The sequence below is a fragment of the Bos indicus genome, chromosome 22 (assembly GCF_029378745.1).
Source record: "Bos indicus isolate NIAB-ARS_2022 breed Sahiwal x Tharparkar chromosome 22, NIAB-ARS_B.indTharparkar_mat_pri_1.0, whole genome shotgun sequence".
In the NCBI taxonomy this organism is placed as follows: Eukaryota; Metazoa; Chordata; class Mammalia; order Artiodactyla; family Bovidae; genus Bos; species Bos indicus.
In genome coordinates, this window is record NC_091781.1 from 5,452,913 (window position 1) to 5,597,091 (window position 144,179).

Sequence of the window (144,179 nt, forward strand, 5' to 3'; positions counted from 1 at the left end):
TTCCAGTTTGGGGCAATTATTGATAAACATTAATAAATAATAATCTAACATTTTATTACAAAGTAGAAATTATAAGCAAGTTTTTGTATGGATATATTTTCAATTCATTTGGGTGAATACCAAGGAGGGGAACTGCTGACACATATGGTAAGACTACGTTTAACTTTGTAAGAAACCGCCACACCATCTTCCGCTGTCTGTACTACTCTGCATTCCCACCAGCAGTGAGTTAGCGCTTCTGTTGCTCCATGTCCTCGCCCACACTTCGTGTTGTCAGTGTTCTGGGTTTTGGCCATTCTAGGTGTGTAGAGCTATCTTACTATTACTTTAATTTGCAATTCCCAAATGGCTTACGATGTCAAGTGTCTTTATGTGTGCTCTATGTAAATGTTCTTTGGTGAGGTGTCTGTTCAGTTCCTTTTGCCTGTTTCTTAACTGGTAGTTTCTTTCTTTTGTTTTAAGAGTTATTTATATATCTTTTTGGAGAAGGCGATGGCACCCCACTCCAGTACTCTTGCCTGGAAAATCCCATGGGCAGAGGAGCCTGGTAGGCTGCAGTCCATGGGGTCGCTGGGGGTCGGACACGACTGAGCAACTTAGCTTTCACTTTTCACTTTCATGCATTGGAGAAGGAAATGGCAACCCACTCCAGTGTTCTTGCCTGGAGAATCCCAGGGATGGTGGAGCCTGGTGGGTTGCTGTCTATGGGGTCGCATAGAGTCGGACACGACTGAAGTGACTTAGCAGCAGCAGCAGATATATCCATTATCAGGTAGATACAAGTCCTTTATCAGGTACATATTTTGCAAATATTTTCTCTTGAATCTGTCACTTGTCTTTCATTCTCTTTAACAGTGTCTTTCAGAGAGCAGAAAATTGTAATTTACTTATCAATTTTTTTCCTTCATGGATCATGCTTTTATTGTTATATCTAAAAATTAGCCACCCAACCCAATATCATTTAGCTTTTCTCCTATGTTAATTTCTAAAGGTGATATCATTTAACATTTTACTTTGAGATTAATGATTCATTTTTAGTTAATATTTGTGACTGGTGTAAATTCTGTAATATCAATATGCATTGCATTTCTAGGGCTAAATTCCCAGTAATGAATTTTCAGGGTCACAGGGTTATGCAGTTTTCATTGTACTAGGCAATGCCAGAATGCATGTTCAGAAAATGTGTTAATACTCCACTTTTGCATCATAAAAACATGGGTAGAAAACTTTACTCATATTCTCAGTATAAATTATTATTATTTTTTCTCAATATGGTGGATGTGAAAGGATATTTCTGTGTTACTTTTATTTCTCTGACTACTAGTTGAATTTGAAAATATATTTTATATTTGGCAGCCATTCATGTTTCATTTTTATTAATTATGCATATATTAGGGGTTTTATTCTGTTTTTTATTGCCAATTTGTAAGAACTCTTTATATATTATAGACATTACCCTTTCACTACATCTTCATTATACCTTTTTCCCCCCAATCTATCTTTTTAATTAAATTTGTTCATGGACCACTTCATCCTTGACTTTATTTCCATTTGAAAGGATCAATCATTGGCTAAAATGTGTAGGAAATATTTTAACTAAAGAAACCAGAGTCCAATGAATGACCAAACAGGTCCCTCTCTGAAGGCTATAGACATAAGGAAATCACAGACAGAATAAGGTCATTCTGCTTGGAGGAGAAAATAGTAGGCAGGAGGTTGCTGCTGCTGCTGCTGCTAAGTCGCTTCAGTCATGTCCGACTCTGTGCGACCCCAGAGACGGCAGCTCACCAGGCTCCTCTGTCCATGGGATTCTCCAGGCAAGAACACTGGAAGGGGTTGCCATTTCCTTCTTCAATGCATGAAAGTGAAAAGTCAAAGTGAAGTTGCTCAGTCATGTCCGACTCTTAGTGACCCTATGGACTGCAGCCCACCAGGCTCCTCCGTCCATGGGATTTTCCAGGCAAGAGTACTGGAGTAGGGTGCCACTGCCTTCTCCAAGGCAGGGGGTTAGAGAGGGGAAAAAAGTTATTTCAAGTATCTGAATGACTGCCATGTGGAAGAAGGACCATGCTGATTCTGAATGCTCACAAGTGAGAGAACAACAAGTGGGCTGCATTAGGTTTGATATAAGAAGGAAATGTCATGGCTGCCTCAGAACTAAATGGTAACTTACGGTTTAGAGGATTCCAGGAAACATCTGAAGATTGCCAACATAAAGATTCCAGGAGACAATACCATGGATAGTTTCTATCATTCAGGAGAACTGACGCAGTTTCAGTTCAGTCACTCAGTCATGTCCGACTCTTTGTGACCCCATGGATTGCAGCACGCCAGGCTTCCCTGTCCATCACCAACTCCTGGAGCTTGCTCAAACTCATGTCCATCGAGTTGGTGATGCCATCCAGCCATCTCATCCTCTTTCATCCCCTTCTCCTCCCACCTTCAATCTTTCCCAGCATCAGGGTCTTTTCCAATGAGTCAGTTCTTCACATCAGGTGGCCAAAGGATTGGAGTTTCAGCTTCAGCATCACTCTGTCCAATGAATATTCAGGATTAATTTCCTTTAGGATTGACTGGTTTGATCTCCTTGCAGTTTGATACAGTTTAGGCACTGTAAATAAAATGTGGTTCAATACAGACAATTCAGTGATCACTGAACTATTGTAAGGGCTGGAAAAGTGGAAGGCAGGACTCGGGAATTAGCTTTCAGCTTCACTTCCACAATTCTAGTCTCACAAGATGGGCAAATGCTGCTGTCACAGAGCGGTGGGTAATGCAGGGACCTCACAGCTAACTTTCCAGCTCCCCCTGTAGCCCCAAGTCACGTGAATCTCAGGAAAGCTCAGAAACCACTGCAAAATCCAATAGCATCCAAGCAAAGCCCACATCACACCCATGGCCACTACCAGAGGAAGGAGAAAGCAGATTTCACCCCTACTCCACCTTACTGTAAGTGCCTCTCTTGTTGACAGAGTGTAATGGTAAGTGATATCCTCAGGGCTGGAAACAAGAGGGTCTGGGAAATACAGTTCATAGACTTCTAGCCCCTGACAGGCAGAGGAGCATCAGAAGGATAGCACAGGGCATAAGGTCGTCAAACACCTAGAGTCTGGCTCAAGCATCAGTCTGGGGGACAGAGGGACGGTTGTACTTGAAGCTACATAGCCTGCTTAAGACTTACAGAAGCAGGATTCCATGTGACTCTGCACATCTTTCCTTCTCAAATTGCTTTTAAAGGTTTTCTCTGTCTTCAGAAAGTATGAGCAATGCTGCCTATCTAAATATGATGGAAACACAGCCATTGTATCACTCTTGCTGATTCTGTGCAAACTGTACTTTAAAAGATGTCATTCACTTAAGGTGACCATCTTTGTGACTGCTAAAAACACAAGCCTGTTATTCAGCTCAATTAATGTGTATTAAGGAATACCTCCTATGAGCTGTCAGAGGCCCAGCTAGCCGCCGGTGTTGCAGACACCACCATGCACCTAAAGCTTCCTCTTCCGCCACAGCATCACTGCAGTGCCTTCTGCAAGGCGGGGGAATAAAGACCAGCGGCCTCCTGACTTGGGTTAACTGCATCATGATGGGTGGGCCTCCAACCTCCACCCAGTTTATGCTCCAAATTTCAGGATCACTCCCATAAGATCACATAATGAAGATGAAGCCATAGATTTGACTGAGGAAAGGAAACACTAAGGCAAGATCAGCAATACAGAAATCCACAGTCATCTTCATCTTTCATTATTCTAATGGAAAGGCATGCCAGGGCCAGGGAGGGGCACCTCTCAGACCTCATTCAAGAGAGATCTGCCACGAGTAGCATAGTGAGCAGACAGCCTCCTCTTTCAGGGCCTCTGGGATCCACAGGAAGGCCAGAATTCCTCCAGAAGCTCCCCGATGTCTAAGCATCATACAAGCACCAGGGGACTGGCCATTTTTGCCCAGTGGGGGACTCCTCTGCAGACAGTCTTGGTGCTGGCCTTCCCTGGTGGAGTGACCAAAACCATCCCAGAGCTCCATCGGGGAATGCCAGGAGCAGTCTCCTTGTGCGCCTGTGAGGGATTCCCTGGGGTGCCTTCCTACTAATGAAACTGTTTCACATGGCTCTCGTTACAGGTCAGCTCACTCGTGCATCACAATTTCAGGCCTGCAGTGTATTATGGGCTTAATGTGGACCAAACTGCAGAATAATTTACAGTACTTCTGAAGCAAGATGCCCCTTTAAGGATCCACCTGCCACCACCACTCAGAAATTATAACTATGACAAACTAAAGATTATTCCTTGAGCACATAAACCAGAGACAAATGAACTTGTATTGGGTTTGGAAGACAACAGCAGACTCCCGTTAAAGGAAGAGGCTCTCATAGCAGCTGGAATCACCACCGAGACTGAAACAGCATCTTCTTTGAAGAAGATTATAGAACTACAAAGCTAATCCCATTTCATCGAGGTGAGAACCTCACGGGCTTCCTTTCTGCATACCTGTATTAAGAGCTTTATCCATGAGCGAGTACAATGCACCTGTCAGAGGCTCTTCCTCCCACACCTGCCTGCCTTCCTCCTCTCTTGACATGGTGTCAGATCCACACTGCAGTCTGAAGTCTTGCCCGGCCCCTGCCTGCTTCCCTCTGGCTTACCTTCACTGCATTATCCCCAACACGTTTCTCACCCTTGTAACTGGGGCTCAGTGTACACTTGCTCGATGACCTAAATGAATACAGCTATGACAGCTGCTAGACACAATGTGGGTTTTGTTCTTGAGAAGGGAGGCCTTCCCTCTTTTTGCCCCCCCCCCATTTTCACATTGCTGAAGTGATGGGGTGGGGGGATAAAGAATGGTGGGGGGAAGGGGGATAAAGAATGTTATTGCCAAGTAGGCTGGATTGGGGATGCCAGCTGTTTATAGCGGTTGTCTGAGGATGCCAGCTGCTCTGATTCTGTGTGAAATCTGGCTCTTGAGATGACAGAAGATTACGGTCTATAGGAAGCTGATTTTAAGTGGAGCTTCTTCCACTGGGAGAAAGGAGGTCCTGCTCCCAGATGACTCGTTGCCCAGGTGACCCAACGAAAACTGTCGGGGCTGTTTGGAGATAGTTCTGCTCGTGTTCAACACACAGACAATTGCTCTTTTTATTCACACACCGTGGCAGCCTTCAAAGCAGGAGATGCTTAGGCAACCCCGGATTCTACAGCTCCCATCCCTAACTTAGAGCAGGGATATACATGCGTTTCCTGATGTTAAAATTTCCAATTAAAAAAAAAGTCCAGCGAGAGATACACTGTCACACATGTACTACTGTGTACTCCAACTCCAAAACCACGTGAGCTTGCTGTCATGTTTTGCAAGGATTTATTTCCCCCCACTTCCTCCCCAACATGCCACCTCCTCCCCCTTCCACCCCAGGACCATATCACCATCCTTCTTTCCTCTCCCTCACTTCATTTGTTCTCTCTGATGCAGAAGAGAGAATCAGCACGATCCCGGCCTTTGGACAGCTGATTTATTCCAAGGAGCAGAGTACAGATCGCGTGTTCCTGGGTCCACACCTCTTTGAAACAGAGGCTGGAGACACTAAGATGCAAAAGTAAACTGTATGAATGCAAGTTATGACAGCTTTTCTAGCAAGGGAACCCAGGACTTAGGTATCTAATCTGGGTACCCCTGTCCCTCCCACAAAGTCTAAGCACACGGGTGCAGAGACCTATGGAGAAGCATGGCGCCACGCTGGAGGGTGGGCATCACAGGACAGACTACGGTCTTACTTGGCTCATAATCTGTAGAAGGCACCAGGGAGTTGGGCCAACACTTCCACTTACCGATGATGGGATGGGTGTGACCCTTCACCTACTCAGAGTTTTACAACTAGTTGCGGTCCCTCAGAAATAGGATTGTAGTCTCCAGACCCCTAATCCACCACTCTTTCCTCAGCATCTTATTGCTTCTTGGTCATTTGACATTTTTCTGCCTCAGTTTTCCCAGCTGCTTCAGTGTAACCCTCACCAAGGATAGGCCTAGACAGGGTGGCCGTGATTCTCTCTTGACTTGCTGCAAGGATGCAGCGCAATCAGCAGGCATCATGTGAACTGTCACCAACCAGTACTATGATTTTCCACCTGTGGGTCAGTCCCTTATATTCTTATCATCTCACTTGCCCTCTTGTGTCCAGCAGTCCTACCATCATCCACATTTATTGCTTTCTCCAGAGAGGAAAGAAGCACACTTTATAAAGTTGATGAAGGTCACTGAAATTTTTAGGTTCAGTAAGCAGAAACAGGTACAGGCAGGTAATTACTGCTCTTCCACAGAGTCAGTTGCTTACAGTTATTACACGTGGTCATTTGCATCACTGGCCCCGCTCTTTGTCTCTTTCTGAATCCACACCCTTTTCTGTTTGTGCGTGCTCACTCAGTCGTGTCCTACTCTTTGGGATCCTATGGACTGTAGACCACCAGGCTCCTCAGTCCATGGGATTCTCCAGGCAAGAATACTGGAGTGGGTTGCCATTTTCTACTCCAGGGGATCTTCATGGCCCACGCATCAAACCCACATCTTTTGCATCTCCTGCATTGGCAGGAGGATCACTGAGCCACCAGGGAAGCCCACGTGTGTGTGGCCACTTTGCTTTGTCAGCTTAGCTAGCTGAGCTGGAATTTCATTTCCTGAAACATTCTTCTGTCTAGTCCTAGATTAAGTTGGCACTAAAAAAATGCATGTGGGTTTTGGAAAGGGGAAGTCAAGCAGCAGCCACTGTCTTTGTTCTGGAGGTGGGCGTCACCACCTGTAGGCTCCTATGTCGGCACAGAGGGCAGCCAGGCCCCAGCACCTCCGGCCCCTGTTGGAAATTCTCCTTCACCTTCTGCAGCTCCCGTGCCAGGGGAGCGCGTGGTAGGCCACACGCACACCAGCAAGACTGCCAGCCTCCCTCCCCATCATGGTGACTTTGTGCCTGAAGACAGAGGCTGACCTGGGTTCCAGGTGGTCCCTGCTGGAACCCGCGGCTGTCTTACTTTCCCTCCCCGATGTGGCCCTGACAACTGCAGGTTCAATGTCAGGTACAGAGGGAACGGCCACGTGCTGACTTCTGCACCAGCTCCCACAACCGCGTGAGGCTCAGTGCCTGCACCAAATCCCTTATTCCTGTCACGCGTTGTAGTCCTACTTCTATAGTCAAACCCCCAGTGATGCTCCACCAACTTTACACCAACCCCCTCTCCACCAGAAAGTAAATTTCCTCACCGCTTGACTTTGGATTTGGCTGGTACCCTGCCTCGATGTGATGCGAGAGGGAACTATGCAGTGGATGCTCTGCTGTCACCAGAAGAAGAGTGTGCTTCGGCCAGCCCCCAAACTCAGGAGGAAGAGGGATTCGTGTGGACACAGAAGCGCCTCCAGACAACCCCAGACCCACAGTGCAAAGTAGAGCCGTCAGTCCCAGCCCAGGCTCAACAGCCACACACTGCTGACTCACAGAAACATGAATGACAGGAAATACTTGTTTCATTAAACTCACTGAGTTGTGAGGTGCTTCCTTACACAGCATGAACTGACCAATATACTGTCATAAAATTTTTATGTCAGAAAATGGATTCCATACGTCTCTGACTTTTGCCAAAGTTTACTTTTATGTGTTTTCAGATAACTTAGGCAGCACTTCATTAAAAAGTCCCTCTCTTTCTAGTCTGCTCTACAGAGGCAGGAGAGGGAAGTGAGGACTCGAGTCGTGGCCCAGGACAGCTTCCCAGCCTCTCTGTCTCCCTGTCATCACATGATTCCCAGGAGGTTCAGGGAGTGACTGTCAGGCAAACAGCGTGGAGATTCCCACAGAGAGCTGCAGGTGTGCCCCAGGACCAGCCCTCAAGGGGCAGGGAGGGAGCAGCAATACCTGGGGATGGAGGTGAGATGAAGGGATACCCTGCACTTTTACCTTGAGGCTCCTGGAAGCTTCCCTCCCTCTGGTGCTTCTGGGTGAGCCGGACAGAGCAAATGAAAAGCATCTTTCAAACAAGCCAGGGAAGAGGCCGAGTGGCATGTGTTCAGAGGCCCCGAGGCATCCCTTTCAGGCCCTGTGGACAGGTGCTCGCCCTGAAGCAGAGCATTCCCCTTAATCATGCGGGGACTTCCAGTGAAACCTCTGTGCTGGCCCAGGTCTCTCCAGCCCGAGATGACTGCTTCCCTCATTCAAGCCTCGGGGCCAGCCTAATTTCTGCCCTGTCAATGTAAATAGCTCTTATTAGACCAGTCCCGGCTTTAGCCAAACTGCCGCCCGTCGGCTTTCATAGATCCTTAATGCTACAGGTAGCTGAGGCAGCGTTTATAGACATAAACTTCATTTTGGGAAGTCGGGGTTAACATATACGTATTATTATATATAAAACAGCTAACAAACAAGGACCTGCTGTACAGCACAGGGAAATATATTCAATATCGTGTAATAACCTATAATGGAAAAAAATCTGAAAAAGTATATATATAGTGTGTGTAATTGAATCACTTTGCTGTACACCTGAAACTAACACAATATTGTATATCAACTATACTTCGATTAAAAAATTAAATTTAGGGTTTCCCTGATGGCTCATGTGTGTGTACTAAGTCACTTCAGTCGTGTCCAATTCTGTGCAACCCTATGGACTGTAGCCTGCCAGGCTCCTCTGTCCATGGGGATTCTCCGAAGAACACTGGAGTGGGCTGCCATGCCCTCCTCCAGGGGATCTTCCCGACTCAGGGACTGAACCCACGTCTCTTATGTCTCTTGCACTGGCAGGCAGGTTCCTTATCACTAGTGCTACCTGGAAAGGGGTAAAGAATCCATCTATCAACGCAGGAGGCAAGGGTTCAATTCCTGATCAGGGAAGATCGCACATGCCATGGAGCAACTGAGCCTGTGCGCCACAGCTACTGAGCCCGCGCTCTGGAGAGGAGAGCCGCGGCTGCTGAAGCTGGCGTGCTCTAGGGTCTGTGCTCCGCAACTAGGTAAGCCACCGCAACAAGAAGCCTGTACACCACAATGAAGAGTGGCCACCGCTCACCACGACTAGAGAAAAGCCCGTGCTCAGCAGCAAAGACCCAGCACAGCTAAAATAAATAAGTAATATTTTTAAAAACTGTATTCAAAAAATTAAAAAAAAAAAAAGAAAAAAAGACACAAGCGTCCATGGCCTCCTAGCTGGCCTCCTATTTCGTTCTCTCCCTGCTCATCCATCACTGGCCCAGCAACCAGAGGGCCTTTTTAAAAACATAACAAAATGGTGTGCCACACTATCCTTGCTGAAACCCTCTTAAGATACAAGGCAAAATAATGCACATTTCATTCACCCACAAGGAGGTGCAAGAAAGGCCCCAGTGCCCTCGTTATCACTAGTCTCCCTTTGTTCTCTGTCTCCCTGACACCCCAGCCTGTTCCGCCGATACACTGCGCTACTTCCGGCCAAGGACCTCTGCACATGCGCTGTTAGCAGTCTCCCTTCGCGATTTAACTCTTTCTTACCTCTTGGGCCCCTGAGCTAGACGGCCTCTGTTTCACCTTCCAAACCCACTCCCCGCTCCACCTCCCTTTCCTCATCCCAGGAGGGGCTAGTCTATAGGGACGACATGAATGGTCTCCTTTGTCCTCCGACTTCTGGAAGGACACTGAAGAGAGACACAAGAGTTAGGTCAGAGCATTTCTTTTCCCGGATTACACTTCACAAAGGAAAACTCTTCACAACCGTCAAGCATGTTGTATTGGTCAGCCATCGGCGTGTAACAACTAAAACCTCTCAGGGGCATAAAACAATACTCTTCATTTCTCAACTGTGTCCAGGTCATGTCGTGGAGGGAGAGGGACTGCTGGTGTAGGTTGCTGTAATGATAATTCTTGATTTTCTGTAATGGATGATTTGACATCTTGATGGTATGGGCCAGGGACTACGCCGGTATCTACTGGCTAAGACTCTGCTCCCAGTGCAGGGGGCCCGGGTTTGATCCCTGGTCAGGGAACTAGTTCCCACATGCTGCAACTAACAGTTTTTGCATGCCGCAACTAAAGAGCCCACATGCCCCAACTGAAAAAGATCTCCTGTGCCGCAATGAAGGTCAAAGATTCCGAGTGTCACAACTGAGACCCAGCACAGCCAAATAAATACATAAAAACAAACTTTAAAAAAGTACTGGCTTTAACTTTAGTAACAGCTAAAGATGTTTACATCCATACTATCCTTGTGTTTTTTCAGGTTGCACGGATATCATATGACAAGCCCCCTAACCACAACCCCCAACACCTGTTTTGCCAGTAGGGGACATCCTGCTCATTGGGGGATGTCCCCACCTAACAATCTCCCACCACAGAGAGTGACAGAGGCTCTCACTCCTGCCTGTGCCTCCCCTCACTCCCTCTGCTCCAGACTGGCCAGGTGCTTCCTCACAAGGCCCTGTGCAGTACAGCTTATCCCCTCCTCCTGGGAACTGTAAGTAATGAACTTTGCTTTGACACTGACATTGATAACCCTGACCTCTCCATGATGGCACTTAGTCATCTCTACAAATTAAGTCCCAGGTATGTTTTAAAACAGACATGCTCAGCTGGGCGGCAAGAGCAAGCCCGATCACATAAGTACTTCTGATGATTTACCTGTCTGTCTCTTCTACGAAACTGCTAGCACCCAGCTTATTCTGCTCACCTTTACAGTCTCATCACCTAATAAAGAGTCTGGCACATTGCAAATTCTTGATAAATATTTACTGACTGCATGGAAAAAACAGGAAGCCTGTGTTAGATGCAGCTTGGTGCCCTAATGTAAACGGGGGTGGGGGCACTATCAGAGGGGCTGTTCCATGCTTCACATGGAAGAATTTTGAAAACACATGGACTTCCTCTGAGGGCACAGGTGACTATGAATTGTCACTGTATAAAAGTGACCACTGCTTGCTAAAAGTAGCCAACCGGATGTAGACAACATAGCCCACCATCCTGACCCAGACAGTGGTGACCAAGGCTTCAAAGGTGCCTAAGATGCCCTGGGACTTTCAACAGATGCTGAGTGAGTGACTGGGAGGTAGAATTTGGGATGAAATAGGCTGACTTGCCATTTGTTTGCTTTCTTAAAGCCTTGGTGGGACACCGTTACCTGCCTTAAGAGCTGCTGTGAAAACAGAAGGACGATGTGTGAATGTTCTGCAAAAGTGTATGCACCGTGATTCACGTACATTGTTCTCCGGGTGCTGGCAGTTGTGGTCATGTTAGTTGTTTTTATTATTCACAGCTGTGACTGGGGACAAATTGAAATAACATATCCATTTTTCACTTGCATGGGGCTCTCTGGAGCACATACATGGTTTGAATACAAAGGAGAAGTGGAAGATGAGGAGATGGTTTGGGTGAGCACCTACCTGTGCCCTCTGATCCTTGCACTTAGGGGCCCTCGGTGCTGACAGAGTGAGAAAGGAAGGAAGCAGAGAAGGAAGGACACCCCTGCCCTTTCAGGGTGCTGGAGCCTAGAGAGGGGTGCAGCATGTCAGAGCAGGTTTCTGTGTCCCAGAGACCCAGGTTCGGACCCGGCTCTAGCACTTCCCAGCTGTGTGATCCAGGCATTGTGCTCAGCTGGAGCCTCAGTTCAGTTCAGTCGCTCAGTCATGTCCGACTCTGTGAGTACATGAACCGCAGCACACCAGGTCTCCCTGTCCATCACCAACTCCCGGAGTTTACACAAACTCATGTCCATCATGTCCGTGATGCCATCCAACCACCTCATCCTCTGTCGTCTCCTTCTCCTCCCGCCTTCAATCTTTTCCAGCACCAGGGTCTTTTCAAATGAGTCAGTTCTTTGCATTAGGTAGCCAAAGGATTGGAGTTTCAGCTTCAGCATCAGTCCTTCCAATGAATATTCAGGACTGATCTCTTTTAGGATGGACTGGTTGGATCTCCTTGTAGTCCAAGGGATTCTCAAGAGTCTGCTCCAACACCACAGTTCAAAAGCATCAATTCTTCGGTGCTCAGCTTTCTTTATAGTCCAATTCTCACATCCATACATGGCTACTGGAAAAACCATAGCTGTGACTAGATGGACCTTTGTTGGCAAGGTAATCTCTGTTTTTTAATATGCTGTCTAGGTTGGTCATAGTTTTTCTTCCAAGGAGCAAGTATCTTTCAATTTCATGGCTGCAGTCACCATCTGCAGTTATTTTGGAGCCCCCAAAATAAAGTCTGCCACTATTTCCATTGTTTCCCCATCTATTTGCCATGAAGTGATGGGACCGGATGCCATGATCTTAGTTTTCTGAATGTTGATTTTTAACGCTAAACTTTTCACTCTCCTCTTTCACTTTCATCAAGAGGCTCTTTAGTTCTTCTTCACTTCCTGCCATAAGAATGGCATCATCTAAGTATCTGAGGTTATTGATATTTCTGCCAGCAATCTTGATTCCAGCTTGTGCTTCATCCAGCCTGGCATTTTGCATGATGTACTCTGCATATAAGTTAAATAAGCAGGGTGACAATATACAGCCTTGACGTACTCCTTTCCCTATTTGGAACCAGTCTGTTGTTCCATGTCAAGTTCTAACTGTTGCTTCTTGATCTGCATACAGATTTCTCAGGAGACAGGTCAGGTGGTCTGGTATTCTCATCTCTTGAATAATTTTCCACAGTTTGTTGTGATCCACATAGTCAAAAGCATTGGCATAATCAATAAAGCAGAAGTAGATGTCTTTCTGGAACTCTCTTGCTTTTTCCATGATCCAGCGGATGTTGGCAATTTGATCTCTGGTTCCTCTGCCTTTTCTAAAACCAGCTTGAATATATGGAATTTCATGGTTCACATACTGTTGAAGCCTGCTTTGGAGAATTTTGAACGTTACTTTGCTCGTGTATGAGATGAATGCCATTGTGCAGTAGTTTGAGCATTCTTTGGCATTGCTTTTCTTTGGGATTGGAATGAAAACTGACCCTTTGCAGTCTTGTGGCCACTGCTGAGTTTTCCAAACTTGCTGGCATATTGAGTGCAGCACTTTCACAGCATCATCTTCTAGGATTTGAAATAGCTCAACTGGAATTCCATCACCTCCACTAGCTTTGTTCATAGTGATGCTTCCTAAGGCCCACTTGACTTCATATTCCAGGATGTCCGGCTCTAGGTGAGTGATTACACCATCGTGATTATCTGAGTCATAAAGATCTTTTTTGTACAGTTCTTCTGTGTATTCTTGCCACCTCTTCTTAATATCTTGTGCTTCTGTTATGTCCATACCATTTCTATCCTTTATTGTGCCCATCTTTGCATGAAATGTTCCCTTGGTATCTCTGATTTTCTGTTTTTTTTTTTTTTTTTTTTCCTCTGATTTTCTTGAAGAGATCCATAGTCTTTCCCATTCTATTGTTTTCCTCTATTTCTTTCACTGATCACTGAGGAAGGCTTTCTGATCTCTCCTTGCTATTCTTTGGAACTCTGCATTCAAATGGGTATATCGTTCCTTTTCTCCTTTGCCTTTTACTTCTCTTCTTTTCTCAGCTAGTTGTAAGGCCTCATCAGACAACCATTTTGCCTTTTTGCATTTCTTTTTCTTGGAGATGGCCTTGATCACTGCCTTTGGTACAATGTCACGAACCTCTGTCCATAGTTCTTCAGGCATTCTGTCTATCAGATCTAATCCCTTGAATTGGGGACTCATTCGTCTATAAAACAGGACTCAGGAATATTCCCCTAGTAGATTTGTTATATTAATTCAGACAACATATAAGGTTCTCTGCTGCTGCTGCTGTTAAGTTGCTTCAGTCGTGTCTGACTCTGTGACCCCATAGACAGCAGCCCACTAGGCTCCTCTGTCGCTGGGATTCTCCAGGCAAGAATACTGGAGTGGGTTGCCATTTCCTTCTCCAACGCATGAAAGTTCTCAGCACATGCTAAATTCCCCCGCATAATCAGTGGCTTTCACTCTGTTTCAGAGAAGAGTTAGAGCAAGAAGAGACTCTAAAGTGGGTGGGAGAGAGCCAGCCAACTTTTATCCACCGTCGTGTTCTCTATGGCCACCCAACAAAACTCAGCTTTCATATAGCACTCACTCATGTGTAGAAATCTAGTAACTGCCAGCAGAGGATGACTGTAGAGAGACTCTGGACAAACACCCTCTGTTAGGTCCCTAAACTTGAGTGCCTCGGAGGTGGATCGTCTACATCCCATGTCATCACCAGGGGCTCCCTGGCCAGAACAGGTCAGCTGTTACACAGCTCATCACTACTCACGTGGGTGAGCAATGAGGTCACTTTTCCCTTGGCATCCAGTCGCCCTTAGCCAACCAGGCACTCTGCCTTTGTCACACTGGCCATGTCGGCAAGTAAGACCATAAGCTCTCACCTGTTGTAAGTGACAGGGATGCACAAGCAGAGACCAGGGCAAGAACACAAGTCCTCTGTGAATAACTCCCACGACAGCCCATCAGTCTCTGGCACAACTTCCCAGACAGTTTTGGGGCTCTGTATTCATCTCCTGTTGCTGCTAACAAATTACTACAACTTAAATGACACACTATGGCTTTAAATGACACACTTATTCTCTTAGAATTCTTGAGTTCACAAATTCAAAATGAGTCTTGCCATAGAGAACAGACTTATGGCAGGGGGGACGAGCAGGTGAGACTCATGGAGAGGGTAGCATGGAAATATGTACACGAACATGGAAAAGAGACAGCCAATCGGAATTTGCTGCATGACTCTGTGACCTCAAACCAGGGGTCTGTGACAACCTAGAGGGGAGAGGTGGAGAGGGAGGCTTGAGAGGGTGGGGACATATAAATGATACATGCTGAGGTGGAGAGGGAGGCTCAAGAGGGTGGGACATATGAATGATCCATGCTGACATATGGCAGAAACCAAAACACTACTGCAATTATCCTTCAATTACCAATAAGTAAGGAAAAAATGAGTTGTGCAAGGTTGAAATCAAGATGTTCCCAGGACTGGCTCCCTGCGGAGGCTCAAGGGCAAGTCCATGCCTCGCCTCTTCCAGCTGCTCTGCCTGCTGCACCGCCAGGCTTGGGTTCACTCACGCCAGTCTCCGCTTCCTGTTCCTCTTCTGCAGTGAAATCTCTGCTTTTTTTTCTCCTACAGAATATTTTGATTACATTTAGGACCCACCTGTATAATCCATGGTATAAGTGCTGAAGAGTTGATGCTTTTGAACTGTGGTGTTGGAGAAGACTCTTGAGAGTCCCTTGGACTGCAAGGAGATCCAACCAGTCCATCCTAAAGGAAATCAACCCTGAAGATTCACGGGAAGGACTGATGCTGAAACTGAAGTTCCAATATTTTGGCTACCTGATGAAAAGAACTGACTCTTTGGAAAAGACCCTGATGCTGAGAAAGATTGAGGGCAGGAGAAGGGAATGACAGAGGATGAGATGGTTGGATGGCATCACTGACTTGATGGACATGAGTTTGAGCAAGCTCCAGAAGTTGGTGATGGACAGGGAAGCCTGACATGCCACAGTCCATGGGGTTACAAAGAGTCAGATGCAACTGAACTGAACTGAACTCCCTTTTGAGACCGTTGATCACACCAGTAAAGTCCCTGTCACCACATAAGGTGACATTTGCTTGTCCCAGGGGTCAGGATGTGGACATCTTAGTAGGGGGCTGCTATTATGGCTCCCTTTACACAAAAGCTGGAGTAATAAATTCATGGCTTAAAAGAATAAGAATCATTAGAAATTGTAGTCTTCCTGATTGCTAACTTCACTATGTTTCACACGCTCTTTAATTACTGAGGAGGAAAATGAGCAAACAGGGAACCTGGGAGAGAGAATCACAGAACCCTCAAAGGTAGGTAGATGACAGATAGACAGGTGGCCCCAGACTAAGAGAGATCGTGGCCAGTGTTTGGATATTTGCTCAAAAAAATCACAGTGCTTGCTTCTCCCTCTAGTGAAGCCCTCGTCACAAATGTGTGTGCCCATGATCACACCCCCGGATACCACGCACGCACACACACACATACACACTCACAAACAACGCTTCTCTGAAGGTAGTCTGCTTTCCTTTTTATTCTCGGGACACAGCTCTGCCTGTCACCCTGTAAGAAAGTGGCACTCCACCATGCCCACAGAGGCTGCATCATGCCACCCTTTCCCACGGCCGCCTGTCTGCTGCAGTGCTCAGCGCTAGGCACAAACAGCCCCGTCGGTCGCTCTGCCATCTCCACTAAGCTATGGTGTAACGGCTGGAAGGACACAGTACACAATCCCCATTTGAGACTTTCAAACCATCTGAAATAGATTCCTGGGACCAGGTAAGTGGAAAGAGGTTATTAGCACAGAAAGGTATTTAAGAACAAAAGCAGAGGGGAAATTGTGTGATGTGTGCAGGGCCATGCAGATGTCCTAGTGTGTCTCAAGAGTAACAAAAACGACGAATTCAGAAGGGAAACATAACTCGCAACTAATAAAACAAGATTTTGTTTAGACAGTAGAGTCTCTCTGTTTGCATGTTTAACACATACGATGACAGATTCAAAGACAGAGAACATAAGAGACAAAAAACAATTTTTACAACGTGGTAATTCCCTTCATTCTTTCCAGTGAATTGTCTTGGGGTGAATTCCCACTAAGCAGATGCCGAGATAAGGACTGAATGCATGGGATTGGTTTGGAGGTATTCCCAGGAAGCACTGGTAGGGGTAGGGAAGTGGGAAAGGGAAGAAAAGGCAGGGGCGGGGGATGCATTCATGAGCAGGATATTTCTGTACAGATGATGCGCAGTCCCTCAGGGCTCCTCAGGGAGACTGGGTAAGACCTTTCAGGGGTCTTTCACAAGGGATGCAACAGTTGGGGTATCTATGCTGCAACATCCATCCAACTAGCAGAGGGCGGCTCTCCAGCATGGGATTCGAGACACACTCATCTCCCCCAGGGCAGGCTGAGCTCCCCCCATCAGAGGAAGCCCTCAGGCTGGGACTCAAAGGTGTTCGTGACTAGGATTGTCAACTGTGAACTCTGAGTGCACAGTGCCGACCCCAGGGTCAGTGAGAGACAGAAGATGCGTGTCAACCACTCTCCCATCCTGATTCTTGTGTGGTTCCCATCCCCTGAGCATGCCAGCAGCTGAGTATCACTCTGATGTTGAAGGGAGGCATCTACCCTGAATGTAAAAATGCCCACTTTATTGGGGGCTCAACAGCAAACTGCCCCAGCTCCTGGCCATATGGCAAGAACCTTTGTATCTAGACCTTGAAGAAGACCTTGTAGCTTCAGCTTCCATCTGCCGGGAGGCATGATGAAAGGAAGTGAGGCAAGGGGGCAGATCAGAGGTGGTAGCAGATGAAAGGAAATGTTATTGTCAGTGTTGTTTTAAACAGGTTGATAAAGGAGATCTGAGGCTTTACTTCTCTTAGTCTGTAGAGCAATGCAGTTTGTAAAGTAAGAAGAAATCCAAGAATGATATTACTAGCTATATGGCATGGGGTAGTTTATCTTTTTACTTTGTTTTCACCTTATCAGGATCCTTTCTTACATGTTATGGGAATTCCATAAGCCAGGGTATATCCAAAGATACCACTGCGGCATGCAATGCACTTCAGCTCATTTCAAAACTGACATTTGCTGGGTAAACAAACATCATCCATGTATTATCTTGTGTCCTGAAAGTCAAAGGCAGATCTGGTTCAGAGCCCTGACACACTGCCCGTAAAATTTTCCTGGGGGAACTGATCCTGCAACTTCCCTTGGCCAATGATACATGCTCTATATCTGGGACTGGATCCCAGGGCGCAATGGTGTTCTAAACTCGGGGCAGTAGAAAGGAGGGCTGCTTCTTAGCTGCTATGACTTGCATGTTCTCAAGGAACTTGACATGAAACTCTTGCCAAAGCACACCTGCTGAACACTCTGCACTTGGCCAGGCACAAGTGGGAAACGATGTGTTATTTTTTTCCCAAGTCATTCTCTTTGGCCATCATCTGTTGAATCTCCCTTCCTGTTGCTGACCCTGGACAGATTCTAAGCTTTTCAATTGTTTGACCACTTAAAAAGTCCAATCTATTTTAAAACTTCATATATTCAATCTGGCAAAAAAGGAGAGAGAAAGGTGACCACAGGTAGAGTCGTAAAGGAAGAGCAGTTGCAACAGACCGTCCTGTGTCCCAGGCCTCTGACCAGGGCCCTGGGCTCTCCTGCCTGGCACTAAGAGGGAGCACAGTGGAGCACCAGAAGCGGCAGCGAGCAGGGTCAGTGTGGCTCAGACAAGGCGGGTTGTTCCTACCCGAAGCCTGTCATAATGGCTTGATGCTTAAAGTTAAGCCATTCTGCATCTCCCCCCTCACCCAATCCTCCTCTAAACCCCAAACCTGGATTTTAATTGCATACAGGGTCTCTCTACTTGGGTGTTTAATAGGAATCTAGACAAACAGAAAGCTAACCACCCTTTGTTTTTCTTTATCTGTGGCCTATATTCTGATTAATCCGTTGCTGTCACTCTGCCATTGCTTCTGCCAGTGACAGAAGATAGAAACCACTGGATCATTATTTTTCCTTTTCTCATCTGTTCAAAGTCCCTTTCATACTGTCAGAACCCAAAGCCTCTTGCTACTAAGGTATTCTTCCCTGACTGACATCCTCATGGACGAGTGGCAGAAAAACAATCCAGCCCCACTCACGGCAGACTCACTTCTCCTTGTCACATCAAAGGCGGTCACATTCTGTGCCTGCCCTCTCTCCCCACCGTGCAATTTCGAATTCTCTTTTCTATCTTCTCAAAAAGACCCAGGGCAGCACACTCAGCACATACCCTACAGGCAGATATCCAGGCCCACCTCACCCTCATAAAAGCCCCGTGAGAGACGGTACCCAGTGGCTCTCCTGCTAAGGCAGCAACTTAGGACTTAACAGTTCTCTCTGCCTCCCCTGTCCCAGTCTCCTGCTTCTATAGAATTAATGACAAGACTTGGGTGGACTGTGTGGCTAGGACACAGCTGAGGGAAAAAGACCAATTTAGGCTGCCATTTAAAAATTTATTTTTCAAAGCTGCATACAGAAAAATTCACTTCTCCAGGGAATATACAATTCTATGCCTTTTGACAAATTCCTAGAATTGTATAGCAATCACCACAATCGAGGTACCAGTTTCCTCACCTCCAAATATTCCGCCATACCTTCCCCCTACACTCAAACACTCCCATCGTTTAAACCCTGGCAACTACTAATTTGTCCTCTGATCCTCCCATTTTATCTATTCTAGAACGTCATGTAAATGAGATTGCATACAGTCTCACTTGGCGTCTACAGGAGATTGGCCCCAGGAGCCTCTGTGTGTGTGTGTGTGTGTGTTCAATCAGGTCCGACTCTCTGTGACCCCAGGGTCGGAAGCCTGCCAAGCTACTCTGTCCATGGGATTTCCGGCAGGAATACTGGAGTGGGTTGCTATTTCCTCCTCCAGGGGATTTTCCCGACCCAGGGATTGAACCCACGTCTCTTGCATCTCCTGCATTGGCAGGCGGATTCTTTACCACTGAGCCACCTGGGAAGCACCCCCAGGACGCTGGCAGATACCACATCTGTGGATGCTGAAAGCCCTCATGTATAGTGATATCATACAGTGGGCACTTTGTGTCCATGGACAAAGAACCCCAATAGGGAGGACTGACCACATCAGACCTCTTCCACTCGGCACAATACACACACAGACTCACCCACACTTGCTTGTTCCATGGCGTGCTCCTTCCTCTCGCCCAGCAGAACTCCACTGTATGATTATACCATAGTCTGTCACCGATTTGCCAGCTGAAGGACCTCCAAGTCATTTCTAGTGTTTGACAACTGCAAATAAAGCTTCTGTAATCATTCACATATATGTTTGGAGAGATAAACAGATCATATGGTGAGTATAAGTTTAACTTTACGAAACACTGTCAACTACTCAAAAGATATATACACAACCAGTAAAAATGTTTAAAAGAGATTTTCTTGGCAAAGCCTGGATTTCCTAATCTTGAAAAGTTAATATATGTATAATGTACTTCTCATATATGCATATATAATGTGTGTATTTGTGTGACCAGCCTACTTATAAAACTAACTCAGGGGTATAAATTGGCAGCTTGGAGATATTTTAAGGGCTTTATGAAACAGATATATAACTGGACATGTCCAGTCTGTTGGGATGTCATAAAATGCAGAAGTTAAGTGTAGGAAGCCAAAGAAAGATTATAAAATGAATCACTTAAGCTCTCTTAGTGAATAACTGAGCTTGATTATGATGGAATAAGTAGCAGCCCAGAATCGGCATCCCTGAGTTGTTCACAGAAGCCAAGGGCTCGCTCTGAGCACTCAGGGACACAGACGGTGAGGCCGGGTGAGCCCACTGTATATCAGGGAGAGCGAGTTGACCATGTGCCCTGCTACCACTGAGTATACTGCCTGAGCCTAACCCAGGAACTCATAGAAAAATGCTGGCTCTGGTGAAATATCAACTTTCCTGTTTTCATTGTAAAATGAAATGAGAGGAAATGTGGGGAGAGAATTACAACCAAAAAATGGCTCCAAAATTAGGTTTGTGAATGTCCACCAAGAGGTGAATGAGTGAGAAGCAGTAAAATATTCACAGAATGGATTACAACTTGGCAATTAAATATATATATACATATATATATATGTATATATATATATATATATATATATATATATATATATAAACTGTTTACTATTAGAGACAATGACATGGATGAGTCTCAGAAAGTTTGTGGAGCAAAAGATTCCAGACAGAAACAGTACCCACTGTACACTCCTGACTCGAACCTCAGATGATGGGATCAAACACAAGTTTCCTGGCCAGGACTGGAGGGGTAGGGGGCTGGCTGCAAAGGGGCACAGGGCCACTTTCTGGTGTGATGTAAACGTGTGCCTTGACTGCGGTGCTGATTATATGAGTGTGGCAAGGAAGGTGAATTTTTAATTCTACCCTCTCAGGGTCTTTTGACTGGCCCCGAGAATTATACTGATGTCAGAGACAGATTAACAGGAGAAAAGCAGACAAATTATTATAAATTTCACATGACGTGGGAGCCCTTGTAAGAAATGAAGACCCAAAGAAATGGCAGAAACTACAGGCTCTTATAGCAGGTTGAACAAGAGAGGCAAAGTGGAAAAGTAACTAAAATATGTGTGGAAGCTAGGGGACAGTAAGAATAATTTTAACAAGGTCTATGTTATAGCGGTCTCTTGGTCTCAGCTTCCCCTGCCAATAAGAACGTTACTCTCCTCGTCCTACAGGAAGTGAGACAGGCTGGGATTCAGGACCCTTTGTTGCAGGGCTGCAGTGCTCACACCTGAACACAGCTCTCCTCACACCCCTCCTTAAGCTGCTGCTGCTGCTGCTAAGTCACTTCAGTCATGTCCAACTCTTAGCGACCCCATGGACTGCAGCCTACCAGGCTCCTCTGTCCATGGGATTTTCCAGGCAAGGGTACTGGAGTGGAGTGCCATTGTCTTCTCCGTCTCCTTAAGCACAACACAAAGAACTGTACGGCACGAAGAGTAACTGCACACATGCGAAGTTGGGGCAGATTCTGGACAAAAGACACAAGGAGACCAAAAAGCCCAACAGCCATTTTGAAGTGCCTGGAGCAAAAGCAGGGGGTTGGGAGCAAAAGCAGGGTTCCGTGCAAGCCCCCTGCACACAACACCATCTAAGGCCTGGGTCAGGAAGGTCCCCTGGAGGAGGGAATGGCCACCCACTCCAGTATTCTTGCCTGGAGAATTCCATGGACAGAGGAGTCTGGTGGGCTACAGTCCATGGGGTCATAAAGAGTTGGACACGACTGAAATGATTTAGCAAGGACTGGGCAAGCCATCTAAGCCACCCCTCCAGCCCGACCCCAGCCCGACACACCACTACCCTCACCCCACATAATGAACTAGCTCGCCTCCCTCTCAGACAGCAAGTGAACAAGGGAGCCTGTTAGTTATTCTCACCCCTCTGCTGCAGCAGGGGCCCCAGGAGAGCCTTGCCTGAATTTCTTGTCTGGTTTCTGATCAATTTCCATTGATTCAGGAGGACAAAAACCCTAGTTGGTAACAGAAGGACATCTTTCACATGGGAATTTTGTCTCCTACTTTTCAGAAAAAGAAGGAAGATCAGAGCGTTTTTCTTGTCTTTGCTGTTATTCAAGTGCCTTTAACTCCACCCTTATGCCAAAGTGGCACATTTTGCGGTGGCGTCTTCTGCCACTCTTCAAAATTCATTGAACTATACACTTAAAATAGGTGCTTTTTAAATTCTAAATGTATTAGAATTTAAAAGATAGGTTTGTAGCACAAACAGCAAGAACAGTTATCACACGTTAACAGAATGAGCAGTTCCCTCACGGGGCACTGTGATTACGAAAGCGCTTCCCTGAGTGTGGAGGTCTACATGGAGCAGCCAAGGGTGGCTGCTCCCCATTGTAACCACACGTCAGAATTACCCAGTGTCTTCCGTAAATTCAGATGTGATTGTGCTGGGGGCGTGGAGGCTTTCCGAAGCTTCCTGGGTGGCTTCAGTGCGTAGCCAGGGGTGAGGAGGGGAGCGGAGGACACAGATGGCCGACACCCCCTTCCCCGGCCCCGGCTCCTCGAGCAGAGAACAGAGATGTGGCTGAGCCGCTTGCCCTCCAGGCCGCCCAGGTGCTGCCTCAGATCAGGAAGGCCCCTGAGCTCAAACCTCACGGACTCAGATTTGGCCATGCCCAGACTGTTCCCCCGACTGGGAGGTCCCTCTCACGTGTTCACCTGGGCACTCGTGCTCACTCAGTTAATTCGCCAGACTCGGCTGGTGCTGGAAGACAAGGTGAGTCCTTTCAGCTCCATCACTGGGTGTTGGGATATGTTCATCCCCACACAGAGGACCACTAGGTGGGACTGAGTGCCAGGAAATCCTGCATTTTACCTTCTCAAAACGAGGGAGGAGATGGGGGAAATATCAGGACAAAGAAATAGGCATAAACATTCAAAGCGTGATGCTCTCCCTGCCTCTAAAAACAGAGGAAGGAGCTAATACACACTGAGAAGGGCTGCGCACTGGGTACTCTGAACACATTATCCTACTCAGCCCGCACTGTCCTTGTTGAACACTCTGCACCAAAGGCCCATTTGGTGCTGCAGCTGCTGAGGCTCAGAGGGGCCACTTGACCAAGGCCTGGCGGTAAGTGACAGAGCCATGCCTTAAGTCATTTCCTCCAAAACCTACGTGCACTCTTTCCACTACGCAACACTGCCTCTTATCTGAAAACTCATAACCATAAGTGGTAGTAATAGTAAGAGTTTTCTATGTGCTAGGATTAAATCTAAGGTTCTAACTGCATCTATACTTCAGGAGCCGTATCTAGACCTATGTTTATACCTAGATTGTTATTGTTTAGCTGCTAAGTTGTGCAACCTCAGGGACTGTAGCCTGCCAGGCTCCTCTGTCCATGGGATTTCCCAGGCAAGAATACTGGAATGGGTTGCCATTTCCTTCTCCACGAGATCTTCCCAACCCAGAGGTCAAATCCACACTTCCTGCACTGGCAGGCAGATTCTGCTACCAGGGAAACCCTTATGTTCAGATCTGAGTGTGTACTATGTCACTTCAGTCATGTCCGACTCTTTGTGATCCCATGGACAGTAATCCACCAGGCTCCTCTGTCCATGCAGTCCTATAAAAAGCCACTTAATATTAGGTAGATACTATTATTATCCTCTTTAAATATGATACAACTGCTGCTAAGTCGCTTCAGTCGTGTCCGACTCTGTGCGACCCCATAGACGGCAGCCCACTAGGCTCCTCTGTCCCTGGGATTCTCCAGGCAAGAATACTGGAGTGGGTTGCCATTCCCTTCTCCAATGCATGAAAGTGAAAAGTGAAAGTGAAGTCGCTCAGTCGTGCCTGACTCTTAGCGACCCCATGGACTGGAGCTTACCAGGCTCCTCCGTCCGTGGGATTTTTCCAGGAAGAGTACTGGAGTGGGGTGCCATGATACAACTAAGGTACAATAAGGTTAAATAATTTTCTCAAGGGCACGAGGCCACAAAAGAAAGAAGTCATTTAATGACAATCCTTTGCTAAAAATTACCCGACTTGACAAAACCAGCCAGAAAAAAAAGAGAATTTTGCTAACCTTGCTTTCAACCTCAATACTCAGTCCAACTAAGACTGTAAAATACTGGCTCTTTCCCTCAAATTTTGCGAACTTATGACAGCCCGTGTGCCTTCAGTGATTATGGTAGGTGGGAAGGCACTAGTCATGGCAAGCTCTGATTTGCAAGATGAATAAGAATATTATTACTCATGCTTGTAAAAAAGCATGGATTAGTAAGAAAGAAAAAGGTTTCTGACAGCTTCTGCAGCAAGAAAAGCAATGCATTAGGTCTGGTGAAAAGGGACTGAAGAAAGTGGTGCTTAGAAGCCAGGACTGGAACTGACTTTGGAAAAGCAGAGCCTGCTCCTTAATCAGATCCACTTCCAAGCAGCAACCATGTATCTGGGCTCCCATTTCACCGACATAAGCGAGTTCAGAGCTTGCTGAGCCCCGCAGGGCAAGTGCAAGCCTGGAAATGTGAACTGGGCCCAGCCCTGCCTCATACATCATCAGCACAGCTGTCAACAGAATTTCCAGCAAAGAAGTTTTATTCATGAGGATGCAATCAGAACTGGAAGGGAATTGCAGAACTCCTCCAACTAGCCGCGTTTTTACGTGCAGGTATTTATATGTACATATACTCAAGGCCGTGTTAGATCTAAGCTGGAAAACTTCCAATGTCAAAGAAAGATGATTTGAATGATAACTCGTCCCGTTTACCAGCTTAAAATTTTTATGGGTTATGAGAAAGCATTTGCGCTCACGTTTAACAGTCACCCACATTCATACAATTGTCATTCGCATACTTTTAAACTGAGATCCAGACCTCATCTCAGTCCCAGGGTGTGGGTCTCAGGGGGCTCCTCCCTCCTCATTTCCTCAGTGCTGGCTGGGCTTAGCTGTGTGTCTTCAGGAAGGAGAATTCTTGGGGCTTCTCCAGTGTGGCAGGGGTGCGTCTTCACCTCGCCCTGAGCTGCACCTCGTGGACAGATGAGGGCAATCAAACCATATCCCCTCCCTGGTGGCCAGCCTGGGAGTCCAGCTGTCACATCACCAGGGAAATTCTACACTTCCTGGATTCCACTTTGCTAGATGGGATTGGTTTATTGAGTGCCTCTTCTCATCAGAGTGTAGAAGAAAAAAGTTCTATTTTTTCCCCATCTCTACTTTTATCCCTGCTTTATCAAATCCACATTTTCTGACTCTTAACAACATCTTGGGGAGATTCCAAACCATTTAGTCAATTTTCATTATTAAAGGTGGTCTGAACCAGTCTTAAATTTCAATCTTGTGTGCACTTCCAAGCTCTCCGTCTCCCACTCCACTCTGGATTTGTGGCTGAAGGCAGAGAGCGCATGTCTGGGCAGGGGTCATGCTTCACACATTCAACTCCACACCTTCCCAAGTTCTGCCTCTTCTGAGCTTCCTGGATTGAAAAACAGAAGGAGAAGGCAGGAAGAGGAGCAGAACATCATCACCTCCCTAACCCCAGAGATCCACATCCTCTTCTTGGCCATGGCGGCTTCTCCGGCCTTCATGTTCTGGCCCTCAAGACAACGTGTCAGGCCTCCCTGTGCTTACAAACATGGGGGTGACTTCTCTGCAGAGCCGTGAGGTTTCTCACAACCCCGCAGTTCCCTGAAGTGGGGGCCCAGCAGCATCTCCACCCTCCTAGAGTGCCACCCGAAAGCCTCATGGCCTTTTCTGCCAGGGTCCCTCACCGGGCAGGCAGTCCCAGGCTGGCATATCAGGACAACAGGCTGAGTGCAGGTACCCTGTGTAACATCTCCTCTAAAACAGCTCCTTTCTGCCAATGACAGAAGTATCGCCAGCTTCCCTGCCCCTTCCCTGTGCCTCTGGGCTCTGTGTCCCCTGCTCGGTGGGCACAGGGGCTCATCAGCAAGGCTACTGCCCAAGCAATAACCACCTGAGAATAAACATCTCTTTATCTTGCAGAGCAATACCTCCACCCTATACAAGTGCGCTCAAGAACTCAACACCTTCTTTGCTTTGGACAGAAAAACACAGCCCTCCTCCCTACTCTGTGTGGAGAGAGGGGGACCCTCTCACTCCCCATGACACCCTCTCCACAAGGCTGCCAGTGAAGACTGTCCCCTCCCCAGTGGTCTCACTGTACGGACGGGAGGCACAGCGGGGCTGGGTTACTAAACGCAAGTGCAGAGCAGTTCCTATCACGTTTTCAAAAGCCCTGGGCTGAAGATGCTGAGTCTGAGACTGCCAGAAAGATGCAGGACTCCCAGTTAAATTTACATTTCAGATAAAGAACCAATCGTTTTTAGTGTAAGCATGCCCTAAGTATTGTATGGGACATGAATAATTTTTTTTTTTTTTTTTTTTTTTTTAGTATAAGTATCTCAGGGTATGCCTCCACAGGAAGAACCCAAGCCCAGACATTCCCTTTTGACCGGGAAACAGAATAACACAGAGCAGACAAAACACACCGGGGAAGGCCGCTTCTCTACCCTTATCCATTCCTGTTATGATTCCCCATTCAGGCACTCAGATCAAACCACTCCTCAAAAGTCCTAAAAAATGAAATCCAAAGCTTCTCTTTTTTGGAACATTTATATGCACAGATTTTTTTTTCAGAAAGGAAAGGGCATTCTAATCCACTTACAGAAATTATGACAATTAGCTCCAAGAGGAACTCGAGAGTTTCAAAGTCATAATGTTGGCAGAAAGAATTGAAACACACAGAGTGAACATCAGAATTGTAAATTTCTAGAGCAGTTAGATCATTGTGTAAGAGTACTGTGGGGAGGAGAGACACTTTTCTCATTAGCAGGAAACTTCTAAGAATCCCAGGCTGTACTGAGTAAGCATTTTTTATGAAAAAGTCCAACTGAAATCCAAAGCATAGACAGTGAAGAATTTTTGCTTTTAATTTTTTATGTAAAAGGACCATATTCAAGCAACTAAGAGAGCCTCATTCTAGAAGGAGCTTCTTTGTTCCGGCAGGTAAGCTGGCATCTGCTCAGAGGGCATTGTGGGGGAGAGTGAGGAAGGTGGTCCCTTCACACTCTGATAACGAAGCCAACCAGCTCTCTGCTCACCTCCCGGATAAGCCAGAATCTCAGGCTGGGTTCCGCAACAGCATAGCCTGACACAGAGATTCTTGGGTGTGTGATTTAGTGAGGGAATGTTCTCAGGTGAAACCTGCATGGGAATGAGGGATGCAGGGTAAGGCAGATGAAAAGTCTAACAAAGATGCAGGTTTTTTCAATCAATCCCACTGTGAACTCTGCAAAGTCAAGCGGAGCTGTCCTGCCTGGCAGTGGGGGCTTGTCCTGCCTGGCAGTGGGGGCCAGGCTGTTAGACCCTTGCTGACAGTCACTGATCGCTGTGGACGGCTAGGTAGGGGTGGAGAGGGGCAGGGAGGTGTGATCACCCACCGTCTCTGGGTGCGACAGCATCAGCCAAGGAGAAACTATCTCCAGGGAAGGGGGCCAGCGGTGGGCCCTGAGCAACCACTGTCCACAGCAGCTGGGGTGGGCACGTCAGCCTCGTAAAGGGATGTAGAGGCACCAGGAGTAAGTAAATGCCGTGCTAAGTCACTTCAGTCATGTCCGACTGCAATACTACGGACTGTAGCCCACCAGGCTGCTCTGTCCATGGGGCTCCCCAGGCGAGAATACTGGAGTGGGTTGCCATCCCCTTCTCCAGGGGATCTTCCCGACTCAGGGACTGAGCCTGCATCTCTTACATCTCTTGTATTGGCAGGCAGGTTCTTTACCGCTAGCGCCACCTGGGAAGCCCAGAAGGTTACGTCAGTACCTTAATGACTCAGATCACATGCCACTGCAAGGTGACCTATGGTCAGTAGTTTTCCAGTAATTTCTAAAGAAGGAAACCTAATCCTCAAATTTATTCCATTTTATAATTACCCACTGCTGGCACACAAATGAAAGAAAAAGATTTTTTTTTTTATCTTTTGCAACTTAACATTTCAGCCTTTATTAAAAGATGTATATCTCATTCTCTCCAAACTTCGCAACCTCTGCCTGGAAACCTCCCACTCCCCACCCCAGGCTGCTGCGTCCTCTGCAGGGGTGTGCTCGTCTCTGGAGAAGCCAGGCAAGGTGGACTACTGAAATGCCTAGTTCCCCAGCTCAGCTGAGGGGCCAAGTCCCTGACAGCAGCAATGAGTGGTTTCCTCAGGGTCTTGCTATTTTGATGTTGAGATCTAGGAGAGTCCCTTCCAGCAATGAGGGGTTTAGGTGGAGCATCAGAAGTCCCAGAGTTTGGTCCTCCGAGTCTCGGCAGGTCAGTCTGAGCTCCCACACCGGGGCCATCTCTGAGGACCAGAGAGGAGCATGGCCCAGGTGCCATGTCCAGTCTCACTAGAACCACTGCGGTGTGAGCAACAGCTGCTGGGCAAGGGAGCTGCCGCAGGTGTGAGGTGGGGCGAGGCAGCCCAGGGAGAGCTGACCTCAGGAATGTTCCTGACAGACTGAACACCTCAGGCACACCCAGAAAGGTCAAGACAAATGCCACCGGGGCCATCTGAGCCCATCTAGAGACCTTTCAAACTAAATAACCACTCTATGAAGCGCTGATTTGGAAGACTCAGCCAGCACTGCCTTCAGAGCAGAACAGAAGGGGGTTCATTCCTGTCGTGGTTCCCCTGAAGGACAATGTGTCTGTTTAGCTCAGGTCTGTGTTAGAGGCTCTCCTGCTGCCGCCCTCCCCACTGGGTTCTGTGTGTGGAGAGCATTTTCATGGTAAGGATAGAGCCTGGAAGGGAGTCGAGGTGGGTGGTGGCTTATACTTGAAATGAATGGTGTTTGGAGCCTTTGAAGAGCAAAAATATAAAACTGTTTATTGACCTACAGCCATCCATGAAATGGAATATAATCCCTGGCAGAAAGTATAGAACAGAAAGTCCCCAACATTGCAGCTGCCTAGAGATGAAAAGATTATCTGGAGCTAAGAAGACTATTTTTTCATCCACAGTCTTAATGCTGAGTCTCCCACAGAATCCGGAAAAATACTATCTGCTTCTGGGCTTCAGAGATAGAGACAGAGATATTCAAGGGGAGCAGAAATACCACCCCAAAGTGTATACCTTTCTTTTGGCTTTTTTCCAAAAAATATTTACTTACTTGTTTAGCTGTGCTGAGTCTTAGTTGCAGCATGAGGGATCTAGTTCCCTGACCAGGGATCAAACCTGGTCCCCCTGCATTGTGAGTGCAAAGTTTCAATCACTGGACTACCATGGAAGCCCCCAAAATGCATCTCTGTGTTATGAGGATGATTTTAGGCTGATCATTTTGGGCGGGGGTAGGAGGAGGCTGTGATGGGTCTTTGTTGTTGCATGCAGCTTTTCTCTATTCTCAGCAAGCAGGCGCGACTCCTCGTTGTGGCGTGCAGGCTTCTCGTCGGGGTGGCTTCTCTTGTGGAGCACAGGCTCTAGGTGCATGGGCTTCAGGAGTGTCAGCTTGCTTAGTTGCTCTGAGGCATGTGGGATCTTCCTGGACCAGGGATCGAACCGGTGTCCCTTGCATTGCAAGGCAGATTCTTAACCACTGGCTAGGCTGATTATTTTTAAGAAACAGGAGACACAAGTGAAGTACTGAAAACTGCATAGAAGTTACCCTTCAGTAAGAAACATATGGGCTTCCCTGGTGGCTCAGTGGCAAAGAATCCACCTGCTAATGTAGGAGATGCAGATTCAATCCCTGAGTCAGAAAGATCCCTTGGGGAAGGAGATGGCAATCCACTCCAGGATCCTTGCCTGGGAAATCTGTGCTCCAGGGAATCTGATAGAACACATCCTTAGATAGATACTTTGAGGAACTGATTTCATGATCACAACCCTTGCATCTCTTCAAACCTAGAAAATCACTAAATCCCTTCATGGTGACATCAGCTCTTACATCTAGCAAAAAACCTCTTGTAAAAGGGTGTGATTGCACTGAACCCCCCCTTCACCAAAATCTTATCTTTGACCTTCCCTGACTGCCTCTTTGGAGCAGTTACTCAGGGCTATCTGAGGTGCTGTCTCCCGGGCTGCAGTCCTCATTTTGCCCCAAATAAAACTTAATTCACAACTCTCCCATGGTGCATCTTTCTTGGTCAACAGCAGGAAATAAAACCTCCCATGGGAAAGGCACCTTCCCTGTCACCAGACATAGGATCCAGGGCTAAGCAGCTGTATAAACAAACTCTGTCACTTCTTCATCAATTTACTACTCTAAACCTGAACGTTTTTATCCTGTCAATTCCTCACAGGTGTTTCTTTATCTAAAAAGGATAAAAGCTGCCTGCCTTGGTCACGTCTTCAGACCTTATATTGCTGGGGCCGGGAGGGATTCAGCCAAGTTCAGTCATTTTAATTACAAAATTAAATTTAAATTTGCTTTCTCCTGATAATTTCCCTTTTATTACTGGGTGTGGGGGGGAGATGACTCAGCCAAGAACCTAGAGGAGTCAAAGGAAAATTCGTTTTCCTCCCTCACAGCATCATTTTCTGAGCATGCTGGGGTGCTCACCCCACTCTGTGACAACCACTCCTAGGCACTGTCTCATCAGGTCCTCGAAATGCCTGCACAAAGGAAACACTCTTTAAAAGGTGAGGAAGTGAAATCAAACTCAAGGCCATTTCCCTGAGAAACAGAAGAACCCTGTTCAATCTGACCCCGGCCTGAGCTCTTCACCACTGGGTCTTCTAATGAAAGCAAAGTACACTCTAGACTATGGGCTTCCCTGGTGACTCAGGCTGTAAAGAATCTGCCTGCCATACTGGAGACTTAGGCTCAATCCCTGGGTGAGGAAGATCCTCTGGAGGGGGGCATGGCGACCCACTCCAGTATTCTTGCCTGGAGAATCCCATGGACAGAGGAGTCTGGTGGGCTACACTCTATGGGGTTGTAAAGAGTTGGATACAACTGAGCAACTAACACTTTCACTTTTTTTTCACACTCTAGATTGGGACCGTCCCATTGGCTCAGCAATAAAGAATCCACCTGCCAATGCAGGAGATGTGGGTTCGATCCCCGGGTTGGGAAGATCCCTTGGAGGAGGGGGATGTGCTGTATTCCTGCCTGAAGAATCCCAGTGAGGGAGGAGCCTGGTGGGCTGCAATCCATAGGTCAGAAAGTCAGACATGGCTGAAGCAACTGAGCATGTGAGCACATTCTAAACTGCAGCCACCATTCAGTGGGCACTCACCATAGCTGCTAGCATTTCAGGGCACTGGGTTCCTCGGGCATTGGCCTGTCACCCCTGCTGCTCATAGCTGAGGGCAGAGGGCCTGCAGAGCTGCGACCATTGACTCATCCAGTGCTTTGACCTTCGTAGCTGTCAGCCACTAAATAGATTCTTCTTCGAAGGGACTCTTCATCACCCTTTCCACCGCATTTCCCCTCCACTCTGGGTTCAATGTTGCCTCCTATTTGGGTCACAGCGACATTCTCCTCACAGGCTTCTCTGACTCAGCTCTCTCCTTCCTCATCCAATCTGCCTGCTCCCTGCCAGGCTTGGCTTCCAAAAGCAGTGCGTCCTGCTCAAACACCGCAGGCAGCTCTCTGATCCCCAGTGGCCTAGGCCTTGGCTCACAGAACCAAAGTCCAGCCCTGGTTTGTACCCTTTCCATCACCTGCCTCCCCTGCACATCTAGCCACCTTCAGCTGTGTTGTCATCCCCTCCACACGCTGTTACTTAAATCACATCCAAATGTCTGGGTCAAGTTCAAGTCTCACTTCGCCCTTGAACACTGGACTTGAAGACAAACCACCAACCCTGATGTTACTGTAGATAACATGGCTGTTTTTGTTTGAATTACAGCCAAAAGGAAATGCTCAGACAAGAATCTGAAGGCAAATATAGTATTTGAAAGCTACAGGAAAGGCTACAGGGAGGTGGAAAAGAGGGACAGGGAGGAAGAGCCGCCAATAAAAGGTGCAGATCAAGTCGGTTACCATCGGAGCAGCTGGAGCTCAGTCCTGTGGGGATGGGCTAGCCAGGACAGGACACACACCTCCGTTATTCCACCCAGGAGGAGGGAGCTGGTGCATTGATACACCAACTGGAGAGTCCAGTCATTGTTGGAGAGCTGCTCCACCTGGAGCTGGCACCCTAGCACCTCCAGCCTATGAGCAAGGCCAGAGGCAAGAGAAAGCTCCACATGAAAGCCACACAGGTGCTGGAAGCTAGAAACCCAGCATGAACACCAGGACGGTGAGGGGGACAGGATACGGATGGGGCAAGGCCCACGTGTGCTTCAACAGCCACACACAGTTCATCACTCAAACCAGGGCAATCAGAGAGTGAAAGGGAGTACCATCAATAATCATTCTGGGAAGCAGGCAGGATTCAGGATGACCTGGGCAAATTACCACGCGTGAGCTTGCATTTGTAGCTGTGACTTTTGTATCAAGCTGATACAACTCTACGCAGTGCCTTCCACGTGGTCCAGCTCTGTGCTCATCACTGAACCAAGTCAGGTGCTTAAAATAAAGAAGATGCTCAGAAAACACTGCACTGCTGGACCCAGGATGAGGGGGCCACCGCAAATTCAGAGTCATATGCTATTCAAAGGGCATAGGCTTTAAAGTCAGACAATCCCGAGTTGAAACCCAAACCCCACTGATTCACTGCTAACCCCAGGTGTAGATATGACATCTCAAGAGTTGGGGTGACGATGATGATATCTGCCTTGCACAACTGTCAAGGATCAGAAAAGACCTATACAAAAGCAAGTCAAACTACAGCAAACTTAACCTCAATTTCATTATTATTCCACAAGCTAATAATGATAATATGGATTATCAGTTTGATCATTATCCTTCAGGCTCCTACTCAGCACTGGTTCTGTGTCTGTCTCAGCTCAGTGTTTTATTTTCTTCTCTGTGGCTGTGGATCGTTTTCACATAGCAGATGAGTTGAGCCTTTGTGAAATGCACTTCCATTCACAGGGACAAGGAGGCTGAAATTGGCTAGACATTCTCTAAGTCAGGAGTGGATATGAATTTGAAAAGGGAGAAGTTAAGAGGGTAAGATCTGGTATGAGCTGTTAGCTGAGCCGATCAAAATCAGAATCTCCAGATTAAGCTTCACTGTTTCTCACACTTTGAAAGGCTATGAATTAAGAGGAAAGTAACAGTGGAAAGACACCCGGCTTTTCAAAAAGAGACGTCTAACACCCCAGAAGTAAACAAACCTGCCTTAAGCTTCTGAGTCATGTCCCTGGCTTACTCATCACCACTGCTTTTATTGTCCACTGGGAAGATTTTCTTTGTGTTTATATAACAACAAGAAAAATGGGGTAGACAGAAGGGAGAACTTATAAACCCAATTACTGTCCCTCTGCAATTTGGAATCATAATTTTTCACTTTGTGAAGAAGCTTAAAAACACCAGGCTCACTGTAAATTTAGAAATGAGCGGGGAGAAATATAAGACAAAGTGGAGAAACGTACTCTCACCCTGCATAGGCTTCTGGCACATCCTCGTGTCAGAGACACTATGATTTCTTTTAACTTATTTATTTTATCAACATAATACATGCATATAATTTTCAAAGGTTAGTGATAACAGTACTAAAAATTTGTAACAAAATACAGCAATAACATGCACCACTATTCCCTGTCCAAAAGGCTCATTCTCCAACCAGTAACTAATTTCAGTAAATTCAGATACTACTTCTGGAATTTACTTCCACATTTCTAAATAATATGAATAAATAAAGAAGAATGATGAAATGGTTAATTCCCCTATATGCAGTCTCCCATTCTTCCATAGGAATACATATGCCAACTTCTAGCTGAGCTCAAGAGTTTTTGAATAAAAATATATTTTTTCAAGCTCCCCTATACATGGTTGTGCTATTAAATCTGGGCTAAAGGGATGTGAGTAAAGCATTACATGTCACTCTCAGGAATCTTCCGTAAAAGACAATTGAAACATATACTTTGACTTCTTCTTCATTCTTTCTTCCTTCTTGATAAATGGAATGCAGACATAATGAGCCATACTGAATCATGAGGTTAACTTGGGAATGAAATTGTGCCCTGTCAGAACAACAGAACAAACAGAAGCAGAGTGGGTACCTGACGTTTTAGGGAGCAAGGCTGTCACCTGAAACCTGACAGCTACATTAGGAGAGAAATAAAAACTTTTGCCTAATGCAACAAAAAACCAAACAACCCAATTGAAAAATGGGCAGAAGACCTAAACAGACATTTCTCCAAAGAAAATATACAGATGGCCAAAGGCACATGAGAAGATGCTCGACATCAGTAATTATTCAGTTCAGTTCAGTTCAGTTGCTCAGTTGTGTCCGACTCTTTGTGACCCCATGAATCGCAGCACGCCAGGCCTCCCTGTCCATCGCCATCTCCCGGAGTTCACTCAAACTCACATCCATCGAGTTGGTGATGCCATCCAGCCATCTCATCCTCTGTCATCCCCTTCTCCTCCTTCCCCCAATCTCTCCCAGCATCAGAGTCTTTTCCAATGAGTCAACTCTTCGCATGAGGTAGCCAAAGTACTGGAGTTTCAGCTTCAGCATCATTCCTTCTAAAGAAATCCCAGGGCTGATCTCCTTTAGAATGGACTGGTTGGATCTCTTTGCAGTCCAAGGGACTCTCAAGAGTCTTCTGCAACACCACAGTTCAAAAGCATCAGTTCTTCGGTGCTCAGCTTTCTTCACAGTCCAACTCTCACATCCATACATGAGCCCTGGAAAAACCATAGCCTTGACTAAATGGACCTTTGTTGGCAAAGTAATGTCTCTGCTTTTCAATATGCTATTTAGGTTAGTCATAACTTTTCTTCCAAGGAGTAAGCGTCTTTTAATTTCATGGCTGCAGTCACCATCTGCAGTGATTTTGGAGCCCAAAAAATAAAGTCTGACACTGTTTCCACTGTTTCCCCATCTATTTCCCTAATTATTAGAGAAACACAAATCAAAACTACAGTGAAGTACCACCTCAGAAAACCCATCAGTAAAAAGTCTACAAATAACAAGTGCTGGAGAGGGTATGGAGAGAAGGGCATCCTTCCACACTGTTGGTGGGAATGTAAGTTGGTGCAGCTGCTATGGAGGACAGTATGGAGGTTCCTCAGAAAACTAACCCCGCAATCCCACTCCTGGGCATATACTCAAACAAAACTAAAACTCAGAACAATAATAACCTCCCAAAAAGGAACAGGAAGAAATAGGAAACATGCACAGACTAATCACAAGCATGGAAATCAGAACTCTAATAAAAAATCTTCCAACAAACAAAAACCCAAGGTCAGATGACTTCACAAGCAAATAGTACCAAAGTTTAGAGAAGAGCTAACACCAGTCCTGCTCAAACTCTTCCAGAAAATTGCAGAGGAAGGAACATTCCTGAACTCATTCTGAAACCACCGTAACCCTGATACCACAACCAAAGATACCACAAGAAAAAGAAAACTACAGGCTAATATCACTGATGAACATAGATGCAAAAATCCTCAATAAAATTCTACCAAACAGCATCCAACAACACATTAAAATGATCCTCTATCACAATCAACTGGGCTTTATCCCAGCCATGCAAGGAGTCTTCAATATACTCAATCAATCTAATATACCATATTAACAAATGGGAAGATAAAAACTGCATGATCATCTCAATAGATCCACAGAAAACTTTTGACAAAATTCAACACCCATTTATGATAAGAGCTCTCCAGAAAGTAGGCACAGAAGAAATCTACCTCAACATAATAAAGGCTAGATATGACACACCTACAGCAAACATTATTCTCAAGACTGAAAAACTGAAAGCATTTCCTCTAGATCAGGAAAGACAAGGGTCCCCACTCTCACCACTATTAATCAACATAGTTTTGGAAGTCCCAGCTATGGCAATCAGAGAAGAAAAAGAAGTAAAAAGGAATCCATATTGGAAAAGAAGTAAGGCTCACTGTTTGCAGATGACATGATAATATGCATAAAAAACCCTAAAGATGCCACCAGAAAACTACTAGAGCTTTTCAATGAATATAGTAAAGTCACAGAATATAAAATTAATACACGGAAACCCCTTGCATTCTTACACACTAATAATGAAAAATCAGAAAGAGAAATTAAGGAAACAATCCCATTAACTACTGAAACAAAAAGAATAGCTGGGAATAAACCTACCTAATCCAAGCCAGGCCCCAACAATACATGAACCATGAACTTCCAGATGTTTAAGCTGGTTTTAGAAAAGGCAGAGGAACCAGAGATCAAATTGCCAACATCAGCTGGATCATCAAAAAAGCAAGAGAGTTCCAGAAAAACACCTATTTCTTCTTTATTGACTATGCCAAAGCCTTTGACTGTGTGGATCATAATAAACTGTGGAAAATTCTGAAAAAGATGGGAATACCAGACCCCCTGACCTGCTTCTTGAGAAACCTATATGCAGGTCAGGAAGCAACAGTTAGAAATGGACATGAAACAACAGACTGGTTCCAAATAGGAAAAGAAATATGTCAAGGCTGTATATTGTCACTGTGCTTATTTAACTTATATGCAGAGTACACCATGAGAAACACTGGGCTGGAAGAAGCACAAGCTGGAATCAAGATTGCCGGGAGAAATAGCAATAACCTCAGATATGCAGATGACACCACCCTTATGGCAGAAAGTGAAGAACTAAAGAGCCTCTTGATGAAAGTGTAAGAAGAGAGTGAAAAAGTTGGCTTAAAGCTCAACATTCAGAAAACTAAAATCATGGCATCTGGTCCCATCACTTCAAGGGAAATAGATGGGGAGACAGTGGAAACAGTGGCTGACTTGATTTTGGGGGGCTCCAAAATCACTGCAGATAGTGACTACAGCCATGAAATTAAAAGATGCTTACTCCTTGGAAGGAAAGTTATGACCAACCTAGATAGCATATTCAAAAGCAGAGACATTACTTTGCCAACAAAGGTCCGTCTAGTCAAGGCTATGGTTTTTCCAGTGGTCATGTATGGATGTGAGAGTTGGACTATAAAGAAAACTGATCACTGAAGAATTGATGCTTTTGAACTGTGGTGTTGGAGAAGACTCTTGAGAATCTCTTGAACTGCAAGTAGATCCAACCAGTCCATCCTAAAGGAGATCAGTCCTAAGTGTTCATTGGAAGGACTGATGCTAAAGCTGAAACTCCAATACTTTGGCCACCTGATATGAAGAACTAACTCATTGGAATAGACCCTGATGCTGGGAAAGATTGAAGGCAGGAGGAGAAGGGGATGACAGAGGATGACATGGTTGGATGGCATCACTGACTCAATGGACATGTATTTGAGTAAACTCTGGGAGTTGGTGATGGATAAGGAGGCCTGGCATGCTACTGTCCATGGGGTTACCAAGAGACAGACATGACTGAGTGACTGAAGCAAACTGAAGTGAAAGAGACAAAAGACCTGTATGCAGAAAACTGTAAGACACGGATGAAAGAAATCGAAGATGACACAAACAGATGGAGACGTATGCCATGTTCTTGGATTGGAAGAGTCATCATTGTGAAAATGACTGCATTACCCAAAGCAATCTATATATTCAATGGAACCTCTATGAAACCATAGAGTTCTCTATTCTTTATTCTCTAGTTCTCTATTCCTTAGAGAACTAGAACAAAAATTTTCATAATTGGCATGTAAACACAAAAGACCCCAAATAGCCAAGGCAATCTCGAGAAAGAAAAACAAAGCTGCATAAATCAACTGTCCTGACTTCAGACTATACTACAAAGCTAAAGCATGGTACTGACACAAAGATAGAAATATAGACAAATGGAACAAGATAGAAATCCCAGATAAAAACCCATGTGACAATGGACACCTTCTCTTTGACAAAGGAGGCTCTTCAATAAGTGGTGCTAGGAAACCTGGACAAATACATGTAAAAGAATAAAATTGGAACACTTTCTAACACCATACATAAAAATAAACTCAAAATGGAGTAGAGACTTAAATGTAAGTCCAGAAACTATAAAGCTCTTAGAGAGAAACATAGGCAGTCCACTCCTTGACATAAATCATAGCAAGACCCTCTATGACCAACCTCCTAGAGTAATGAAAATAAAAAGAAAAATAAACAAATGGGACCTAATTAAACTTAAAAGCTTTTGCACAGCAAAGGAAACTATAAACAAAGTGAAACGACAACCCTCATAATGAGAGAAAATAATAATAAATGAAACAACTGACAAAGGGTTAATCTCTAAAGTATATAAGAAGTTCATGCAGCTCAATATCAGAAGAACAAACAACCCAATCAAAAAGTAGGCAAAGACCTCAACAGACATTTCTCCAAAGAAGACATACAGATGGCTAATAAACTCATAAAAAGATGTTGAACATCACTCATTATTAGAGAAATGCAAATTGAAACTATAACGGTATATCACCTCACAGAATGGTCAGAATGGCCAGCATCAAAAAAACCTACAAAAGATAAATGCTGGAGAGGGTGTAGAGAAAAGGGAACCCTCTTACACTGTTGGTAGATAAATTCATACAGTCACTATACAGAAAAGTATAGAGATTCCTTAAAAAACTAGCAATAAAACTACCATATGACCCAAAAATCCCACTACGGGGCATATCATCTCAGGAAAACTTAACTGAAAAAGACACATGCGCCCCAATGTTCACTGTGGCACTATTTACAATAGCTAGGACATGGAAGCAGCCTAGTTGTCCATCGACAGATGAGTGAATAAAGAAGTTGTGGTTCATATATACAAAGGAATATTACTTAGCCATAAAAAGGAATACATTTGAGTCAGTTCTAATGAAGTGGATGAACATAGAACCTATTATATAGAGTGAAGTAAGCTAGAAAGAAAAGAAACAAATACCATACATTAATGTATATATGTGCAATCTGGGAAGATGATACTGATGAACATATTTGCAAGGCAGCAATGGAGACACAGATGTAGAGAACAGGTTTGTGGACACAGTGGGTGAAGAAGAGGGTGGGATGAATCGAGAGAGGAGCAATGAAACATATACATTACCTACATTCAGTTCAGTTCAGTTCAATTCAGTCGCTCAGTTGTGTCCAACTCTTTGCAACCCCATGAATCGCAGCACATCAGGCCTCCCTGTCCATCACCAACTCCCGGAGTTCATTCAGACTCATGTCCATCGAATCAGTGATGCCATCTAGCCACCTCATCCAGCCATCTCATCCTCTGTCGTCCCCTTTTCCTCCTGCCCCCAATCCCTCCCAGCATCAGAGTCTTTTCCAATGAGTCAACTCTTTGCATGAGGTGGCCAAAGTACTGGAGTTTGAGTAAGCTGTTTCAAATGTTACCCATTACATATCTTTCTTTTTTTTTTTAATTTTATTTTATTTAACTTTACAATATTGTATTGGTTTTGCCATATATCAAAATGAATCTGCCACAGGTATACATGTGTTCCCCATTCTGAACCCTCCTCCCTCCTCCCTCCCCATACCATCCCTCTGGGTCATCCCAGTGCACCAGCCCCAAGCATCCAGTATCATGCATCAAACCTGGACTGGCAACTCGTTTCATATATGATATTATATATATTTCAATGCCATTCTCCCAAATCATCCCACCCTCTCCCTCTCCCACAGAGTCCAAAAGACTGTTCTATACATCAGTGTCTCTTTTGATTATTTCTGCTACAACTCTCATTTTTCCTTGAGTTAATAACTGCTCCATTTATTTCATTTGCTTAGTTTACTGTGTGACTGTTACAGGCTAAATTATGTCCTCCCCAAATATGTATGTTGAGTTCTTAGCCCTCAGTACCTCAGAACGTGACTGTATCTGGAGGCAGAGACTTTAAAGAGGTGATTAAGTTAAAATGAGGTCACTATGGTGGGTCTTAATCCAGTATGACTGGTGCCTATAAAAAGGAAATCAGGAAATGAGGACACAGACACATACAGGGGAAAGACCACATGAAGATACGGTGGGAAGGCGGCCATCTGCAAGCCAAGGAGAGAGGCCTCGGAAGAAACCAACCCTGCTGACACCTGCATCTTGGACTCCACCCTCAAGAACTGTGAGAAAATGTATTTCTGCTGTTTAAGCCACCTAGTCCGTGGTATTTGTTATGGCAGCCCTAGCAAACTAACACAATTAACTCTTTGCTAAAAAATCTAAAAAAGATATATGCACCCAATGTTCATAGCAGCACAATTAGGCAACAAGACAAGGAAACCACCTAAATATCAACAGATGAATGGATAAAGAAGATGCCATCCATATACAAATGGAGTAAGAAAGAAAGCCATTTGCAATAACATGGATGGACTGAGAGGTTCTCATACCAAGTGAGGCCAGTCAGAAAGAGAAAGGTAAATGCCATATATCACCCATATGTGGAATCTAAAATATGATATACGTGAAACATCTGTGAAACAGAATCATGGACACATAGAGAAAAGAATAATGGTTGCCAAGGGGAAGGCAGTTGGGGTGGGGGGATGTGGGAATGAAGTGGCAGATTGAGGTTAGCAGATGTAAGCTTTTATATATAGAATGGATAAATGACAAGGTCCTGCTGCAGAGAACTATATCCAATATCCTATGATAAATCAATGGAAAAATACATACATAAAAAGTGCATATACATATATAAATGGATGACTTTGCTGTATAGCAGAAATTAACACAACACGGCAAATCAACTATATTTTGTAAACAAAAATTGATAAAAAACTTTTGCCTAGTTTAATTGTTATTTTGTGTCTCTGTATTTTACAGTTAACCAAAATATGTATATTTTTGCTACTTCATTTCCCAGTTTTAGAAAGTATCTACTGATGATCTATCAGTTCAGTTCAGTTCAGTCACTCAGTCATGTCCGACTCTTTGCGACCCCATGAATTGCAACACGCCAGGCCTCCCTGTCCATCACCAACTCCGGAGTTCACTGAGACTCACGTCCATCGAGTCGGTGATGCCATCCAGCCATCTCATCCTCTGTCATCCCCTTCTCCTCCTGCCCCCAATCCCTCCCAGCATCAGAGTCTTTTCCAATGAGTCAACTCTTCGCATGAGGTGGCCAAAGTACTGGAGTTTCAGCTTTAGCATCATTCCCTCCAAAGAAATCCCAGGGCTGATCTCCTTCAGAATGGACTGGTTGGATCTCCTTGCAGTCCAAGGGACTCTCAAGAGTCTTCTCCAACACCACAGTTCAAAAGCATCAATTCTTCGGTGCTCAGTTTTCTTCACAGTCCAACTCTCACATCCATACATGACCACTGGAAAAACCATGGCCTTGACTAGACGGACCTTTGTTGGCAAAGTAATGTCTCTGCTTTTGAATATGCTATCTAGGTTGGTCATAACTTTCCTTCCAAGGAGTAAGTGTCTTTTAATTTCATGGCTGCAGTCACCATCTGCAGTGATTTTGGAGCCCCCAAAATAAAGTCTGACACTGTTTGCACTGTTTCTCCATCTATTTCCCATGAAGTGATGGGACCAGATGCCATGATCTTTGTTTTCTGAATGTTGAGCTTTAAGCCAACTTTTATAATCAGATCAGATCAGTCGCTCAGTCATGTCTGACTCTTTGCGGCCCCATGAATCGCAGCACACCAGGCCTCCCTGTCCATCACCAACTCCCGGAGTTCACTCAGACTCACGTCCATCGAGTCAGTGATGCCATCCAGCCATCTCAATCTCTGTTGTCCCCTTCTCCTCTTGCCCCCAATCCCTCCCAGCATCAGAGTCTTTTCCAATGAGTCAACTCTTCGCATGAGGTGGCCAAAGTACTGGAGTTTCAGCTTTAGCATCATACCCTCCAAAGAAATCCCAGGGCTGATCTCCTTCAGAATGGACTGGTTGGATCTCCTTGCAGTCCAAGGGACTCTCAAGAGTCTTCTCCAACACCACAGTTCAAAAGCATCACTTCTTCGGTGCTCAGCCTTCTTCACAGTCCAACTCTCACATCCATACATGACCACAGGAAAAACCATAGCCTTGACTAGAGGAACCTTTGTTGGCAAAGTAATGTCTCTGCTTTTGAATATGCTATCTAGGTTGGTCATAACTTTCCTTCCAAGGAGTAAGCGTCTTTTAATTTCATGAATGCAGTCACCATCTGCAGTGATTTTGGAGCCCAGAAAACTAAACTCTGACACTGTTTCCACTGTTTCCCCATCTATTTACCATGAAGTGGTGGGACCAGATGCCATGATCTTCGGTTTCTTAATGTTGAGCTTTAAGCCAACTTTTTCACTCTCCACTTTCACTTTCATCAAGAGGCTTTTGAGTTCCTCTTCACTTTCTGCCATAAGGGTGGTGTCATCTGCATATCTGAGGTTATTGATATTTCTCCTGGCAGTCTTGATTCCAACTTGTGTTTCTTCCAGTCCAGCGTTTCTCATGATGTACTCTGCATATAAGTTAAATAAACAGGGTGACAATATACCAGATACATATTTGGGTTTCAAATAACCTCTACTCCTCCACTTGCACATCCTTCATCCTGTTATAATATTATAGCTATGCAATTTTTGTTCACTGCCAAACCAAGTAATACACTATCAGCATTTCCTTTCTTGTACAACTTTTCATGTTATCTGGAATTAATAACTGCCTTATTTTTTCATTTAGTTAATTTTCTCTATGGCTACTGCTAGTTTTTCTATACAGCAAGGAAACATATCCAGTGATCTATCAGTCCTATTTTTATTATTTCATGTTATTTAACATTTTTCAGATGCTCCCGCTAGAGTCTTTTCTCCCCCTGCCCCTCAGGTCGGGCGCCTTGTTCCTATGTGGGATTCTCAGTTTCCTTCCTGTCAAGTAAATCTGCTCATGTTTTGGTTTCTCCTTTCCTGTAACTGGAAGCTTCCTAAGACTGTCTAAAATGTAAATTATATTTCATCTGTCTTGTAGGATGCAGATATGTGGATGGCCTCAGGAGTTCTGCAGGCTTGCAGGACCCATCAGAGCCTGGAAGAAGTGATGCTGGCAGAAAATCACTTCATTCTTCTGTGCTGTACAGAAGAGTAAAACCAGGCAGGGAAAGACAGTCTCCGCAACAAGGTTTTCCAGAAGCCGATAAAAGGCGTCATCGCTGCACCTGGATGCAAGGAACGCAAGAATGCCAGACGCTCTTCTTACGAATGTGCCACCTTTCAAAAATCTGACTTAACTCTCTCCCCTGGGGCAGAAGATGTTATGTGACATGTGATGCTTTTCCCCCTCATCACCTGGAATGAGAGACTCTGAAAGCAAACTCCTGAAGCTCATTAGCTGTATAATTAACCAACTCAAAATCTTCCAGCATTGCACAAGGAAATCAGCAGGTGGGCAGCCCTGTTAGCCCAGGAGACTGCTGGCAGGCGTGCCTCCGAAGAGCCCAAATTTTGCCCTGCCCTTCCTCCATCTCCTCCTAAGCCCTTGATCTCAGACCAGCAGTGAGCATGGTTTTGTGAAAACTTCAGTCTGGGTTTGGGCCATTTCCCGTGCAGTCTTGGATGGGTACCTTAGAAAACCTGTTTCGCTCCGGGTAAAAAAAAAAAAAAAGCCATGGTGAATGAATCCAGTACCATTGTCTTGTTTTTTAACTGAAAATTGTATCTCAAGGTGTATTCACTGAAAGCAAACACACAAAGATCCAGGAAGCAGAGCGAGAGGCTATTTCCCACCACTTGACTCTGCGACCCAGAAAATCAGGCTCGTGATATTATTGCAACGTAGTCTGAGCAGCATCCACTAACCTACTGAGAAGGTTTAGCATTGCCATAGGGACTCGGTGAGCAGCTCCGTGGCTTATCACGCAGCAGGGACTCAGGGAACCCCCATGCTCCATCGCTAAGGACTGCAGAGGAGTTGGTGGGAAGGTTCTATGGCCCTTTTGGTAGCCCTGGTGCCATTTCCCTCTTTTCAGAGGAGGACACAGCAGACAGCTCTTCTCTTTGGCTGTCTGTCCTTTTCCTTCTATTTTTCTCACATTCCCTTCAAATGTGGCTGCCTGTGTGCTATGCTGATGTTCCCCCAAATGTACGTATCATATACTATTATATACCCCATAAGTTAAGGCAGTGTTTCTTGGAAATACAATATCATGACGGTGAGATTCATGTGAAAATGGGCTTGACCTAAGTAATCGTCCTTGTACGGGATTTTTTAGGTCTTCAGTATATTAGTTTATTGGAGAAGGAGATAACAACCCACTCCTATTCTGCCTGGACAGAGGAGCCTGGCAGGCAACAGTTCATGGGGTCACAAGAGTTGGACACGACTGAATGACTAAATCACCACCACCATGTTAGTTTATGATCATGCTCCAAGACTAGGTTACTGAAAGTGCCATTTCCAAAACTTACTTGAGCACAGAACCCTTTACTTGGGGAGGGGAAAGGGCATTGGATGTTTCCTTACATTTCACAGCCACTGATCCAACAAAATCAAAGGAAATGCTGGCAGAGCTGGCCTCCATGTGCCCAGCAGCCATGGTTTATTATTTCTAAACCAGAGACCGAGAGGCCAGGATTCGAAAATTTCCTGTACCATATCCTGGCAGTTTTACCACTGGTTAACCCCTATGAGATCCATTTCCCTGTCTGTAAGATGGGGACAATTATACTTACCTTTTAAAGAGATGTTTAGAAGAGACTGAATGAGCGACTAAAGATAAAGCCTCCACTAAATGCCTCATCCTCAGTGGCATCAACAGTAGTTAATAGCTCTGCTAATCTTTTTCAGCTTCTTCTGTCATACCCACACCCACCTCACTTCATCAACTTCAGTGTTACCTGCCTATTTGCTGATGTCTGAAATATCTTTTCAGAACGACTAAAATAGGTAAGGAACCAGGAAGAGGGGGAGTTAAATAAAGTAGTGGTTGTCTAACACTGAAGCAGCAAAATTATATGGCAAGATTTTTTTTTTTAATACTACATAAAAAATGCTCATACTTGCAGATGTTCACTTAGGAGATCAAGGATCAGGTGCTGACTTCTATATTTTTAACAGAATCTCTAAGGAATTAATTATGATGCAAATAAAACTTTGGTAACCACAACATTTGAAGTAAATACCTACACAGATCTATCTGTCAAGACTGAGATGTAAATAACATCAGAGGCTTCTGTGAGAGCAAGTAGGGGGGACCGGGAGATGGTTAGGACCCTGGTGACTGAGAAACAGAGCCAGAGAAGGCAGGCAGAACAGACTCAGAAGCTCTAGTTCCATGTCTGAGGAAAGCGTGCCCAGGATGGTGGCCAGGTGTGGAGAAGATACTCAGTGGCCACAGCGAGTGCAGCAGGGAAGCTGTGGAGCCTCAGCAGCAGGACCCATCAAGCGGCATGCGCTTGAGCTTGGTAAGCAGACAGACTCCGGGCCCTAGAGTCACTTCCACTTCACTGCCAGTGCCTTTCACCCACACCAACTGCAGGCTGGGGTTGCACTCACAGCCCCCTGACAAGAACGGGCAGGGGTCTGGGAAAGCCCAGACACTGAATGACCCACGCCCCCAAGGTCTGGATGACGGGCAGAGCGGTCCCCTCTCCTGGTGACCCGCAGGTCACCCACAGGTTCCTGTCTGTCCTTTGAGAATGGAGCCACCAAATCGCCCTCCTATTTGGCAAATCCAAAATTGAGGAAGAAGGAAATCGTCATAGAAAGAGAAGCAAAGGGATCACAAAATAAACAAGTCTGCCCCTGGATTTCAGGGTTCCTACGAGGATTCCATAACTGACATGGTGTCCAGCCAGGAGCAGCTCACTGTCTCGTGTCCTCGGGGGAGGAACAAGAGGCACGGTTTTTAGGTATCAGACTACGGACGTCTTCAGTGCAAGGAGCAGGCCTTTCACTTCTGTTGCCCAAGTCGGTCCAGGGCCCAGCATCCAGTAAGGACTCAATGAATTTCAGCTGGCTGACTGGGCAGCTGACGCAGATGCACATCAGCAAGTTACTCGAACATATTTAGTGGATGGCACTCTACAGAGGCCTCTTTATTGGGGCTGTGGTTCAAAGAGACAGAAAGTCTTGTCCCAGATTGAAACTTTTACAATTCTGTCTGGCAAGAAAAGCTTACATACACACACACACTGCACTTGAATACCAGTATAACACGCAATCAAATGACTTCACAACATGAAGACACAATGTGATAATCTAGATTAAAGGAAGTTTGGTTGGGTTGGGGCAGCCTCATTAGCGATGGACTCTTTGTGAAGTCATGGAGAAAATACTGGCCTTGGAGTCAAGCAATCTTGGTCCACATTTAACTTAAATTTCCTCTTCTGTTAAATGAGAATACATAGTAATAGTGCTGGAGAAGGCAATGGCACCCCACTCCAGTCCTCTTGCCTGGAGAATCCCATGGACAGAGGAGCCTGGTGGGCTGCAGTCCATGGGGTCTCTAAGAGTCGGGCACCACTGAGCAACTTCACTTTCACTTTTTACTTTCATGCATTGGAGAAGGAGATGGCAACCCACTCCAGTATTCTTGGCCTGGAGAATCCCAGGGACGGGGAGCCTGATGGGCTGCCATCTATGGGGTTGCACAGAGTCAGACATGACTGAAGTGACTTAGCAGCAGCAGCAGCAGTAATAGCGCTTGACTCATAGGATGGCTGGGAGGATTTAAGGATTGGAATGTAGAGCAAGGTAATATTTTACAATACTTTTTATATAAACGTTTCACATTGGGTAGTGTGGCAGGGTGAACAATGGCCCCAAGTATGTCTACAGCCCAATCCCTGAACCCATGAACATGTAACTTTATATGGTAAAAAGGGCTCTGGAGATGTCACTAAGTCAAAGGACTTGAGATGGAGAGATTATTCCAGGTTACTCAGACGGGCCCAGTGTAACCCCAGGGGTCCTTATAAGGGGAAAGCAGGAGGATCAGAGTTACAGCAGGAGCTGGAAAGACAGGAAGGAGCAGAGTTGAGTTTGGAGGGATGCAGGGGCCCACAACGGAACTCAGACAAGAACAGAGCATTAGATGGTTGGCTGCGTGTGTGAGTGCTAAGTTGCTTCAGTCATGCCCTACTCTTTGCGACTCTATGGATCATAGCCCACCAGGCTCCTCTGCCCAGGGGATTCTCCAGGCCAGAATACTGGAGTGGGTTGCCATGCCCTTCTCCAGGGGATCTTCCCGATCCAGGGATCAAACTCGCATCTCTTAGGTCTCCTTCATTGGCAGGCAGGTCTTTGACCACTAGTGCCACCTGGGAAGCCCAGATGGTTGGCTACTACTGATTTCCAAATAGACTCCCAAAGCACGTTCAGAAACAACAGCTGTGGAAGCCAGGACATTCACTTCACAAGAGTTGTGATTTTTTTTTGCAATGGGATCTCAGGTTCCAAAGATCAAAAGCTCATACACTCAGATCAGAGGATGGAAGAAGAGGTGGGTTCCAGAGAGAAGTTCAGCCACCACCCAGGAAGAGCTAAAGCCTGGGAGTAATGTGGAGGAGCATGCAGGGGAACGAGGTCACACGTGAGATGCAGCCCTTCTGACCCAGAGGGGAGGTGGGCAGGCAGCTGTCTGTGAAAGTGAAAGTGTTAGTTGCTCAGTTGTGTCTGACTCTTTGCAACCCCAGGGGCTATAGCCCACCAGGCTCCTCTGTCCATAGGATTCTCTGGGCAAGAATACTGGAGTGGGTTGCCATGCCCTTATCCAGAGGAACTTCTCCACCTAGGGATCAGCCTGGGTCTCCGGCATTGCAGGCAGATTCTTTAACACCTGAGCCACCAGGGAAGCCATGTGTGAGGTGCTAGTGAAACCCAGTAGGATGAGTTCAGGCCTTGCCGACCGTGAAGGGTCTTCTGCCCCAGCTCACTTCAGTGGTTCTGGCAGAAACGCCCTGGGAGCTCCCCAGAGCATGCCCCACCCACCACCAGTAAGCAGGAAGTGAACAGAGACCACGGACTTGAGGCAGCCAGAACGCTTCCCACTGGATCCCAACTCCAGCGCTCCAGTGGAGGGCCCAGCAGAAGGCTGAGAGGATCCATTCACCGAGAGGGAGCTGGGTCAAAGGAAGACAGCAAGTACACGGAAACCATGGCCGCGGCCTGTGACTTGGCCCACGGATGGCGGGGAGCAGCACAGCAAGCTCAGAGCAGGAAACAAGGCCCGCCCACCTGAGAAGAAAGCATGAGCTCCTCTGAGGCTCCCACGACTGTCGACGGAGAACTCCCTCCCTCCAGCTGTGACGCTGCGTGGGCTTTCCTCTGCACACGGGCAGCATCCGGAAAGGAAAGCGGATGGGAGAGCCCCTAAGAAGGGAGAGCAACCTAAGATTTCTGGAAATTTCAACTCTGGATTAACAAAATGTATGAGAAATTTATGACTTGTGAGAATTGATTAAAAAAGAAATTGTTTTAGCCAAATAATTTGAGTTGTCTTGGCATGACAAAAAAATTCTGCCCCACCACCAAAAGCAAGCTGAATTTGATTACAAAGAAGGAAGTTGAAATACACTGTTGTTCTTGCAACTTGTGACCATGGGTGTTAAGCCTGGTACCTAGGCATGAAGCACTCAGCACACAGGAGATGTCCAATGATATTATCACATATTACCTTTTGCAAAGGAAGGAAGGGGTTTGTCTAGGGGAAAAAGAAGGGTAAGGACATATTTTGTAGAAGGAACTAGAATCCAGTCTTAAAGGAAGTAGCAGGTGTCTATTGCCACCCCTTCCTGACCAGCTGCTGAGGCTCGGGGAGCAGGGAATGAATTCACCAAGGCTACACCCACCCTAGTCCTGAGATTTGGGTGGGAAAGGATTTGCCAGAACAAAATCAGGGCAAGTGCAGAAGAGACCATGGGGGCTAGAGAGCAAAAGCCACAGATGCCACCTTAGCGGATATGATGGAGCAGACATCTGAAGCTGGAAGAGAAGCAGTCATAGCAAGGCAAAACTGAGAAAGCCGCCGAGAGAACGGAGGTGAGTGATCCCACTCGAGAGACATGAGCCGTTCTTCCTAAAGTGTGGATGGCAGCCTGGATCTGTTTATCCTGTATCTCCAGGAACCTTTGGCACAACACCCGGCAGTTTTTGAAATGTTTTCATTGAAAATAAAACCTCTCTCAATTGAGAGAATGTTTTCCACAGCTAAGGAAGACTACATTCTTCAAAACTGATGGCTTTGCACGCAGTGTAGGGTTCCCTGGGAGACGCAGGAAGCTCTTTCATTCCACCTTGTTCAGCTTCTGTATGAGAAAGCAATGAGGAATCACAGGTGAGGAAGTTATAGCCTCTGGCCCCAAATTTTGCATGTTATCAGCTATAAACTTCAGAGAAGCTAGTATCAACATTTTTTTTTTTTTGAGTAAGGCTTTTTTTTAAATTGCAGTATAATTCATTTACAATGTTGTGTTAGTTTATACTATACAATGAAGTGATCAGCTATTTGTATACATATATCCCCTCCCCCTTGGACCTCCCTCCCACCTCTCTAGGTCATCACAGAGCACGGAGCTGAGGTCCCTGTGCTGTACAGCAGTTCCTTGCTAGCTTCTGTTTTACAATGGTAGTGTATATATGTCAATGTCACTCTCTAAATTTGTCCCCTCTCTCTTTTTCTCTCTTTTTCTGTTTAATCAAGTTCTCCAGCCACCATGTTCTGACCAGGAAAAAAAAAAATTGACTCTTTCCCCTTCAGAGAAACTCAGAATCTTCAACTTAGCCTATCCATGATTTAAATTTTGTCTCCCGAAGATCTCTATTCAGTCCCAGCTACATGTTTTGGCCCCATTGCAATACTAATTATTAATCCTCTCAGGACATTATTAATGCTCAGAACAGCCAGAGCAGAACATCACACCAAGCTGTAAGCCCTCTAAGCAGGGTCCCTGGACAGACAGCAGGTGACACGAGCCTGGCCTCTTCATGTCTCTTCCTCCTCCTCCCCTGAAAGAGGAGACTTCCCAAATGCCTTTCCTCTAAAGAACCTGCTGCCAATGCAGGAGACAGAAGAGATATAGATTCCATCCCTGGGTCCAGAAGATCCCCTAGAGGCGGAAATGGCAACCCACTCCAGTATGCTTGCCTGGGAATCCCATGGACAGAGGAGCCTGGTGGGTACAGTCCATAGGGTCGCAAAGAGTCGGACCCCTGACTGAAGTGACAGCACACACGCATGCACCCCCTCCCCGGGTTTACCAGGACAGGCGGTGCTTTGACTGCAAATTGTTACCAAGCGAGAGGCCTCTCCCGCCTTCAGAGCCTCCATTTAGCACTTAAGTTACATATTCCTTTCCATCCCATCGCTGGCCATTGCTTACGCTTTGGGGTCTGTTTAGAGTTCTTTCTCAGTTATTTTATCTGACTTACTGCAAATCCATAAATCTCACCCCTCCACCCTGACAGGTGAATAATATTTTGGCTGCAAATAAGACTCCTCAGGCAGAGACCTTTCCTCTTGGAAGTGTATGTAGACATCATTCTGCTATCTTCTAATTTGCAGTGTTGTCAGAATACAGTTCCAGTGACAATTTGATTCTTTTTTTCTGCCTAACTTTATTTTTCTGTCTGAAGGATATAAATTTTTCTCTTTACCCTTTAGGTTTAGGAATTCTGGCAGACACATTTAGTTACATGGTTCTTCTCTTCAATACTGCCTGGTGCTTGGAACACTTCAGTCTGCAGGCTAAGGGTTTTCTTTAGCCTCAACTCTCTCCTCAGTGCAGATGAATTTCTTTTTATTATCTGTTTACAAATAAGCTCTCCAGCATCACTTCTTTGCTCTTCCTGGAACTTTACTGTTCATACGTTAGGGTCTTGGGGGCCTATGTACAAATCTGTTAAGTCCTTTCTTAATGATTTTCTTCCCTATGCAAATTTGCTCCATCTTTCTGCTCTCACCCTCCTGGTTCAAATCTCAATCATCACCATCCTCTCCCACTCATCTGCAAGAATTTAAAATTAAAAGATCATGGTCTTTATTCCAGAGAATGTTCTTTTCTTTGTGCTAAAGTCAAATCACCTTTGGTGCGCTTCTTGCCCTTTCACGTGAGCTCTTGAACAGGCCTCCCAGCACCTTCATTTCTTTGAGATGCTGCCTGGACAGGGGTCCCGCTGTTCTTCTTTCTTGCTCTGAATTTGAGATCTCTCTACCCTTGTCTCTGGAGCCCAGGGCTGCACCAAGAGCGGAGCACTGGCCACAGTCTGCCCTGCATGCCAGCTGCTAAGAGCATCTGCAGGGAAATGTAAACAAGCATAGAACCTCTTTATCTTCACTGTGGATGGCAATTGAAACAATGTCAGTGATAAAATACTCCTCTCTCCCAACACTCTTCTGTTGGTCTAAGTTTTAAACAATGGCTGTGGTTATAGTAGGGTTTGAATTATACATACGCTAGCTTCAAATTAGCACATTTTCGTCACTTATCTCTTAATAGACACTACATTCTACATAGAAGCTAATTCATAAAACTTTCAGTTGCACAGTTGGCCTCCAGTACACCCGACTCAGTGCTGAGCTTCTGTGAAGAATAAGCTCACAGCGAGTTGGAAACCCTCCGGTTCAGGTCTGTCTCCGGCCCCCAGGGTACCAAGTGTCCCTGTGTTGGCACAGTGGGCTCTAAGTGAGCAGTGACAGCATGGTAGCTACTGTGGCCAAGAAAGAGAAGCTGGGTCACTTCAGTTCTATTACAGTGGCGTTATCTGTGTTTAAAATCTTTTTTAATGAAACGAAGTATGAACTGCAAGCCAAAATATTTCATTTGGGAAGCGAAATTTTAGTTCATACATCTAACATCTTCCTGAATTTGAATAACATTTTGAAAATTACAATTTCTTCTTCTTTGTTCATTCTTGTTTATAAAGAACAATTAAAATTATTGTTACCAAATACTACATGATTATCTCTGAAAATAACGTTGTCATATAAAGGCAGGAGTATTAAAATATGACCTATGTTGGCTATAAAATACCTCGATACTTCCCTGGGTCCACTTCCTGGGGCACCTTAGTGGCCAGAAATGGTTCACGGCCTGCCCTGTGGGTCAGTGGGGACCCACCTGCGAGGTGTCATCCCCAGGACACCTCAAGACAAAGCATCTGGGCCCCTCAGCCGCATTGGCAAACACCAGCACTTCTGGGTGTCAAAAGTAGGGATGATTCACTGCCTATTTCAGATCCCTCACAACTTCTCAGGATCTGGCACCAGGAAGAAGTCCCAGAAGCATGCATAGGGCCAGTACTCTTCCCCCGTCACAGGCCGCAGACCCCTTAGGCCATGCTTTCTCCAGGAACCTGTACCTGGCTCCTCACCCCACAGCTCTCTACAGTGCCCCTCAGCTCCTATTAGGCGCAGAAAGAGAAAGAAGTCTTAAGATAGTTCTTTCCAAAGACTCCAGTCAAGCCCAAGGCCCGCTGAGGGTCCCCACATCATCCTGCCTGCACGGAAGTTGCGTTTGAGGAGGTCAGTCAACTGCCATCTTTCCAGAGTCCCCACCATGGACTCGAACAGTCACAGCTTCAGATGTACAATCTGGAACTTTATTTTTTGATAACTAAACTTGAGTTCTTTGGCCACTCTTTTTCCTACTTGGAATTGAAAAAATGTTCCCAGTCAATGTAAATCAGTAACTGGCAGACTTAATCATGATCGATTCCAGATTTAAATTCAGTCAGTTCAAGATGGCATCCTTCTCCCTTGCTCTAATCTTCGTCCCGTGGCCAACCTGAGTTCCTGAGACGTGCGTTCTCCTGGCCTGGGGGAGGGGCACTGCTCTGGGTCATCAGCGCCTGGGCCTCCTCTGAAGCTGGGCTCCTCGGAGTTCTTTATGATCAAGCTGGGGAGGTTTGGCAGTTTCCCTGTGAATTTTTTGACACTCCCCCTATCAAGATGTGGAGTCTATCGCCTCCCTTTGAACCCGGGCAGGACTTTGTAACTGCATCCAGGGAGAGAATGCAGAAGCGCTGCCCCATGGTTCTGAGACCAGTTTAGAAAAGGCCACGTGGTTTCTGTAAGCTGTTTTGGGGACACTGGCTCGGGGAGCCTTCAGCCACCACCCGAGATGTCTGGGACTGGTGGCTGCACTACAACAAGACCGCACGGAGAAAGAGAGAGGCCTGAGCAGCACTGATGTGCCTGCCCTCGGCCGTCTGAGTCTTCCTGGCCTGGGGTGAGAAGTGTAAGGAGACAGTCAAGGGAAGCCCGCCCCAAGTGCCTCCTGACGGCATCCACACAAAAGAGCCTGAGCAAGAAGGGCCCCGCTGGGCCCAGCTATCCAGCCCCAGGCTGGTGAGCAAAACTAAGGACTGTTCTGAGTTTAAACTCATGCCAATGGCTTAAGCTAGTGTCTGGTTCATTTTGCAGCAATAGACTGCTGAAACACATGTCTATGAACACACCTATGGTTCCCTCAGCAGAAGCAAAGCTCAGTAGCTGAACTGGGAGCTCCATCTCTTCCCTGCCATGGGTGACTCTGATTCTGGGCTAAGTCCCCATCTGTTCCTGGCCTGGGATAAATAACCCACAGCCTCTCTCATGAGGTCCCTACACCCAAGGCCACACAGATGCCCAGCGGTCCCACCAGCTCTCAACTCTTAGCCTACTTCCTGGTCCCACTCCAGTGTGAGAGGTGGGGTGCTACCCCCCAACTCTTCTCCAGACAAGGTCAGCAGCCTGTGCCTCGCCTACTGTGAGGGCCTCTTTGGGGGATGAGGCTAAAGACTGTTTGGTTCTAAATGAGAAACTGCAAGGAATACCCTCAGCCCTCAGACACACCAGGCATCTTCTCTGCGTGCAACCGCGTCTAAGCTCCAGTATCCTTCCTTCCTAATTTCTTACCCCTACTGGATAAGTTTTTCCTCTGATGTGAGATTCAAAGGCTCTTGCGCCATCCCATATATTTCCATCTCTACTTTGTGTGGCACATAACTATCCTCAGAATTCTCCAGTAATTATGATCTATACAAGGCTCCAAGTGTTTGATCATCAAAGGTCTTACGGGTTAAACCAAGGAGTCTGCCCCAAAATAAAAATTCCTGAACACAGCCATGAGCAGCAGCCTTCAGCATCCTGCCTATCTCCCAACACAGGCTCTCAAATTATCAAAGAAATGGAAACAAACAAAAAAAAGAAATGGAAACAGAAGCTTCTGCTCCTAGAATAAATCAGAACACCTCCCACCCCCATCATGACCGAAAATAAGGCAAAGGGGTACAGCAGTGTGGAGCCAGTCGGGAGAGCAGGCAGGATTTCCTCCGAGTAAAACCCTGCCATTGAGACAATCACCTCATTCCGAAATTCCAGAAGAGCTGAAGAGGGTGAGGTCATGGCTGTCTGCAAGTAAGTCCAGTTTCCACGTCATCATTCTCCATTAGAATCTCCACCTTGGCTCAAAGCTCGTAGAGAAACACTGTGATGGATGCAGTCAGCAGGAGAGGCTTGAAATGCACACGTCCCCCTGAGCACCTTTTCTAAGTGCTGTCCGTGTCACCTGTGTATGTGTGCAGAGCAAAAGGGCAGAGAAGGAAAAGCCGAACTGGAAGAGAAAGAAAGTTTCTCATCAGTTTTCTGATCCAAAACAAAGAAAGACCCGTGAGGGAGGGCTCATCTACTGGATACATCCCAAGAGCTGGGAGAAAAGTACGGCAGAGTCCTGGAGGTTTCAGACACTCATTCCCAGGGCAGGAGACTACCCAGCTCGTGTGAGAGAGGAGAAAAACAGAAGCAATGTTCCTGACTTTCCAATATGACCGCAGCAGTCTTCCCTTAAAAACACCAAGGGCCTTAGCTCAAAATACTAATTCAGAAATTAGCATTCTTTTATAGCCATTTCTCCGATATGTTGAATAAAATTAACTTTATTAATGAAATCAATTGCAAAAGCATCAAAGCCACTATTTGGAACATGAAGGAAAAGAAACTTCTCTCTCACACATACACAAAACCTTCACTGCCTGGGACACAGCAGGGGCTTAAGAGGGTATATGGAGTAATAGTGAGTGAATGAATGAATGAATGAACAGCCCCTCAGAAGCCATGTAACATATTTCTTACCCTCTCCTTGCCTAGATTTCCAGGGAATCCGAAAGAATGGATATAGCTACTGACTCAACCCTGGTATTAAATGATGGCACCATCCAAGGCCTTGCCACCATCACCCAATCGTTACCCATTAGCCATTGCGTCTTCCCGGAAGCAGCGTTCCTCTCTGTCCTGGCACAGTGATCAGCGTGCTGGGGAGACAGCTTTGTTCTCAGAGGTGCGTCTGCAGGATCCTCTGTGAGCCACTGGGACGACTCACGCCATTGGGATCCTCCACTGGGAGGACTCACGCCATCTGGCGAAGGTTCCTGAATCCGGGAGAGCAGGACTGGGAGTCACCCCGGACTCCTGCTGCCAAAGCCATCCTCAATTGAACATGAAGTAGTTGTTCGGTCCCTACCACCACCTTTGGCTAAAGAGGCAAATGAAGCTGTTTCCTTCAAATCAATCAGCCAGACTTCGCTGAGCTTTCAGCTCCTGCCTGCAAGGAATTCCATCTGTTGGAAGAGACAAGCTTTACACCCAAGGAACAATGAAGGAGCTAATAACACGCGGTCAAGACTAACGGACCGCACAGGAGCGTCTTTACCACTTCCCTTCTTTTTGCCCATGACAGGAAAATAAACACTGGCCCACAATAAACACAGCACAGAAGTGAAACTGGACAAGACTTCCACTGAGATGCATATGGAGAGAAAACAACGAGGGGTCTCCGTGATGCTCAGAAGAGCACCAAAGGAGTAAAGCACCTTCACTGCACTCGGGTGCTGTTTTCAGCAAATGATGCCTCAGGAAAGCGCAGGCCAGCGGCTCTCAGACTTAGGTGTGTCAGAACCTCTCGGAAGGCTTGTTAAAACAGACTGCTGGGTCTTGCCCCCAGGGTTTCTGATCCAGGAGATCCAGGTGGAGCCTGAGAATCTGCATTTATAATAAAATCTCAGGAGGTTTGCTGATGAGAGGGAGGGAGGACCACACTCGGAGATCTGCTGATTTAGGCGGATATTTTGAAGTGGACACAGTCTGTAAATGTTTGGTCTATGTACGTTCCAAGTGATGCCCAATTCTACATAAAGCATCTCACTGCTTGTTGGTGAGAGCCTGGGGGAGGAGGGAGGAAGGGGTAGAACGGGAGGGGAGAGGGAAAAGAGGAATCAAATTGTCGCTATGGAAGAGGGTTAGCCCTGACTACAGACTAACTCAGGGTTGGCAGACTGTAATATCTGTAGGCTCCAGGAGGTGACATAATTGAGAAAGGGGCAAGCAGGGATGAGAAACAGCCACTGCCCACTACAATGTGAGAGACAGCAGGGGTGCGAGGGCTGGTTTTGGGGACCCAGAACTTCACGCTGCCTCTAAAACAGACAGCCCCTATTCAACTCCAGTGGGCTGTCATTATTCAAAGAATGGGGCCTGGGATTCCCAGAGTTGCTAACTTTTCAAAAGAATGAAAAACTTTGGATTTTTGTAAAATATATCTATTAGGTACTGATAACCAGACCCATAGTTTAAAAAAAAGAAAAGTTATCCATTCAGTATCTGGGATGACCTTAAAGACAAGATTAAGCAATTCTCCAGAATTCGGCTGTGGAACAATGATTGATATCTCTTAAGGACAGAGAGCTCGCCCCTCTGGCCAGAAGGCAAACAGGTCATCTCAAATTTGCTGTGAGGAGCTTTCATCGCCAGCCAGGGACATTGACCAGGGCCCTGTGTGCTGGATGGCAAAAGCTCTTCATCCCAGGACAAGAAGCCAGAGGTACCCCCTCTTCCCCAGGACTCCAGGCAGTCTCCCAGCTGAGAACAGAGGCCATGGCGTGCAGCTCCAGGTGGCCCCAGCACAAGCCTTCCTTCCCAGACACATAAGCAGGGAAGCAAGCTCAAGCCGCTGAGAGCCTCCGGGAGAGCAGGTGAGGAGCCCCCTGGGAGCAGGGCTGTGTCCCCTCACCCAAGGACCTCCGGAGCCCAGCTCAGGGCCCATTCAACATGCAAACTCAGCGCTGCGGACCTAAAGATACTTCCACCCAAATGAGAGCCCTCTGGAGAAGTAACCCACTTTCTTAAAAACCTTCATTTTCCTTTCTCTTCTTTGGCCCCCACAAACCTCTCTGCTCTCCTGGTCTCCCTGCTCTCCCTGTCCCCTCACCACAGGGTCCCTGTGTATCTATGTCTCGGATGCTGAGAGCTGCTTTTTGAGCCATTAGAGCAGACAACCCGTGCTGCCCTTCATCTCCTGTCTCCAGGGGGTTCCAGGAGAAGAGAACAGGTGCAAGGAAGAGAAGACAACTGAGAATTAAACACTTTGATATTTGGCAAAACTAATACAATTATGTAAAGTTTAAAAAAAAAAAAAAAAAAAAGCTTTAAGCAGCACTTACTTTAGACCCAAGGCAACTTCCAAAACCCCCAGCACAAGGCACCCCATTAGAAGTTGTGGTAGGGGCATGTGGCTTAGCTTAGAGGATGAAACCGGGTCTAGGGAGGTCAGTTCTCTATTTACACGAGACTGAGGGGCTTCCTGGGATTCTGGAGTTTCAGAGCTACAACTCAGAGTGTCCCAGGAAGAACAGGATGGATGGATGAATAAATAACCGCAGGATTCCTGGCCCCTAGGCCTGTCTTAAAGGTTGAATCAACTGAATGGGAAGTTTTCAAATATTCCCACACCATCATCACGCCCCCTTGCCTCCTACTTCTCCTGCAAATCAAAGTGTTGGAGACAAAATCAAAGGATGAAATGGTGGACTAAGAAGAATGAGTCCTTCGGCTTCACCCACACTAGGAGACTCAGCGTGAAGGAAGGAAAGAAAGCCAAAAGGCTTTGCTGACCTTGACAGCACATTATTTAATCCACAAATTAAACAGAGTCCAGGCAGAGCAACCCTACCTTGGAAGTGGGGGGACTATATGGGGGAATGAGATGGAGACAGAAGCATGCTGGGGAGTGCCACCCTGGAGGATTTCATTCTAAGATCTGTGTGTGTGCTCACTCACTTTAGCCATGTCCAACTCTTTGCGACCCCATGGACTGTAGCCCGCCAGGCTCCTCTGTCCATGGGATTCTCCAGGCGAGAGTACTGGAGTGGGTTGCCATGCCCTCCTCCAGGGGATCTTCCTGACCCAGGGATCGAACTCAGGTCTCTTACATCTCTTGCACTGGCAGGTGGGTTCTCTACCACTATCGCCACCTGGGAAGCCCTTAAGATGAGGGCTCCTCCCCTTCCTTTTCCTTCTGAGGAGCCCTGCCCTCCTTGCACAGGCTGGTTCCAGGATCAGTTCCATAGATTCTGTTTTGCATTAGTGCTCTGGAACAATAAAGAAATGGGTTCTTGCAAATCATTTCTGGAAGCTGATTGCTTTGACACAGTGAACTTCAGCATTTCACCAAAGCAGATTTCTCTTCCATTTAGCTTATTTCACCATGAAATGACCCCATTCAGCAATAGTGTGCTACATACCACATCTAGACACTGCAATTCCCGTCGATTGCCAGAAAGGGAGGAAGCAAAAGAAGGCTGCCCCAATGGAACAGAGACTTTATTTAAAACAATTTTCTGAAAAACAATGACTAACCAGAGGTTCTGAGCCAGGATAACTGGGAACAAGCCATCATATTCCCCTTTCAAGGCACAGCTCCCTGTTGCTTCCAGCAGACCACGTATTTCTTAGTATCTCTGAAGAAGCTCCCTAAAGGTTGCTGACAAATCAGATGCTGCTCTGTAAAAATATGAACCCCACTGCCAGGGAAAACTGAAGGCCTAAAGAGTTTTAAGAAGGAAAAGGCCATTTCCCACTAACACACCAGCCGGTATTCTGACATCCAGGGCGTCTCGGCTCACATCAAAGGCACAGTCATGGGTCCTGGTTGACTCAGCCAAACCTTTGAGGTTTAAAACTCTTAGGAAGGTACAAAGAGAACATGGCCTTGACCAACCTGGAGCTCCATATTAATTTTGAAAATGATTTCCGATTGCAAAGTAGTCCCTTCTACCTGGGCAGTGCTGTTTCCAGAGTATTTCACACCATCATGTCATTGCTTGCCACAAAAACCTGAATCCGGTCAAGACGGTATTCTCACACGTATCCCTCAGCCAAGGGAAAGGAGGCTCAGAGAGCCCTTCATAACGTGCTCTAGATCACACAGCTTGAAAGCGACAGGGTTGGGTCTAAAACCTAAGGTTTCTAATTTTTCTATTTTACATTTCTCTTTTGAGTACTTCTTCAAATCAATCCAAGATTTCCTGCTAGCTTCTATACTACCTGATAATAATTCATATATTCTGCCACAAAGAGCAAAGCTCCTGGTTTCTCCAGCAACTTTATCTACTTATATTTCTTAATGTATCAATTCTTATGTTAACAATTGTATAGCTTTATGTTTTATTGCTCAAACTCAATCACTTCAGAAATATTTGTCAGACTCCTCCGAGCAGTGTGCAAGAAACTGCCAATGAGACACAGAACTGAGTATTAACAAAACAGCCCCCACCCCCACAGACCCCCACCCACAGCAGGGGCTGGCAAACACCCTCTGTAAAGGGCTGGTTAGTGCATATTTTAGGCCTGGTGGCTGTACCGTACCTGTCACAACTACTCTTTCACTGTTCAGTTCAGTTCAGTTCAGTTCAGTCACTCAGTGGTGTCCGACTCTTTGCGACCCCATGAATCGCAGCACGCCAGGCCTCCCTGTCCATCACCAACTCCCGGAGTTCACCAAACTCATGTCCATTGAGTCGGTGATGCCATCCAACCATCTCATCCTCTGTCGTCCCCTTCTCCTCCTGCTCCCAATACCTCCCAGCATCAGAGTCTTTTCCAATGAGTCAACTCTTCACATGAGGTGGCCAAAGTACTGGAGTTTCAGCTTTAGCATCATTCCTTCCAAAGAACACCCAGGACTGATCTTCTTTAGAATGGACTGGTTGGATCTCCTTGCAGTCCAAGGGACTCTCAAGAGTCTTTTCCAACACCACAGTTCAAAAGCATCAATTCTTCGGTGCTCAGCTTTCTTCACAGTCCAACTCTCACATCCATACATGACTACTGGAAAAAAGGGATAAAGCAGCCATGGAAGATGAATGGATGTGCCTGGGTTCCAATAAAACTTTATTTATAATCACAAGCAGTGCGTAGAATTTGTCCCATGGGCTGTAGGTGGCCTACTCCCCATCCAGAGTGAGCCCCAAGGCAGAAAAATCCAACGATGAGGCCATATGTTAAGTGTTCTAAGATCATGTGCGGGCGACTTGGCACCATCACTCCTCTCTGGGGCTTGGAAGTACATTTCCTAGAATGCCCTTCCTTATGGCTCTAGGTTAAAGATGACTAACAGGAAGTCATGTGAGATCTTGAAGGCAGAAGAAAAGCAGAGGCCATTTCTTTAGGAGGTCATAATGGTCAAACAGGAAGAGAAACAAATGGCCATACGCCCAGAGGGCCCCAGTTGCCCACCTTCTCCTCTCAGTCCACATCTAGCTCACATTCCTGGCTGCCAGCCCTTCTGACCAGCAGTCGCCCCAAGTTCACCACAAGGCATCTCACTGAACCCTGTCCAAGGGACAGATTCCGCAGAGACAGCAATTTCCACATCCATTTCCACAAGCACCTCCCTGGGAGTTTCATGTCAGCAGTCAGGCACACGTAGCATCTTGGATTTTCCTGAAGTTCCAACTGTCTTCCCAGCCTGTGCTTCAGGCAAGCATGACAAGAGACTGTTTCTCTGACACTGTGACTTCCCCCTTCCAGACCTTCACTTCCTCATGGCCTTTCATTTTCACATAAGAAAAAAGTCCTGTGTTAAATTCCATATCCCATGCTATGGTGTGAATATTTGTATTCTTCCAAGAAGCAGACTCTAAAATGAGGATTGCATTTAAGTACTTTATTTGGGAAGAGATCCCAGACAGTCTCACTAGGGCAATAAAAGCAGGAAGGGGAAGCGATAAATAAAAATTGTTTTATCAAGTCACTGCCATTCTGGGTAACTGAATTTTAATCCCAAGGGGTGACTCAGGAAACTATGCAAAATAAATGCCTCAGAGTTATCCCACCTGAAAGGTGAGGGAGCGAGGGTACTGATACACAAACTCCTACCAGCTGTTATTTAAGGGCTGCTGGGAGTGATGGTAAGCAACTTTCCACTGCCTTGAAGAACACCGTCAGGCAAAAAGATACGGATGCTGGCAGCTGGAAACCTCACAAGTGGGCTGGAGGTTCAGGGGATGTGAGCAGGAAACGGACATCATCTTTGCAGTATGGTTCTTTGCTGTAGGAAGCACCTGGCAGGTAGTGAGCTCTCAAGTAAGTGTATGTAAATGAATGATTAAATGTGAATCAATGAATGGGAATGAAGTACTAACATCCCGATTTCATACAGGGAACTAGGCAAGTGATGAACATATCTGAGGCTAAAGTTCACACGCTTGCATGCCCAGGCACAGCGACTAACTACCCCTCCATGGGCTGCTCCTACAGGAAAATTGTGCGATGTTTTCAAGTGCCTTAAAAGAGTCAATTTACTACACAACTGCAACAACAGCAATCATCATCATAATTCTTTGTACTTAATAACACATCGGAGTCAGTGACAGTAACAATTATGCTATAATGCGCTTAGCTGGCAGGGAAATTCAGCTTGGATAATACTGTACGCATACCTGTTTTTTGCTTCCATTTCTATTTCCTTATTTTTGACTAAAGATGTGTTCACCACAATTTCCCCAAACGTCATATTCCGGAGATAAGCGCTGGAGAGGAGATAGAACTGCTTTCTTGTTTACACAGCTTTTATGTCTGCCCATGTCATCTCTCTGCCGCTGACTTTTATGTTCCAGTGTGATTACTGTCATTCACGTTTTTCCTGCATTTGGTGAAAATACCTAATATTCCCATAAGCTTTTATGGTTTTCAAAGCACTGTTCTTTACCGATGCTCATGTGATCCTTGTCACAAACCTGGGACAGAGTCACCTGTAAGATAGTCATCAGAAAGTCATCTGATAGTTCACTGTACTGTTACAATAAAACTCTACATATGAGGGGGATAAATGAGGGCCACAATTCAGCTGCATAAAACATGGGATTATTGGGAAATTACAAGAGACAACTCTACACATGGATATTGCCAGATGGTCAATACTGAAATCACACTGATTATATTTTTTGCAGCCAAAGATGGAAAAGCTCTATACAGTCAGCAAAAACAAGACCAGGAGCTGACTGTGGCTCAGATCATGAACTACTTATTGCAAAATTCAGACTTAAATTGAAGAAAGCAGGGAAAACCACTAGACCATTCAGGTATGACCTAAATAAAATCCCTTATGATTATACAGTGGAAGTGACAAATAGATTCAAGGGATTCGATCTGATAGACAGAGTGCCAGAAGAACTATGGATGGAGGTTCATGACATTGTACAGGAGGCAGTGATCAAGACCATCCCCAAGCAAAAGAAATGCAAAAAGGCAAATGGTTGTCTGAGGAGATCTTACAAACAGCTGAGAAAAGAAGAGAAGCAAAGGGCAAAAGAGAAAAGGAAAGATATATCCATCTGAATGCAGAGTTCCAAAGAATAGCAAGGAGAGATGAGAAAATCTTCCTCATGATCAGTGCAAAGAAATAGAGGAAAACAATAGAATGGGAAAGACTAGAGATGTCTTCAAGAAAATTAGAGATACCAAGGGAACATTTCATGCAAAGACGGGCTCGATAAAGGACAGAAACAGTATGGACCTAACAGAAGCAGAATATATTAAGAAGAGGTGGCAAGAATTACTACACAAAAAGAAATATACAAAAAAGATCTTCACAACCCAGATAATCACGATGGTGTGATCACTCACCTAGAGCCAGACACCCTGGATGTGAAGTCAAGGGGGCCTTACGAAGCATCACTTCATAGTGATGAGGAGCTAGTGGAGGGATGGAATTCCAGCTGAGCTATTAGAAACCCTAAAAGATGATGCTGTAAAAGTGCTGCACTCAATATGCCAGCAAATTTGGAGAACTCGACAGTGGCCACAGGACTGGAAAAGGTCAGGTTTCATTCCAATCCCAAAGAAAGTTCAAACTACTGCACAACTGCACTCATCTCACACACTAGTAAAGTAATGCTCAAAATTCTCCAAGTTAGCCTTCACCAGTATGTGAACTGAGAACTTCCAGATGTTCAAGCTGCTTTTAGAAAAGGCAGAGGAATCAGATATCAAATTGCCAACATCCACTGGATCATGAAAAAGCAAGAGAGTTCCAGAAAAAAATCTACTTATGTTTCATTGACTTTGCCAAAGACTTTGACTGTGTTCGGTTCAGTTCAGTTCAGTCACTCAGTCATGTCCGACTCTTTGTGACCCCATGAATCGCAGCATGCCAGGCTTCCCTGTCCATCACCAACTCCCGGAGTTCACTCAGACCCACGTCCATCGAGTTGGTGATGCCATCCAACCATCTCATCCTCTGTCATCCCCTTCTCCTCCTGCCCCTAATCCCTCCCAGCATCAGAGTCTTTTCCAATGAGTCAACTCTTCGCATGAGGTGGCCAAAGTACTGGAGTTTCAGCGTGGATCACAACAAACTGCGGAAAATTCTTCAAGAGTTTTCAGGTGGGAATTGACCACCTGACTGGCCTCTTGAGAAATCTGCATGCAGATCAAGAAGCAACAGTTAGAACCAGATATGGAAAAACAGACTGGTTCCAAATTGGGAAAGGAGTATGTCAAGGCTGTTTGCTGTCATTCTGATTATTAACTTATATGCATAGTACATCTTGCAAAATGCCAGACTGGATGAAACACAAGCTGGAATCAAGATTGCAGGGAGAAGAAATATTAATAACCTCAGATATGCAGATGACACCACCCTTATGGCAGAAAGCAGAGAACTAAAGAGCCTCTTGATGAAAGTGAAAGAGGAGAGTGAAAAGTTGGCTTAAAACTCAACTTTCAAAAAATAAAGATCATTGCATCCAGTGCCATCACTTCATGGCAAATAGATGGGGAGATAATGGAAACAGTGTCAGACTTTATTTTCTTGGCCTCCAAAATCACTGCAGATGGTGATTGCAGCCGTGAAATTAGAAGACACTTGCTCCTTGGAACAAAAGCTATGACAAACCTACACAGCATGTTAAAAAGCAGAGATGTTAATTTACTGACAAAGGTCTGTCTAGTCAAAGCTATGGTTTTTGCAGTAGTCATGTATGGATGTGAGAGTTGGACTACAAAGAAAGCTGATCATGAAAGAATTGATGCATTTGAACTGTGGTGTAGGAGAAGACTCTTGAGAGTCCCTGCGACTACAAGATCAAACCAATCAATCCTAAAAGAAATCAGCCCTGAATATGCATTGGAAAGACTGGAGCTGAAGCTCCAATACTTTGGCCACCTGATGCAAAGAGCTGACTCATTGGAAAAGACCCTGATGCTGGGAAAGATTGAAGGCAGGAGGAGAAGGGGACAACAGAGGATGAGATGGTTGGATGGCATCGACTCAATGGACATGAGTTTGAGCAAGCTCCAGGAGTTTGTGATGGACAGGGAGGCCTGGCGTGCTGCAGTCTATGGGGTCACAAGGAGTTGTACATGACTGAGTGACTGAACTAAACTGGACTGAAAGAATATATGACTGTATATTTGTACTTACAGTTACCTTTAGGATGGACTGGTTGGATCTCCCTAAAGGAGATCAGTCCTGGGTGTTCTTTGGAAGGAATGATGTTAAAGCTGAAGCTCCAATACTTTGGCCACCTGATGCAAAGAGTTGACTCATTGGAAAAGACCCTGATGCTGGGAAAGATTGGGGGCAGGAGGAGAAGGGGATGACAGAGGATGAGATGGTTGGATGGCATCACTGACTCAATGGGCATGGGTTTGGGCAGACTCCAGCAGTTGGTGATGGACAGGGAGGCCTGGTGGTTCACGGGGTCGCAAAGAGTTGGACACAACTGAGCGACTGAACTGAACAGTTACCTTATGGGAAAAAAATTTTAAATATGTCCTCATTTATTATATGTGTAGTAACTAGGAGAGTTATCATAAGCAATGGGTACACCAAACACTGGACTTAAAATTTGCTCCATGGGGTGGTGGAAGGCTAGTCCCAATCCCAGCTGCAATTCACCCAGTGCAGCCTGAAAAGGCTCAGTAGCATCCGTTTTACTGTCAAAAATGTATCACGGTAAGGATGATAATCTTTACAGTCACTAGTTTTGACAAATTTCACTTTATAACAATGAAGTTCTCAACAGGGTTTTACTGTATTGCTTCATCTTGTGGATACCAAAACTGAGACTCTGAGAAGTTAAATGACAGGCCCAAGCTGACACCGTTGTATTTGTTCACAGCCAGAACCAGAAGCCAAAACTAGCTTCCTGAGTGGGCGTGTGCTTCAGATACCCTCTGGCACACTGCCTGTCCTGGTCTGGGCAGCTATAACAAAGTACCGCAGACTGGGAGGCTTAGAAACAGCAGAAATTCATTTCTCACATTGCTGGAGGCTGGAAGTTTGAGATCACGCTGCCAGCGTGGTTAAGTAACTGGTGAGAACTCTCTTCTGGGTTGCAGAGTACCAAATGGTTCTCGTATTCTCTAGTGATAGAAAGAGGGCTAGAGAGCTGTTTAAGGTCCCGCATATACAGGCACTAGTCACATTTATGAGGGCTCCTCTCTTGTGACCAAATTATTTCTCAAGGGCCTCATGTCCTAGTATCATCACACCAGGAGTTAGGATTTCAACACGCGAATCTGGGGAAGGGCGGATTGCAGACCTCGGGTGTATAACAGCAGTTAACTGCGTTGTTTCCGTTTTGCAGATGAGCAAATAAGCAAACGGAGGCCCTGAGAAATTACATTACGTACCCAACATGACACCACTAGTATTTGCTCATAGTTAGAACTAGAAGGCAAAACTAGTTTCCTTCCTGGCACACAGCCTCCTCACACAGGCTGACTCTCACCAGTCATCACTCGCAGTGTGTCCCCTTCACATCACATCATCTTATCATTCGGCTCCAGTATCTTCTACTCTGCTCTCACACATTCTATTTTTAGTATATTTACAGCGAGAGCACAGGTAGACAATTAAATCTACATTCTCATTAACTACATTATCTGACAGAATGTGGTCCACTGGAGAAGGGAATGGCAAACCACTTCAGTATTCTTGCCTTGAGAACCCCATGAACAGGATGAAAAGGCAAAATGATAGGATACTGAAAGAGGAACTCCCCAGGTCAGTAGGTGCCCAATATGCTACTGGAGATCAGTGGAGAAATAACTCCAGAAAGAATAAAGGGATGGAGCCAAAGCAAAAAGAATACCCAGCTGTGGATGTGACTGGTGATAGAAGCAAGGTCCAATGCTGTAAAGAGCAATATTGCAAAGGAACCTGGAATGTCAGGTCCATGAATCAAGGCAAATTGGAAGTGGTCAAACAAGAGATGGCAAGAGTGAATGTCGACATTCTAGGAATCAGCGAACTCAAATGGACTGGAATGGGTGAATTTAACTCAGATGACCATTATATATACTACTGCGGACAGGAATCCCTCAGAAGAAATAGAGTAGCCATTATGGTCAACAAAAGAGTCCAAAATGCAGTACTTGGATGCAATCTCAAAAACGACAGAATGATCTCTGTTTGTTTCCAAGGCAAACCATTCAATATCACGGTAATCCAAGTCAATGCCCCAACCAGTAACGCTGAAGAAGCTGAAGTTGAATGGTTCTATGAAGACCTACAAGACCTTTTAGAAGTAACACCCAAAAAAGATGTCCTTTTCATTATAGGGGACTGGAATGCAAAAGTAGGAGGTCAAGAAACACCTGGAGTAACAGACAAATTTGGCCTTGGAATACAGAATGAAGCAGGGCAAAGACTAATAGAGTTTTGCCAAGAAAATGCACTGGTCATAACAAACACCTTCTTCCAACAACACAAGAGAAGACTCTACACATGGACATCACCAGAAGGTCAACGCCGAAATCAGATTGATTATGTTCTTTGCAGCTAAAGATGGAGAAGCTCTATACAGTCAACAAAAACAAGACCAGGAGCTGACTGTGGCTCAGATCATGAACTCCTTATTGCCAAATTCAGACTTAAATTGAAGAAAGTAGGGAAAACCACTAGACCATTCAGGTGTGACCTAAATCAAATCCCTTACGATTATACAGTGGAAGTGAGAAATTGATCTAAGGGCCTAGATCTGATAGATAGAGTGCCTGATGAACTATGGACTGAGGTTTGTGACATTGTACAGGAGACAGGGATCAAGACCATCCCCGTGGAAAAGAAATGCAAAAAAGCAAAATGGCTGTCTGGGGAGGCCTTACAAATAGCTGTGAAAAGAAGAGAAGCGAAAAGCAAAGGAGAAAAGCAAAGATATAAGCATCTGAATGCAGAGTTCCAAAGAAGAGCAAGAAGAGATAAGAAAGCCTTCCTCAGCGATCAATGCAAAGAAATAGAGGAAAACAACAGAATGGGAAAGACTAGAGATCTCTTCATGAAAATTAGAGATACCAAGGGAACATTTCATGCAAAGATGGGCTCAATAAAGGACAGAAACAGTATGGACCTAATAGAAGCAGAAGATATTAAGAAGAGGTGGCAAGAATACACAGAAGAACTGTACAATAAAGATCTTCATGACCCAGATAATCATGATGGTGTGATCACTCACCTAGAGCCAGACATCCTGGAATGCGAAGTTAAGCGGGCCTTAGAAAGCATCACTACGAACAAAGCTAGTGGAGGTGATGGAATTCCAGTTGAGCTATTTCAAATCCTGAAAGATGATGCCATGAAAGTGCTGCACTCAATATGCCAGCAAATTTGGAAAACTCAGCAGTGGCCACAGGACTGGAAAAGGTCAGTTTGCATTCCAATCCCAAAGAAAGGCCATGCCAAACAACGCTCAAACTCCCACACAATTGCACTCATCTCACATGCTAGTAAAGTAATGCTCAAAATTCTCCAAGCCAGGCTCAGCAATACGTGAACCGTGAACTTCCTGATGTTCAAGCTGGTTTTAGAAAAGGCAGAGGAACCAGAGATCAAATTGCCAACATCCGCTGGATCATGGAAAAAGCAAGAGAGTTCCAGAAAAACATCTATTTCTGCTTTATTGACTATGCCAAGCCTTTGACTGTGTGGATCACAATAAACTGTGGAAAATTCTGAAAGAGATGGGAATACCAGACCACCTGACCTGCCTCTTGAGAAATCTGTATGCAGGTCAGGAAGCAACAGTTAGAACTGGACATGGAACAACAGACTGGTTCCAAATAGGAAAAGGAATACGTCAAGGCTGTATACTGTCACCCTGCTTATTTAACTTATATGCAGAGTACATCATGAGAAACGCTGGACTGGAAGAAACACAACCTGGAATCAAGATTGCCGGGAGAAATATCAATAACCTCAGATATGCAGATGACACCACCCTTATGGCAGAAAGTGAAGAGGAACTAAAAAGCCTCTTGATGAAAGTGAAAGAGGAGAGTGAAAAAGTTGGCTTAAAGCTCAACATTCAGAAAACGAAGATCATGGCATCTGGTCCCATCACTTCATGGGAAATAGATGGGGAAACAGTGGAAACAGTGTCAGACTTTATTTTTGGGGGCTCCAAAATCACTGCAGATGGTGACTGCAGCCATGAAGTTAAAAGACGCTTACTCCTTGGAAGGAAAGTTATGACCAACCTAGATAGCATATTCAAAAGCAGAGACATTACTTTGCCAACAAAGGTCCATCTAGTCAAGGCTATGGTTTTTCCTGTGGTCATGTATGGATGTGAGAGTTGGACTGTGAAGAAGTCGGAGCTCCAAAGAATTGATGCTTTTGAACTGTAGTGTTGGAGAAGACTCTTGAGAGTCCCTTGGACTGCAAGGAGATCCAACCAGTCCATTCTGAAGGAAATCAGCTCTGGGATTTCTTTGGAAGGAATGATGCTAAAGCTGAAACTCCAGTACTTTGGCCACCTCATGCGAAGAGTTGACTCATTGGAAAAGACTCTGGTACTGGGAGGGATTGGGGGCAGGAGGAGAAGGGGACGACAGAGAATGAGATGGCTGCATGGCATCACTGACTCGATGGTCGTGAGTCTGAGTAAACTGCAGGAGTTGGGGATGGACAGGGAGGCCTGGTGTGCTGCAATTGATGGGGTCGCAAAGCGTTGGACACGACTGAGCGACTGAACTGAACTGAACAGAACATTATCAGTTAGGATTAGAAGTGCCCTAAACAAGACAGACAAAGAAGGCAATGGCACCCAACTCTAGTACTCTTGCCTGGAAAATCCCATGGATGGAGGAGCCTGGAAGGCTGCAGTCCACGGGGTCGCTGGGGGTCGGACACGACTGAGCAACTTAGCTTTCACTTTTCACTTTCACGCATTGGAGAAGGAAATGGCAACACACTCAAGAACCCAAGTGTTCTTGCCTGGAGAATCCCAGGGATGGCGGAGCCTGATGGGCTGCCCTCTATGGGATCGCACAGAGTCGGACAAGACTGAAGCGACTTAGCAGCAGCAGCAAACCAGACAGAAGCTTCGTATCGCTCTTAATTAACAGAAGGCTTCAGGCAGGAAATCCAGACTGCCAAGGTGGCTCCACAGTCATTAGGGATCTTTCTTCCCTTTCTCCTCCACTATCCTAGAATCTGAATCCCATCCAAGGGCACCTTGTGACCAAGACAGCCTGTGAAGCTCCAGTTTTCATCTGTGAAGCTGGAAACAGGAAGAAGAAAGGAGGGACAGCGGTTAAAGGGGTGTGTCTCTCAGGGAAGTCGGCTCCTTTCAATCAGATTTCCCGGAAATCTGACTCAGCGCTCTATGCTATTGGACAAACAGTGAAGAAAGGAAGGACAGGGTAAGGGGTGTATTTCTCAGAGAAGTGTGCTCCTTTCAATCAGACCTCTGGCTCAGTATCTTGTACAGAATTTAGCCACAAAGACATATCTACAGTGAAGGAAGCTTTAAAAATGTTTTCTTTTAGCTGAGCATACTGCTGTCCCAATAAAATTAGAATTTTGTTTTCATAGAATAAGGAGAGAATCAGTTATCTTCACAATAATGCCGCGTAAGAAACCATCCCAAACCTTAGCGACTTACAACAACAAGCACTTTTTTCTCATTTGTTGAATCTGGATTCACAGAGTAGTGCCTGATTCACAGAAAGCAGGACCGTGACTGTGTGATCTAAGCTGGCAAATTGAGAACAGAGGCCACTGTGGAAGGGTCTGTACTGCTAGAGTTCAGTGGGAAGGGTTGCATGCCTTTAGGGTCCTGCTGGACGCCTTGGAATGGAATCTCTCTAGAGCTTTTCTCGAAAGCCCAGTCACCAACCCCCCCCAAAAAACACCCAGGGCTATATCAAAATAACAAGGAGATGAGAGGTCTCCCCAGAGGCCAGCAAAGTATGCGGCACTTGTATCAGTTAATGGTGTGGTGAACAGGGCTGCAACACTGCCTAACTCCTGAGGTTCCCGATCCCGTCACAGCTGATGCAGGCAGCAGCACAAACTTTACATGGCCTTAAGCATAAGCCCTCACTGTACATGCCATGCACACGTCTCTGAAATGTGTCCTCTCCCAATACAATGAAAACATCCTTCCATGAAAATAGGGGTGGACCTTCTTCTTTTTGGGGGTTGTCTAATATCCTATGGTGTAGATGTACCACAATATGCTTAGGTACTTTCTGAGTCATAGACACTTAATTGTTTCTAGGGGCTTTTTTGCGGCTATAATCACTACTGCGAAAAGCTTTCTTCTCCATATATCCTTTCCATCCTTATATCATACCACACAAAAATAAAATTCTGGACAGATAAAAACAAATGAACTTAAATATGAGAGAAAAACAGAATGTAGTAGAAAAATATAAGATGATGCTTTTATATATCGTGGTATAGGCAGCCTTTATAATACAAAGCCTTTATCAGTATAACAGAAAGTAGCTTTTATGTATTTGCATAACTATAGAAAAATTCCCCTGGATAGTTTGATTTTATAGGACTTCTAGATGGATAGACATAATACAAAGTTAAAAGACAAACAGACTTGAAGCTAATGTTTGCAATCCATATTGAAAACTAACAGTCAAAATACATTTATTTAAAGAGTTCCTATAAAGTGATTTCTAAAATGAGTGATTTAATAGAATTAGAGCAAAGAAGGTGAATTGGTAATTCACAAAAGAAAAATAAGAATACAAATGAAAAATGGGACATTCAGTCTTACTGGTGAATAGGGAAATGCAATTTAAAATAACAATAAAATATAACTTTAAACAACTTTTCAAACCCTAGAGTATTGGTAACATTTACTGTTGGTGAGAACTTGGAAAAATAAACATTCCCATGCTTGCTGGAAGCAGGGAGCCTTAGTACAATTTTTCTGCAGAATAACTTAGCACTATCTACCAAGATATTTAACAGCTCAGTAATTCAGTCCTGAGAACCCAACCTGAAGAAATATGCTTACAAGTGCAAAGACACAGACACACACTTGCACACACAATCATGGGGTTTTATCTGCAGAGGCAAAAACAGGACAAAGACATGAAATGACCTAACTGGTCATGAAGAAGCTTATTTAAACAAATGGTATAGATCTATATGGTCTAATTTGGACAAATGTCCACAAAATACTTCTAGAGAAATAAAAAGCATAAAAATATGTGTAGCTTCATTCCATTTATCTAAAAAATATTTTATGTCTTTGCATAACCATAGAAAACATCTATATAGAAAGCTATATGCCAAAGCTAACTTCTGTAGGAGAGGGGATATTAAATTGGGAGAGAGAGAACCGGTCTTTCATGTTTCATACATTTTGTTCTTTTGAATGTGTTACAACAGGCAAATATACTTCTCTGATTTAAACAATAAAGATTTAAAAAAGAGAAGTGACAAATGTTTCTGTCCTCCACTCCTGAGCAGGATGGGGTTTCCCTCAGCGTAAGCAGCACTGGCTGGTGTGAGTCAAGGTGGACAGCAGGCAGGCAGCCTGGATTGTAGTGTTTGTTGGTTTCCATTGTGTAAATATCCCCACACGCTCAAATTTCAAGTGACTCACGAAAGTCACTTTAGCATAATATGTGCTCAATAAATCAATTTTTAAAATTAAGTGTTAAACAGAACTGAACTGCTGAGGTCCTGAATAAATGGACCTCATCCATTATTCCATCCATGGAATGGAAACATCCTGCTGGATGGGCAAGTCTCAACCTCGTTTGTTCACGGCACATCCATCTCTCTCCCCCGCTTGCCACTGAAAATTCAGCATTCAAGTTTTCTGAGGTTGGTGTGGTCTTGTTACAGTTTTACAAGGTCAACTGATTTTGCCAATCTTTAAATGAAGCTTCACACTTTAGAAATAGGTCAGGTGGTGGAAGGAAGTCTGCCAGGAAGGTTCCTTGTTCATTATCAGCCCAGGCAACTGAATTCTGCAGACGGTGCACATAGGGAGAGAACCTGGTTGAACTTTCAGCCTTTACAAAAATATTCCTGCAGATGGGAAGATGTGAGAGCTGCAGTGCAGCCCCATTTCCAAGTGCTTCTGTACACTGCAGCAGTTAACAAGGCACGTGGAATTCATCCAGCTGGGAATGACGAAGAATTCCTGCCCTCACAACATGATCACAGTCTAGTAGAGGACAATCTGAGCAACATCACAGAGTCGGTGCTACGATGGCCAGCCCACTACCAGCATTTACAGGGACTATGAAAGTTGCCTTCCTTCTCCTCTCATTCCAGGTTCTGCCTTCTACTTCAGGGGTTCTTATGTGGACACCCCGCCCGTGTGTCCAAACTTGATCTACCTTCGCTGTCCTTTAGAACCAGACATGCACACCAGCTACACCATCTGCCCTCTGGTGCAAAGAATCTGGGAAAGAGACCCCTGCAGCTCTTGGAAAGAGGCAAAGGCCATTTGGGATAGGGGTTTCAGGGTCCTGGTTATTCAAGAATGATCGAGAAGCAGGGCTGGGACTCTTCACCTCACCAGAGGAGGAATACAGCCCACATGGGGCCTGACCTGTGTGTGTCAGTCAGGCAGTCATGTCCGACTGTTCACAACCCCATGGACTGTAGCCCGCCAAGCTTATCTGTCCATGGAATTCTCTGGGCAAGAATACTGGAGGAGATTGCCCTTCACTTTTCCAGGGGATCTTCCTGACACAGGGATCAAACCCAGCTCTTCTGCATTACAGACAGATTCTTTACCATCTGAGCCACCGGGGAAACTCCGGGGGACTGACAGGAGTCCTCAAATGCACAGCATGCAGAGCAGGGGCTCCAATGGCCTGGAAAGTATCGGTAATGTGAATAACTGGGGCCAAGAAAACAACTACCCTTAACCAGTGCAAAGCAGGCTTCCTGGAGGAGACAGGCCTAAACTGGGCTTTGCCCTTGGCATATAGTTTAACCCATCAGAGAACAGGGAGGGAACTTCAGACATGGGAACAACATGTAACAGGATCTTAAGAGCTGAGAGATGCTCACAAGAGCTGATGTTAAATTGTTCCTAAGAGTCTTTGCCTTTTTGTTTACCCGAGTCAGAGAGATGCTGCTGCCTTCACCCTCAAGCCCTGAGAACAGGGAATGGCAATTTAGTGGGATCTAGTCACAGAAGAGTGATCTGCATTCTCTAAGCAGCTAGCTGGAGTCCAAATTGTGAGCAGATGACATTGATTCTTGATTTGCCGTGCAGACCAATCCTGCCCCAGCCCCTCCCCCAGTGCTTTCCTCTCCTCCCTCCACGCCCTCCACAGTTCACCGCTCTCTCAGGAGAGGCACGAGGACCCAGGACTGCAGCCAAGGTGTTCATTTTCCTAACGAGTCGGCAGCTAACCCATTTGTATTGAGTGACACATATCACTTCTGCTTAGAGCCCACTGTCCATACGCAGTCACATGCCCACACTCACTGCAAGGGACTCTGGGCGATCTCGGACAGCACATATAGTGTTTGATAAGCACAGTCCCTCTGCCACACAGGCTCTGCCCGTGTGTAGTTGTACGACCTTGGACAAGGTTTGGAAATATTCTGTGCCATACTGCATCCTCCATAGTGAAGCAGGAGTAACACTAGTCTCTGACTCCAGTATTGTGGTCTAGGAATTGATAATATGCTTTTCAATCACAATGCCAGGCACATAGCGAGCACTCAGCAAAAGTCAGTTGCCATTTTTATTGTTACTGATTGTATGATTGTGAGAAAAATGCTTTGTCCTTCTGGGTCTATGCTCCCTCATCTGCAAACCAGCCATGACAATAACCCTGATTAGGCTGGCTATTCAATTAAATGGCACAATACATAAAAAGACCATAGCTCTGTGCTCGACATATAATCAGCACTTAATACAAGTTATCTCCCCTTAGTGGAGGTAATCATGAATTGATAATCCTCCTCAGATCAAGAGGCAAAGGCCTTGTTTGTGGATTTAATAGGGTGCAATAGTATTTAAGACGCTGACCAATGAAACCCCAATACAGAGTATTTCAAAACATAAATGATTTTACAGATTTTCTATTTTCCAGAGGCAGCTTAACAGCCAACAAGCAGGCTGAGTCACTCCAGTCAAGTACAACTCTTTGCGACCTTATGGACTGTAGCCCGCCAGGCTCCTCTGTCCATGGGATTCTTCAGGCAAGAGTACTGGAGTGGGTTGCCATTTTCTTCTCCTTAACACCCAGAGACACAGTATATAATATGCAGTATGGTTCTGTGGACCACTCAGTTATGTTTCGAACTGCATTTCCCAGAGTCCCTTTTTAAGGTGGTCTGGGTTAGCGTTGTGAACAGTGAACTGAGATTTGGACGTGGGTGTGGAGCGGCAGCCACTCTGCTCTGGAGGTCAGTGTTGGTGATAGGTGTTGAGGGGTGGACACCGAGGTGCTGTTGGGTCCACTTTGTCCTTGATGACTTTCCTTTCATACTGCCAGTCCTGGGGAACTGTGCTGAGTCCAGGCCCGCAGCTAGGACTTACCAGGTGACACTGTGCAAGGCTGACCCTCTGAGAACTCCTATATCCGCTCTGTTTTGCCTTTCCAGTAGCTGGACTGTGTCATAGCTTCCATATTTTCCTGGAGGTTCTGCTCGTTCATCCCCACCAGGACTGCTTTGTGACCTGCTGTGGACTGAATTATGTCTCCACAAAATTCATTTGTGTAAGTCCTAACCTCCAGGACCTCAGAATGTGACTGTTTGGAGACAGGGCTTTTAAAGAAGTGGTTAAGGTAAAATGAAGTCATATGAGTGGGCCCTAATCCAATGCGACCAGTGTCCTTGGAAAAAAATGGAAATTAGGGCACACATACACACAGAGGAAAAACCACGTGAGGACCCCGGGAAGATGGCCATCTGCAAGCCAAAGTGAGAGCCCCTGGAAGAAAGAAACCCTGATGACACCCTGGTCTGGACTTCTGGGCCCCATGAGAAAATACATTTCTGTTATTTAAGCCGGCAAGTCTGTGGTACTTTGTCATGGCCGCCCTAACCAGCAAATGGGCTTCCCTTATAGCTTTTCTTATAGCTCAGTTGGGAAAGAATCTGCCTGCAATGCAGGAGACCTGGGTTTGATTCCTGGGTCAGGAAGATGTCCTGGAGAAGGAAATGGCAATCCACTCCAGGGTTCTTGCCTGGAGAATCTCATGGACAGAAGAGCCTGGTATATCCACGGGGTCGTAAAGAGTTAGACACGACTTAGTGACTAAACCAACCAACAAATACACAACCTTTCTATGACCTGTCAACTTCTAGCTGTGGATCATTGTTCTTCCGGCTCTTCTCACACCTGGGTAAGGCCCATTTCTCCTGTAAATTCCTTATTCTATAGTTCTCACGGTGCTTTTGATTCCCTGATTGAACCCAGATTGATACATGTAAGGCTTAAGAACATGGACTCTAGCGATAGTCTTTTGGGACAGAAATCTCATCTAATTTTATTCTGTGCGATCCCTGGGCTATTACTTAACTTCTCTGTGTCTCTGTTGCCTTATCTGGAAAACAGGATAATAGTACTTTCCCCTGCTCCCTTACAGAGTTGAATTAAACGAACTACTGCAAAGAGACTTAGTATATTCTTACACAAAGATTATGCTCAATAAGTGTCGATTAATGCTGTGATTGTGGTTATTACTTGTTACCCACCCAAGAGCTAAAACACTGATTCATAAGTACCCCTTTCCCTGCCCTGACTTCCTATATGTATGTCCACCTTTCCTCCTGGATTGTAATACCCTAAGAAGGGTATCGTAAGTTATTTTTGCTTTTCTACTCCTGAAACTTCCATCTTCATGTGTCAAGAAGCCTCCACTGTCTGGATGCTGGTCAAGTGAGAATTAGAGTTTCATATGGTCCAAGGAAGGCTTAAGGTCTGTGAGATCCAGCCTCTAAGATCCTGGCTCTCAGGACTCTTGCCTCCTGGTACTCACACCTGTATAGTCTCCTCCCACATGAAGCGGGGCTGACCTATGTAACCTATAGGACATTGGGGAAGTGATGAGTGTGACTTCCAAGGCGAAGTCATAAAGGAAAGTGATGTTTCTACCATGCTCTCCTGGATCGTCACAGGGGAAGCCAGCCACCATGTCATGAGGAAACTCAGGCAGCCTTATGAAGAGGCCCACATGGTGGGGAAGTGATACCTCATCCCAGAAAAAGCCCTAACTTGCCAAGCATGTGAGGTACCACGTTGCAACCAATCCTCCAGCCCCAGCCAAGCCTTCAAAAGACCACAGTCACAGTGGAAATTCTAATTGCACCATCTCATGAGAGACCCCAACAGAGACTGTTCAGGTAAGTAGTTCCCAGTTCCTGACCCAAAGAAATCATGTGAGGTCCTAAATATTTATTGCAGTTTGTTATACAGAAATAGGAAAGTAATATACAATCTAGAAGAAAACTGGCCTGAAAATATGCTTTAGCTCATCAACTGCAATGGTAAGAATCAGTTGTATTATATATCAAGTGCTAATTATCTGTTAGGTGTTATACTGAATACTTTACAATCATAACCTTATTTAATCCTTAATATTATCTTACTTAATGAATGACAGAATTAGGTTTGTACTATTAATAGTTGCATTTTTCAGATAAAAAAAATGAGGCCTAAAAAGGCAATCAATTTCTTCAAAGTCTACCAGCTAGGTGGTGATACAGCCAAGACTGGCTGCTCATCCCCAGGCCCCCAGAGCTGGGTTCTCCTCAATGACACCCTATTACATCTGTTTGGCAGAACTCACCAAGACCTCATCTAAGGTACTGGTTTCCTAAAATCTCAGGGGAACAAAGCCCCTGGGCTATGAATATTGCCCCCAAATCCTCCAGACCTGGATAATGAACGCCAGCTCTCCACTTCCTACAGTCTGGTGCAGCCCTCACTGGGAGTGCAAAGACAACGAACTAATCACAAGTTTGTGCTGTGAACACACTCTCTAACACCATATACAAAAATAAACTCAAATGGATTAAAGACCTAAATGTAAGACGGGATGTTACAAAACTCTTCAGAGGAAGACATAAGCAAAGCACTCTCTGACATAAATCACAGCAATATCTTTTTGAATCCACCTCATATAGTAATGAAAATAAAACCAAAAATAAACAAATGGTATCTAATTAAACTTAAAAGCTTTTGCATAGCAAAGGAAACCACACACAAAATTAAAAGACAACTCACAGAATGGGAGAAAATATTTGCAGATAAACTGATGATCAAGGGAGTAATCTCCAAAATATATAAACAGCTCATACAGCTAACTATTAAAAAAAAAATCAAAAAATGAGCAGAAGACCTAAAAAGACAGTTCTCCAAAGAAAACACACAGATGGCCAACAGACACATGAAACGATGCTCAACAGTACTCATTATTAGAGAAACACAAATCAAAACCACAGTGAGCTATCACCTCATACCAGTCAGGATGGTCATCACCAAAAAATCTACAAACCCAAACACTGGAGAGGATGTAGAGAAGAGGGAACCCTCCTACATTGTTGGTAAGAATGTAAATTGTTACAACCATTATAGAGAACAGTATGGAAGCCTCTTAAAAAATCTAAAAATCGAACTACCATATGATTCAGCAATCCCACTTCTGGGCATGTATCAAGACAAAACCATAACTCAAAAACACACATGCGCCTCTGTGTCCACTGCAGTACTATTCACAACAGCCAGGACGCGGAAGCAAGCTAGACATCCAGCAACGGGGGAGAGGACAAAGGTGTGCATATTCAATGGAATGCTGCGCTTGCTTAAGTCACCTCAGGCGTGTCCATCTCTCTGTGAACCTTTGGACTGTAGCCCACCAGGCTCCTCCATTCACGGGATTCTTCAGGCAAGAGTACTGGAATGGGTGGCCATGCCCTCCTCCAGGGGATCTTCCCCACCCACGGATCAAACCTGTATCTATTATGTCTCCTGCATCAGCAGGTAGATTCTTTAGCACTAACATCACCTGGGAATGAAATACTACTCAGCCATTAAAAAAGAATAAAGTAATGTCATTTGTAGCAACAGGGATGGACCCAGAGATTATCAAACTAAGTGAATCACAAGTCAGAATGAGAAAGACAAACACCGTATGATATTACATGCAGAATCTAAAAAAAAAAAAAAAAAGATACAAATGAACTTGTTTACAAAATAGAAAGAGTCACAGACTTCGAAAACAAATTTAGGCAGTGGATTAAATTAGGAGTTTGAGATTGACATACGCACACTACTATATATAAGACAGATAACCAACAAGGACTCACTGGATATCATAGGAAACTTTACTCAATATTCTCTAATATTCTACACATGGGAAAAGAATCTAAAAGAGAAAGAATGGACATGTGCACATGTAAAACTGAATTACTTTGATGCACACCTGAAACTAATACAACATTGTAAATGAACTCTAATATAAAATAAAAATTAAATTAAAAAAAAACCCATGCCCCCAGGTAACTGCAATTCAAGTATCCATATTCCTTCCCTGTCACTGCACTCTGACTTCCCTCCTGGCGTAAGTGGTTTTTTCCCTGCTCGGGGAAGGGCTCGAGGATGCTTCAGGAGCAATTTCACACCTCATTCTAGAAACCTGCCCTGCTCTCCAGTGGAGGATACAACAAAGAAAGTAATTAGCTCAGAAGATTGAAAAGTGAAAGTGTTAGTCACTCAGTCATGTCTGACTCTTTGCAACCCCAGGGAGTGTAGCCCTCCAGGCTCCTCTGTCCATGGGATTTCCCAGGCAAGAATACTGGAATGGGTTGCCATTACCTTCTCCAGGGGATCCTCCCGACCCCGGGATCAAACCCAGGTTTCCCGCATTGCAGGCAGATTCTTTACTGTCTGAGCACCAAGGAAGTCCAAATCAGAAGATTACAGATCTTATTACGAGAACCAGTTGCTTTCAGTTTTCAGCGCAACTTATATTCTCTTTGGCTCTTTCTATGTGTTAGCACTTGGGCTGACTTGGATTTCTTGCTGGTATAGTCCTTGATTACTTAAACAATTCCATTTTCCACGAATCATAAGCCAGTGACTTCCTATTAGTAAACTTCCTCGACCACAAAACATCTACTTAATCAAGATGTGTTCTCATAGCATGGTGCCTAAGTCCTATGAAAAAAAGTGAAAGTGAAAGTTGCTCAGTCATGTCTGATTCTTTGCAAACCCATGGACTATACAGTCCATGAAGAAGGCAGTGGCACCCCACTCCAGTACTCTTGCCTGGAAAATCCCATGGACGGAGGAGCCTGGAAGGCTGCAGTCCATGGGGTCGCTGAGGGTCGGACATGACTGAGCGACTTCACTTTCACTTTTCACTTTCATGCATTGGAGAAGGAAATGGCAACCCACTCCAGTGTTCTTGCCTGGAGAATCCCAGGGACGGGGGAGCCTGGTGGCCTGCTGTCTATGGGGTCACACACAGTCGGACACGACTGAAGTGACTTAGCAGCAGCATACAGTCCATGGAATTCTCCAGGCCAGAATACTAGAGTGGGTAGCTGTTCTGTTCTCCAGGGGATCTTCTCAATCCAGGGATTGAACCCAGGTCTCCCGCATTGTAGGCAGATTCTTTACCCTCTGAGCCACCAGGGAAGCCCTATAGTATGTTGCAAAGGAGAGTAGAGACTTTTCAGATTTCTACTTAATTTGCTAGGAGACCAACCAATCTTTGTTGTTTTCTTTCAAACTATAATACAGAGTTGGCTGACATACAACTATTTTCCAAGTCCTGCCAGCTAAAGAATGTCACTCGACATCTAGTTCTACAAGGACTGAGTCCTGAGCCACTGCAAACCCTGATCTACAACATACCCTGAGAGGGGTGCAGGGCGGAGATCTCCATGAGGCACTCTGTACACTGGGAAACTGTCAGATCAGGCCTTCAGAGAGTTAGACGTTTTCAGGAGAAAATATTATGAATCCCATTCTTGCACCTTCCCATCCTTAGAAAAGCACTGAAACCATTCACTAAGACATCTGTTCCTTGTGACCAGCAGCAACCTTCTACCAAATGTTCCTGCTTGCTGCAGAAACCCCTTCATAAAAATCATGAATATACTGATACCTCTTCAGAACAGCTCCTCAGAGCTGTGAGAAGCTGACTCCCGGCTAGAGTCTCAGTAAAACACTGAATAAACTTGACTCACAGCTTCCACATGTTGTATATTTTTGTTTTCCAGTCAACAACACATAATACATAAAGTGGAACTTGCCCAATCTCCTGCCTTATCAATTATCATTGTAAACAAATCAGAGTACACACATTCAACTTGTATGCTAAAATATTTTACTTTCATTTTCTCCTTTAAAAAACAGAGCTTATACGTACTCTCTCGTGTATTTTTTTCTCTTAGAAGTCTCTCTTGGAAAGACTACATCTTAGAAAGATGTTTCGCATTAGTACTGACGGGGTTTGGGGCACAGCGCTGTAAGATGTACCACTTTGGCAAACGGATTATTTTGAGCTGAAAACAACTGAGGTGTAAAAGATTCAGGAAGAACCTTTGGACTTGCTTCTTATTGCCTAAAAGAATTTAAAATAAGAGGCCTGTCCCAGGAAGTAGCTATCTTCCTGGTTAACTATAGTGAACGATTAAGTGTCATAGACGGGGAGAAATGTAGCAAAGCCCATTTGATCAAAGTTCTCTCTGTGTCACCATCTTTGGATGGCCCAGCAAACAGCTGTCTGCCAAATATTAACATTTTTTACCTTCCTGTGAATTATCTTACTTTCCTTTGGAGTCTGAGACCCTTATTTCTTCTCTTTGTTTAGTCACTAAGTCATGTCCTACTCTTTTGAGACTCCATGAACTGTGGCCTGCTAGGCTCCTCTGTCCATGGGATTTTCCAAGGTAAGAATACTGGAGTGGGTTGCCATTTCATTCTCCAGATAATATATATACCTCATCTTGCCTGGCTGTCTTTGGAACTCTTCATTCCTATGTGAATTCTCCATGCACATAATAAATTTGATTTTTTTTTCCTATTCATCTGCCTTAAGTAATTTTTAATTGCCAGCCAAAAGAACTAAAAGGGGAAGGATGGGGATATCCCCTTCCCCCACAGCATGCAGAGATTCTTATTCTTTGAAACAGTTACTCTGACATGATCAACTATTCTCATATTCAAGGAGCTGTGGGCTGCTTCCTTCCTTTTTCCAATGGCAATCTAATGTGGAAATGACCGTTCTTACCTGTATGCCCTGCACATTCAGAGGAGTGTTTCTGGAGCGTAAATTCCTATAAAGGGGAATTCTGAGATAGGATTTGTGAGCTGTATCGGCTTACATTCCCATCAACAGCATCTGAAGCTGCCTGTTCCTCTGTACTTCTTCAAGATTGGATATTATCCTTTCTTCTCTCGTTTTGCATTATGCCTAACTCTTCTTATAATTAACACTGGTGAAGGGAACAATGGATTCTTTTCCTCCTCTACAGGTGGACTGAAAAGGAAATTCCCTCAGTAGTAAACAGGAGATTAAGTTGGCCCAGAAGTAATTAGCATTTATATAGTGCTCATTCTCAGAACTAATTCCCATTTACACACACAAAGAGGAGTTTACACTGAGGGGAGCTCTGCATGCCCTTCCTCAGAGCTTGAGTTCTGCTGTTCTTGGCTTCAGCCAGTGATCTAGAGCCAGGAGGTCCCCCTGAAGATAGGTTAAATTGTGGGTGTTTAAGAATCACTTAAGAGGACTCAGAAAAAAATGGAGTTTCTAGCTCTCTTATTTCCCATTTGATTCAGGAGGCCCTGGGTGGACATTTCTGCGTCTTTTGGAGCATGAAATGCTGAGGTCATTATCCTGTCGGGCTTGGCACACTGACATCGCTACTCCACGTGAGGCCACTTCTTTGTTTTATCCAGTGACTTGCTTTGACTCCCATCAACTCCCATATCCTCTATAAGCAACCATCTCTAAGCATTGGATATATTTTCCAGAATTTTAAAGTATCTCTGGGAAATATGTAGTGTGGTTTTACATGAATGTATGTATAAATTTTATATAAATATATATTAGATAAAAATAATGTTATAGGTATAATATAAAAAAAGAATTAAGTTGTGGTATAGATGTTTCTTTTTCTTGCTTTTCACTTCAGCACTCTATTTTAAGATCTATTCTGACGGCTGTGGGTTGCCCCACAGAATTCCCTGGTTCTAACTGCCGATCTTTTTGTCTTTTCATACTGTTCATGGGGTTCTTGTGGGAAGAATACTGGTTTGCCATTTCCTCCTCCCATGGACCAGGAGAAGGGGCCGGTGGAGGATGAGATGGTTAGGTAGCATCACTGACTCAATGGACACAAATCTGAGCAAACTCTGGGAGACACTGGAGGACAGAGGAGCCTGGCAGGCTATAGTCCACGGGGTCGCAGAGTGGAACAACTGCAGATCAGATCATCATATCCTCCTGCGCTGCCATCACCTCCCGCCCAGGCATGCCCTCAGAAATGGGCAGGGTGGTTGTGTCCAAGTCCACGCCCTGCTGCTACAAACCAGGCCGCAGTGGCCAGCCTACCAAGTCCTGAGAGGGAATTTCCCTAGGTTTTATGCCTGGGAGTTTGACTGTTGGGGTTGGGCAGTTGTTTTTAATTTCTTGATAGTTTTGAAAAATAAACAAAAGTACAGTAAGTGGTATAATGAGCTCCTTACCCCCATCTGCCTGAATTTTGAATTATCACGATTTCACTGGACTTTAGCTCTTTCTTTTACGGCACTATTTTAGAGAAAATCCCTGACACTGTGCCATTTTACTCGAAGTATTTCCATCTGCATCTTTAATACATAAGAAAATATTTTACATAACCCCAGTGTCAAAGTCACACCTAAAATATTAAAAATATTCTCTCGATATCATCTTCTTTAAAGCTTTTTAAATTTTACTCAGGAATAATTGACAAATAAAACCGTACATATCTGGACTGTAAATATATATATACACATTGTGTACATATATACACACATTGTGAAATAATTACCAAATTAATTCAACATTTACCTCATGTAGCTAACTCTGTTGTAGTAGTTAGCTTTATTGAGATATAACTTGACAAATAAAGTCATATATCTAAGTGTACAATGTGACGATTCAACATAAGTTTAACTGTGAAATGACTCCCATCACCAAGTTAATTAACACATCTGTTTCCTCATATATGTATATATATATATATGTATATATATCACATTGTGAAATAATTACCAAATTAAATTAATACAAGTATCACCTCACACAGCAAACTCTGTTATAGTAGTTCTTCCCTACCTATAGGGTTTTTAGCTTTACTGGATATAACTGATAAAGTTGTATATTTAAGTGTACAATGTGACGATTTGACAAAAGCTTACACTGTGAAAAGATCCCCGTCACCAAGTTAATTAACACATCTGTTACTTCACATGTTTCTTTCTTTTGGATGAGAATACTTAAGTTCTACTTTCTTAACAAATTTCCATTATACAATAGGGTGTTATGTCAACTACAGTCACCATGTCACACAATTAGGTCTTCAGACCTTATTCATCTTAAAGCAGAAAAGTTTGTATCTTTTTACCAACTTCTCCCTCCAGGCCCTAGAAACTACCATTCTACCCTGTCTCTGAGTTTGACTTTTAAAAAATTTTTACACTCCATATATAAGTGATACTGTGCAGTATTCGCCTTTCTGTCTAGACTATTTCACTTAGCATAATGCCCTCAAGGTTCATTCATGTTGTCGCAAGTGGCAGGGTTTCCTTGTCTATCATGGCTGAATATTACTGAATAGATCTACCACATTTTCTCTTTTCAATTCATCCCATGACAAACATGCAGGTTGTTTCAACACCCTGGCTGCTGCACATGCTGTTGCAGTAAACCTGGGTGCACAGATACTTTTTGACCTTTGACATGGTGATTTCATTTCCTTTGGATGCACACCTAGAAGGAGGATTGTTGGATCATATGGTGGTTCTATTCTTTTTTTTATTTTTTGAGACTCCTCCATAAACTGTTTTCCATAGTGGCTGCACCAGTTAATATTCCCATCAACAGTGAACAAGGGTTCCCATTTCTCCACATCCTTGTCAACACTTATGTCTTATCTTTTTGATAAGACATCCTAACAGGTATAAGGTGATAATGAGGAAACTGGACACCCAGTTCAGTGTTTATTATATAAAAGAAACAAGAGAAAACATCAAAGGGGCAAACAGGTGCCCAGAGATACATTCTGCTGCTTCTCAAGTTTGCCTTAATCCAGTTTTACTGGGATATACTTTATACCGTGAACAATAAAGTATATGATTACACTCAAACTGAGAGTCTGGTCTCAAAGGAGCTTTGTATATACTATCAGCATAGCTAAGGGAGAGGAACACAGCAACAAGGAATATTTTCTCTAAGTTACCACTCACAACTTTTAATAATTTGTCTTTTTTAATTTTTGAGGCTTGAAGTAACATAATTACAAAGTTGAATGCTGTCTCTACTGTTTACTGTGTGATCTTGGATAAGTCATGTAAACTCTGATTCCCAGTTTCCTCGTCTATAAAATCTGGGTGACAATATCTATTTCTCATGATTGTTGTTCAGGGATTCGCTTATTCCTCTAAAAAACATTAATTCAGTGTGAAGGGACTTACAGAATATGCCACTCCGAAATATGTCACATTGGCACATGGATCATTTTGAGCCCAAGACAATTGAAAACAGATGCAGAGAGAAACCTTCTCAGAGCTTCTCTTGCCTGATGAAAAGCAGAAAAACTTCTGAGAAATGAGAACTGCCCTATATCACTCCTCCAGGGGAGTTTTGTGACCATAAAGAAAATGGGAAATTGAGCACCAAGATGAATGAAACAAATCTAGCTAAAGTAAACCTTATCTTCCATTAGTTTCCCCACACATAAATACACTCCCACAATTTACTACTCTAAGAAGCCCAAACTTCCCTTGTCTTGTCCCATCTCTTATCACCTTTTCTTAAAGTGGTATATAAGCTTCCACGTCTAACCGCTTTTTTGGCTCTTCGTTTTTTTGTGGAGCCCTGTGCACATAAAACTGAAATGTTTTTCTCCTGTTGATCTGCCTTTTGGGAGTTCAATTTGCAAACCTTTGTCACTTACCCTTGGCTGGGGTAGAAGGCCATCCCTTGTGGAGGGCTCTGCTTCAAAGACGGACGTAAGTGGCAGACGTGAGCACTAAATGAGCTGACTACCTCCAAGGAGTAGGTCTCAATCAATTTTCACTTCCGTCTTTCCTGCATTCTTCTCTGCCAATAACCCAACTGATGCCACAGGTATTCGTTTTAAAGAGTAAAGAAGTCCTATAGGCATTTAGTACTCCAGCCTCTGCCTGTGGACCAGGAGCCTTGGTCTCACCTGGGAGCATGTTAGGAATGCAGTATGTCCGTTCCCAGCCCAGACCTGCTGCGTCAGAATCTACCTTTTAACTAGATCCCCAGGTGCGCGTTCTGCACACAAAGGTTTAGGAAGCACCTCTAGGGGATACAGGAAGGGACTAACTGCACTGACAGATGAGAGGGAGATTCCAGAAAGCAGAGAACGTCAAGGAGAGCTCCTCAAATGCAAGGCTGCAGCAGCATCGGTGAGGCAGGTCTACACGTGATCCGGGATGGTTGATACATCACACGTCCTCCACTTCCGCAACGTTCCCTTCCACAAAGCAGCCCTGTCGGTCCTGCTCTCAACCTGGTTCCCTCTTCTGACAATATCTTCTTGCAATTTAGGAAGCACAACTCAGATGCAAATAACAAGAGGCTCCAGTAGTGCCAGGCCTTGTCTAAATGAGATTAGTCAGCCTCCGCCCGCAGCTGCGAAGTGTGAAATGAAATTCCCTAGTTCGGATGGATGGGCTCTTTCTGCCACGTCTAAATGCAATGGTAGCTTGGAACAAGGGGAGCTGCGCCCCAGCGTTTATTATTTCTGGCTGCACTGGTCTTCACTGTTATGTGCAGACTTTCTCCAGTTGTAGTGAGTAGAGGCCACTCTCTAGCTGTGGTACGCAGGCTTCTTTTCTCATTGCGGTGGCTTCTCTTGTTACAGAGCACAGGGTTTCGGGGGTGTGGGATTCAGTAGTTGTAGCACACAGGCTTAGATACTCTGAAGCAGGTGGGAGCTTTCTTCCTGGACCAAAGATCAAACCCGTGTTCCCTGCACTGGCAGGCAGGGTCCCAACCACTGGGCCACTGAGGAAGTCCCAGTTTTCTAGAGCCCGAGAGGGTCAGAGTGAGGCAGAAAGAAATGGAGGTAGACCTTACTTCCCACAGGGCAAAGGCAACGCAAGGAACTGGGACCTAAACAGGCCCAGGCTTAGCAAATGCCCACTAAATCTGGACCAATTTCTGTCCCCTTTTTACTATATCCCACTCTTCCTCACTTCTCATTTGTACTAATTAACAATTAGGCAAATGATTAGATAGATAATATCGGTGAGGGAAAAAACCAATTCTCCTCTCCTCACTTATGTTTAATAATTAGGGGTATTCAAAGTAAACCAGAAAGACACATTAACCCAAGAAAAGACAAAGTTTATTCCTGTAAGTACAGGGGAGCTTCCAGAAAATGTGGCTCAAAGCAGCAGCTAGAATTTGGGGCTTATATAGCATCTTAATAGGAGAAGAAGAGGGGAAGGAAGGACACTTTGGGGAAAATGAATGACTTTGGGCAAAGATAAATCCTACTCCAGGAGAGTAGATGGGGAGGGATGATGGTTTTCTAACAATGTTTGTTTCTGCAATTTCTCTTCCCAGTGTCAACTTCTCATTCTCCCCAGTACATCTTCCCCCAGTATAGGAACCCCGCCCCCTGAAGGGGAACTTATGGCAACCGAATTCTTTTGGAAGATTCTACTTGTAGGCAAATAAAGGGGGATGGGGGTCAGACAGACTCTCTTTCTGCATCTTTTGATTCCAAATGACTGTTCAGCTCAAAATAATTTTATGCCACATTGGGTGTAATTTCCTTCAATAATTGGGAAAATAAGAGAATATAAATAAAACTACACGCAGGCATGCACACACACATGCACACCATCCACTATTGACACCAACGGAAATGACTGTTAACATTTTTTTTTATGATTTGTTTTTTAATCTTTCTTTCCACTTTTTGGTACAGCTTTGGGATCACACTATATATACAGTTTCATTTCTTGGTTTTTCTACTTTAATATTTTCAGCTTAGCACTGGAGAAGTGTATATGAAGAAGACTTTTTAAAATTTAATTAAAAAATTATGAAACCCTTCAAATGTAAAGTTCAGGAAGTAATATAACAACTATCCAGGATTTAAGAGACATGACTATTCTGCTATATTTGCTCTAGATTACTCTGCAAACAATGTCACAGATGCACTTAATATGTCCCCCCAAACCCCACCACAACCACCCCTTTCCAGAGGTCACCACCATCCTGAGACTGGTATGTTCCACTCTCAGCCTTATTTTTAACTGCTGCCAATGAAATATGTCAATATTTCTTGGGGTTTTATATCTCCCATAAATGGTATTATGTTGCAAAAATTATCCTTTTGCAATTTGCTTTCTATCATTCAACATTAGGTCATCTCCATAAAGATAATCTCTTTTCCATTTAATTATACAAATGAAAAACAGGTATCCATTGTTCTGTTAAAAAATGTTCCAGTTTTGCAAAGGCCCAGAGCTGAGAGCTGATGGCAGACGGAGTTAGATGGTACCTTCTTGTCTTTTTTTTAAATTTATTTTTAATTGGAGGATAATTGCTTTACAACTGCTATACAACAGTGTGAATCAGCTGTAAGTATACATATATCTCCTCCCTCTGGAGTCCCCCTCCCACCCACCCCCCACCCATCCTTTTAGGGTTCTCCCTTTCATGTGCCTTTTTGAATCTGTTCATTGTCAGAGGACTCAAGGGCATTCTGGGAGAAACAAGAGCAAGCGCAAAGCCCAAATCCTCTTAAGTGTCAGGTTGTATAGACACATTTAATGTGGCCCTGGCGGAGGCTAGGTGGCAGGAAAAATCAACAGAGAATTCTTAGGGTACCCATAATCGTGGGGAATCTAATCTGAGACTCAGATTGTAAAGCAAGCCTATTTCTAGGAACAGACTAGAGAATATCTGGTTATGAACACTGTGTGAGGATGTGGCACCCAAACTTCATCCCATCTGGATGCCCTGGCTCATGGGCAGGAGAAGGAGAGGCTGGGGCAGGCAAGGCTATCTGTGCATACACGGCAAGAACCAGTCCTGCCAGCAAGTCAGCTTGATCGCCCTGGACGGTGGAGGCTCTGTAACGTGGAGACCACGTCTCCCGTGGCCAGACGCAGGGTGGGTGATGCAGACGCCACCTCGAAGGGCAGCTGGGAGGAGCATTAGAGGCAGAGGTGCTACAGCTTCTGCTTTTCCTCCGCAAGCTGGTGGTTCTGAGCTTTTGCTGTCCTTGGACTTGTCTAGGAAATGGGATCTGAGAGAGTGAAGGGTGGACTTTCCCTAATCAGATCCCACTGATTCTGTGCCAACAGATTTGAACACTTAAAGCAACGTGACCCATCTGCACATTCTCCAGAAGCCACGTACAAGGATGGTCGTGATGGCACTGTTCCCATCGCCCTGAACTGTACCTACTGCCATGCCCTTCAACAGTATATAGGTGAATACATGGCTACCAACTTACACAATAAAAATTTCTACACCCACGGGAATGACCAATTTCCACAGTAAAGATGAGCTTCACAAATACAACATTGAATAAAAGAGACCATATACAAATGAGCACAAATTGCAAGGTTCCATTTATAGGAAGTTGAAAAACAGGCAAAAGTTACTCTGCACTATTATAAGTTGGATTGTAGTTGCTCTTGGCACGGGTTAACGAGTGAAAGGGGACTTCTGGGGCCCTGGTGCTGTTTTATTTCTTGACTTGGGTACTAGTGAAAAGGGTACATTTCAGTTTGTGAAAATTCATCAAGATTTACACTTATGCCAAACTTTCTATAGGTATACCATCATTCCAAGGGAAGTTTTTTAAAAGCGATATTTGACTTCAAGCTGAGGCTTACACATGAACGCCTATCAAAGCCTTAACTTTACCCTCACATTCCCTGGCACTGGTTAAAGGTCAAGACACTCTGTCATCCCTCCACTAAGCAGCCCACTCTAATGACCCAGCCATCTTCCCAGTGTCCTCCCAAAGACAACGCTGTGACCTGACTGCTTCTCCACACCCCTACTCCACCTTCTCTGCACTTCTATGAGAAAGTGCTAGAAATCGGTGCTAAGCCAAGACAGGAGAGTTCTCGATCCCCAGGACAGGACTCTGGGGGTAAACTGATGATCTGAGGGCAGACGGTGCCCACTATGCAAACATTCCTAGGAGAGGGAAGGCCCAGCTTCGATCTTGCAGCATCTATATTTAGCAGCCTGGGGTTTGCCTCATTCAGGCCTCAGTAAGCATTTTGAGACCTTCTGTTGCTGCACACCAGAGAGAAGCATCAAACGAGAAACTCTCTCAGCTTTAAGGCTTTGTTCCCACTGGACACTGTGAGTTCTGAGCAGGCTTTCAATTCTCTGCATTTTAACCGTGGTTCTTACCTCTAACATCCCTCTTTGTGTGGTTTTTTTTAAAGCCAGTCTCTTTAGAGCACTTAATTCTGTTTCAGACATTTGTCTCCGTCGTGCCAGCAAGTCTGAATTTGCCTGTCTGATTCCTGTTGGCGAAGTCTCTTTCCTGTGACCCCTCACTAAACGATGGTATTGCAAGGGGAAAAGATCCCTCTGAATACAGAGGGGGCTACCCCTCCCCCATGAGCCATGTGTCCAGTGGCGGTGCCTGGGGCCTCTTCCGGGCGCTTGTGGACTTCAAAATCTTTTAAGTGTAAAATGCACCGAGATCAAAGATGATATTAATACGTTACTGGAAAAACTAAGCCCCACTAATTCCCTTTGTTCCGTGTATGGCACCTCCCTTATTACATTGTTCCCGAATAGTGCCGGAATGATAATATGTCCTCAGTATATGAGGAGGAAGAAAGGAGAAAGAAAGATGAACGAGGAATGTGAGACGATTTCCTGATTATAGTCCAGAAGTCTGTTAGTCTTTTTTCACACTTCAAAATCAACTGGTTTGGCAAGATACGCTGTCAAATAATTATTCTAAGGTTTTTTTTTTAAAAGTGGTAAAACTCTGTACACGGTAACGTCTTCTTGGATATTCATAATGCACATAAGACACTAAAGCTGTTGGAAGTTCTATATCACAGAAACATGTTTGATTTGGGTTTCTGCAGAGTGCTTCATGGAATCCTCTTCAGGTCCTCAATTAGATCTCTCAGTACCATCCAGTCACATCCTACAGGACCAATGTTCTTTAGAGGATGCTTTGGCAAATGCACCTTTAACTCAAACAGATAGGATTCAAAGACTGTCAGTCCCACGCAGAGAGTTTCTGAACCCTTAGTTATCACCACCGTGAATGCCAGAGACTGCACCAAAGACACTCTGATTAAATACCTGCTTGTATGAAGCAAGGATACATGGCTGTATTGCACTGCACACACTGTGCCTTCTGTACAGCCGGAAGAAAGCTGTCAGTCTCAGGGGTTTCAGATACAAGTGACAGTAGGCAGCATGGCTGAACAATCGGGAGAGCAAAGGTCCACTCTGGGGGTCATTACAGATGACTCAGAGGACTTATCAGTCCAGTCCAGTCACTCAGCTGTGTCAGACTCTTTGCGGCCCCACGGACTGCAGCATACCAGACTTCCCTGTCCATCATCAACTCCTAGAGCTTGCTCAAACTCATATCCATCAAGTCAGTAATGCCATCCAACCATCTCATCCTCTGTCATCCCCTTCTCCTCCTGCCTTCAATCTTTCCCAGCATCAGAGTCTTTTCTAATGAGTCAACTCTGCATGAGGTGGCCAAAGTACTGGAGTTTCAGCTTCAGCAACAGTCCTTCCAATGAACACTCAGGACGAATCTCCTTTAGGATGGACTGGTTGGATCTCCTTGCAGTCCAAGGGACTCTCAAGAGTCTTCTCCAACACCACAGTTCAAATGCATCAATTCTTTGGCACTCAGCCTTCTTTATAGTCCAACTCTCACATCCATACATGACCACTAGAAAAACCATAGCTTTGACTAGACAAACCTTTGTTGGCAAAGTAATGTCTCTGCTTTTTAATATGCTGGCTAGGTTGCTCGTAGATTTCTTCCAAGGAGCAAACGTCTTTTAATTTCATGGCTGCAGTCACCATCTGCAGGGATTTTGGAGCCCAGAAAAATAAAGTCTGTCACTGTTTCCATTGTTTTCCCATCTATTTGCCATGAAGTGATGGGACCAGATACCATGATCTTCATTTTTTGAATGTTGAGTTTTAAGCCAACTTTTTCACTCTCCTTTTTCCCTTTCATCCAGAGGCTCTTTAATTCTTCTTCACTTTCTGCCATAAGGGTGGTGTCATCTGCATATCTGAGGTTATCGATATTCTCCCAGCAATCTTAATTCCAGCTTGTGCTTCAACCAGCCTGGCATTTTGCATGACGTACTCTACATATAAGTTAAATAAGCAGGGTGACAATATACAGCCTTGACGTATTCCTTTTCCTATTTGGAACCAGTCTGTTGTTCCATGTCCAGTTCTAACTGTTGCTTCTTGACCTGCATACAGACTTTTCAGGAGGCAGGTCAGGTGGTCTGGTATTCCCATCTCTGTAAGAATTGTCCAAAGATTGTTGTGATCCATACAGTCAGACTTTGGCATAGTCAATAAAGCAGAAGTAGATGTTTTTCTGGAACTGTCTTGCTTTTTCGATGATCCAATAGATGTTGGCAATTTGATCTCTGGTTCCTCTGCCTTTTCTAAATATATCTTGAACATCTGGAAGTTCATGATTCATGTATTGTTGAAGCCTGGCTTGGAGAATTTTGAGCATTATTTTGCTAGTGTGTGAGATGAGTACAATTGTGCAGTAGTTTGAACATTCTTTGGCATTGCCTTTCTTCGGGATTGGAATGAAAACTGACCATTTCCAGTCCTGGGGGCACTGCTGAGTTTTCCAAATTTGCTGCCATATTGAGTGCAACACTCTCACAGCATCATCTTTTAGGATTTGAAAAAGCTCACCTGGAATTCCATCACTTCTACTACCTTTGTTCATAGTGATGCTTCCTAAGGCCCACTTGACTTTGCATTCCAGGATGTCTGGCTCTAGGTGAGTGATCAGACTGACAGACAGGTTAATATGTGTATTACCTGATCCTGGCATTCAGGTTAATTTTGTGTCATTTATTTCAGGCAGCAAAACAAAGCATTGATTATCTCTCCAAATCCAACTGCAGACGGCCATGCTTAACAAGGAGGAAGAAAGCAAGTGGTTATTGAGACCAGAGTTTGCAGATGTCAACCACCCAGTGATAAAAGTGATCTGAGCCTGTCCTGTAGGGAAAATAATGGAAAGCTGGTCTTGTCATGGCATCTCTCATGCCAATAAGAGGCAGGCAGGATATGACCTCTCATGAAGACAGATGTTTTTTTGACCCCAGATGGATACTTTATCAATATCTTCAGTGCGGGGATGCACTGACATCTAGTGGATGACCAGGTGGCTGATGTTTTGGCCACAAATGATAAGGTAGGAATCAATAAACTACACAGTAATGGCATCTGAAAAAAACTTAGTTCAAATAACATCTAAAGTAGAAATACAGATTTTCTTTTCTCTCATGGCTGAAGCCAATTAATTAAATTCATATTTAAATTAATATTACATGTGAAGACTTTTTCCTGCTAACAGTACCACCCCTCTGGTCTTGTGAAACGCTGGTGCATGGTTTGATGCCTACCAGAATTAACAAGCTTACAGGCAGGTAAAGACAGGTAACAGAACACCAGAGATACCCAAATAAGGCAGGAAATACTGTCCATTTTGGTTTTAGAAAATAAATATTTAATCTAATCATCAAATACAAGTTGAATTGTTAGGTTCTAGCCACCTGTGTGGATCACAATAAACTGTGGAAAATTCTGAAAGAGACGGGAATACCAGACCACCTGACCTGCCTCCTGAGATATCTTTATGCAGGTCAGGAAGCAACAGTTAGAACCGGACATGGAACAACAGACTGGTTCCAAATAGGAAAAGGAGTATGTCAAGGCTGTATATTGACACCCTGTTTATTTAACTTATATGCAGAGTAAGTACATCATGAGAAACGCTGGACTGGAAGAAGCACAAGCTGGAATCAAGATTGCCGGGAGAAATATCAATAACCTCAGATATGCAGATGACACCACCCTTATGGCAGAAAGTAAAGAGGAACTAAAAAGCCTCTTGATGAAAGTGAAAGAGGAGAGTGAAAAAGTTGGCTTAAAGCTCAACATTCAGAGAACGAAGATCATGGCATCCAGTCCCATCACTTCATGGGAAATAGATGGGGAAACGGTGGAAACAGTGTCAGACTTTATTTTTTTGGGGTCCAAAATCACTGCAGATGGTGAATGCAGCCATGAAATTAAAAGATGCTTACTCCTTGGAAGGAAAGTTATGACCAACCTAGATAGCATATACAAAAACAGAGACATTACTTTGCTAACAAAGGTTCGTCTAGTCAAAGCTACGGTTTTTCCAGTGGTCATGTATGGATATGAGAGTTGGACTGTGAAGAAAGCTGAGCACCAAAGAATTGATGCTTTTAAACTGTGGTGTTGGAGAAGACTCTTGAGAGTTCCTTGGACTGCAAGGAGATCCAACTAGTCCATGCTAAAGAAGATCAGTCCTGGGTGTTCTTTGGAAGGAATGATGCTGAATCTGAAACACCAATACTTTGGCCACCTCATGCAAAGAGTTGACTCCTTGGAAAATACTCTGATGCTGGGAGGGATTGGGGGCAGGAGGAGACGGGGACGGCAGAGGATGAGATGGCTGGATGGCATCACCGACTCGATGGACGTGAGTTTGAGTGAACTCCGGGAGTTGGTGATGGACAGGGAGGCCTGGCGTGCTGCAATTCATGGGGTCACAAAGAGTCCGACATGACTGAGTGACTGAACTGAACTTAACTGAGCCACCTGTCAGTATGGAATTTGAGAATTTTAGAAGTTTGGTCAAAAAACTGCAAAGCTGAATACGATTATACCAGATGCTACTCTAGAATGGGGAAGAGGGCATTTCAAGTTTAAAGAAGAAAGTCTGTGTGTCTAGTTTTCCTAGAATCACTGATCAAGGAGTGTGTAAAGTAAATCTTATGTATCTAGTTCACTGAATGATACATTGCAGGAAGTAATTAGTGTTAAGATGCAAGGGGAAAAATGGACTCTTGGATTGTGAAACAACTGGGAAATGGACTCATGGAGTAAATCAGACAAAGATTTAACAATGCAAGTCCTACTCTGGGTAAAACAGATTGAAGAACGCTGTTCAAACTGTGCCCGGCATAGATTTTTCTAATAATACCATTGACTCCTGGGATTAAATTTATGCTGATATGATTATAGTGCTTCTGTCCAGTTTCTGTCTCATTTCTACTTTTTCCAGAACTCTATGTGTTACCATCTCTTATATCTATTCTTCCCTAACATACAATGATAAGAAAAGCATTATCCAAAATTTGGAAATAAGGTAAAGAGTATGACTTTTCAATGAGGTGCCTTTTCAACGTCATGCTAGAATTTTGTTTAATAGGCCAACATAAAGGACTTTGTAATTTTCTAAGAGAGTGCACCTATATTTGACTTACAGCTTATTATTTGAATAGAGCTCAACCACTGTGAAGTTACATGTTAATCTGTAGAGTTCTCTAGGAAGAATCTGAATACACAAATGGGAAGTAGCCAGACCATGTATAAAAACAGAATTCTGAGACAGAACTTGAAGGAATTATCTCCAGTAACCAGTCCTGGAAGCCAGATGGCTGTAGGTTGGACCTGTAGGAATCAGATCTCCATCTCCAGTAACAACTCAGGGAGCCAAACAATAAGCTCCGTAACGATCGGTCCAAAATGGCTAAGACTGGATCAATAACTGACAGCTTTCTGATTTGTATGCCTGCTTCCAACTGAAGACCAACCAGAGGAAGTCAAATATCAGTTCAGTTCAGCTCAGACACTCAGTTGTGTCCAACTCTTTGCGACCCCATGGCCTGCAGCGAACCAGGCTTCCCAGTCCATCACCAAATCCTGGAGCCTACTGAAACTCATGCCCATCGAGTCGGTGATGCCATCCAACCATCTCATCCTCTGTCGTCCCCTTCTCCTCCTGCCTTCAATCTTCCCTGGCATCAGGGTCTTTTCAAATGAGTCAGTTCTTTGCATCCGGTGGCCAAAGGATTGGAGTTTCACCTTCAGCATCAGTCCTTCCAATGAATATTCAGGACTGAACTCCTTTAGGATGGACTGGTTAGATCTCCTTGCAGTCCAAGGGACTCTCAAGAATCTTCTCCAACACTACAGTTCAACAGCATCAATTCTTAGGTGCTCAGCTTTCTTTATAGTCCAACTCTCACATCCATACATGACCACTGGAAAAACCATAGCTTTGACTAGACGAACCTTTGTTGGCAAAGTAATGTCTCCGCTTTTTAATATGCTGGCTAGGTTGCTCGTAGATTTCTTCCAAGGAGCAAACGCCTTTTAATTTCATGGCTGCAGTCACCATCTGCAGTGATTTTGGAGCCCCCAAAAGTCTGTCACTGTTTCCACTGTTTCCCCATCTATTTCACATAAAGTGATGGGACCAGATGTCATGATCTTCATTTTTTGAATGTTGAGTTTTAAGCCAACTTTTTCACTCTCCTCTTTCACTTTCATCAAGAGGCTTTTTAATTCTTCTTCACTTTCTGCCATAAGGGTGGTGTCATCTGCATATCTGAGGTTATTGATATTTCTCCCAGCAATCTTGATTCCAGCTTGTGCTTCATCCAGCCCAGTATTTCGCATGATGTACTCTGCATATAAGTTAAATAAGCAGGGTGACAATATACAACCTTGACGTACTCCTTTTCCTATTTGGAACCAGTCTGTTGTTCTATGTACAGTTCTAACTGCTGCTTCTTGACCCGCATACAGATTTCTCAAGAGTCAGGTAAGGTGGTCTGGTATTCCCATCTCTTGAAGAATTTTCCACAGTTTGCTGTGATCCACAGAGTGAAAGGCTTTGGCATAGTCAATAAAGCAGAAGCAGATGTTTTTCTGGAACTGTCTTGCTCTTTCGATGATCCAATGGATGTTGACAATTTGATCTCTGGTTCCTCTGCCTTTTCTAAAACCAGCTTGAACATCTGGAAGTTCACCGTTCATGTACTGTGGAAGCCTGGCTTGGAGAATTTTGAGCATTACTTTGCTAGTGTGTGAGATGAGTGCAACTGTCAAATATACACCCCAACAATCACACAGGATGCCGTGCTTCTGTATAGCCCACCTAGGCTGCTCTATCCCAACAGCCTCCGTCAGGGCACACCCAGAGCTCCCCCTCATTTCCACTATAAAGGCTTCTTCCTCAACTGCCTGCCATTGAGTTTCTTCCAAAGTGTGAGTGGCACGGCTGACTCCCTTGCTATGCCAAGCTCTGAATAGTAACCTCTGTTACTTCACTCATCTCCACAGTCCAGTAGAAAAGAAAGCCTCAGAGGTTAATGTTTCCTCATTCTGTAGAGAATTAACCAGTTGTGTATGTAACCCAGCCACTTTATTTTAACAATCTTTTCTGATTGCCCAGAAATAACTGTCCCTTATATGCTCTTGGAACCAGTTTTACCATCTCACTTGTTCCCTCATTAATGAGTTAATTAAACTGGTGACATGCGTTCACTTTATATTTGTATGGGAATGGTGTTTTTAAATTTTTGAAAATTACACATTGAAAACAGAAAAGAAACAAAATGCATATAAACATCTAAGGAGAAATTCAAATACATATTATATTAAAAGTTATATTAAAAGACAAAATAGCATACTTATTACGCCTATAGAATATCTTCAGTTTATTTTAATATTGTGAAGTAGCTGTCCGAGATATTGAGATTTACCAAAGTTCCTCAGCTCACTGGAATTATTTGGCTCTGAGTGGCATTAGTCAGTTTTTGCTGTGTAACAACCCCACCCCCCCTGCCAAATCCAACTTTCTGCAACATTTATTTTTCATACTCAAAGCTGTGCAAGTCAGCTAGAGTGGCTCTGCCTCAATATGAGCAGGCTCAGATCTGCTCTACCTTTGAACCAGAGGCTATTTGAGACAAATTTTTCCCATAGTGATGACAAAAGAACAAGAGGACAAGCTCTCCCAGGCCAGCCACCTCGCCTCATGTCATCCTAGTCACGCAGCGGAGCCCACATTCAGGGTGAGCGCAGGACATACACTCCCTCCAGAGCAGCAGGCACTGCAAAGTGTCAGGTCAAAGGTCACAGATGTATACACCCCCACAGAGAGGCAGTAACCTCACTGAACCTACAATGAAAGCGAAACCATGGAGGAAGGAAGAACCCCACTGACTGGCTTTCAGAGGGGCTACACGTAGCCACAGACCAGACGTGGAGGACGGCAGGTAGGGACAGTACTCACCTCCCTGAGGGACGTGCCCTGCGCTGGTGTGACCACAGCTCTTGGAGACCTCAGAGCGCTTCTGCAGCATGAAGGTCACAATTCCAGAAGCAACCTACAGGGAAGTATGAGTCAAGATTTTAAAAGCCCGTGTCAGCTCTGTGAGGAGAATCTCAGGAATAATCTGGCATTAGCCCTGGTGTGCTTCAGTTCCCAGAGGCACTGACTGGGCTGGAAGAAAACCATGCAGAGCCCGAGGCCTTGGAAATAGAAGACAATACATTGTGAACACTTGAAATAAATACACTGCATAAAATCTCTGAAAAATCTTATTATAGTCTAATTCTGAGTAATGTTCATAAAACTGATGAAATAAAAGCTAAAGTCTAACATCACTGATATGCCTATTTGTATACATCCCAAGTTGGTCACTAATTATTCTCTCTTAAAGTATCAACAGCTCATTGATTGTGACAGATGGTTTATTAGGTGTAAGCTTTATTTTTATATGAATAAATTTGATGAAATGTTGTAACTGTTCTTACATAACATTACAGATAAAGCCATGAAATTAAAAGACGCTTACTCCTTGGAAGGAAAGTTGTGACCAACCTAGATAGCATATTCAAAAGCAGAGACATTACTTTGCCAACAAAGGTCCATCCAGTCAAGGCTATGGTTTTTCCAGTGGTTACGTATGTATGTGAGAGTTGGACTATGAAGAAAGCTGAGTGCCGAAGAATTGGTGCTTTTGAACTGTGGTGTTGGAGAATACTCTTGAGAGTCTCTTGCACTGCAAGGAGATCCAACCAGTCCATTCTGAAGGAGATCAGTCCTGGATGTTCATTGGAAGGACTGATGCTGAAGCTGAAACTCCAGTACCTTGGCCACCTCATTCGAAGAGCTGACTCATTGGAAAAGACTCTGATGCCGGGATGGATTGGGGGCAGGAGGAGAAGGGGAGGACAGAGGGATGAGATGGCTGGATGGCATCACGGACTCAATGGACATGAGTTTGGGTAAACTCTGGGAGTTGGTGATGGACAGGGAGGCCTGGTGTGCTGCGGTTCATGCGGTCACATAGAGTTGGACACGACTGAGTGACTGAACTGAACAGACAGAGTCTGTACTCCAACTATCAAATAAGCTATGATCACTATGTTTTCCCATGCAGCTTATAAGTGTCTGATTACGGGAACACAGGCTTAAAAAAAAAAAAATTAGATGCCTGATAGAAAAATGCTTCAGTTTGCTACCCAAGTTGATTTTTTCACTCAAAATTATGTTAGTGAGATTTCTCTTATACGTGTAGTTTTTGTTTACTCATTTCCAGTGCTATATTGCATTTCATTGTCTGTGTATCCTGTTTCCAAATTAATTCTTGTACTAATAGTTATTTAAGTTATTACTTCAGTTTGGCATCCCCAAATATTCTTTTCCTTATCATTTATCCTTCCACATATGCTCATGTCACTCCCTAGCAGACGTGCGCCATGGCTGGAGTTTGGCACTGACTGGTTCTAAGTATGTGAAGGAGGGCCCGCTGGGGGATGTGCTGCCTCTCCTCTACTCCATTCATGGTTGAGGCCAAGATTACTCAGGTAAGAGAAACATCCAAGATGCTCTGCACTGGGCCAGGCTTGGTGGATCCTGACTAGCTTGCTCATGCATCTGCAGTTGGTCACGGGGAGGTGGACTGGTCCAGGAAGGTTTCACATTTCTAGAGGCAGCGTGGTTACTGGCCTGTTGACTGGGGCAAAGAGCAGCTGGGCAGAAGTCTCTTATCTTCCAGTAGGCAGGATATCAAGATGGAAGTAGATGCTCCTAAGGCCTGTTAAGTATCGGTATAAGCTAAACATCACCTCTTCAACATTTTATTGGCCAGCCAGCTCCTATTCAAGGGAAATAGTTCAGTTATCTATATTTCTATATAACAAATCACTTCAAAACTAACTACTTTAAAACAATTCATTATTTTACTCACCAATCTATCATTTGGCCAGAGCCCGGTGGGGACAATTCATCTCTGCTCCACTAGATGTCAGCTGGACTAAGGCTGAAGGATCCACTTCCAAGATGGCCCCATCCCATGGCTGGCAAATTCCTGTCCAGGGGAGATTCTCAGCGGGCAGGTTACACTTCTTGAATCATGGGAGATGGATCCTAAGAGACTGGAAATGGAAAATTGCTAGTTTCTTAAGTCTTGGCCCAGAAACTGGTGTAGCATCACTTCTGCCAACTCCTTTTATCACATCCTTATTCAGGAGGAGGGAGACTTGAGACTGTATCTTAAAACTGCCATAAGTGGGCTCTAAGCCCCAGCTTTATGAGAGACGTGACAATGCCACCTTGTAAAGGGCATGGGAACTGGAAGAGGAAAGAGTCGCAGCCATTTTCACAATCAGTGTGAGCGTGAAGGGGGAGAGATTTCTGGTTCAATACTCTCCTTTTACAAAGCTACTAATTACTCATCTCAGCCTTATATTAACTATAACTTATCAAGAGGCAAATTTAGAAAGCCTACTCATTATTTAAATGGCTTGGGATTTTATATAGAAAGGCTTTAAAGTGCCTCCTTTTTATTTCAACATAAATGTTAGTACTTTAGCTCCCCTTGAAAGATGTGAAACCATGTTTTATTGATGGGATAACTATTATGCAACAAGAGCGAGGGTAATCATCTTATTCCACTCCACAGGATGAACATGGCCACTTCTGCACAAAAAAGACAGTGAAATGCTCAATTACAGCTGTGTGGTCAGTGTAAAATCTCTCATTTATATGAGCTGCAGAGTCATTAATTAGACATGGGCAAGGAAAGCTGTGGCCACCTTGGATTTTCTTTAGGCTGTCTTCTCTGTGCTGTATGAGCCACAGCCAAAATGACCTAGAGGCCAACCAGATAGAATCAGTCATTGACTCTCTCCATGCTCATTCATACTCTTCACACGTGACTCCATGGGATAGAACCACTCCTTCAGGGAGGAAATTCTGAACTTCATGCCTCAATTACATTCCCAAATCCCTACTTTCCTTTCCTAGACAGAAACTTAATTTCAATAAGAAGATCTGACCTCCCAGAAGTCCTAAAAATAAAGCGTCTACGATGTCCACCTAGTATGGTTTAATAAGCTTTGTCCAAAAGTTCCACGCCAATTCCACCTCCTGGGGAGCACTGGGGTGGTGATGGCTCTATTCACTGAGACAATTTGAGTCAGTCTTTTTATGGCTTTTCAGCTGCTCTCAGTTAAAAACTGTGTTTGGCAACAAATGATGGAAAACTTTACGTACAATAGCTTTTGAGAAACGGAGTTGCTCTTGTTTCTCTTTTATGTTAATGTTGACTTATTTATTCACTTATTGAAGTATGGTTGATTTACAGCGTTGTACCAATTTCAGGCACACAGCAAGGTGACTGTTACATATTAATATATATTCTTTTTCAGAGTCTTTCCATTATGCGTTATCATAAGATACTGAATACAGTTCCCTGTGGTATACAGTAGGTCCTTATTGTGTATATATTTTTATATGATAGGTTTCAGGGATCATTTCTATAGTTTTTTGTTGTTGTTGTTTCTTTTAATGCACAAAGAAGTATAAAATTCTGGCAACCTCATGATGCAATCAGGTACTTATACTGCTGTTTGGATTTTCTTATTCTATGGTTTTCATTCTCATGTTTGTAACCACAATGTTACCAATCAACGTTTTAAAATTTTGGATTGAAATTACTATGACGATCTTCCTAGGGGAAGTGTTTGAGGCTGTAGACAACAGAAGAGGAATCAGCCAAGAAACATGAGGAGCCCGGAGCCTTTATTCATTTAGGTTAAGGCCATTCTGAAAACACTCTTAAAATACATGTACCTGTGGTTTTTTAAATTATCTTTTTAATAAACAGATTGGTCTAAAGTTTCTTGTCTTTTGGAACTGAAAGAATCTTAACTGATACAAACTGTATATTGCATATAAAGTAATTTCAGTTCAGTTCAGTCACTCAGTCGTGTCCGACTCTTTGCGACCTCATGAACCACAACACGCCAGGCCTCCCTGTCCATCACCAACTCCCGGAGTTCATCCAAACCCATGTCCATTGTGTTGGTGATATCTGAAGGTCTCTAAATCTATCTTTAAAAAATATTTATTGAATGTATTTGCTTTTTGCATTCGTGTAACAAGAACTCACATGGCAAGAACTTGGAACATGAGGAATTCCTGAACTGAATTTGGGAAAAACTACAAAAGTTGTATTTAGAGGGGACAGATAGTCTTGGATGCTTATAACAGAAGTAGAGACTGAAATTTATTGAGCTAATCACCAGTGCCAGAATTAAGAAAAGGACTGAATATACGTAGGCATTTTCAAGATGGTGGAGAAGACATGGAAATCATCTTCCTTCCTACAAATACATCAGAATACATTTACACATGGAACCACCCCTACAGAACATCTACTGAATGTTGCAAGAAGACCACAGACTTCAAAAAAGGGAAGCTGATCTCCACAAAATGAGATAAGACCAGAGAAGAAAGGAAAAAAATGGACAAAGGAAATGGGATGAGGCCTGCAATTTAGGGAAGGAGATGTGAAAGAGGAAGTTTCTGCACACTGGGAAATCCCCTTACGGAGGGGACAGAAGGGTCCTTTTGAACCTCAGAGGTGGGGAGTGTAGCAGCAAGTGCATGGAAAACAAAGTGGAGAGAATTCACCACGGAGATCAGTGCCGACCAGCACTCCCCAGTGGGACATTTGTATGCCCACTGCAGCAAGTTGGGGCTAGGTGCTGAAGCTCAGACTTCAGAGGCAGACCTCAGGCAGAGGACTGGGGTAGACTGCTGGGAAGATACTCTGGAGGGGCTAGTACAACACAGCTGAGGGAAACCAGAGAAAAGCCTGGGCCAGTCAGAGAGCCAAGAGATCTTTGTTGCAGGGACCCTCTAACTCCCTTCACTCACAATCTGCAGAACACCACCTTTACAAGGGCCAGAAGCAGGGTGGGATGCGGCAGTGGTTTGCGACCCCAGAGGCAGCCAAGCCTGCCGGCCACCAACCACCACAAAAATCCACGGGAGAGCAAGAGGCGGGGGACTGTAACTGCGATCTGGAACCCCAAAGATGAGCAGACTGGCTGGCTGCTGCCTAGGCATACCCAAGTACTAGAGGTAGGAGATAAGACGCTGCTGCAGTCCCTGACCTCAGAGGTGGGCATGACGGGACTCAAGCTGTGGTATCTTCCTGTGGGCCTCTACTGCTGCAGGCACTCCACACATGTCCCAGTTGTGTCTGCTGGACCCCTCACTGCCCCCAGACCAACTGAGCAAGTGAGCCCTGATAAGCCAATGCTTTCGCCCCTCTCTTGTCTGGGCAGGAACAGATGCCAGAGAGAGGCCTACCAACAGAGACGGGACCAAAACCAAACTGAGCAGCAGGGGCCGTGTGACCCAAGAACAGGAGGGGGATTTGCTTGCAGTCATGGGATCAGCAGATTAAATGCCCACAATTAGCTTGAGACTGTGGGCTTCGGGGGCAACTACAGCTGGAGTAAGACCAGTCTAACCTGACCACACAGTGCCCACAGCAGTTCCAGAGACCAACCCGGAAATCCTGAGGGAATTCCCGAGTAGGAAGACTGGTTGGAGCTAATTGTGTGGCAAGGACACTGACAACTGAGGCCGTGGGAGAAATTCTTATTGCCACCCTCTCTATATAGGTTTTCATCTTTTTTCTTTTTCATATTATTCTATTGTTTGTTTTTGTTATTCCTTTTCAATTTTTTACTTACATTTTCCTTTTTTAATGTTTTTGCTTTTACGTAAACTTATTTTACTTTACCTTTTTCCTATTTCTACAGTACTTTTTTCTTATATTGCATTTTTCCCATGTTTTTGGTTTTCTATTTTTGCTAGTATAGTTTTAGCAGTGTTTGTTTTTATTTAAAACACTTTTTGGGAGTGCCTGAAGTTCTTTGTGAGTTCTTGTCTATTTAATGTTGCTTTTACCATTTGTCTTGGGGTTTTGTCTTTCTGTTCTTTTTTGTTTGATTTTTTTTCTTTTCTCCCCTCCTCTTATTTTCTCTCTTTCTTTCTCTTCTATGCTATGTACCTTGTGGAGTCTTGGTGCTCTACCAAGGGGCTGGCCCTGAATCTCAGAGGTGGGAGACCCAAATCCAGGTTCACTGGACCACCAGAGGACTCCCAACTTCATGGAATATTAATTGAGAACAGCTCTCCCAAAGGCCTCCATCTCAACACTAAGACCTGGCCCCACTCAAAGGGCAGCAAGCTCCAGGGCAGGATGCCTCACACCAAACAATCAGCAAATCAGGAACACGATCCTACCTAACAGACAGGCTACCCAAAGCCATACCAAGTTCACAGACACCCCTAAACACCCCACTGAACATGGCACTGATCGTCAGAGAAATAAGATCCAGTTCCCACCAAGAGAACAGAGGCACCAGTTATCCTCACTAAGAAACCTTCACAAGGCACTGGTCCAACCACACCCTCTGGGGGCAGAATCCCCAAATAAGAGGAACCATGACCTTGCAGGCTGCAGAAAGGAGAACCCAAGCAACAGTAAATTAAACAAAATGAAGAGTCAGAGAAACACTCAGCAGATGAAGGAACATGGTAAAAACCCACAAGACCAAACAAATGAAGAGGAAATGGGCAGTGTACCAGGAAAAGAACTCACGCTGCTAAGTCGCTTCAGTCGTGTCCGACTCTGTGAGACCCCATAGACGGCAGCCCACCAGGCTCCCCCATCTCTGGGATTCTCCAGGCATGAACACTGGAGTGGGTTGCCATTTCCTTCCCCAATGCATGAAAGTGAAAAGTGAAAGTGAAGTCACTCAGTCGTGTCCAACTCTTTGCCACCCCATGGACTGTAGCCTACCAGGCTCCTCTGTCCATGGGATTTCCCAGGCAAGAGTACTGGAGTGGGGTGCCATTGCCTTCTCCACAAAGAACTCATAGTAATGACATTAAATATGATCCAAATTCTCAGGAATAAAATGGAGGCACAGATGAACCAAATGAAGGCACAGATCAAGAAAATACAAGAAATGTTTAAGAAGGACCTAGAAAAAATGAAGAATAGACAACCAGCAATGAACAACACAATAACTGAAATAAAAAATACACTAGAGGGACCCAATAGAATAACTGAGGCAGAAAAATGGTAAGTGAGCTGGAAGATAGAATGGTGGAAACAACGAACGCAAAGCAAAATAAAGAAAACAAAGGAAATGAAAACAGTCTTAGAGACCTTTGAAACAACATTAAGCACACCAACATTCGAATTATAAGAGTCCCAGAAAAAGACAAAAAGAAAGGATCTGAGAAAACATCTGAGGAGATTATAGTCAAAATGGGGCTTCCCTGGTGGCTCAGATGGTAAAGGATCTGCCTACAATGCAGAACACCTGGGTTCGATCCCTGGGTCTGGAAGATCCCCTGGAGAAAAAACTGGCAACCCACTCCAGTATTATTTCCTGGAGAATTCCATGGTCAGGGGAGTCTGGCAGGCTACAGTCCATGGGGTCAATAACAGTCAGACATGACCAAGTATCTAGCACACACACAGGGTCAAAAACTTCCCTAACATAGGAAAGGAAATAGCCACCCTAGTCCAGGAAGTCCAGAGTCTCATGCAGGATTAATGCAAAGAAAAACACACTAAGACACATAGTAATCGAACCAGAAAAAATTAAACCAAGAAAAAATATTAAAAGCAGCAAGGAAAAAGCAACAAGTAACATAGAAGGAAACCCTCATCAGGTTCAGTTAAGTTGCTCAATCACGTCCAACTCTTTGTAACCCCATGGACTGCAGCACGCCAGGCCTCCCTGTCAACAGCTCCCAGAGCTTGCTCAAACTCATGTCCATCAAGTCGGTGATGCCATGTGACCATCTCATCCTCTGTCATCCCCTTCTCCTGCTTTTAATCTTTCCCATAAGGTTAACCACTGATTAATCAGCAGAAACTGCATGCCAGAAAAGAGTGGCAGGATATACTTAAAGTGATGAACAGAAAAGACCTACCACCAACATTACTCTATCCAGCAAGGATCTCATTCAGATTCAATAGAGAAATCAAAATCTTCACAGATAAGCAAAAATTATGAGAATTTAGCCCCACCAAACCAGCTTCCAGAGAAGGCAATGGCACCCCACTCCAGTACTCTTGCCTGGAAAATCCCAGCTGGTTTTGTAAACCAGCTTTACAAAAAATGACAAAGAAATTTCTCTAGGCAAGAAACAGAAAAGAAAGAAAAGTTCTACAAAAACATCCCCAAAACAAGTAAATGGTAACAGGATCATACATATCAATAATTACCTTAAATGTAAATGAATTTTATGCTCCAACCAAAAGACACAGACTGGCTGAAGGGATACAAAAACATGACCTATCAGCTGTCTACAAGAGACCCACTTGAAACTTAGGGACACATACAGACTAAAAGTGAGGGGCTGGAAAAAGATTCCATGCCAATGGAAATTGAAAGCAGGAGTAGCCATACTCATTTAAAATAAAGACCATCACAAGAGATAAGGAAGGACACTACATAATGATCAAGGGTTCCCTCAAAGAAGATATAACAATTATATATGCATCCAACAAAGGAGCAGCTCAATACATAAGGCAAATGCTAACAACTATAAAAGGAGAAATCAACAGCAACATAGCAGTAGTGGAGGACTGTAACACACCACTCACATCAGTGGACAGATCACCCAGACAGAAAATTAACAAGGAAACACAAGCCTTAAGCGGTACATTGCACCGGATGTTCCTAATTGATATCTATAGAACATTCCATTGAAAAGCAGTAGAATTCAGTTTGTTCCCAAGTTCACATGGAACATTTTCCAGGATATATCACATCTGGGGTCACAAATTAAGCCTTGTATATTTAAGAAAACTGAAATTGTAGTGAGCATTTTTTCTGACCACAGCACTGTAAGATCAGATATCAATCACAGGAAAAAATGGTAAAAAGCACAAACATATGAAGACTAAACACTATGCTTCTAAATAACTAAGAGGTCACTGAAGCAATCAAAGAGGAAATCAAAAAATATCTAGAAACAAATGACAATGAAAACACAACCGAACACCTGTGGGATGCAGCAAAAGCAGTGCTAAAGGGAAGTTTATAGCAATACAAGCTTACTTCAAGAAACGAGAAAAGCATCAAATAAACAACCCAGCCTTATACCTGAAGCAACAAGAGAAAGAACAAAAAGCCTCCAAAGTTGGTAGACTTTGGATAATAAATCATAAGATGAGAGCAGAAATAAAAAGACATGAAGGAAACAACAGCAAAGATCAATAAAACCAAAACACTGGTTCTTTGAGAAGATAAACAAAATTGACAAACCATTAGCCAGACTCATCAAGGAAAAAAAAAGGAGAAGACTCAAATCAATAAAATTAGAAATGAAAAAGGAGAAATTACAACTGACAATGCAGAAATACCACGGATCATGAGAGACTACTGTAAGCCACTATATGCCAATAAAATGGACAACCTGGAAGAAATGGGAAAAGTCTTTACAAAGTACAATCTCCCAAGACTGAACCAGGAAGAAATAGACAATATTGACAGACCAGTTGTAAGCACTGAAATCAAAACTATGATCAAAAACCTTTCAACAAACAAAAGTCCAGGGCCAGATGGCTTCATATGCAAATTCTACCAAAAGTTTAGAGAAGAGCTAATACCAATCCTGCTCAAACTCTTTCAAAAAATTGCAGAGGAAGGAACACTCCCAGACTCATTTGACAAGGCCACCATCACCCTGATACCAAAACCAGACAAGAATATTACACATACAAATGTTTCAGGACAATATCATTGATTAACATAGATGCAAAATCCTCAACAGAGTTCTAGCAGAATCCAAAAACATATTAAAGGGATCATACACCATGATCAAAGGATTTAGTGTAGTCAATGAAGCAGATGTTTTTCTGGAATTCTCTTGCTTTTTCTATGATCCAACGGATACCTACAATTTGATCTCTGATTCCTCTGCCTTTTCTAAATCCAGCTTGAACATCTCGAAGTTCTTGGCTCACCTACTGTTTAAGCATAGCTTGGAGAATTTTGAGCATTACTTTGCTAGCATGTGAAATGACTGCAACTGTGTGATAGTTTTAACATTGTTTAGCTTTGCCTTTCTTTGGGATTAGAATGAAAACTGACCTTTACTAGTACCGTGGCCACTGCTGAGTTTTCCAAATTTGCTGACATATTGGGAAAAGGAATACACCAAGGCTCTATATAGTCACCCTGCTTATTCAACTTATATGCAGAGTACATGATGCAAAATGCCAGGCTGGATGAAGCACAAGCTGGAATCAAGATTGCCAGGAGAAATATCATTAACCTCAGATACGCAAGTGACACAACCCTTACAGCAGAAAGTGAAGAGGAACTAAAGAGCCTTTTGATGAAGGTGAAACAGGAGAGTGAAAAAGCTGGCTTAAAACTCAACATTCAAAAAACGAAGATCATAGCATCCAGTCCCATCACTTCATGGTAAATAGATGGGGAAACAATGGAAACAGTGAGAGACTTAATTTTCTTGGGCTCCAAAATCTCTGCAGATGGTGACTGCAGTCGTGAAATTAAAAGACACTTGTTCTTGGAAGAAAAGCTATGACAAACCTAGATGGGGTTTGCAAAGCAGAAACATTACTTTGCTGACAAAGGTCCATCTAGTCAAAACTACGGTTCTTCCAGTAGTCATTTATGGGTGTGAAAGTTGGACCATAAAGAAGGCTGAGTGCCAAAGAATTGATGCTTTTGAACTGTGGTGTTGGAGAAGACTCTTGAGACTCCCTTGGACTGCAAGGAGATCCAACCAGTCCATTCTAAAATCAAACCTGAATATGCACTGGAAGGACTGATGCTGAAGCTCTAATACTTTGGCCACCTGATGTGAAGAGTTGACTCATTAGAAAAGCCCCTGATGCTGGGAAAGATTGAAGGCAGGAGAAGACGGGGATGACAGAGGATGAGATGGTTGGATGGCATCACCTTCTCAGTGGACATCAGGTTGAGCAACCTCTGGGAGATGGTGAAGGACAGAGAAGCCTGGCGTGCTGCAGTCCATGAGGTTGCAAAGAGTCAGACATGGCTAAGCAGAACACCACCACCACCACCACCATGATCAAGTGGGTTTATTCCAGGGATGCAAGGATACTTTAATATATGCAAAGTGATCAATGTGATATACCATATTAACAAACTGAAAGATAAAAACATATGATCATCTCAATAGATGCAGAGACTTTTTGATAAAATTCAACACCCATTTATGATTAAAGAAATCTGTTCAGAAAAATCAGCTAGAAGAAACCTACCTCAACATAATAAAGGCCATATGCAACAAACACATGGCAAACATTATTCTCAATGATAAAAAACATAAGGGCATTTCCTCTAAGATCAGGAGCAAGACAAGTGTGTCCATTCTTGCCACTATTATTCAATATAGTTTTTGGAAGTCCTAGCCACAATAATCAGAGAAGAAAAAGAAATACAGAGAATCCAGATTGGAAAAGAAGAAGTAAAACTTTCACTGTTTGCAGACAGCATGATAATAAACATAGAAAGCCCTAAAGATGACACCAGAAAATAACTAGAGGTAATTAATGAATTTAGTAAAGTCATAGGACATAAAATTTATGAGAAATCAGAAAGAGAAAATTTTAAATTAAGAAACAATCTAATCCACAACAAAAAATATAAAATATCTAGAAATAAACCTACCTAAAGAGAAAATAAAAACCTATATGCAGAAAACTGTGAGGCAGTGATGAAAAAAAATCAAAGATGACACAAACAGATGGAGAGAAATACCATGTTCTTGGATTGGAAGAGTCAACATTGTGAAAATGACTATACTACCCAAAGCTACCTACAGATTCAATGCAATCCCTATTAAAATACCAATGGCATTTTCCACAGAACTAGAAAAAAAGTTTCACAATTTGTATGGAAACACAAAAGACTCCAAATAGCCAAAACAATCTTAAGAAAGAAAAATGGAGCTAGAGGAATCAACCTTCCCAACCTCAGACTATATTACAAAGCTACAGTCATCAAGACAGTATGGTACTGGCACAAAAAAACAGAAATGTAGATCAATGGAACAAGAATAAAGCCAAGGAATAAACCCATATGCCTGTAGGCACCTTATCTTTGACAAAGGAGGCAAGAATATACAACAGAGAGAAGACAGCCTCTTCAGTAAGTGGTGCTGGGATAATGGAGCAGCTACATGTAAAAGAATAAAATCAGAATGCTTTCTAACACCATACACAAAAATAAACTTGAAATGGATTTAAGACTTTAATATTTAAGGTCAGAAACTATAAAACTCTTAGAGGAAAACACAGGCAGTTTGAAATCACAGCAAAATTCTCCTTGACCCATCTCCTAGAGAAATGGAAATAAAAACAAAAATAAACAGGTAGGACCCAGTTAAACTTAAAAGCTTTTGCACAGCAAGGGAAACAACAAACAAGATGAAAAGACAACCTTCAGAATGGGAAAAAACAATTGCAAGCAAAGCAAATGACAAAGGATTACTCTCCAAACTATATAAGAAGTTCATACAGCTCAATATCAGAAAAACAAACAACCCAATCAAAAAATAGGCAGAAGACCCAAACAGACATTTCTCCAAAGACATACAGATGGCCAATTGATTACATGAAAAGATGTTCAACATCACTCATTATTAAAGAGATGCAAATCAAAACTATAATGAGGTATCAGCTCACACTAACCAGAATGACCATCATCAAAACAATGACGAACAATAAGTGCTGGAGAGGATGTGTAGAAAGGGGACCCTACTGCACTGCTGGTGGGGGTGCAAACTGATGCAGCCCCGTTGGGAGACAGTATGGAGATTTCTTAACAAACTAGGACTAAAACTACCATATAACCCAGGAATTCCACTACTGGGCATATACCCTGAGAAAACCACAATTCAAAAAGACACATGTATCCCAATTTACTATTTGAAATAAATCCCAACAGCACTGTTTACAGCAGGCAGAACATGGAAGCAACAAGATGTCCACTGACAGATGAATGGATAAATCAGACATGGTACATAAATACAACACAATATTACTCAGCCAGAAGAAGGAACAAATATGAGTCAGTTCTAATGAGGTGGATGAACACAGAGCCTATTATACAGAGTGAAGTAAGTCAGAAAGAGAAAACATATATATTAATGCATATATATATGAAATTTAGAAAAACGGTACTGATGAACTCATTTGCAAAGAAGAAATGGAAACACAGATGTAGAGAAGTGACATGTAGACACAGCAGGGGAAGGAGAGGGTAGAATGAATTGAGAAAGTATCATTGACAGATATACTCTATCGTATTTAAAATAAATAACTACTGGGAAGCTGCTATATGACACAGGGAGCTCAGCCTGGTGTTTTGTGATGCCTTGGAGGGGTAGGATGGGAGGAGGGATGGAGGCTCCAGAGGGAGGGTATATATATACATATATATATATAATTATGACTCATTCATGCGTTGTATGTCAGAAACCAGCACAACACTGTAAAGCAATTATTCTCCAATTAAAAAAAAGAAAGGGTTTGCTGAAAAACTTCAAAGAAAGTGAGACAAAGATGATGAAAAAGAAGACATACAGATGGCTAACAAACACATGAAAAGATGCTCAACATCACTCATTATCAGAGAAATGTGAATCAAAACCACAATGAGGTACCATTTCACACCAGTCAGAATGGCTGCGATCCAAAAGTCTACAAGCAATAAATGCTGGAGAGGGTGTGGAGAAAAGGGAACCCTCTTACACTGTTGGTGGGAATGCAAACTAGTACAGCCACTATGGAGAACAGTGTGGAGATTCCTTAAAAAACTGGAAATAGAACTGCCTTATGACCCAGCAATCCCACTGTTGGGCATACGCGCTGAGGAAACCAGAATTGAAAGAGACACGTGCACCCCAATGTTCATCGCAGCACTGTTTATAATAGCCAGGACATGGAAGCAACCTAGATGTCCATCAGCAGATGAATGGATAAGAAAGCTGTGGTACATATACACAATGGAGTATTACTCAGCCATTAAAAATACATTTGAATCAGTTCTAATGAGGTGGATGAAACGAGCCTATTATGCAAAGTGAAGTAAGTCAGAAAGAAAAACACCAATACAGAATATTAATGCATATATATTGGAGAAGGCAATGGCACCCCACTCCAGTACTCTTGCTTGGAAAATCCCATGGATAGAGGAGCCTGTTAGGCTGCAATCCATGGGGTCGCTAAGAGTTGGGAACGACTGAGCGACTTCACTTTCACTTTTCACTTTCATGCACCGGAGAAGGAAATGGCAACCCACTCCAGTGTTCTTGCCTGGAGAATCCCAGGGATGGGGGAACCTGGTGGGCTGCTGTCTATGGGGTCACACAGAGTCGGAAACGACTGAAGTGACTTAGCAATGCATATATATGGAATTTACAAAGATGGTAACAATGACCGCATATGCAAGACAGCAGAAGAGACACAGTTGTATAGAACAGACTTTTGGACTCTGTGGGAGAAGGCAAGGGTGGGATGATTTGAGAGAATAGCATTGAAACATGTATATTACCATATGTGAAATAGATTGCCAGTCCAAGTTTGATGCGTGAAACAGGGCATTCAAAGCCAGTGCACCGGGACAGCCCTGAGGGATGGGATGGGGAGGGAGGTGGGAGGGGGGTTCAGCATGGGGGACACATGTACACCATGGCTGATTCATGTCAATGTATGGCAAAAACCACCACAATATTGTAAAGTAATTAGCCTCCAATTAAAATAAATAAATTAATTTTTTTAAAGGGTTTGCAGAAAAACTCCAAAGAAAGGGAGACAAAGATGAAGAAAAGAGCGAAAGCTTATAAAACAAATCAAAAATAAAATACAGAGGATTAAAAATCATAATAGAAATGTAAAAGTATTTATAGCTGAATTATAATGAGAATTCTATTCACCAAGACTTGTAGGTTGAAACAAACTTGTTACTTGGAAGAGAACAATTCTAAATGCTTGTATTTGAGGGAAAAGGCTAGACTTTAATTTGCTAGATATCCAAGTTAAGAATTTAGAAAAAACAACAAAATAAATCCAAAAAGTAAAGGGAAGAAGAGAAAACAAGTGCAGATCAAAGAACAGGATCAAAAAGCCAGAAGTTAGTTCTTCAAAAAGACTGTGGCAATAGGCCAAGTCTAGTAATATTCAGCAAGGGGAAAAGCAGGCGAGGGGGACAAAGGTAAATAACATTAGGAATGAAAAGCTGGCCCTATAGATAGACTCAGCAGATTAAAGCAAGAACAAAGCAGCATTATGGACAATTTCTATGCTAATGATTTGACAACCATGAAAATGGACAATTTCCTAGAAAAAAAAATAAGATTCATTCAAGAAGAAATAGAGTCTTCACAGTGCTAGAAGCGTTTAAAAAACAGATTCAGTAATTTAAAAATCTTCCCAGAGGCAAGATCTTTTTTCAGGAGGATTCTATCAAATTTTCAAAGACTATATTTAAAGTATACAAACTCTTCCAGAGAATAAAAGATAATATATTCACAGCCCATTCTAAGAAGGCAGGATGACTCTGATCCAAAACTAGAAAAGAATATGAAAATGACCAGCTTTCTTATTGATAGAATATTTTTATGACCCAAAGGTAGGGAAGAATTTCTTAAACAAATACAAATCACTGAACAGAAAGAACTGAAAACTTCTACATTAAAATTAATATATATTCATTGAGAACCACCATCCAGTGCACAAAGACATCATAAAATAAGGGAAAATTTCAAAACACATATAATAGACAAAGGATTAATATCTAGAGTATTGAAAGAATTCTTTAAATCAGAAAAACAAACAAAAAATGGACAAAGACATGAACTGGTATTTCACATGGAAAAGAATTACAAATAGCAAATAAACATAAGAAAAGATGATCAACTGCATTATCATTGAAGGAAATGCAAATTAAGACCATAAGAAGGTACATTTTAAATAGAATCCATGGCAAAAATTAAGAAATTTGACAATGCTATGCCCAAAGGATGCAAGTCAATGAGAACTCTTCTGCACTTGATTGGAAGGTAACTTGTTAGAACAATTGTGGTAAGCAATCTGCTCTTCCTTATAAATTCAAGTGTTCACATATCGTAAGACACAACCACACCTTGCTTGAGTAACACCTTAGAGAAGCTTGCACATATGTACCATTACTAGAGTGATCATAACAGGACTGTTGCAAATAAGTGACTAATTTAAAATGTCCATCAGTAGGAGATGGGGTAAATAAACTGTGGAATATTCACACTGGGGACTATTTTATACCACTATCAATTGAACACAGAGGTTATGAGAAAAGGAACCCTCGTGGAGCGTTGACGGGAGTTACTAACTAGTTCAGAGAATTCAATGAGCAATTTGGTATTATTTCCTATATATATATATATACATTTTGTCATTTATTTCCAGTATGCATATGTGCTAACTCATGTCTGACTCTTTACGACCCTTTGGACTGTAACCTGCCAGGCTCCTCTGTCCATGGGATTTTGCAGGCAAGAATACTGGAGTGGGTTGCCGTTTCCTCCTGAAGAAGATTTTTCCAACCCAGGAATCGAACCCTCATCTCCTGTATCTCCTGCACTACAGGCAGATTCTTTACTGCAGAGCCATCGGGAAAGCCCAGAGAACCTCTCAAACGGGTCCATGAGGAGGCATGTGCGAGGATGCTCATTTCAGCACCGTTTGTGAAAGCAAGACTCACCTCCAAAGGGACAAGTAGAATGTGACAAGTGTATGTGATGGAACACTGTGGAAACTGCAACAGGCAGGAAAATAAACCAGACTCACCAAGTGCACATAAAGAGTTCTTTAAAACATAACATCGAGTGGGAGAAACAGCATTTGATTAGCATTTCAGCTATACTTATGTAAATTTAAATAAACATACACACCACCAAACATTCTCAAAGTACACCAACGTCTAAATACTATTGAAGTAGAGGAAGTTCACTTCTTAAATACAGCAGTTCAGCTGTATTTCAGTTCAGTCGCTCAGTCGTGTCCGACTCTTTGTGACCCCATGAACCACAGCACACCAGGCCTCGCTGTCCATCACCAACTCCAGGAGTTCACCCAAACTCATGTCCATCGAGTCGGTGACGCCATCCAACCATCTCATCCTCTGTCGTCCCCTTCTCCTCCTGCCCTCAATCTTTCCCTGTATCAGGGTCTTTTCAAATGAGTCAGCTCTTTGCATCAGGTGGCCAAAGTATTGGCGTTTCGGCAGCAGCAGACTGAGTGTCTAAGAGGCAAAATGGCATTGGAAGTGGGGATGGAAGAGAATAAAATAAACGTGGGGGACTTCTCTAGTGGTCCAATGGTTAAGAACCTGCCTTCCAATGCAGGGGGTGTGAGTTTGACCCCTGGTCAGGGAACTGAGATCCCATATGCCAATGGTCAACCAAACCTGAGTGCCCCAACAACAGAGCCTGCTCGCCACAACTAGAGAGAAGCCCGGGCACTGCAACTGAGATCCAACACAGCCAGAAATAAATTAATTAATGTTTTTTAAAATGAAAATATTAGTATAAAACAAAAGAAGATGCCTGCATAGATTAAAGCAGGGATCAGGCCAGCAACTGCAGTGTGCACTCAAACTCCTCTCTGTGCAGTTGAGTCTCTCACAAACGCATGCACACACATACAGTCATTCATTTTCAGGGAGGTTTTAAAACTACCTATAAATCTACTGAACCTTCAGATCTTATAGCCTTTGTTTTATCACAACAATTGACTTGTTATCAGAGACCAGGTTAGTTCGACAGGACTTACACCAGTAATTGTCAAATTCTTCTCCAAATTCCCACAGATAGAACATTGCTTGGTTATCTTCTAGAATTGTTTTCAATTTTTTCTATCAACTATTAGGTATATGGGCTTTCCCTGTAGCTCAGCTGGTAAAGAATCGGCCTGCAATGCAGGAGACTCCAGTTTGATTCCTGGGTCAGGAAGTTCTCCTGGAGAAGGGATAGGCAACCCACTCCAATATTCATGGGCTTCCCTGGTGGCTCAGATGGTAAAGAATCCACCTGTAATGAGGGAGACCTGGGTTCGATCCCTGGGTTGGGAAGATCCCCTGGAGGAGGGCATGGCAACCCACTGCAGTATTCTTGTCTGGAGAATCCTCATGAACAGAGAAGCTTGGCCGGCTCCAGTCCATGGGATCACAGAGTTGGATACGGCTGAGGGACAAAGCATAGCATTAGGTCTGTAATTCCTAGCATCTCCCTTTTGAAAAACAGGTCATATTTTTCCCAGCTTTACCTTTCTTGTGTCTCTCCCATTCTCCAAAAATTTTCAAATATGGACAATAATAATAATCTTAAAATAATAAACAAGATAAAACCTGCGAGTGCTTTCAGGACTCTGGAATGTGACCTGTCTGAGCTTGTTGGGGTAAATGCATTTAAAGCAGCTTTGTGATTTCTTTGCTAACTCATTAATACTTGCTGCATCTTCATACTAAGACATTGATTACTCACTAAAGGCCACAGCTTTTGCAAAAAGCTTCTGTGATTTAGAACAATACATAAAAATATAAACATAGCATGGAGACAGAACTAGCAGTGGAATATGAAACTGCTCATTCAATATTCAACTGACTATGTTTAAAAGGAATTTACATGGTGATGTCATGAGTAAGAACCAGAAATGTGAATTCTAGTTTCCTATTGCCCATTAATGACCTTCATCTGTAAAATGGTGCATATATTTGTCAGGATCAAATGGGATAATGGATGCAAAATATCCCTGTAAATGTCAAAGAATTTCTAAAAAATGAACATTTTATTTTTTTATTTCTACAACTGTGTCTGAAGAAGTGGAAGGGTGTATTCACTAAGATGTGTCTTGTTACTCAAGCAGTAAGAGGGATGTATTAGTTGAGCGTCTGGAGAAGCTAGATGGGCAGGCAGTGCCCACCTCCCCTCCCTCAGTTTTCAGCCCCAGGTCCTCCGCTCATGCCCACTTTCACAGTCACATGATGCCAACAGCACCCAGGGCCATCACGCAGCTGGTGGTACAGACCTGGAAGAAACTAGGGCTGCAACCCTAAGAGTTTAAATGACACCCCTGCAATTGTGTCTTCCGTTCTGAGTAGCCTGACTTGGGATGCGTGTCCACCCTCTACCCGTCCCTGCGGCCAGGAGCCTGGGACATGTGGATGGGCGGAAGCCAAGCAGAAAGCCTGGCCAAAGGAGCAGGCGTGCGCAGCTCCAGAGGGCAGCACTCCTGTGTCCCTGAGAAGTAGGTCCTAGAGAGTCAGTCAATACAAGTAGACGCTGTGGACCCCTGGGAGAAGAGGCAAGGCTTGGACTGAAAGTCCTTTGAGAGTTGGGAATAGGACAGCCTTCCTCACCACCCACAGGCCAGACCCCCAGGAAAGCCCTGGATCTCACCCCATGACGATTTCCCTCATCCCTGCACACTCCTCTCCCCAATTCTTCTCTGGACTTGTTCCCACCTCGGCTCCTAAACCCACAGGCTGAGGAAGTTGTGTGCAGCCACTCTGGTCATTTCCCAAGCCCCCCTCCCTGTCAGCTTACTGGCAGCCTGTGCCTAGCATTCCAGGCCAACATCAGGTACCGTTCCACCCTAATCCCACATGACCATTCAAAGCCACGCTACCTTCTTCTCTCCTTTAAGAGTCTGTGACCCAAATCATAATTTTCCTCCTTTCCTCTGACTTAATTTCATTTCTTTCACTGGTTCCTCTGTTTTGACAAAGGAATGCTGATGTGTTTCTGGCCTCTCTTCAGGGTTCTGTTCTTTTGCTATTGCAGGTTCCAGAGGACTTAGCGTATGCACTCTGCGTGGATGACTTACAGGGGTAAATACACCCAGCCACCTGGAGGTATCTGACTTCCCCAGGCATCCTAAGTCAACTACAGGTCTCTCCAACTCAAGCACTCAAACCAAAGTTGATTGTTATTATTATCTGATCCACCTTGGAATAAAAACAAACAGAAGCCAGCGGCTTTCTGGTAAGTGGTGCTCAGGGATGGCGCCGTACAGCCACCTGAGACAGAAGCCTCGGGGCTCCTCCCCGGCTCGCTCCACCTGCCACATCAGCCAGGGACGTAGCTCTCCCCTTAACCCCCAGCCTCTGTCCCGTGGTATTCCTGTGTGTACATCCGAAGTATCGTCCTAGGTAAACACTCTCTTCCCCCAGCTGGTCTCTCTGCTTGCATTGTGTGCATCATCTGCACACCTAAGGCAAAGAAAAAGAAAATATAAAAATCAGATCATAGCACCTTTCTTACGTAAAACCCTCTGTTGTTTCTCAGTGCAGAGCAAACTACACGTTGTCTACAGAAGCTGCTGTTTGCTCTTGTGGACAGTGTCTGCAACAACTTCATTTAAGTCAACGAATGAGATCACTCATCAGAGTAGAAACAACTTCATTTAAGTCAACGAATGAGATCACTCATCAGAGGAGAACTGATCAGATCCAGTGTCCTCCTTAACCTGGTGTCTCCAGCACCAGGCCCTTGGCAAGTTAGGTCCTTGTCTGCCTTACCGCTCACACAGCTTCAGGAAGCGGGTCCTTGGAGTGGCCCCATCTCACAGGCAATGAAACAAAGGGACAGAGAGGTGAAGAAGCTTGCTGAAGAGACGTAAGAAGCAGAGCCGGCAAATCAGTAAATAGGACAGCCTAACTCAAGAGTCCACATTTCTAGCCATCTATCCAAGGCCCTGTACTTGTCTATGTGGGTTCCTTTAACCAGCCCAGAAATAAGCCAAAAGTTATTGAAATTACTGTGGACATACAAGTGAGGGTCACAGCTCACCTTCAACCAAGCATACAAATGGCAAGATCAAAGCTGACCACAGGGAAGCCCCACGTGTAAGGCCAGTGCTGAAGCCCAGTCGTTTGCAGAGAAGGCCGGGCCTCGCTGGGATTCTCCCAGGTATGAGGGCTCTCAGTGGCCGCGGTCACCTCCTCCAGGCCTGGATGGGTGCAGAGTGCCCTGCTCGCCTTGATGAATGACTCTCTCCATAAAGCCAGTCTTGGGGATGACACTGACAGAGAGCCTCTGCCCCTGTGTGTTAGCAGAGCAGCAGGGCCATCAGCTGTTGGCGAGTATCCCAAGGCTGCTCTGAGGCTGTGCAAGAATTCTAATGAAATGCAAAGCATTCATCAAACAGGAACACAATAGATTTTTCAAAGCTCATGCTCAGTCCTTTAACTGAACAACCACTGTCCCTCTTTAGCAAACACTACAGGCATTTCCCTGCTAGTAGGGGAAAAAAAAAAAACTTTACAAATTGTCTTATCATTTTTGTATTTTCTAAGTTTTAGGTTATGGACATGTTCTATTATTATAAGGAAAAAGACTTTATAAATATTTTTAACATTTTTTTCCAAAGTCATGTACTCCCATGGTTCTCATAGGTGGTTCATTAACAGAATCAACAGGGAAGATGTGTTCAAATTCAGACCTACTGAATCAGACTCCTTAGTGCTGGGGTCGAGAACCTGGGAAAGTGTGTCTCAGCTCACAAGCTCAGAAGTCCAGGCCTCTTGTCTATGTGAATCGAGTTGAATGACCAATGCATTTCCTGTCTCTCTCTGCTTAACAGCACCTAGATTTTATTTCCGTAGCTACCTCTCTGTCCACATCCCGTATTTTTCCAGAATAAGCTCATGCCTTCTCTCATTCCTTCTCTCATTCTACTAGTAGTCCCTGGTTGGTTTAAATCAGGCTTGGTTTCAAGGGTGAACACCTATGCAATCAGAGCTGATCTTAGGACTTGATCAGAATGCTGGGGCAGAAACTCTCAGCATCTCACCAAAGCTGAACAGGAACCCCAGAATCCCAGGCCTATGGCAGCCATCTTTAAACCACGAGTAGAAACAGGTTTGGGTGGAAAATGACACCGTGGAAGCTGAAGCAGGGAGATGGAAAGAAACCGCAACCTTCTGGATCAGCCAATCATGGAGCCTGCCTAGGCTCTGAAAGCTCAGGTACGTGAAATGATAAACCCTTTCTTTGAAAGGGCTGACTGAAATGAGATATTCTGTCTTTTGCAACGTGGAGTCCTGACAGCTGTTTATTGTTCTTGGTTTCAGCTGCAATACCACGTACTGATTTAAGCTGCAATACCACGTACTGATTTAATCTAGTCTGGTACTCTTTTGGAACACTACAACCAAGTTCTAGCTACCCTCATGGCAAACAAGCAACATTAACTAAAAATAAAAAAAAATCACTGGATGCAGGACACAATGCCTTTCTCCCCATCCGTGATCATGACAACTGTCCTTGTATAACAAGACCCTGGCTTCAGGGCTCCTCAGCTCCCAAACTGGCCCCGGGCTCTACCTCAGCTCCACCCTTAGGTCTCCCAGTGCTACGGTGAGGCCTCTAGTTCTGGGCAGTTGCCTCTGACTTGGACTTTGCTTCTCCGCCCACTGACCCTCTACTGAGATAGCCGGTGTACCACTTCAGTCCATTTTCTCCCGGACGTTGGCTCTCTGATAGGCTTGCTGCTGCTGCTAAATCACTTCAGTCATGTCTGACTCTGTGCGACCCCATAGATGGCAGCCCACCAGGCTCCCCCGTCCCTGGGATTCTCCAGGCAAGAACACTGGGGTAGGTTGCCATTTCCTTCTCCAATGCATGAAAGTGAAAAGTGAAAAGTGAAAGTGAAGTCGCTCAGTCGTGTCCGACTCTTAGCGACCCCATGGACTGCAGCCTACCAGGCTCCTCCGTCCATGGATTTTCCAGGCAAGAATACTGGAGTGGGGTGCCATTGCCTTCTCCGCTCCGATAGGCTTAGCTTTTCCTGCCAGGAGGGAGTCTCATCTCCCACAAGGCCAGGATGCATGAGCCCTGGAAGGCACTCAGTGTTTCTGATAGGGAGATGACTGGCCTGGACTGGAAATACTAAAGTTACAATGAATAACAAGCATCAGTCTTTCCTAATAAATAAAATGAGATCACTGAGCTGGAAATCACTCTGAGATTTCTTCCAGTTTTAAGATTCAAGAAGCTAGAGACACACCCCTTACAAGCCTACCACTAGTGTGATCCTGGAGGTCAGAGGACTCAATAATCAATACACACCAGCTCAGTGGCCTCAGGACGCAGCGGGAGCCTGTATCACATCCATCAAGCTGCCATATGGGGCCTCTACTCTGTCTACAAACTGATACACAGAACACTAAATATATCAAAATTGAGTGGTGGGATATAAACCACTATTCCAAAAGCTGACAACACAGAAATCAGGAAATGCACATTTTAAATATTCTCATTTTACTTATTCATCCAAGTCCTCCATATATGACCAGTATCCTAGAAACTATCCAAGGAGTTAAAAATGTCACTTACCACTAACTTGCACAACTTAAGAGTAGCAGAAATTATAGTGGAGTCATCGCACTAAGTCATTTCAGCAGTGTCCGACTCTGTGATACCATTGACCATAGCCTGCCAGGCTCCTCTGTCCATGGGATTCTCCAGGAAAGAATACTGGAGCGGATTGCCATGCTCTCCTCCAGGGCATCGTCGCAACCCAGGGATCGAACATGCGTCTGTTAACATCTCCTGCATTGGCAGGTGGGCTCTTTACCACTAGTGCCATCTGGGAAGCGTCATCTGTCATTTATTACCATTGTCTGAGTGAACTCAAATAAAGCACCTGAATTTAGTCAAATGAAATTAAAGTTTTTTATAATGTTTTTAATTATAAAAAATAAAAAAACTAAATGTATTTGAAGGCTATGAAGTCCTTGAATCTTACAAATATTTGAAATTCTAAGTAGTTGTTAGAGAATTCACGGGCTGGTTATAGGAGAGAGTAGTTTCATGGTATAGACTAAATGACTTTAGTTTTTTTCCAATCTGTAGCCACTTCCAAGCAATTATAATTTGTATGACTAGACCATGGCCCCGATGAACTCTTCTTTTAAAATTATACTTGTAAATGTTTATTTTTTATCATGTTGGTGGTTAAAATTTAGGGTTCTGTAGATGGTTGGATTTGAGCTTCAGTTCCAGCCCCAAGATATATTAGTCATGTGATGTTGGGCAAGTTACTTAAATTCTCTTAACTCCAATTTCCTTGTCTATAAAAGGAGTATAATAACATTAAATATTAAATAATATTTATTATTAATAAATTTCCTTTTATATAATTTATCTAATATATTTTATTTATGTAAATAAATTATAATTAAATATTAAATATTGAAGAATTAAATATTAAAGACCTCATAGTGTTATAGTGAGGATCACAGGAGAAAGTACAGTCCCTGTTTACATCAACACCTCCATTACTGTATCCACTAAGAGCGGTACTTATGAGTCACTGTGGAAAAACAGAGAGAAAAGTCTTATTTTCCTTGGAATAAAAAGAGTCCAACCCCAAGGAAACACACAAGGGCCACTCAAAACAGTATTTAGCAAAGGTCAGTATTTCGTGGGACCCAGACTCCCATAGCCCCATCAGGGTTGGGGCTGTGCTGAGAGGGAAGGAAGGTGAGTGGGCCCCTCATCCCAGTCTGCGAGTTTATGGTGAACAGCAGGAGGCTGGGAGAAGAGAAGTGGCAGAGGCAGTGGAGCTGCACAGGATTCTGAATGTGGACAGCGTGAGAGGGAAGAACCCAGAGGTTCAGGACACACTCCCCCAAACACGGCACCTTGCATGCTGAACATGTGAAGCCCAGCAGAGGAGTCTGAGAAAACAGGAGACGCAGGAAGCTTGCTCTGCTCTCCTCCCCTCCACCTTCTTCCCTGAAACACGTGGTAAAACCTTCCTGTGAGAGGTGTGCTCCCTACACGTGCAGCAGAGGAGCAGCCTCATCTCCCAAGATGAGGGAGACAGAGGAGGACCCTAGCAGACAGTCCTTGCTCAGTCCCCAGGTCACTGCACTGACCTCACACCCCCAAGCTGTGATATTCGTCCACCACGGCCCACCCGGCACCACATCAAGCACAGAAATTTGCAGGTCTGTTTCCTCTGGTCTTCATTTCCTCATTAAGGCTCCACCTCAGGGAAAACATCTATCAAACAAATGTGCGTGCTTTTCTCTTGTTACTATTCTTGTCACTTCAATTTTCACACTCAGCCAGGGACCCTAAAAGGGTAAAGGAAAGCCGCCTTCTCTGCTACAGAAGAAACCAGACCAAAATAGAATAAAAGCCATTTGCTTGGGCTCAGGGTCACTACCTCCTCCTTAAAGAAGAGACATTACAGGTTTCTATCAGAATTTACTACATATCATCTGTAGTGTGTTGCTTAATGCTTTAAAGTTCATATATAGTCAGTGTCATATAGTTCTAATTTTAGAGACAGATTGGGTCATTCTTCATTTTTTTCTTATAAGAATATCCCAAGATTAAAGAAAAAAAAATCTGAGTATAGTAACAGATAAACAATCCAGCCCCGATGAACTAGAGGTCTTCTGTCATCCCATAGTGAGCAAAACCAGGAACACTATTTCGTTCATGTTCTGAGGCAATGCACGTTACTATGACGTGAACTGCTTTATGCAGCTCTGAAATCAGGTGAATCCTATTTGTGACAATCAGATTAGAGTAACTCCTTCAGAAACGCAATATGTAAAGCAGTATTACATATCACTTCCTAGAAGCCCCCCAAGTACACAGAAATCTCCTAGCAAGCAGAGGTCTTATCCCTTTAATAAGTAATGAGGTAGGGGCTTTCCTGGAGGCTCAGTGATAAAGAATTCGCCTACCAATGCAGAAAGAAAGTGAAGTCGCTCAGTCATGTCCGCCTCTTTGCGACCCTGTGGGCTGTAGCCCACCACACTCCTCCATCCATGGGATTTTTCCGGCAAGAGTACTGGAGTGGGTTGCCATTTCCTTCTCCAGAGCATCTTCCTGACCCGGAGATCGAACCCGAGTCTCCCACATTGTAGGCAAACGCTTTACCGTCTGAGCCACCAGGGAAGCCCTGCAGGAGACATAGGTTCAGTCCCTGATCTGGGATGATATACCATGTGCTTCAGAGCAACCAAGCCTGAACACCGCAACTACTGAGCCTGCGCTCTAGAGCCTGGGAACACCGCTACTGAGCCCACGTGGCGCAGCTACTGAAGCTGGCACCCTAAAGCCTGTGCCCCACTGCCACGAGACGCCCGCACACCACAACTAGAGATGAGCCCCTGCTCACCGCAACTGAGGAAAGCCCAGGCAGCAGCAAAGACCCAGCACGACCGAAAATAAATAAATGAGTAATCAGGTGTCCCAACAAGTTTTCCCAAAGTAACAAAAACCAGAAACAACTTCCTGGAGCCGTGCAGAATCATCTTCGCCATCTTCACTGAACAGTCAGATGAAGGTGGAATTCCTGTACCCCAACCCAGAGCATCCAGGAACCAGTGCTGTGTTCAGAGCTGGCTCTAGAGCTATCACGGCCCATGGAGCAGGCCGTCTGCCCTGCAGGGACCGAGGGAAAGCGTGCCGAGCTGGGAGCCCCGGAGCTGCACACCCCAGGCGCTCTTATCTGAAGCCTTCTGGAGGCCACGCTGCAGACAGTGCTGTGGATGCCAATCCCCCACTGATCACTCCCTTCAGAGTAAAGAGTGAACGAGGACGGCAACAGTGCCAGCAGCGGCCGTTTGGGAGGGCCGATTATGCGCCAAGCACCAGTGTAACTGCTTCAGTCCATACTAAAACGTTCCATTTCCCGCAAGCCTACAAGTAGGCAGTCAGGATACCCGTCTTACAGATGGGGGCGTTGGGACACCGGCCTGTTAAGTATCACAGCCAGAGCCACCAGCTGGTGAGGGACACAGCAACGATTTTCCATTAAGCTACTTTACCCTAGAGCTCACTTTCTCAACCAGCACTCTTACTGCCTCCTGGAAAAGTGAGGTGTACTGGCTGTGTCCAATTTCCCCTGTTCCCAGACCTTCTTAGGGTTCTAAGCTTGCCTGGCGTAAAGAAAAGGGAAAGAGGAGGAACAAGGACCAGGAAGCTGTGAGGAGAGAGAAACAGGACTGATTTAACAAGGAAGCCTGTTGTTTAATTTCTATACCTGCTAAATATAGCCCTTCTTTCTTCCAAACTTTTTTACAGGAGAACAGAGTACATTTGACTGACAGTTGAGCAGAGAAAGGACAAGAGCAAGTAAATTGTTATCTGTAGATCAGTGCACAAGTGTAAGGTATTTTCGCAGTGTTTGAAGCCGTAAGAAATTCCATGAAAGAAATCCTTCACAAAGACTAGCTCGCTGAAAGTCTGTTAACTCTTTGCAGCTTCTGGCACTTTTACCACAAAGAATTGGAGCTTCATGTGCCACTGCTGTTGTTTAATCAGTTAGTCATGTCCAACTCTTATGCAATCCCATAGGGTAGAGCCCACCAGGCTCCTCTGTCCATGGGATTTCCCAGGCAAGAATACTAGAGTAGGTTGCATTCCCTTCTCCAGGGGATCTTCCCAACTCAGGGATGGAACCATGTCTCCTGCATCTCCTGAATTGGCAGGTGGATTCTTTACCACCGAGTCACTTGGGAGCCCCATGTGTCACTATCACCAAGGGTGTAATTGAGGCATAAAGGGTGGTTCAGGAGATGGATGCAGAGAGCGTGCTCCAGTTAGTTAAGAGAATGAGAACAAGGATGCTTCCTCCTGTATCTGGCATGTGTGTGGAACACCCCCTCCTCCCAGGAATGAGTGCTGGGGATACAGGAGGACCCCTAGCCTTAGGAGCTTATTGCCTAGTGCAGGGGTCTGCAAACGTCCACCTCTTTTAGGCTATGCAGGTCATAAAAGCTCTGTCCCAACTACTTAACTCTGCCTTGCAGCACAAAAGCAGCCATGAAAGTGTGAAAGTGAGTCACTCAGTCATTCTTTGTGACCCCATGGACTACACAGTCGATGGAATTCTCCAGGCCAGAATACTGGAGTGGGTAGCCTCTCCCTTCTCCAGGGGAATCTTCCCAACCCAGGGATCGAACCCAGGTCTCCTGTGTTGCAGGCGGATTCTTTACCAGCTCAGCCACAAGGGAAGCCCAAGCAAAACAGCTATAGATAGTATGTAAGTGAATGGACGCAGCTGTATCACAATAAAACTGTTAAAGAAAAAAAAGTAGCTGGCTATATTTGAGCCACAGACTAGTCTGCAAACTATTGTACCTAGACACCTAAAGAACGGCTTATGGGGAAAAAACAACTTCTGTGTTATTTCATGTTTAGATCTGCTTGCTACCTTCATCCCTGAACAGCTTTGATCTGGGTGTGGACTCTCTGGAACCCACTTAGCTCCTGGAGTGTTTGGAGCTGCTGTTCCACTGTCTGTGAGCGCTGGTGTCTTCAGTCAGTTGATTCTTCATCCTTGAAGTCCAGGAATCTTGTTAGGATATGGCTTAGTGATCCCAACATAAAAGGCTTTGTTTTCCACAAGAGATTTTAGCTCCTTTATAATTATTGATGTGATAAGGATGTTTGTCATCTTATTTTATATTGTACTTTCTTTTCTGGTTTCAAAACTTCCTCACCATCTCGTGTTTTGCTTTATGTTGTCTGCTGCTTCTAATCCTAGTAGCATACGTAGTTTTATCCAAGTAGGTTACTTTTATGATCGCAATTTATACTGTATCTGCTAAATCTGTAAACAGTGATGAATTTAATATATTATCCTTTCTCCTTCCTTCACTTCCATCATCCAATTACTCAATCAAGTAATTTCACAGATACCTTTATAATATTCATTTATGTGATGGCTTAATATTTACTATTTAATATTTTCTTCCAATTTTTGTGCTGAAGTCCTATTTGATATCTTCTTTTTTCTTACTATTTTTTCTCTGAGTTTACACATTTCTGCTTTATGTTCCAGTTACACAGTGGTAATACAATTAAATTGAATTAATTTGTGTTAGAAAAATTGGGAGGCCTGTGTTGTTTAGATTTCCTGTTCCAGGTGTATTTGAATATTGTGTGTGTGTGTGTGTGTGTGTGTCCCTCACCCCTAATGGAGATAGACAACTACAGGGGGTTTTGCAATGCAAAGACTTTTCCCTCCTCCTCCACCACAGACAGCTTCTTGCAAACAAGGCTCACCTATGTGATTCTTCATGTAACCTCAGCTCCTCTGTCATCTGGAAAAAATCTAGATGAGGTCTTGGGAGCTCTGGCAACTGTCGAGATGTAGAGTTTTACCTGCAGGTGCTCTCACCTGGAGATGACTTGTCTCTGGCTCTTTTGAGCTGTGACATTCCTCTGTGCTTCTTGCGCATCCCTTTGCTGGACCCACTGCTTTTGGCAGCCCCTCCATCAGCTTTTCAATTTGGAATTTTTGCTGCCCTTTAGTTTTGCTAAAAATGGAGTTTGTGTTTACATTCTTCATTCACCTTTTCACTTTTGAGAACAATGTATGAAAATCCCTTTTTCTTTACAGACTCTCAATAGATATTTACATCAGTAAGTTCTGATTTATATTTCCCTTTTCAGTCTTGAGATAATTTCCTTTTTTGCAAAATGATGTCATGAAGCCATGGGCGGAGAGAGTCAGAAACAAAAGTCATGGTATCAGATGACTCTCCATATGGAGTTGTGGGAGCATTTGCTCAGCAAATACTTTTTCAGGTACTCAATATATATGCAGAGTACATCATGTGAAATGCCAGGGCTGGATGACTCACAAGCTGGAATCAAGGTTGCCAGGAGAAATATCAACAACCTCAAATATGCAGATGATACCGCTTTAATGGCAGAAAGCAAAGAGGAATTCAAGAGCCTCTTGATGCAAGTGAAAGAGGAGAGTGAAAAAGCTCTGAAAAACATTCAAAAATCAAAAATCATGGCATCCGGTCCTATCACTTCATGGCAAATAGATGGGGAAAAAGTGAAAACAGTGACAGATTTTATTTTCTTGGAATCCAAAAGCATTGCAGATGGTGACTGCAGACATGAAATTAAAAGATGATTGCTCCTTGGAAGAAAAACTATGACAAACCTAGACAGTATATTGAAAAGCAGAGACATCACTTTGCTGACAAAGGTCTGTATTCAAGGTTATGGTTTTTCCAGTAGTCATGTACAGATGTGAGAGTTGGACCATAAAGAAGGCTCAGTGCCAAAGAATTGATGCTTTTGAACTGTGGTGCTAGAGAAGATGCTTGAGAGCCCTTTGGACTTCAAGATCAAATCAGTACATACTAAAGGAAATCAACCCCAAATATTCATTGGAAGAACTGATGCTGAAGCTGAAGCTCCAATTCTTTGGCCGCCTGGTGCAAAGAACTGACTTATTGGAAAAGACCCTGATGCTGGGAAAAATTGAGGTCAGGAGGAGAAGGGGGTGACAGAGGATGAGACGGTTGGATGGCATCACCAACTCAATGGATATGAGTTTGAGCAAACTCCAGGAGATAGTGAAGGACAGGAAAGCCTAGTGTGCTGCAGTCTATGGGGTCACAAAGAGTCAGACACAACTTAGTGACTGAATGATGAACAATAACTCTATGTGCAAAAACTGTGCAAAGCAGTGGTAAAATTTTAAGATATATAAATATGCCCATAGAAGCACACTCTCCAGATGGGGATAAACTGTAGCCCAATATCTCTATTTAGAAAGGCCTAGAATCTGCTTCCTTAAAATGTATGACTTCTTGAAACCTCAGCTTTCTTATCTAAAAAATGGTTTTGTTGATACTACCTACCCTTGTGACTGTTGTGAAAAGTATACAAGTTGATGCCAGTTTTTATATATGAAAGTCGTAGGGGATATTAATAAGATTAGACTGGTAGGTCAGGGCCAGAATGGAGAACTTGAAGATCTCATTAAGAAATTTCATCTTTAGACTATGGGTTCCCCACAGATAATGATATGATGAAAATGGTGCTTAAGGAAGATTTTCTGCTCAGTCATTAATCTGCAGAAAAAGGAGGCAATGAAGAAGCTAACAGCAAAGAGACTGGGGAGGAGGTAGATCAGTTAGCTGTTTCTTCTACACGGCGGCCACTGAGATATCTTAAGGGAAATAGCATTGGCACTGACCAGGAAAAGAGGCATCTAAGTTATCACAAGAGATGCTGGCTGCAAGCAACCCTTACGTCTGCACCAGAGCATACGAGCTGAATGGCAGCCCTACCCCTGAGCGAGAGAGTCCACTTCTGAAAGTGCTATTAACTCTCGTAAAAGGATGATGCTTCCAGAGTTGGTTAATTGTGCCACTAGTCGAAATGCCAGTGCCCATCACGTCCCTCAGAGCCTGCCCTTCCGCACCCCCAGATCTAAGGGGGCCTCTGGTGGCAGCCTCTCTCTGTCCCTGGGGCTGTCTCCTCCCCATGTGGAGGGAGGTGACACCCAGGGACAGTGCTCCACAATGCCTCAGGAGGTTGATGGACAGAATTAACGCTTACTCACCTCCAAGGCGGGACAACTCTGAGATATGGCCTACACTTCATCCCCAAGGTCCCAGCAGGACTGAGGCTCAGTGATCAGGAGTGAAGCCTGCTCATTAAGGCATAGCATGCTGACCGCCTTCCTTCCCCTGTCATTCCTCACTTCCCTGCGGACGCTGCCTGAGATTACTCCCAAATAAACTTCTTGAACTTAAATATCTTTCTCAGAATGGTCTTCTTGAGGAGACTGTATACATATAGACTTTCAACCTCAAGTTTGTCCAAAAGACATTCTTCTCAATTTAATAGAGAAGAAAATACTTTTCAGAAGGCCCACAAGCCTTCTCCACACATGTCACTGGCCCACAGTGGGGTCACACATCCCTGGCCAAATGTAATCACACAGAGAATGTGATGAACACGATGGGCACCACACAGCAGACACTTGAGCACCACTGGGGTCAGGTGACCGAGGAAGCGCGCCTCTGGATGAGAGCCACAGTCTTCCTGGAAAAGGCTTCTCTCATAAGCGGGCACAGGCAATGAGTGTCTGCTGTCGCTGTCATTGTTTCACTGCCCTGGCAGAGAAAACCTGCGTCTGGATCCTGGACTGGACTTATCACCCAGTGAGTTCTGAGCTTTTCATCTTCCTTTAGAGAAATAAGAAGTTTTAGCCTTCAACTCTGTGAAGAACCTACCATGAGTCTGACATGCACATTTCTACGGCAACGGGCTTAATACATCTTCATCGCCCATATTAGGATAACATTTTCCATAATGATTAGGTATTCATACCACTTTTCCCTTCATTGATCTGAGTGCTCAGACCTACATTAGAACCACTTAGGAGTAGCTGTGCCACACGCCAGCCCTTGATTATACAGCAAAATGTCGAATATCCCCACATGCATGCACAGCTTCACACCTAACACAGGTGTAGAAAGGTTGCCTAGAAAGCACTTATTCTTATCCAGTCTTTGCAGCCAAGACACCTAATGATCAATAACCTGGGCCATAAAGGGTCTTTGGAAACAGAATCTAGAGTTTATTCTTGTTTTGTATGAAGGTTTCCTCACCAGACTTCTCTTCACAGCCAGGAGCTGGTTCCAGACACACCCTTTGCCTCAGTGTGGGACCCTGGCTGCCATTTTGCTCCCTGAACTTTTCCTAGATCCCAGGCACCGAGATGGTTCACTGAGATTATCTCCCAAAGGGGAAACCCTTCTGAGGAGGTCACAGAGCGAGAACTCCCCCCGGCTGGGACTGTCAAACACCTCACGGCAGACAGGGGAAGAGAAAGGAGAGTGTCTGGGACCTGGAGCTGTCCCTTCAGTGTGGACTTGAGGCCAGAGACTGGTGCTGTCAGCCATGTGCAGAGCACAGAGGGATGGAGTTTGCCTTCAGTTGGGGCTTTTATCTTTGTTGGCATGGAAATAAATTGGTTCCACTTTTTATTTCCTCTGTAAAAGTCCTTTAAATTCTAACAAGCTAATGGAGCCAATTTCTTTTGCCACCCCAATCCAAGTCCATTAACCCCACCCTACTTTTCATCGTAACCTGTGCCCCTTTCTAAGCCAAGCAATCATTCACGTTAAGTCTGTCCTGTAGGAGGAAAGATTCAGAGGTGTCTGACAGTTCCTGCTTGAGACAGAGATTCAGGGAGGATGTCAGGCAGCTGAGTCCTTCAGAGACTGCTTGTCAATCTTGGCCTTTGGGCTGACATCCAGGAAGATGGGCCATTAGCAGGAAGCCATCTTTCGACCTTCACTAATGGTGGGTGCTGCAGAAGTGGGAGGCATGGTGAGCCCCATCCTTGGAAAAAAATGCAGAAGGCCCTCCACAAAGGACAAAGAAGCTTCCAGTTTCTGTCTCACTGAAGAGGCAGGCACTGCACAGAGAAAGATTAAAGTCTTTTGAAGCTGATTCTCAACGCTGTATTACCCTACATTTGTTATTTTATCTCCCTGTTTTTGCATGATATTAATAGGAAAGCCCAATATGGAAGACCCTTGTGGTCCCAAATCAGGAAATGGAGTGAGACAGGGCAGAAGGTCTGGGTCCCACCAACAGCTGGTTTCAGAAGGAACAGAAACCAATGTTACATAGTGAGTAACAGTAGCTTTAGGAAGAGACAAAGTCAAATTGGGGGATTTCAGAAAGAAAAGGCAAGTGGAAGAAGATGTTCTTGATCTCAGACAGGTCTATGGCAGTCAGACCAAAGCCAGAGCTCTAGGAAGCACCGTGTCACCAGGAGCTGCATGACTTTTTAAGTCTAGGCCTACACCATCCAATATGGTGACCACTCACCATGTCACTACTGAACTCTTGAAATGTGGCTGCTCAGAATTAAGATATACATTCAATTTTGGAGACATGTATTTGTTGCTCATTAGTTTTTTATACTGCATGCTGAAATGACCTCAACTGTAATATGCTAGGTTAAATAAAACATTATTAAAATTAATCCCCCTTGTCTATTTTCACCCATTTTACACATACACAGTCCATATCTCTTATCTACTGAACACCACTTGTCTGTGCAGCCAGAGCAAAAGCTGCCCCACTTGGAGCAGCACAAGACTGGAAACACATATTTTCCATTCCCATTGACTCAAGCATGTCTGAGAGCTGTTTTAGACAATGACTAATTGACTAGGAGAGAACTAATCTTGCTTGCTTAATTCCAGACCAAAACCTCCAGGACATGGGACAGGAGGCAGGCAACAATTTAGACTATAAACCAGCCACCTAAACGTCACCAAACTCTCAATTCCCTGAATATATGGATAAAGGTCACACTCCTAAGCTGTTTTTACAGGAGGAAGACCCCCACCAGATGAAAACTGCTGACCACAAGCACTCAGACACCAGATTGTTTAAAACCAAAGACTGGTGATGCTCAAAACTTTCCTTTGATGCCAACCAATGGGAGATCTGTGCACAAGCTGATCACGCACACTGCAGCCCCTCCCTCATATTGCCTTTAAAACCTGTGTCTCCTGGGGATTCCCCTGGGAGTCCAGTGGTTAAGAATCTGCCTTCTAATGCGGGGGATGCGCATTCCATCCCTGGTCAGGGAATAAAGATCCCATATCCCTCGGGGCAGCTAAGCCTCCGCACCACAATGAAGACCCAGCGCAGCCAAACAAACAACCGAAATAACCTTTGTCTCCTAACCAGTACCTTGGAGACGGTCGGAGGACGTATCCACCATCTTCCCAGGTTGCTGGTCTCCTAAATGAAGCAACTTTTCCTTTTCCACCAACACTCATCTCCTGAGTGTAGGTCTTTCCAGCGGTGAGCAGCTGAATTTGGTTTCAGTACATTCGGACAAAGGACAGAATTTTACAACTCGGTGGGTAAGGTCATCTGTGGAAATGTGCCCTCCTCCTCTGGACCCCAGAGCGTCCTACTCCCATGAGAAGCACTGGCACCAGCCTCAGCAAGGCTATCAGGCAGGAGGGTTTGGACCTGCCTGCCAGCCAGGAGCACAAGCGTGGCTTTATTTCATGCATTAACTCTTCCTTTTGCCTCCAGAAACCAATCACCTTTGGGGGGATGCTGACAACACAGGAAGCAGGAAAAGGTGTCAGTTCCCTTCTCTGCCCCAGTTTTTTCAGCTTTTGTTTGAGCTCCACTGGGTCATGGAAATTTGCCTCTTTTTGCTGCCCTGACTCGGCCCAGCAGTCTATTTCAATAAGCCGGCCATCGGGTGTGCCAGCAGCCTCCACTCTGCACTGAGGCACCAGCTCAAAATCATTTCATTACTCACGGTTGGGAGGCAATCTGAATATCCTGGAAGCCAACTTTGTTCTATTTACTCAAGTACTGAGGTCTTTCTTTATCCTATTGACTTATTACTGGGATTTGCAGAACATTTTGTGAATTCTGATTGATTAGTAGGTTTTGATTTTAAAAAGTCTTTTTTTTTTTTTTCAGTTGTGTTTTACCTCTTTAAGAAAACCCATTCATCTGGTTAACAAAAATGAATGATTCATGCAAAGCACAAGCACTTTTTCATGCCCTCAATGAGCTCCCAGACTAATTGAGTGGGATAGATTTGTTTTCAAAAAATTACAGATACCATGAGAGAAATCTATACAGAACAAGGAGGTATGTAAGGGAGGGAGTGATCAGTTTTCCTCTGGAGAGATAAGAAAACGTTCTAAGGGTCTTTGAGTTCAGACTCCCCCTCCTCCAACACACACATACACACACACACTCCTCCCCCAAGTGTGAGATCCAAATTAGCATATCTAAATGCCTCCAGACATTTCCACTTGCATGCCTCAGAACGTCTCAAACATAACATATATAATATGTATTTCACTTTTTTCAAAGAAGCCATCCCTTCTCTGCCACCCACAGTCCCTTCAGTTTCCCCATCTCAATGAATGGCCTCACTAACAACTCAGTTCTAACCCTCCATCTGTGGGTCACTCTCGGTACCTCGCTTTTCCTCCATATGGCTCGACCAGTCCACCTGGGAATTCTGTCAGTTCATCGTCATCTATCATCCAGGGTTAAGGCAGCTGACCCTATACTCACTCACTTCCTCCACACCTTTCCCTTAAATTCTAAGTTCTAGGCAGCAACATCCATTTATTTCTACAGACATAAATCAGGTCTTGTCAGTTACCTGCTCATGCCTATCAATGGATCTTTACTGCACAGATAAAATTCCAAACACTTATCTTAGAATCTGTAAAAATGTCTTAAATAGGACACAAAAACCGCTAGTAGTAAAGAATCCGCCTGCAACGCAGGAGACCCCGGTTCGATTCCTGGGTTGGGAAGATCGCCTGGAGGAGGGCACAGCAACCCACTCCAGTATTCTTGCCTGGAGAATCCCATGGACAGAGGAGCCTGGTGGGCTACAGTCCATAGGGTTGCAAAGATTCGTACATGACTGAAGTGACTTAGCACGCACAATGAAGGGAAATAAGATAAATTGAACTATGTTGAAATTAACAACTTTCAATCATCAAACAGAATTAATTGAAAAGGCAACCCACTGAGCAACAGATGGTATTTACAAACGCATACCTGACAAAGGACTCGTATTTAAAAATAAAAGAACTCAGACAAATAAGAAAATTAGAAACTACTCTGTAGAAACATGAGCCAAATATTTGACAAAAGAGAACATCCACATGGTCAACATACATATGAAAAGGGCTCAGCTCACTCATCGAGTCTCAATGCAAGACCACTGCATCCGTCAGGATGGCTGAAGTGAACAAGGCGTATGGAATAACATCCAGCATTAGGGCAGGTATGGAGCACCTGGAATGCTCACCCACTTCTGCGGACAGTGTGACTTGGTACAAAATGGCAGGAAAACTATCTGGCAGTTTCTACTAAAGCTGAGCATATGCACACCCTACGCTCCATCAATCCTACCCTCAGCTACACACACACACACCCCCAAAATCGACGTATGCATGTGAACATGCTAAACTGCTTCAGTCATGTCCGACTGCTTGCAACCCCCCAGACTCCTCTGTATGTATACACACATAGGGCTTGCCAGGTCTCTGCATACATACATACACCTGAAGACAGCTACAAGACCACTGTCAGCAGCACTACTCATAAATAAGCCCTAGATGGAAATTAACCAAAGGCTCACTGATGGCAGATGAATAAATAAATCTTGGTTTAGTCATGTAATGGATTATTCAACAGCAATGAAAGTGATTTAAATCACAGGAAATACATGCTTGAATTTCAAGGTCATACTGAACAAGAGACAGCAAAAGCGTGCTTACTGCATGACTTGTTTGCGCCACATTCAAAAGCAGGCAAAACTGACGAGGGTGATCAGAAGTCTGGTAAGTGCTTCTTGGGCAGGAGGGAGTCCATGGTGACTGGAAAGGGGACCAGGAGTGCTCTGGCTGCGGGCTGTGTTCCGTTTCCTGATTTGAATGTTGGTTACACAGCTATGTTTTGTGTGACAAAATTTATAAAAATTGTACTGTGGTTTACGTACTTTTCTCCATGTACCTCAAACTTTAATAAAAGTTTTTAAAAATTCACATTTCCAATCACAGCCCGAGGCCCCAGCCTGTCTCCAAGCTCACCCCAAGGCCCTTCTCCCCAGGTTCACCAGCTCCCACCCAGGGCTTCTCTTCAGCCTCAGGACGCTGTTCATCCTGCTCTCTCACTGGGTGGTCTCCCCTCGCCCTTCACCAGCTGGTTCGTGTTCTCCCAGGCACCTAAGCTTGGGTGCCTCCTCTTCCTGGTCACCACACCAGCAGGTCTCCAACTGATATTTTCTACTACAAGCCTCTGTCTCCTCCTTTGACAGCACCTATCACACTTTTGAACAAACAAATCTTTAAAAAAGTGTTGTCCAGGTGAACAAAAAAAAAAAGGACAGACACATAACACTGAATTTCCCTAACTGGTATGGAAAGAAAGGAAACGAGGTCAGGATGGAGGGCATCTGTCTCCAGCAGGGCCTCTGTGATGTGCTTACTAGGAGTGATTAGATACTGCTGCAACCTCGCAATGCATCTCAGGCTTTCAAAGTTGCTTCTGTGGTTGACTGGTGGGTAACTCTCTCCACAGGCTTTTTTCCTGCCTGGAAAGAGACCTAATGAAAGACAAATTAATAGGCACTGCCTGCAAACACACTGGTCAGAACACTGCACTTAAATGATCGTGCTCTGCTGGTGTCCTCAGGAAATGGAAGCCCTTCAGAAAGCTCGCCATTACTCTGTCAGGCGGAATATCCCTGCGCCCTCCACGGGCACTGGGACAATTTTCCTTCCCTACGAGGGTGTCCCTTTCTGACTCCAGTGTCCTCAGCAGGTGAGAGCAAGGTTTCTGAAAGTGAAACGATGCTTTGAGTTTATGTGCGTTCACTTGAGCCCTCCTTTGTAAGCTGCCGAGAGCTGTGTGATGGCCTCACCTTAGCGGAACTGCCTGTTGACCCGGCGTTCTTGACAACTTGAGCCTGTGGAAGGGATGGGTCAGCAAATCAGCTGAAATGAGAAGGCAGTGATTTTTATGACTGGTACAAGTCGTCTGATGGGAAATCACAGGGCATATAGAGCATCCCACATACATTTTTAACATGCTTCCTGTGATCCACATGGCTTTATTGGTGAAAGCATTTACAAGTAAGCATACTGTACTTGTATTATTATTTCCAATTCCCCATTAGAGACACTGCAACTGAGTCTGCAGTTTCTGATAAAGGCAGAGTCCATTTCTCAAGCACTGGTGTGGGACTCAGCTAAGCAACTTAACTTTCGCCAGCTGGGTGTGGGTGGCATCGTAACACCTCCGAGCATAGACCTTAGGAGGCATCATGCTTTCTTCTCCTGCTCACACTGCTCACACGGCCGTGAGAAGAGCATGGGTCAGGTAGCTCACTGGTGCAAGGAGGACAAGAGACATGGAAAACACCTGGACCCAACCCACAGCTTCAAGGTGAGCTCCGACAAGCAAGGCCTCAGTCAGTCAACCTCATCCCCCGACCAACACACAGGTGCATGAGTGAGAAGATCAGCTCTGCTTCCACACTGAGTTTGGGTGGTTTTTAGGTCAGGAGTTTTGTGGAAAAAGAAAATGACACAACAAAAATCAGTCTACTTATGACTTGGCGCTCTCCTACTGCCCTTAATGAGTCAACGTCACCATCCCCTTCCACGAGGTCAGCAGCAACTCTCGGGCAGACAGCGTCCTCTCAGACCAGTGACGAATGACTGCGCATTCACGATGCGCCAAGCACTGAGAACACCAGGACGACTATCAGAGGCTCTCATCCTGGAAGAGCTCGTGTCCTGTGTGGGACACGGACACCCAGAAAACCACACCTGGAAAACCGTAGGAGTCTAAGATGGGCACTGGACTGCCTTCCCAGCCCAGGGGTGATGAGTGGTAACTCCACTGTCCAAGAGACACCATCTTTCACAGAGAGAAGACCACAGGCTGAGGAGGTGCAGAGCCCATGATGGGCCGGGAGGCAGGCATGGGGCCGCCACTGGGCACAGAGTGACCAGCCCAGTGACGAGTCCCTCCAGTCCTCAGACGGCGGCGGGATGGCATGTGGGGCAGCTCCATATAAACCAGCAGGCAGTGGCTGTCTCCTGGCACTAGGAATCCACTTCCTCCAGACCAGGAAACAAGAACTGGCTTACACTGTCAACTTGTACAGAACCAAATGGCAGTAACCTACAACATCATTGAGCATAATTATCTTCTTTTTTAACAAATATACATATTGAGGTATACCTTATTCACCATAAATTTCACCTGTCTTAAATATAAATTCAACAATTTTTTTTGTGAATTCACAGAGTTACGCAACCAGGACCAGAATTTAATACTAGAACACCTCCATCAGCCCAATAAAGATCTGCTCTATCCATCTGCAGGCACTTCTGGTTCCCATTCCTGGCTTTGGGCAGCTATCAGTTGACTTTCTGTCTCTACCTATGGCCTTTATTGGCAATTTCATATAAACAGAATCACATAATAATGTGGTCTTTTGCATTTGGTTCTTTCACTCGGCATGTTTCTGAGGTCCATCCCTGTTTTAGCATGATGCATTGATGCATTTTGTTTTTTAAGGAAATTAGTTTCCTTTTCCAATTTCACTCCTGCCCAACAAAAATAGAATTAGAACATTACACATATTTATAACTTTGGTTTCTTCAGCAATCAGGCCCAGGGAGGCTGGTGCCTACAAGAAATGGAGAAATCACTGATCAAAGTAGAAGGGAGATCTCTTCTACACTTCCACATCCCTCATCACACTGGCCAAGATGGAATCCAAATCTGCAGCCACCACAGAGAGCATCGGAGTCATCATTACTCCTCTGGGAATATGATGACCATTACGTATTTCCCTGACCACAGAGGACAAGCTTCTCGGGCTACCCTGATGCCGACTTCCTTTCTGCATGTGTCTCTCTCTGTTTCACTGACTCTCTCTCATGAAAACAGAGACACAGAGTGAGTGAGTGAGTGAGTGAGTGTGTCCTGCCCCCTTTACTGGTCCTCCAACTTGTTCACTCAGAATTTTGGAACTTCAATGAGACGGGATCTTATCCAAATAGGACTACAGGCCAAGACCAGAAAAATTATCTTACCACATTCCAGTTTCAGTTCAGTCACTCAGTCATGTCCAACTCTTCGTGACCCCATGAACTGCAGCACGCCAGGCCTCCCTGTCCATCACCAACTCCTGGAGTCCACCCAAACTCATGTCCACTGAGTCAGTGATGCCATCCAACCATCTCATCCTCTGTCATCCCCTTCTCCTCCCGTCTTCAGTCTTTCCCAGCATCAGGGTCTTTTCCAATGAGTCAGCTCTTCGCATCAGGTGGCCAAAGGATTGGAGTTTCAGCTTCAACATCAGTCCTTCCAATGAACACCCAGGATTGATCTCCTTTAGGATGGACTGGTTGGATCTCTTTGCAGTCCAAGGGACTCTCAAGAGTCTTCTCCAACACCACAGTTCAAAAGCATCAATTCTTCGGCACTCAGCTTTCCTTATAGTCCAACTCTCACATCCATACATGACCACTGGAAAACCCATAGCCTTGACTAGATGGACCTTTGTTAACAAAGTAATGTCTCTGCTTTTTAATATGCTGTCTAGGTTGGTCATAACTTTCCTTCCAAGGAGTAAGAGTCTTTTCATTTCATGGCTGCAATCACCATCTGCAGTGATTTTGGAGCCCCCAAAAATAAATCTACCACATGGAAGACTGTAAAATTCAATCATCAAAGTCATGATTTGCAAACAGAAACCAACAGAAAAAGGACAACTGATCTCAACATGTTTGTTTGGTAAATATTAAGCATTTCAGTCGGGCAGTCCAGAAAGGACACATTTCTATATAGTTGCTTATTACTTCCATCAGTGAGACTGGGTCAAACCAGCTCACAATTTAAGGAGGCTGTTCCTTTTATAAAATCATGGAGAGAATCATGTAAGCTTTGCATAAAATAGAATTTTGGGTGTGTAATCAGCCAAGGGAGTGGCCCAACCTACTTGAGAAGGATAAACAGTCCTATGGACCAGCTGAATCCCCAAGCGTGTACCACCACACACAATTGCTGCCAGTATCCTCTGCCCAATGCACACAGTCTGATTTTCATGGCAGCTTCACGACCCCTGTTACATGGGGTCCTGTTACATGTCTGTCCTGTGCGCTGAGGCCACCTATGACATCACCACAGTCAGCTGAGAGACACTGCCATGAAAAACATTTCCACACAAGGAGTCTGCGACTGTGCCAAGCCTGACTGGCAAGGGGGAGGGATCTGGCAATGCTTTGGCAGCAAGTTTGAATCCAAAGCAATCTGGAGAAGGAGAAAGCAAGGTTTAAATTAAACAGAACTGAACAGAACAGAGAAAAGGAGAAGATAAAGCCTTGTAACTGTAATAAATCCTTCCAATTCAAGGGCAAGAAATAGTGAATGGGAGAAGCTGGAAACAAAACAGAACCTCCACATGCATTTGAGTCACCCACACTCATCTGGTAGAAAACAGGATGTTAACAACACAGAGGATGCTGCCTGAGGGTCCTTATGCCACCCACCTCTCCATTCCCACTGCCTGAGGCTTTTAGGTAAAGCCAGGGCTACTCGAGTCACCCCACATGACCAAAACGTGGACCTCTATGGAAAGCGTGGAGTTAATCATATCCCTTGGTCCATGGGACATTATCATGATCAGTCTGGACAAGAGCCTACTCTTGCTTTATTTACTTACCCACACTTCTTATGACTTTTCTTTTTCCTGTTTCCCTCCCCATCAGCAGCCATCATCCTGTTTTTAGGTCCATGCTATAAATACACGCTGCTCTTTGCTCTGCAGCATCTCTCCTATGTGAAATGTGACCCACCTCATTATGCTTCCTTCCAACCTCTACTAAGCACTAGCTTTTAAAATTTTTTTTATTTATTTAAACAAACAAACAAAAAAATACAGTTCATCCATTACCCCTGCCCCATTTCCCACCTTACAATCATCATTCTGTTTGCTGTATCTGTGAGTTTAGCTTTACTTTTTATATTTATTGATTTTTTTTCTAGATTACACATATGCAAGATGATACAGTATTTGTCTTTCTCTGGTTTATTTTATTTAGCATAATGCCCTCAAGGTCCCATCATGATGTCATGAATGGCAAGATTTCACCCTTTTCTATGTCTGAATAGTATTTCATTGTATGTGTGAGTGTGTGTGTGTATAAATCACAATTTCTTTATCGATTCATCCATCAATGGACACTTAGTTGTGTCTGTATCTTGGCTGTTGTAAATAATGCTACAATGAATGGGGGTGCGTGTATCTTTTCGAATTAGTGTTTTTGTTTTCCTCAGATAAATACCCAGAAGTGGGACTTCCGAATCATATGGCAGGTCTAGGTTTGATTTTTTGAGGAAGCTCCATGTTTCTATAGTGGTTGCACCAATTTATATTCCCACCAACAGTGTTGGAGGGTTCCCTTTTCTCCAATCCTTGCCAACACCTGTAATTTCTCGTCTTTTTGGTGAGTCATTTTGACAGCTGTGAGATGATACGCCTCAGCACAATAGCAACACTACCTCATTGTTTTGATTTTCATTTCCCTGATGATCAGTTATGTTGATCATCTTTTCGTGTGCCTGTTGGCCTTCTGTAAGTCTTCCTCGGAAAAATGTCTTTTCAGATCTTCTCTCCGTTTTTTAATCAGATTGCTTGGTTTTCTACTTTGGAGTTGTATGAGTATTTTATATACTTTGGATATTAGCACTAATTTCTTAAATGTCCTCGTTGTTATAGACGGCTCAAGTCCATTTCTGCTGTTCACATATGCAAAACCACATTTTGCCTATGCATTCCTCGGACGGTGGAATCACTTCCAGCTCCTCACCTCCACAAACAAGCTGGGATAATGAGATCTCTACATGCCTCCTGTAGACCAGGGTGGGTATTCTTTGAGCTATACACCCAAGAGCAGACTACAAGTAGATGCCACACAACCAAGAATGCCAAAACTCTCCAAGGTGGCTGTGCAGGTCTACATGATCCCCACGTCTCCCCTTTCCAGATTTTCTATATTTTGCCAGCCTGAAAAGTGAAAGTGTTAGTTGCTCAGTGGTGTCCAACTCTTTGTGACCTCATGGAATATGTAGCCCACTAGGCTTTTCTGTCTATGGAATTCTCCAGGCAAGAATACTGGAGTGGGTAGCCATTCCCTTCTCCAGGGGATCTTCCTGACCCAGGAATCATATCTGGGTCTCCTGCATTACAGGCAGATTCTTTACCATCTGAGCCACCTGGGAATGGGTGTCAAATGATATTAGTAACTCATCATTGCTTTACTATTAACTCTTGATTATTAATGAGTTAGAGTATTCTCTGTATGCTTCTTAGCCATTTGGGAGTCCATCTTTTATACTCTACCTGCTCATATCTTTTATCTGTTTTTCTGTTGGAGTGTTGGGTTTTTCTTGTTAATTTTTTAAAGTTTTTAATATAGTCTAGAAATCATAACTTGTCAGTTTAGACATTGCAAATGTTTTCTCTCAATATGATATGTGTCTGTTAACTGTGTACATGGTACCCTTAATTAAAAAGAAATCTTAAATTAATAAATTTAAAGTTAAAAAGATTAAAAGAAATATTGGGAAACTTGGATATTATCTGTTTACATACTTTTTAAAGTTAACACAGGACATGTGTCAAGCTAGTATTAACAAAAAAGTGAAGTGAAGTGAAAGTCACTCAGTCACATCCCATGCTTTGCAACCCCATGGGCTATTCAGTCCATGAAATTCTCCAGGCTAGAATACTGGAGTGGGTTGCCATGCCCTCCTCCAGGGGATCTTCCTGACCCAGGAATCAAACCAGGGTCTTCTGCATTGCAGGCGGATTCTTCACCAGCTGAGCTACCAGGGAAGCCCAAAAAAGTGAGTGGCATTTATTAGGACTCAAAAAATATTCAAGAGTGATGGTTTTTGGGGGGTGGTGGGCAGAGGCAGGTGGCAGAACCAAGACCTGGAGAGCAGTCGGGAACTGAGGCATCGTCCCTTCTCTCTTTCTCCCTCTTTCTCTTGCTCTCATTCCTACTCCTCTCCATCCTCGCCTGGCCCTCACTCTCCCAAGGGCCCAAGTTGTTAAGCCCTCAGTTCAGAAAGCTCACCAGTAATGACACATTGCAAATTGCAGACTACTACAGGAGGGACTGATAGGCCCAGCTGTTTAATCAATGATGCTAGATGAGGGCATCAGGCTAATAGAGACAGGGCTTCAGGGGTGTGCTACCTTGGTGGCAGCTCTCAGAAAAGGAGAATCGGAGCTGTGCCAACAGCACACGAAGACTGAGGAGACATAAACTGTGGTCACTGAGTGGGTGTGAGAGGCATGTGAAATTTGCCCTATTAACAGCTGACAATACTTCCTGTCTTGTTCTCTCTGCTGAGACCTGGGGGCCCCTGGAAATCAACAACGACTCTTGAATCGTTTGTGGGCATCACTCTTCAAGAATGATCTGTTGTCTCACCGGTGCCCCTGATAGTTGGCGATTGGTCCTGATATGTCCCAATGAGACATTTCTATATCCAGACTATGTCTGAGTACCTCAGAGACTGTGTGTCAAAAGCTGTGGCTCTTAGTCCCTGACTACAGTCTGAATGGATAAAAGACTCCATTTTTCTCATGAAAAGCATCCTCTCTAAAGAGCTGTCTGGTCTCTAGGGCCAAACTGCAATAACCAAATATATATATCTATATATTTCAGCCTCCATTATTCTTTTACAAATCTGATTCCACACTTGTGCATATTACACAGCAAGTGTATATATTATGACTGTTTTATTTTTTCTTGTATATACATACACTAATAAAAATAGTTAATACTATTGAGTTCTCATTATGAGTCAGGCACTGGGCTAAGTGCTTAACATTTGTAATTGCCACTCCACACTTACAGTCCTCCCACACAAAAACTATAATCCCCACAGCGACCCTATGAGACATTATTACCATTTCCAATTTTTAGTTGAGTATCCCGAGAGGTAGATGATTAAGTAACCTGCCCAGATTACAAAGTGGTGTGTGTGAAGCTGAGATTCAGGTATACCTGGATTCATCATTGCCATGTGCTGTTCTATCTTGACATGTGTGGATGTGTTTGTGTGATGTTTGCTATTCACTGGTCCATTGCTATTATTATCTACCTTAGCATACGAAGGCTCAAAAGGCAATAACTGCTTTCTATGGCTTTACATTGTACACTGTCTCAGTTTAGACGTACACCTTTAAAGGGATAAATCTGTGGATGAAAGAGTGGCAACAGCATACAACGCCTGATTTGAACACGGAGGGAAATCCTCTGGGTACAAACACAACACACACGGAGATTTAAGTAAAACATGGGGGAAATGTGGGGGAGGGGAGATGGATGCAGGCAAAGTGGGGAGAGTCTCGGAGTCCAGGGGTCAGTGCACCTTCTGACGAGCTGAGCACAGCCCGAGAGAAGGGGAGCCCCAGTCCCCAGGAGGGCCACCTGCGTGTGCCTACGGCAGACAGACTCATCTAAAGCTTGGTCACGGGACTGGTCCCTGAATGCCTCTGGGACGCACTGCAGCAGAGGAGACAGGACCTAGAAAGACCCAGGTGTGCCTCTTACTTCTGCCGCTGTGAGTGATTTGACCTTGGAAATTTTACTT

General features: G+C 44.3%; 1 long non-coding RNA gene across 1 annotated transcript; it reads right to left on the bottom strand.

Annotated features, from left to right (window-relative positions):
* Positions 1-39,612: 39,612 nt before the first annotated feature.
* LOC139178716 (uncharacterized) lies at positions 39,613-100,392 on the bottom strand. The gene is made up of 5 exons (XR_011563198.1): positions 100,000-100,392; positions 98,037-98,130; positions 54,239-54,488; positions 50,978-51,188; positions 39,613-42,421 (listed from the first exon to the last, which is right to left on the bottom strand). It is a non-coding gene; the product is annotated as an uncharacterized lncRNA (long non-coding RNA).
* Positions 100,393-144,179: the final 43,787 nt, after the last annotated feature.